Source organism: Hyperoodon ampullatus, assembly GCF_949752795.1.
Source record: "Hyperoodon ampullatus genome assembly, chromosome: 14".
NCBI lineage: Eukaryota > Metazoa > Chordata > Mammalia > Artiodactyla > Ziphiidae > Hyperoodon > Hyperoodon ampullatus.
The window spans coordinates 64,592,628-64,736,217 of record NC_136927.1 but is presented as its reverse complement, the minus strand read 5'-3'; the positions used below and the strand labels follow the sequence as shown (position 1 = coordinate 64,736,217).

The following is a 143,590-nucleotide window of genomic DNA, read 5'->3' as shown; positions in this document are numbered from 1 at the left end:
GTGGGCCTAGACAGAGCCATCGCTCCCACTGGTGCTAGGTGGGGCCTCTCTAGTCTCAGGACAGCAGGAGAGACAACCTTGCCAGGACAGTGGTGCTAAGGGGCCCATTTCCTAGCACGAGGAGGAGAGAGCTCAGCAAGAACTGGAAGTCCCAGGAAAGGGGTGGGTGGATAGAAGGGGCTCTGGGTCTCCAGGAAAGAAGGGATGTCACAGACCCCAGAACAGTAGGGGACCAGGTAGCCCAGGGCCTGATCTGACGGGGGCCAGGAGAGGGCTGGGCAGCCCAACTGCCACCCAGACCTGTGGGCTCTGATTTCCACCCCATCTGCTGCTGGCCCTCACCCTGCAGCTCTGGCTTCTTCCCCGAGAGGATCTGGTAGTACACGTGGTAGCTTCGCTCACCGGGCAGCTGGAAGATCACCCTTGACTTCTCCAGGAGATCTGGGGAAAAGGGAGGTGCTGGCCTAGTTTCTCGAGTGGGTCACCCCACTATGGCTGAGGGGCAGGGAGGAGGTGTCAGCAAGGGGCAGGGGTGTGTGTAGAGGTGCCGTGTCTGCACACATGCCAGCATGTGCTGAAGGGTGTCTCTCCATCAGCACACGTGTCACGGTGTGGGAATGCGTATGTTTGTACATCTGTGTGTCTCTCTGTGTGGGTATATTAACGTAGCTGTCTGTGTATGGGTCTTGGTTTGTCTATTCTTTCATCTGTGCTTTCATTCCACCATCCACAGACCACACTCCTTTCCTCCAGAGCACTGCTGGTGTGTCAGTGTGCCCACTGAGCAGAGCCTCTGTGTGTTTGCGCATGGGTCGGTCGGGGCATGAATTATGACATTCCCGCCTATCACCACCTGCCCATGCTTATCCATCAGGATCTGGCCATGCACCCCAAGATGGGGAGCAGTCAGCGTGGGGGCCCCTCTATGCATGCAGCCTGGGCACCTGGTGTCTATACAGCAGGTCTGGGTCAGGCGGGATGGGCAATGACCCCAGAGAGGCATTGGGGGAGGCTTCCAGGAAGGATGGGGACTCGAGGTGTAGAGATGAGGCCAGGGCAGGAGGGGCACAGGCCTGCCCTATCGAGGGCCAGAGAGACTGGGATGGTGGATGAGGGGAAGGGCCCAGTCACAAGGAGCCTGACTGGCCAAAGAAAGATCTGGGTCTCCATCTTAAGGTGACGGGATCTGGAAAAGGTTTTTAAGCAGGAATGCGATGTGGTCAGATTAGTCTCTAAGAAAAGATCACTCTGGCTGAAAGGAGATCCAGCAGAAGAATGGAGAATGAAAGACCACATGGGGGCTGGGGGAATGTTCCAGGTGAGAGGTGAGGTGGCCTGAGCCGGGCTGTGGCCAGGGGATGAAGAGAAGCGCCTGGGACAGGTGGGAGCCCCAAGGACTTGATGACAGACACTCAGTCTGAGTGGAAAGACTCAGGCCTGGACCTGTTTCCCCATCCTCACCCTCTCCCACCCTCTCCTAGACTCACAGCTGTCAATATCCGCGGATGCCAGCTTCCCAGAGGGACCAAAATGAATGCGGATGAACTTGCCCTGTGGGCACAAAAGCAGCCTCAGTTGGGTGCCCAGCCAGCACTGCCCTTTTCGTCCAAGGCTCCCACCACCTTGTGTCTCCCCGCGACAGACCGGGCTCCACCCACACCCGGCTCTCCCACTGCGGCACTCACGAAGCGGGACGAGTTGTCGTTCCGCAGGGTCTTGGCATTGCCAAAAGCCTCCATGGCAGGGTTAGCCTCAATGATTTGATCCTCGAGGGTGCCCTGGTGGTGGCGGGCCAAGGGCTCTGTCAAGCCCGTGGTCCCGGGGTCTCGGCCCAGCCCAGACAACCTCTGGCTGGGAAGGGGAGGGGAGGGGGGGTCCCCAAGACCTCATAATTGTTGCCTGCCCCACTCACACCAGCCCCATACCTACCCTGGTCTTCGTGGCCAGAAACTGCCGGGAGGAGAAGAAAGACAACGTTAGAGGCTGTGAGGTGTCACCAGGCGGGAGTGGGCAGCGGGTGGCTAGCGGGACAGTGAACGTTAGTCACCCAAATGTGTACCCCCCCAACCCCTCATGCCCGACCCTCCAGGGACTGTTAGAAGGAGAAATGCTAGAAAGTGGAGCAAACACGGCCCTAGTCAGGGGCTTGAGGAAGGGGCTGCGTCTGGGGGTCTCCTATTCACAGCCCCCCCAAGCCCTGTCTCTGGCCTCCTCCCTATCCCTTCATTTCCCATGCCCCAGGAAGTGACCCTGCCCCAAGCCCTAGAGGTTCCTGACTACAGTCTACTCCCCTTTAGAGCCCAGCTCAAATGCCCCTTCCTCTAGGAAGGCTTCCCTGATGCTCTGAGGCTGGAAGAGACCTCTTCCTGCCCAAACCTTCTGACCCCTCCCCTCCCTCTGTGACTGCTCTTCTTCACACTACTCCTTTGTATTGTGGTGAGGTGCATACCGACTATTAGTCAAGATAGCCCTGTCGGGTGCATATTATTAGCCCTAATTTGCAAATGAGGAAACTACGACTGAGAGCAAGAAAGTGATCCGCTCCAGATGGCACAGTAAGTCAGGGGCAGAGCAGACACTGAGCCCAGGCATCCTGCTTTCCACGATGCCCGAAGCCACCTGTATGTCTCATCTAGAGGGACTTACTGAATGGAGGGGATCCTCCCCCCTTGCTCTCCTAGCCTCACCCTTGTCTTCCCTCCTTTTCCCTTTCTTTCTCTTCCCTACCCTGGATCCCAGCAGCCTGGGAAAAAAGGGAGAAAAAGGAAGGAATAGATTCTGGAGTGACAGGTGCCATGCCACCGGTCCCATGCCAGGGGACTGTGGTTATTCACTCACCTCCAGGGAGCCCAAGACTTAAAAATCCCCCTGAGGTATTGCTGGGGAGACAGAGGCAGGAGAGAACTGGCAGGAGTCCCTCCCCCGAGCTCCACCCCACACATTCAAGTCCAGGGCTTTTGAACAGGGCTCTCTTTGGAGATGTGGTCAATTTGGGGGCCGAGGGGAGGGAGGTTGATAAGGCTCTTAAGCTCCAGCACCCGTGGCCCCTGCGGGGCAGCCTTTCTCTCTACCTCCCCTGCCTGACAGCTCCCCCCAACCCCAACTCCACAATGCAGGGCTCCTTTCTGCCCAGGTGCCCCCTACCCCCGCCCCTCCCGGCTGCATCCCTGCCAGCTCCCTGCCCTCCATTCCTGTTCCTGGACCAAGACCCGACTTTCTGTAGCATCCTCAGAGACACTCTGGGAGTTGGGAAAATGGGGTGGGGGGGAGGGAGGAAAAAAACAAAACAATAAAAACAACCACCACCACACCAAAAAAACAAAACTGAAATAAAAAGAAAAAACAAGAAAATCAACTGGGAAGATAGGAAGAGGCAAAAAGAAAAAGAGAAAGAAAAAAACTTTAAATGGAAAAAAGAAAAGAAAAAGAAGAAAGAAAAATGTCCCAGAATAAATGCAAGGCTCAACAGGACCAGGAGTAGGGGCTGTGCAGGAGGAGGCCTTGGGTTTCTGGAAAGAAAAGGCAGCCCATTCTGGGGTAGGGGAGCACACACAGAGCTCTGAACAGCTGCCCTGGGACCAGGAATGAAAGCTGTACCTCAAAAACAAAAGCAAAACAAAAAACTGGTTCCCCCATTGTTTCAGAAAATTTCAAAAACCATAAAGAAATCATGGGGTGCAAAACTGCCCCTTAACCTTGGCTGTTGGGAATGCCAAGTGCCCTTGGCTCTGGCTGAACCTGCTTGTTTGATTGACAGCAGGTAACTGTGTCTTTGGTGCATGAAAACCAAGAAAACAATTACTTCTTGGTAAAAGCAGCCTACCTGGTAAACTCTTTCAAAATATGAAGGTCATGATGAAAGGGAAAAAATACATAACATGCTTAGGAATAGCAATGTGGTCCCACCTGCTGTGTTCCAGATGGGAACAGTGAGGCAAGCCTGGAACTACGTCATACAATGTGACAGAGAATGGCCACAGCCTCGCTGGTCGAGCCTCGCTCAGGCCAGAGTCTGCCACCAGGGTGGGAGGCTCAGGCAGGGCTGGAGGCTCTGGGGAATCAACTTTTTAAAAAGAAAAAAAGAAGAACAAAAAAAGGAGAAGAAAGAAAAGAAAAACAGAAGCAGCAGGGAGCAGCGCCCGCGTGGGCAAGTCTTACGGCCTTCTTGCCCAGCCCGTCTCCCAGGGCAGCGACGATGGCAAAGTACTGAATGACCCGCTTGGTGTTAACCGTCTTACCGGCCCCCGACTCTCCCCTTGGACGACACAAACATGAGTCACCAATGTCCATCTGGCTACTCTAATTCATCCCATCCCCCAACACCCTACTCCTCAAGCAGGGCCCCTCTGCCCTCCCCACACCCAGCTCTCAACTCAGGACCCACACCCCAACTCAAAACTCCTGAGATAAATTAGCCCTCAGAATTGTTTACAAAACAAGCCAACACAGACCATCCCAGTGAGATGAGAAAACACAGTATGATGCCACTGTTTACTGAACACTAACTTACTGCCAGACACTGGGCCAAGTGCTTTACCTATATTGGCTCATTTAAGCCTCAGAAACCTGTAGGCAGGCACCATTATCATCCGCTTTTGATAGATAAGGAAATGCGGCTCAGAGAAGTTATGTAGCTGTTTCTGCTGTGTGCCAGGTACAGACATTAACTCACTGACTCCTATAGCTCTGTGTGGTAGGTAAGTAGGATTGTTCTGTCTTTTCTGATGAGACTCAGAGGCCCAAGCACACCAGCAAGAAGTGGACCCGTGAGAACTTGAATACAGGTCTTTCTGGTTTCAAAGGCCTTGATCTTCACCAGCAGGCTGCACACACACACACACACATAAACACACACACACGAACGATGTCCATATTGGCTTGGCTGGATATAAACTTGGTATGTAAGAATTCTACCACTTACCAGTGAAAGCAAACAAAGGATTAGAAATAAGATTCAGAACTAAGGAGATGGTAAGGAGGAGGAAAGGGGTCTCCCCGCTCCCCTTGAGCGAGAACCAGAACTCCCAAAAGATCAAGGTGGGAGAAGATTCCAGGCCCTAGGGACAGAGGGTATCAGGGCTGGTGATCAGTCTGGTACCCCCTTCCTGCTCACCACCCATAACACATCTGTCCAGAATAGGGGGCAGAGAAAATGCTCTAATTTAGTTTCACCTGGGACAGACTCCAGGCGGTAAAACCCTTGCCCTTAGCACTTTGTATTCAACCTTGGGAAATGATTTTAGTTCCACTCTCTTCCTGCCAGATGGCCTGCATTTCCCACCCCATCCCCAGAGCCCCCACACTCACGTGATCAGCATGGACTGGTTCTCTCGGTCTGGAAGAAAGGGGAGGAGATAGAGAAGTTAGCCAAAGTGAGGGACCAGCCACAGGTGGAACACCTTGGGTATCCTTGGGGCTGGGGCAGCCCCTCCACCACCCAGGGCCAGAAACGGGAAGGACCAGGTGGGACCTTCAGACTGCAGGCCAGCTCCCACTCAGAGAGCCAGAAGGATTATGCTAGAGTGTCCAGCAGCATCAAAAGGAGGGCAGTGCAAGTGGAGGGAAGGGGGTCCTGGAGCCGGGGAAGGGGCCCCGGGTGGGGGAGAGGAGTCAAGGCGGCCCTTACTGCGCAGCATATCATTGTAGGCGTTATCTGCCACCGCATATATGTGGGGCGGGGCCTCCGAGCGGCGCTTTCCCTTGTAAGCGGCTACCACGGAGGCTGTATAGATCGGGAGCCATTTGTAGGGGTTGATGGTGACACAGAAGAGGCCCGAGTATGTCTGAGGAGAGAGTGTATAGATAGGTTGTTGGAGGCCAAGGTTCCATCCCCAGGCTCTAGCCCTCGCAAAACTGTGACCCTTGCAAAATCCCCCAAGGAGCTGCTTAAGGTGCGATGCCACACCCTCTGTGGCCGCCCTAGCCCCGCCCTAGCTCTTACTCCTGCCCACAGCCCGTGGCCCCTTCACAGCCCCGTTGCCCAGCCTCTGTGCTGCTGCAGCCCCGCCCCTACACTGCCGTAGCCAAACCTCCAGCCCTACCTCGAGCCCCGCCCCAGCCAGTGGCCCCGCCTCCACAGGCCCATGACATCACCCTACCCTGCCTCTAGCCCTGCTCCCCAACTGCACACAGCCCCGCCCCCCACTGCACACATCCCCGCCCCTTCCCCCCGTTTTGTCCCCACCAAGCTGTGCCTCTTGCCCTAGCCCCGCCCCTGCTACTATGGCCCCGCCCCCACCACACACACAGCCCCGTCCCACCCGTGGCCCCTCCCCGGCCCATGGCTCACATAGATCATCCAGTGAGCATAACGCTGGCGCAGGTTGTGCAGTACGGATGCCTCGTTGAGGTGCGTCATCATGGCCATGTCCTCCAGCAAGTCGAAGCGGGGCGGGTTCATGGGCTGCAGTTCAGCTTCACGAACCGTCAGCACCTGCCAGGAAGGCCGTATGGTGGGGTGACAGGTGGGCAGGAACAAACTGACCTCAGCCTCTCACTCCTGTACGCTCCCAAACCCCCTTTCACCCAGAGCACACTGGACAGGAGCTACACCCGGGAAGGTGGAGGAGCTAATTCCGGGAAAAGGGGGAGCCAAACCTTCTGGTCTTTGGTCTCCACGTTGACTCTGCCCCCAGTAGCCTCGGATTTGACCTCAGCCTCCACGTAAGCATCCTGTTCATCAGGTACCCAGACCCGCTTCTTCCCTGGGTTTTGGGGAGAGCATGGGGGTTTTGAGAATGGCTGACGCACATCCAGGGGTTGGGGACCCAGCTGGGGTTCCCAAATCGTGTCTGCAGAGCTGTGCCCCTCCTAGGAGCCCCTCTGTCAGGATGCAGGAGTACCCAGAAAAGATCCTTCCAAACAGAGACTCCTGGAAGGGCAGAGCTGGGAGGGTCCCTAGAGATCTCCTCAAAGGATTCCCTGACTGAGGTTACAGTCCCTCACAGCCCTGGATTACACACTTGGGTTCAGATTCCTGCTTCTGTTGTATTTGCCCTGTGACCTCAGGAGAATCCCTCATTCTCTATGGGCCTGTCCCTCAAAGGTAAAACATTATGGGCATGTCCTCAGTTCCCATAAGGAGCAGCCCTCAATATCAGGCACTTAATTCTCAGTGGGTTCTGCCTCCCCCATTTCACTGAAGACTCAAACCTGGGTCTTGTAAGTCTGTCTTATGCTCCTTCCTGCCTGGCCAGCTGGCCCCAGAGCTCCAGGGAGCCCATATTTCGTGGTAGTTAAAGGCACAGACTCAGGTATCCTGCCACTTACTAGTCAAGTGCCTTAGCCAGGACCAGCTCCATAACTTGCAGGCCCCAGTGTTAAAATGCAGATCCTCTTGTTAAGAAATTATTTACAGTTTCGAGATGGTGATAGCAGAGTGTTAAATCGAGCATGAGGCCCCTCTGAGGGTGGTGCCCTCTGTGGCTGCAGAGGTTGCACACCCACGAAGCTGGCCCTGGCCCTGGTCTCCATCTCCCCAGGTTGTTGATATGATGCATGGAAAGTCATCTGCTCTGGGCCTGGCACACAATAAGCACTTGATACACATTGCCTATTGTTATTATTGTCCTATGAGCAAACCGGGTCATAAATAGTAGCCTTTATTCCTGTCCCTGATAAACAGAGGCTTTGGCTCTATGGAAAGCACTAAAAATAACTCCAGCACAGGTTTTATGGACATGTGGAGTCAGCCTGCACACATACCAATCACTCTCATCTCAGAAGCTTCAGGCTCCAGCCACAGACGGCAGCCCCAGGAGGCGGGTGATACGGTCCCATTTTACAGAGGAGCAAACCGAGGCTTGCTCACAGACATACAGTGATATACACAGGCTCCCTGGGATTTAATCATCAGGGCTAAAGCTGTCAGGCCAGAGTGCTCCTTCAGACCCGAGCTGAGTCCCCCCACCCCACTCCTGGTCTGAGTCCATAAGGGCTTCTCTGTAGCTGTGCCCCACTCTGCCCTCACTTACCATCCCACAGGACAGGGTACACCTTCATCTGCTCCTGGTAGCCCTGGCGGAGGTAGCGGGCAGACTCCCCAAGTTCACTCACATCCATCATGGTAGTGGCACTGAGAGGTGGAGGATGAGATCTTAGAGGTTCAAGGCAGTCCAAGGCAGCAGGCACTGGAAGATGGCAGTGACAGGGGAACTGAGGGACCAGGGGCCCCAAACTGGGGCATGATCGAACAACCCACAAGACCTAACAGTAGGTGATTCCGTGGGGCTCCCCACTTCAGCCTCCCTGGTGAGCCCCCAACACACACACACACACACACACACACACACACACACACACACTTTCTCTCTCTCTCTCAAACACCAGAGCATCCTCTCCCACAGAAATGGAGAGACTTGTGCCAGCCCACAGACACCCTCACCCATCAGCCTGTCTGCCCTCCCTTGGGCTCCAACTCCAGCCCTGATCACCCACCTCAGCACCACGGTGAGGGCTGGGAGCTGGGCTACCCCTTTTATTGCCGCTGTCAAGGTCAGCGGAGGAGAGCTATGTCAGCAATCTCCACGTGTCACAGCCCCCCCGGCCTGGCCACAGGACACAAAAGGCAAATTCCCTTTTATCTCCACCAGCACGGCCCCTGGGCTATTTTTACCTCCCATTGTCGGGGATCACAAAGGCAGATAGAGACACTCACTCCACGAAGAGGTTGAGATTCAGACCGACAGGGGCAGGGACAAGGCAGTGAGAGATTTGGGAAGACTGAGGTGCTGGGAGAGAGAAACTGAGTCACAGGGAGTCTGATACACCCAGAAAAAGGTCCACACCCCCAGAAGTGGAGAGCAAGGAGACTCAGGCAGGGCGACCACAAAATGCACTCTGGGACTATTTGGTCCAACCCTCTTTACACATCCAGAGAAACTGAGGCCCAGGGAAAGGAAAGCGCTAGCCAAACCTCACAGATAAACAGTGGCAGAGACCGAGTCAAAAAGAGAAGCAGAGACACTAAGGCATCCCTCTTCAAGCGCCTGGATGCTGTCTCTTCCCCACTCCCCCTCACCTCTATCCCCAGTTCTCTGAGGTCCCCTGGGGAAATTACACAAGAAGAAAACCAGACCTAGGACCATAGGCATAAAGGAATAATTTGGCTGAAGAGGAAGCAAATTGAGGAAATTTAGACCAATCAGGAGCCCCCTTCATAATGACATTTAAGATTCACAGGAAGCCAAGTTCCCACTCTTAGCCCCCTCCTGCACCCTACTCACATCAGGGGTTCGGGGTGCTGGCACTCAATCTGCCTTCAGAATGTGTCAGGGCACTTCCAGGCTCTCCTTTTCTGTCACCCCATTCAGGCCCTGGTGACGCCACAGAATCTTGGAGTCAGAAGATCAGAGGATCCTGGAACCTTTGACACTAAATACAAAGAGATCCAGAACCAGGATTCCAGCCAGACATTAGGCTGAGCTCACAAAGAGAAATCTTCTGCGCCAACAGGCTACCAATTCCAAATAGACAGACATATCTATATTCTATAGGAATAATTTCAAAGATACATTATCAACCATAAATAGTTCAAAACAGGCAAAACTAACGAATGATGATAAAGAGTGGTCCTTTGAGGGAAAGTATCAACGAGAGGAGGCACAAGAGAAGCTTCTGGAATGCAGGAAACACTTCATGTACTGAGCTGGGCTGTGGTTACACAGGTGTGTTCACTTCGTAAAACTAATCGTGCTATACGCTTAAGATGTATGCACTTCACGGTACGTATGTTACATGAAAACCTTGTTAAAAATGCATGACCGGGCTTCCCTGGTGGCGCAGTGGTTGAGAGTCCGCCTGCCGATGCAGGGGACACGGGTTCGTGCCCCGGTCCGGGAAGATCCCACATGCCGCGGAGCAGCTGGGCCCGTGAGCCATGGCTGCTGAGCCTGCGCATCCGGAGCCTGTGCTCCGCAACGGGAGAGGCCACAACAGTGAGAGGCCCGCGTACTGCAAAAAAAAAAAAAAAAGCATGACCAAATTTGGCAATATCTATCAAAATTACAAATGCCCAGAACCTTTTAGTAATTAATCCTACAGATATTTCCCCATGTTACAAAATGATACATGTCTCCTTTGGGTGGACACTTAGATTGTTCTCTTTTTGCCATTACAATCAGGGCTGCGGTGAATATTCTTGTACAGTCTGATGAATTTTCACAAAGTAAACACACTCTGTTCAAGAACCCAAAATTACCAGCATCCCCATCAATCCTCTTTCAGTTATCACTCCCTCACCTACTATCCTGACTTCTAATATCACAGATTGTTTTGAAATTTATATGGAGTCCTACATTATGTATTCCTTTCTTTTTTCTCTCCACATCATATTTGTGATAACATCATTCTGTTTTAATTCTCCTCATAGAACTTAGATTGTTTCTTCCCTGCCTCCGCCTCCCACCCACACCCACACCCAGTAAAGGGCAAGAGCTTGGTCTAGGCCCCCAGCACCTTGCAGAGTAGCTACACATAGTAGAAAGTCAATAAATATCTATGAAGTAAGAGAATGAAGCAAACTTGATTGATAGTTTAGATTACAGAGTTTTAATATCCATATGGGGTCAGAGGCTAAGGAGCTGGGCTTGAGCAATTTATAGAAAGCCCAGAGGGTAGGGAAAACTCTGCTCCTGTTCAAAGATGCTCAAGAAGCAGGGCTTTGTGCCTAAGCCCCAAGCAATAGAGCTGGCCTGGAGAATCAGAATCTCTAACAAGCCTAGCCTATACCAAATATAATGTGGGTCTGAATTCTAGAATTACTTGCTCAGTGTAGAAACCTGGGGCTGAAAAACCAACCCAAAGAGGTGGGTCTAGAACTGCCCTGTAAGTTCGCTTCTACTACACCGGACACACCTTCCTGCTGAGATGAGTTCACAGACAAACATGACAAAGCAGTGAGGAAACCCAAGATGCACTTGAGAGATGCAACAAATGCTACAATCTGCAAGGACTTAAGGTACCAACTTTAAACACCTGAAGAGCCATGCTGGAACAGAGGGAGCCTGTGTGATTTGTGTGGCCCCCCACAACAGTGCAGTTACAAGGAAGCAGAGTTTGAAGATACACACAAAAAAGGACTTTTTCACACTTGGAGCCAATCAGCAATGGAAGAGGCTGCCTTGGAAGAAAGTGAGCCTGCCAAAAGCAAGGAAGAATCAAGTAGAGGCTGCACAGGGCTTGAGGCTTTGGACTGGATGACCTCTGAGGTCTACTCCAACCTCAGGACTCCAGGAGTCCAGGATTTTAGACCCTCTGGAAGCTTTGTTTCTTAACAACCACCCTCTCAACCCAACAAACTCACCCACTGCGTAGCCAGTATAGACAGCCCAAAGTCTTTCTTCCTGCCTTCTTTTCCCAATGTTATAAGTACAGAGACAAGACATATATGCACCTCAGTTTTAGAATGCTGGGGTGTTAGAACCCAGGGTCATTAGAACTCTGAAGTGCTAGAATCCTGGTGCAAAAGACTTGAAGCACATATGACAAAAGGTACAATGGTTTGTTATTATTTGTACTTCCCTGTATCTTTTACATTTTTCCGTCCTTTGGGTTTTTTTGTTTGTTGTTGTTTTATTTTTTATTTTTATTTTTAAAGATTTTTTTGATGTGGACCATTTTTAGAGCCTTTTATTGAATTTGTTACAATATTGCTTCGTTTTATGTCTTGGTTTTTTATCTGCAAGGCGTGTGGGATCTTAGCTCCCTGACCAGGGATCGAACCCACACCCCCTGCATTGGAAGGCAAAGTCTTAACCACTGGACCGCCAGGGAAGTCCCCTGTTGTTTTTTTAAATTAAAGACTCCTAGCGCATTAGGAATCAGGAGCATCAGGGCTGGAGGGCTGGAAGGGAAATCAGCTTAGCTAAGGACACCAAGACCCTGATGGGGACAGAGGGAAGCCCAGGCCAGACTCCAGGATCCCACTCCGAAGGCAAGCTCTCTACCCCTGCACGTGAAAACTGGGAAAGGAGAAAGCAACTTCAGGCAGGACCAGCACGAGGGCAGTTGGGTCACCTGCAGCCTGGCCAGCAGTGTGTCCACCCTCCTGGGCTAGAGGGACTCTCCCTGGAAATCACTCAAAGAAACACCATCTTCAAGGGACTTAGGGTACTGATAGCCCCAGAAAAGGCTGTCGGGGAGGGCTGGACCTCAGGCTTTCTAGTCTGTGTCTCCAGGCACCCAGACCCAGGTGGCCCTGAATAGGTCTATGACTGCCCTCAAAAACTCATATGCTGTCCACCAGCCCCCACTTACACCAGGGAACCTTGGGCCTGGCTAGGAAGAGAGTTGGAGGGAAGAAGCAGGAGTCAGGGAAGAGAGTAAAGTGGCCAAAGATAGAGATTGGAAGTCTTAGTATATAGGGGGCTAGAGCCAAGCTGGGCACCAGGGTCTAGGTGTCCCCACTTCCTCTCCACCAAAGACCTCAGATCAGCAGTTGCCAAGAGTCCTGGAACCCACAGCTTAGTAGCAGCCAGACTGATGAGGCAAAGCCCGGAAGGGGCATAGTACCTGTGGCGTCTCCTCTTCCAGCCCAAAATGCCAGTAGAGGAGCTGAGTATTGGAGAAAGCAAGGGCAGGCAGGTAGGCAGAGAGGATGTAACTTGGGAGCCACCCCAGCCCCAAATATATCTGCCAGCAATGCACCCCAGTGCCTGGAAGTCCTTCTTTGGATAAAGACATTGAAGGACTCTGTGAAGGAGGGAGGGACACATGAATTCAATTCAAGATGCATCTGACAGCTTCTCTTATGTGTCCAGGATGGGAACACAACACTCACTGTCCAGGAAAAAAAAGTGATGCTCAAGGAGGAGGTCAGAACGGAGGAGTTTGAAGGATAAAAGACTGTGGCACGTGCTATGAAGGCACCACGCAAAGTAGTGCTGTGGAGGGTAACGGGGGTGTAACTCTCTTCAGGTTAGTCAGAGAGGGCCTCTCTGAGGAGGTGACATTTAAGGCAAGACCTGAAGGATAAGACGGAGCCGGTTAGGTGAAGAGCTGGGGGAAGGATATTCCAACCAGGAGGAACAGCAAATACAAAAGCCGAAGCATAGCTCGGTGTGCCTGAGGCCCTGTCACAGTGCTAGTGCCGCTGGGGTAGGAAGGTGGGGAAGGTTTTGCAAGGTGGGGTTAGACAGGTAGGCAGGGGCTGGGTCACCGGGACTCTTGGAGGACTTTATTCCAAGGGCAAAGGGGAGCTGTTAGGGCAGGAGAATAAGTGGTGAAGGTTATTAATGATCACTCTGGCTGCCATACAGAGAATGGACTGGAAGGAGTAGGAGATGCCACAGGCAGACCAGTGAGCAGGCTGTGGCCGTCCAGGGAGAGGCACTGAAGGTAGAGGACAGGAGATGGAGAGCATGAACCTGAACTCCAAGCCCAGAGCAGCCACACGGGCATAAAGGGAGGTGAGGCTGGACGGAGCAGTTGGGACTGGAGTGTGAAGGGCTTCAAAAGCCAGATTAGGATTTGGTTCTTTATCCTGCAGGAGTTGGGGAGCCATCAAAGGCATTTTTATTTATTTTTTTCATCAAAGAGCTCGGAGCAAGAGCATTTGACAGTGTGTTCAGATTTATGTGTTCACAAGAGCCCCATGACAGCTGGTGTGGAGGATGGACTGCAGGGGCGAGACCGGGGCAGGAAGACTTAGGAGGCGGCTGCCATAAGGGTCTAAATTCGAGGTGGTGAGGCCCAAAGAGGGGCCTCCACCCTGGCACCCCGGGGGGGCGGTGCCTCTGCTCGTCCAAGGCTTGTCCCCCTCCTGGGGCCGTGGGCAGCTGCAGAGGGCCCGAGTGGGCCCCGGCTCTGATGCTTCTAGCAGAAAATAGGATGAGGGCAGCCAAAAGGCATCAGGGCTGTTTATCCGGTGGAGAGACGCCTCAGCATGGATTTATGGCTGAAAGGTTGCTGGGGGGAGGGGATGGGGGGACCAGCTGTCCCCCATCCTCACAAAGGGCAAACAAAGGAGGGGACTATGGCCTCCACTGCAGCAAGAGGGAGAGAGGTTAGACACATGAGGAGTATGTCCTGACAGGCATCAGAGGATGAAAGGGCCCTTCAGGGATCATGCAAACCAACTCTCTCATTGGGCAGCTGGGGAAACGGAGGCACAGAGGAAGAAGCAGGTCCATGCCCCAGGTCACATACCGAATTAAAGCTATGACTAGACACAGCAGCACAACGTCTTCCTTTCAAAGATCTCAGGGGTCTCCCAGAGCGCTCCCCAAAGCATGTTCCTTCAACTGCCTCGGAAGAATCTGGGGTGTGGCTCTCCCAGAGAGAAGTGTGCTTGTGTAGCCCTCCCAGAGCCCCAACCAGTCTCTGGGTTTATGGCGTTTGGTGCGAGCCTCCTGTATCTCTCAAGGGTCTTGGTCTTTCTGTGTTACCCTGTCTCTCTCTGCCCTCTGAGGCTCTATTTCTTTGTCTTGGCCTCTGACTCAGTCTCTGTAGAGCTGAGCTAGGCTGGACCAATCTCCCACTCCCAGGGGGCCTTCACTGGTAAAGTACCCCCACGTAGACAACTCGGGCCCAGTGCCCAGGCTGGAACAGGTGACAGCAGCTGTGGATCTATCTATAGCTCCCTTGCCCTTCAATTGTTCCCAACATCAAACAATGGTTGGGCCCTGGATTAGAGGCACCCCCCAGCAGCCCTGCTGAAATGGATTCCGGGGGCAGGGGATGAGGCTTACGAGGGCCACACTGTCATCTCTCGTGTCTACTTCTGTCTGGATCTCCATGTTCCTACCTATAGCTCTGGGCTCTAAGGCCTTCCAGCTCAGAGGCTGAGTGAGTAAAGGACCGGTGGATAAGGGACAGGGTGTGTGTGAACAGCAGACGGTATACAGGCATGTGAGTGACACGTGGGTTTCCCTCCTCCTACCTTGGTTGACAGACACTCATGGGCACTGGGATGCCAGTTCCATGAGGGCAGAGACCTAGTCTTTTTTATTCTTTGCTGCAGACCAGCCTGAGCCTGGCCATGGCACGTGTTCAATATATAGTACATCTCTGACCTTGGCCCTTAGGAAGAGCAAGGGTGTGCTGCGTAGTGACATGACATAAGTGTGAGCAGCAGTACGGAGCAGTGATGAAGAATACCTTATCTAACGTCAGACTGCCTGGGACTGAATCCTGGCTCTGCCAAATACCAGCCATGAAATCGTGGAAAATCACTTAACCTCTTAACAATGGAGATTTGTACAAAGTACCCACCACATAGGATTCGGATGAGCAATATATGGGTTAAAACATCCCAAGTGCTTAGAACAGTGCCTGGCACATAGCGGAGACTCATGATGTAACGTGGGTTTCCCTCATATTATATTGTTATTTACATTATTGTTGTTACTTTAAAGATATCTCATTAGGGGCTTCCGTGGTGGCGCAGTGGTTGAGAATCTGCCTGCCAATGCAGGGGACACGGGTTCGAGCCCTGGTCTGGGAAGATCCCACATGCCGCGGAGCAACTAGGCCCGTGAGCCACAACTACTGAGCCTGCGCATCTGGAGCCTGTGCTCCGCAACAAGAGAGGCTGACATAGTGAGCGGCCCGCGCACTGCGATGAAGAGTGGCCCCTGCTTGCCACAACTAGAGAAAGCCCTTGCACAGAAACGAAGACGCGACACAGCAAAAATAAATTAATTAATTAATAAACTCCTACCCCCAACATCTAAAAAAAAAAAAAAGATATCTCATTAAACAAAAAAAGGGAGGAGCAGAGAGGAATAGGTGGCTGGAGGCTAGGAAAGGGATAGACTGATATTTTTTCCTTGTGTATCCTTCTATACCTTTGAATTTTGAATCATGTCTGTGTATTACCTATTTCTTAAGTGTTTGCTCAATGAATAAAGGTCGCTTCCAACATATCGACCCTTGAAAAAGCAAGCCCCTACTCTGTGCCAGAGGGGAGGGCCTGGAGGAGGGCGGGTCCTCAGGGTGTGGGCTCAGTGCCCTCAGTCCTGGGTCTGAGTCCCTGGGACACCCTCTGTCCTCCAACCCAAAGGTGGACAAGATGTATCCAGGCGAAATCATCCCAGAGCAAACTGTAAGCCAGAAGGAAGGCTTCCCAGTTTCTAGGCCAAGCAGCAGGGGTGGAAGGGGCAGTGGAAAAAGGCTCCTGCCCTCTTCCCTGGCCCCAGCCCCCAACTCTTCAGCCCAAGCTATTCTTAGAACCCAGATAATGCCAGCAGTTGCTGCTGCTCATATCAGCTTCCAGAGCCACCAGGTCCTGAGAGGCCCAGTGCTGCCCCCACCCCCAGAACGCTGGCCTCTCTGCAAGGTATGGGCGTCCCGCTCACTCTATCCACCGTATCCCGCAGGCCACTGCAGGTAGGTAAGAGGACTGGGTGGTGGGCCCCTCCAAGACGTCCCTTGCCAGGCAGCCAAGTGGAAATAGGAAGAGCTAAAGGACACCCTAGGGCATGGGCTGACCCCTGGAGGTCACCATCCAGATAGGCTGACCCGACCTCAGCCTCCAACTATGCTCAGAATATGAATGAAAGGGCTGGGGGCTCCGGACATGGGTTAGCCTGGGGAGCTGGGGGGGTGGGGAGAGTGGAAACAGCAGCAGAAGGAAAGCCTGGGAGGGTCAGTGTATAGGGGAGGGAGGACGCTAAAAAAAAAGGAGGAAGAGATGGCAGAAGAGGGTCTGATAGCTCTGGCTCCAGAGTCGGACTGCCCAGCTCTGCCCCTTATTTGCTATGTGACCTTGACCTTTTCCTGTTGGAGCTTCAATTTCCATCATAAAATGAGCATAACCTTATTCCATTGGGTTGTTAAGCAGAGCCAAGGAAATAATGTATGTAAAGAGCTTAGCCTGCGCCTGATATATACAAGCCCTATGTAAATGTCTGACGACATTATCCTTGACTCTGTTTGAGCAGGCAATGGTTCTTTTTTAGCTTTGCACCTGCAGGGACTAGGCTGGGCACATGTTAGGACTGCCTCTTTGCGTCCTTGCGCTGCCATTTACAAGCTAAGTGACCGTGAGCTAGTTACTTAACCTCTCTGAGCCTTGGGTCCTTCGTTGCAAAATGGATATACGAAGAGTACCTGCCTTACAATGTTGCTGAGAGATATAAATGAACCAGAGTGCTTAGCCCACAGTAAGAGATCAACAGTGTGAACACGCCAGCCCTGTGGTGATGTGTATGTTGGGGTAGTCTGGCGGGGAGGCCTTGGGTCTGCCACTCTGGGGATGGAATTTGAGGTAGTGCCCAGGGCAGCCAACATTCTGGAAGAGACATCCTTGTGGGCATACCACGTGGGAGGAAAGTCCCAGGGTCTTATAAGACCACAGCCACCCCACTGCCAAAATCCTGTGCCAAAGCCTTGGCCCTGCCTCGGGTCTCAGGATCAAGACAGGCTTGTCCCAGCCTATGTCAGCTTCCCGTTTTGTTGAGTTCAACAAACACTCTCTGATGCCACCCAGATTGGGACTGGTTGTAGGCTTGCTCCTAAGGAGGAGTCTGTCTGGTAGAGTGGAGACTGGGGGAAGAACTCTCAGGAGACCAATCAGAGGTAGAGTGGGATGGTGGGGTGAGGTTTTGTCTCTGCCCTCGTGATCATGGTCAGTCAGCTTGGTAGGTGAAGGGCAGAGAGAGGCTCAATGAGTTGGGATTGGAAACCAACCCAAACGGTCTACCCTGGGTATCGTGAGGTGTGCAGGGTGACCCTGCGCTCTCCCACATCTCAGGGTATACTGCAAACCTCTCTGCGAATCTGCACGTTGCTAACTTAAGGGTGAGAGGTCTCCTTGAGCACAGCCCTCAGTGTTTTTTTTTAATGGGTTGAAAATGTTGTTATTACAAATATCTCTATTTTCCTACCTAATTCTTTGGGCCTTAAATGTCATTTTCCAATTGAAATTTTTGAGATAATTGTAGAGTTACAATAATTTATAAGAAATAATCCAGGACTTCCCTGGTGGCATAGTGGTTAAGAATCCACCTGCCAATGCAGGGGACACGGGTTCGAGCCCTGGTCCGGCAAGATCCCACATGCTGCGGAGCCACAAAGGCCATGCACCACAACTACTGAGCCTGTGCTCTAGAGCCTGCGAGTCACAGCTACTGAGCCCACGCGCCACAACTACTGAAGCCCGTGCGCCTACAGCCCGTGCTCCGCAACAAGAGAAGCCACCGCAATGAGAAGCCCACGCACCACAACAGAAGAGTAGCCTCTGCTCGCCGCAGCTAGAGAAAGCCTGTGCACAGCAATGAAGACCCAATGCAGTGAAAAATAACTAAATAAAATAAATGTATAACAACAACAAAAGAAAGTGTAAACTGGAATCACCCTATATTAAAAAAAAAAAAAAAAAAAGAACCATCTTCCCCAGGGGCCTCTCACTCTGCTCCCTGCTGCCTTCTCCAAGCCAGGCCCAGTGGATATTGTGACTTGTGTTTCTCACCTACCCAAGCCTGGGCAAGCTTCTCCTTTCTTTGCTGTCCTGGGTTTAGCTGAGCCAGGCTAACAATACAGCACAGTGCTTAAGAGTTCTGGAGTCAGACTGCCTGGGTACAAACCTGCAGTTACTCCGTCCCTTTGATCCTCTGTTCCTCATCTATAAAGCGGGAATAATAACAGCACCTACTCCACAGGGAATTAAATAACACCTATAAAAAGAAAAAGGTACAATGCCTCGCATATGTGTTCAATACACAGTCCTTACTATTATTTTTCTTATTATCATCATCATCATCCCCAAACTCAGGGAAATACAGGGACTTCCCTGGCGGTCCAGTGGTTAAGATTCTGAGCTTCCACTGCAGGGGGCACACGTCCGATCCCTGGTCAGGGAACAAAGAGCCCGCATGCCGTGAGGTGCAGCCAAAAAATAATAAAAATTAAAAACAAACAAAACAAAACAAAAAACCAAGGGAAATACATACCACCAATACAGAGACCATGAGAAGGTCCTCAAGAAAGGGTGATTCCTAAGACCATGGGACCCCATTCTCATCATTACACGATTCCCTTCTGGCTTCTCTCTAGCTCCCTCCCTTCTTGGTGAAAGTGTGGGGAGATGGAAGGGCAAGACTATAGCCTCTGCCTGGGGTAAGGCTCCCATTGCTGGTTTCAAGGTGACAACTGCCTTTCCCCATATATATAGAGTTGTTGGTCTCACCCAGTGCTTCCTAGCTCCAGGGTCTCCCTACAAACAGCTGGCAGTCTAGGCCCAGAGCCCTGCCATCCTCTAGCCACAGGAAGAATAGAGGGTCATCTCCTCATCAAAGAGCTGAATCCATTCTACTTTCATGCCATCCACCCAACCATGCAAATATTTACTGAAAAATAAACTTTGCTATTAATCTGGGAAATCCTAATGAGATATCATTTCACACCCACTAGCCTGGCAAAATCAAAAAAGCTCAACAACACTGAGTCTTGGTGAGGATGCCAAATAAGGGCAATTCTAATACATTCCTGGCAGGAGTGCAAATATGTAAAACCACTTATGAGAGTAATTTTGTATTATCTAGTAAATCTGAATATGCCCATGACCTTCAACATATTGCATAAGGAGGCACGTATTAGACTGTTTACCCTTTGTAATAGCAAAATAGCAGAGACAACCCCAAAGGATCATTCATAGGAGAAAAGGTAAATGAAATGTGGTATTTTTATGCAATGAAACCTATAGAGCAGTGAAAACAAATGAACTAGTTACTCTTATCAACATGGATGAATCTCCCAACATAAGGCTGAATGAGAAAATCAAGCTGCACAAGAACACACGTTACCATTTAAAGTCCCCCAAACAGGAAAAACAGTATCATATTTTTTTTTAGAAACACACACCTAGTAAAAGGACTAAAAATGCATATGACCTACCTCACCCCATATACAAAAATTAATTAAAAATGAATCAAAGACCTAAATGTAACAGCAAAACACATAAATCTCACAGAAAAAGACAGGTGTGAGTCTTCATGATTTTGGATTAGGCAATGGTTTCATAGATATGACACTCTAAACATAAGCAACCTAAGGAAAAAAATAGATGAATTAGATTACATCAAAATTAAAAACATTTGTGCTTCAAAGGACACTATCAAGGGGTGGGATAGGGAGGGTGGGAGGGAGACGCAAGAGAGAGGGGACATGGGCATGTATGTATACGTATAGCTGATTCACTTTGCTATACAGCAGCAACTAACACAACAATGTAAAGCAATTATACTCTAATAGAGATATATATATATATTTTTTTTTACGTGGGCCTCTCACTGTTGTGGCCTCTCCCATTGCGGAGCACAGGCTCCGGACGCACAGGCCCAGCGGCCATGGCTCACGGGCCCAGCCACTCCGCGGCATGTGGGATCCTCCCAGACCGGGGCACGAACCCGCATCCCCTGCATCGGCAGGCGGACTCTCAACCACTGCGCCACCAGGGAAGCCCATAAAGATATTTTTAAAAACCCCGATTTCTTCAATACAAAGAGGCTGCATAAAATATATAGATATTCCCCCCCCCCCCAAAAAAAAGACAACATCAAGAAACTGAAAAGAAAACCCACAGAATGGGAGAAAATATTTGCAAATCATATATCTGATAAAGGTCTGGTATCCAGAATATATAAAGAATTCTTAAAACTCAATAATATTTTTGCCCTTAAAATGGGTAAAAGGTTTTAATAAACATTTCCCCAAAGGATATATACAAATGGCCAATAAGCACACGAAAACATGCTCAATATCATTAGTCATTAGGGAAATGCAAATTGAAACCATAATGAGATACCACTTCACACACATTAGGATGGTCATAATCAAAGAGATAAGTGTTGGTGAAGATGTAAAAATTGAAACTCTCATACATTGCTGGTGGGAATGGAAAACAGTGCAGCCACTTTAGAAAACAGTCTGGCAGTTTCTCAAAAAGTTAAACATAGAGTTACCATATGACCCAGCAAGTCCACTTATATAACCAAGAGAATTGAAAACATATATCCACACAGAAACTTGTCCATAGCAGCATTATTTATAGCAAAAAGCAGAAACAACCCAAATGTCCACCAAGTGATGGATAAACAAAACGAGCTGTATTCACACAATGGAATACCATACCATAAAAAGGAATGAAATATTGATTCATACTACAACATGGATGAACCTTGAAAACATTATGGTAAGTGAAAGAAGCCAGACACAAAAGACCACATACAGGATTCCATTTATAGTAAATGTCCAGAATAGGCAAATCCATAGAGACAGAAAGCAGATTAGTGATTGCCGGGGCTGGAGACAGGGAGGAATGGGGGAGTGACTGATAATGAGTATGGGATTCCTTTTGGGGGTGAAAATGTTCTAGAATTAGATAGTGGTGATGGTTGCGCAATCCTGTGAACACACTAAAAGCCACTAAATTGTACACTTAAGCAGGTTGAATTTTATGATATATGAATTAAAAATGGCATAGAATAATAAACACCAAATTCAGGAGACTCTTAACTTCGCTAGGGGTTGGGGAGGTGCGGTTGTAGAGGGGCACACCGGGGGCCTTCAGCTATATTAGCAGTTTTTATTTCGCAAGCGGGGTGGTGGGTATATGGGTGTCTGTTATACTAACCTTTATACTTTTCTCGATGTTTTTATAATAAATAAAATTTAAAAGCATTTACTGAGTGTCAAGTAGGACCAGGCACTGGGCTACCTGGGTGGTATAATGGTGAGTAAAATTGGATCTCACCCTGCCCAAAAGGAAGTCGATAAAGATAAGTAGTGGGACTTCCCTGGTGGTCCAGTGGTTAAGAATCTGTCTTGAGGGTTTCCCTGGTGGCACAGTGGTTAAGAATCTGCCTGCCAATGCAGGGGACACGGGTTTGAGCCCTGGTCCGGGAGGATCCCACATGCCGCGGAGCAACCAAGCCCGTGAGCCACAACTACTGAGCCTGTGCTCTAGAGCCCGTGAGCCACAACTACTGAGCCCATGTGTCACAACTACTGAAGCCCATGTGCCTAGAGCCCGTGCTCCACAACAAGAGAAGACACCACAATGAGAAGCCCGTGCACCGCAACGAAGACCCAACACAGCCAAAAATAAAAAAAATTAAAAAAAAAAGAATCTGTCTTGCAATGCAGGGGTTGCCAGTTCGATCCCTGGTTAGGGAACTAAGATCCCACATGCCACAGAGCAACTAAGCCCTCGCGCTGCAAATACTGAGCCGACGTGCCACAACTACAGAGCCCATGCCCTCTGGAGCCCGCAAGCCACAACTAGAGAGCCCGTGCACCACAACTAGAGAGCCCACACGCTCTGGAGCTCCCAAGCCACAACTAGAAAGAAGCCCATGCACCACAACGAAGAGCCCGAGGGCCGCAATGAAAGATCCTGTGTGCCGCAACTAAGACCCAATGCAGCCAATAAATAAATAAATAAATAATTTTTTTTTTTAAACCAACGGATAAGTAGTAAGCAGAAAAGAGGGGCTATAAGTAAGTCATCGCTCCTTTCTGGGTTCCTGTTTCCTCATGGATGAAATGAGAGCTGGACTAGAAGCTTGTTGATAGAAAGTCTCTGAGGATCCTGGGTGCTGAGGAATGTCTCCCCTTTATCAGCCCACAGCCTCAAGAATTCATCATGCACGATGAGCACACAGGCCCTAGAGTCAGTGCTGGTGCCATCAATCACCCGAAGTGGGCCTAAGGCAAAGCCCAACTGAGTCTGTTTCTTCTCAGTAAAATAGAGACAGTAACTTCTCCCTCCCAGGATTACTGGGACGTGTAAATGAGATAACACATGTAAAGTGTCCGGGATAGGCCTGGCACACAGTAAATCCTCAACACATGGACGAGTCCTCCCTTTGATTCCAAAGGCATTTCCTGAGCAGCATGGCTCGGCCAGGCCTGTGGTAGGTAGGGGCTGGAAGACACAGGAATTCCACTCTGAACGGCCAAGAAGTGGCCCCAGCCAGGTGTGGAGACAGCCTCATAATTCCAGGCAGAGTGATGTCATTGCTAAAAAGAGACAGCAGCCACGTGCACAAATGCAGACCTCCGTGCAATGCAGACCCTGGGACAACACAGATGTCCCAGTCAAGAGGCCCAGTCTAGGCTTGGCCAGAGGCCCTTACAGGGGGAAAGGCAACATACAAAGAGATTGGCCTCCACTCACACTGCAGTGCAGCCCTCCTTGCCTTTTTCTTAAACTAATTTAGACTCAAATGTTCCCACAAACCCAACAGAGTTTGCAATGGATTCAGAAGTCAGCTTTGGGAAGCCTGAGCTTGTGGCACATCCCAAGGTACGTGTGTAGGTGCACAATGGCTAAGAGTGTAAAGCTGCATGATCTTCGGCAAGTCAGGGCATTTCTTCAAGCCTCCAGTCCCCAGCTGTAAAATGGACATGATAACAGTACTCACCTCATAGGTTTGTGGTGAAAGTGAGATAACAACCGTAAAGCCAGCAGCCAAGCACCCGCCACTTAACGAGCAGATCAAATCAAGATTAGTTATTGTTAGAAAAAAACCGAAAAACAGATTCCATTTTGAAAGTGAGGGAAGTGGGATTCAGAGAGGTGAGAAGTCTTGCCCATAGTCACACTGATAGTTTGTGGAGTCAGAATTTGAACTCAGGTCAGAGACATCAAAGCCTCAAGACATCATACACTCGCTCTGCTCCAAAATCTTCAGCAGCTTCCTTGATGTCCACTAAAGGGAATCTATCCTTGCCATGGAGGGAGGAACCAGCAAAGGCTTGAGGCCAGAAAGACCTCGGGCAAGTTCCCTAATCCTGGGTTCCTTGATCTTGGATCCCTGAGTAGGCCTGAAGAGGTCTCTGAATTCCCCCACATGGTCTGCTAAAAGTTTGTGTCTAATGGAGATTCTCAAAGGAGCCTATGGCCTCAAAAGTAACAAACGACTGACTTGACCTCACTTCCCATGTTTTCTTATCACCCAATGGAGATACAGTACCCACCTGGAAAGGCTGTGAGGGGATCAAATGAGATAGTTTATGAGAAGCACCTGAAACATCCCAAGCTTTCACTTAATGTTGGTTTCCTTCCCTTCCTCCCTCCCCAGCTTATTTCCATCAGTCGGCAAATATTATTGAGTATCTACTATTCCAGGTGCTGGGGGTAAAGTGGTGACCAAGACAGATATTGCCCCTGTTTTCATGGAGCTCACATTCTAGTGGAGGGAAACACATAAAATTAATAATTTCACATACTAATAAGTGCTATGTAGAAAATACACAGGAAAATGTGATACAGGCTGATCAGGTGGGGATGTCATCTGAGAAGGAAACATCTGAATGACAAGAAGGAGCCACTTATGCCAAGATTTAGAGGAAAAGCATCTGGGCAGAGGGAGCAAGAAAGGCAAAGCCTTGCTGGAAACATCTTTGGCCAAGAGCCCCTCACTTCCAGTCCCACCACAAACTGGATCCCCTTGAACAAGTCACATAACTTCTGAGGCTCAACTGCCACATCTACAAAATGGGAATGAAAATACCTTACCTGCCACAATGTGAGAGGACACAACCAAAGGGGTGTTAAGGTCTGGGATCCTCCCCAAACCTCACAAATAGGCACATGATACACATCATTTGGCACCCATCTTGGAAGAGGAGAACCTGCACAGAGAACCCTGGGTCATGATTTTTTATTTTTAATTTCATGCTGCCCTAGAAATAGCTTCCTTTGTTCCCTGTTAGCCCAGTGGGATCTTCACTGTGGCATGTGGGCTTCTTAGTTGTGGCATGTGGGCTTCTTAGTTGAGGCATGCATGCAGGAAGATCTAGTTCCCCGACCAGGGATCCAGCCCGGTTCGCCTGCATTGGCAGCATGCAGTCTTACCCACTGGACCACCAGGGAAGTCCCACATACTTTATTTAAGGAGTTGGAAACATCCTGTACCCTGGATTGGGCCGCTGATTTATAATCAGTCGGAGTTCTCTCTCCTAAATATCTCTTTAATCTGTCCCCTTCTCTCCATCTGCTCGGCCCCGCCTCATCATCTCACACCTTAACTACCTCTGAGATCTCTCTCTGGCCTTGGTCTCCCCACTTACAAACCATTTGCCATGCTGTAACCAGCACCTAACACACCATGTCTCCCTCTTCCTTAATATCCTTAGACAACTCATTGGACAAATGTTAAACTTCTTAACCTAGCATCCAAGGCCCCCTCCCAAAGACTGAGCTCCTAAAAGCCTGCTCCAACCCCCAGACCCTCCTCAGTATCTACACCAAACCCCTTTCCTGCCTCTAACCTCCACCCCTACTTCCTTCACTGTTTACACATGCTTACCTGTCCTTCAAGACCCCAAAAGCCTTCCCTACTTCCCCAGAAAAACACTGTTTACCTGTCTACCTTTTTAATCAGATGTGAACGCCGGGGCTCTGTCTTATTCATGGTTAATTCCCCAGAGCCCAGACTGATAAATTCAGTTTAATTAAAATTCATATCAGGTGCTTCAGACTGAGAAGAATCCTATCACAATCCAGAAAGAAGGAACACTTAAAGAACTGGGGAGCTGCCAAGGGGTGAGATGGAGGTAGGGATAAAAAAAATCTGCATTAAAAAAAAATTGCACCAGATCCTGATGCAAGTGATATTGGACATTTTGTGAAACACTGGATCACCCTCAAACGTCCCTAACTTTAAAACTGCTGGAAAAATGAAATTACTTTCCTTTTGCCATTAAGTCTTTTCCTGCAGCTGTCCCAGGGTTGGAGAAATCGGGTGTTCCTTTCTGGGACCCAGCTGGGTTCCAACACTGGCTCAGCCTTTAACGTGTTATGGGACCCTGCGCTGGGCTCTGTCTCTGTCTCTGGGCCTCTATTACCACACCCACTACCACCAACTGTGTGTCCCCAAGGTAGTGACTGTCCCATTCTGAGTATCAGTTTCCCCATCTTGCGTCGGAAGTCAGCAGTTCTGACGCCCTACGAGCTTTAGCTTTGCAAATCCGTAGCTCCCGGCTGACCCAACACGACTCGTCCCTTCCTTCCCAAGGTGCTGTTCCAAGGCTGCCCTCACACGGACCGCCCCTTCCCAGCCACCGTCCAGCTCCGGGGCTCTTTAAGCCCTGCCCGGGAAGGGGGGTGGGGCGCGCAAGCGCGTTGGATCACATAGAAGCCCCGCCCCCTGAAGCTCCGGTAAAGGCGCGAGGGCGCCTGAGTACGGAGAGCGGCAGGACGACGAATGAGTAGGTTGGGGCACGGCAACGGCGGCCGGCAAGGGTCACGTTTCTTCGGGAGGAAGGCCATGAGGGAGGGGTCTGTCAGAGATTGGAGCCCCGGAGACCAGGAGATGTCGCAGCTCATACCCATGGCAGGGACCTAGAAGCTGGTGTCCAGTGAGGGGGTGGGGCTGGTGCGTCTTGATTGCAGACTTCCTAGATCTCCTGACTCCACATTGTGCTGGTGTCGGGCACTCGGTGCCGGTGAGACTAGAGCCGGAGTTTGTTTTTTTTAAACAACAAAAGTGGAAGCGATTAGAACCAAACTTTGCCTCTGGTGGGAGCGAGCGGGCTGTGAGGTGGGGCAGGCCTGGGCAGGAGACCGTGTTGTTGCCCCGGGGCCTCACGCAGGCATTGGCCTCGCCCTTGGCTTTTAAGTCCGACCGGGGTTTTCTTGTGGGAGTGTTAAGGCTTTTGGTGATCTGGCTCCAGTATGTCATTCATTCATCATTCTTTCATTTAACATTCATTGAATATAGTAGTAGGCGCTGGAGCTAGAGAAGTGATCAAGAAACACTATTCCCAATGATACAGGGAAAATAAATGGGTCGTAGAAAGAAGCCCTGGGCGGGGAACAGGGACGGCTTCTGAAACTAAGTCGTGAGCGGTGGGGATTGTCCCAAAGAGAGACGACAGCAAATGCCAAGGCCTGGAAGCGGGAGACTAGCTGGTGTGCCCTGAAGATACATCACTCCGAATCTGTTTCGTGCCTAGGGAAGAGATGGTGGTAGGCGGAACCACGCCTCCTAACGGTGAAGGTGGAGAGAAATCAAGGAATTCAGAGTACTGTATACTGAGATAGAATCCACAGGATTTGGGGAGAATGGGGTGTAGGAAAGACGTATGTACAAGGCTTGGGTGCCTGGGTCGGGTTCATCAAGAGTAGGAGCAGATTTATGGGGAGACAACAACACATTCTATTCTGGTTCTATGGAGACGCTCAGTAAGCAGTTGGATATTCTCCGTTGAAGGTCAGGAAAAGCACTGCAGTGAAGTTATAGATTCCAGTGTCATCAGCAAAACAGAAATAAAGCCACAAGAAGGATTGAGACTGTAGAATGAGAAAAACAAAGGGCCCAATTATCACTTCTCATAGTAATTATTTTTGTCTTATCTTTCTTTGCATCCTCAGTCAGGGTCCTGGCATTAGACGCCAATCAGTGTTTGTGCCAGCTAAACAAAAACCCAACAGCAGGCGGAGATGATAGAATCCCAGAGTTGTGAAGAGATGGGGGCCAATGGAGGGTTCCATTGCTCTAATGTCAGAGTCACAGGTTCTAGTCTTGGCTCTGCCACCAGGCTGCTGGTTGACTTCTGACAAGTCTTCTACCTGTAACTTAGGTACAGCCAAAAAAGAAGCTCCCATGTATAGAGCTTCAAACACTGCTAAGGAACTACACACAGGTTTTTTTTTCATTTAATCCACATGGTGACCTTATTTATAAAGGAAGTAATTATTATGGATTCAAACCCAGGTCTGACTGACCTCAGAGCTTTGTTCTCTACTATACGTATGCCCTTATCTGTGTCTCACCTGACAGGGTTGTTGTCAGGACCCTCTTGAAATCACATGCTCATTCTTTCAAAACATTGTGCTGAGGCCGACAGACTATCATTATTGGTCTAGCACCAGTTCTGTCATGGGGAGTGGGGGATGGAGCTGAATGTGATGGAGGTTACTTGTCATTCTCCAGCTCTCTTCCTGGGACCACTGAGCTGGGCAGCCATGTTCTAATGACTGGTGTTTCCAGATTTTTATCCAGATTTTCTTACACCCCTGGGGCCTGCTGCAAAATCAGTGAGTGTCAAAGTGTGAGCTGGTTCACCCTGTGTGTCTCTGACAGCCAGTTGGACTCCTCCTATTACATTGGGCACTTGGGTTTCAATGATTTCTATCCTGCTAATATGATTTCTCAAGAATATTTTCTGTCTTTTGGTTCTATGATGATAGATGTCCATACAAGTAATGTAATCATTTCCTGCTAGTGAGTTTGCCTCTGGTTAGTATGAGGAAGGAGTTCACCTTATTTGCATTTAATAGTATTCCACAAAGAGCTCCTTTCCCCCACTCCCACATAATTTATTTGAAACCTGCCGACATGGGTTGTTGGAGCTAGAAAGGAAATTAATAATATATTGCAGCAGTTCCCGTCCCAGGAAAATTTATTAAAAATACAGAGCTTCGGGCTTCCCTGGTGGTGCAGTGGTTGAGAGTCCGCCTGCCGATGCGGGGGACGCGGGTTCGTGCCCCGGTCTGGGAAGATCCCACATGCCGCGGAGCGGCTGGGCCCGTGAGCCGTGGCCGCTGGGCCTGCGCGTCCGGAGCCTGCGCTCCGCAATGGGAGAGGCCACAGCAGTGAGAGGCCCATGTACCGCAAAAAAAAAACAAAAAAAAAACAGAGCTTCAGCCCTTCCCTCCTCTCAGACCTCTTGAATCAGAATCTCTAGTAGGGCCCAGGAATCTGTATTATTTTCCAAGCTCTCCAGAATATTCAGCCGGTTTGGAAACCATGGTCTACCCCAGACCCCTTGTTTCGCAGGTAGAGAAACTGCAGCTCTGGGAGGAGAAAGAACTTGCCACGATCACATATGTTATTAGTGCCCCTTTCTCCAATGGAAAACATTGGGCTGGGAGTCCAGAGACCCGAGTTCAAATCCAGCTTTTACTAGTCATTACCTTGGGCAAGTCATTTCATCTCTCTGAGCCTCCGCTTCCTTACTGTGAGAATAAGGCTGTCATTGGATTAGGACTCAAAAGAAAGAGTGTCAATGGAAATGCTTTGTCAAGCTTTCCATTTTGTGCTCATGGAAATTGTAAAGAACTGCCAGCCAGTGTTCACTCCCCTGTACCACACTGCCAGTTGCTGAGCCCCAGGCCATCTGTCAGCCCTTCTCTCTCCTTCTGTTGCAGGTCGGGATGGCCACCGGCTGGGGGAGCCTCTTGCAGGATGAACAGCAGCTGGAGGAGCTAGCAAGGCAGGCTGTGGACCGGGCCCTGGCGGAGGGAGTGTTGCTGAGGACCTCACAAGAGCCCAGCTCCTCGGATGTAAGCCCCTGACCCCTCCTCACAGCACTGACCACACTGCTTGAATCCTACTAGGCCCCTGCCAGGCTGGAGGCAGCTCCTTTGGATTATCTTTTTTTTCAATAACTAAAATTGATCTCTAGAAGTATGTAAAGTTAAAAAGCACCATGCTAGAGTAGTCAAATTTAAGTCTGGGGCTTGAAGTGTGACTTAGGCAAGTTACATAGCCTCTCTCAGCTACAGTTTCTTCAAATATAAAAAGGAATAATAATGGGGCCTACCTCATGGAGTTGGTAAGAGAATTAGAAGGTAATTCATGTGAAGCACCTTGCCCAGTAAACTGTTATTTTTTAAGGCCCCCTAGTCACACTGCCTTCCCTGTAATTAGTTTGTGGTATATCCTTCCAGGTCTTTCTCTGTGCATTTACATACATATCTATGTATATAAAGAAATACAGTTGACCCTTAAACAGTGCTGTGGTTAGGGGTGCCAGCCTTCTGCACAGTTGAAAATCTGCATATAACTTATAGTCGGCCCTCCATATATGCGGTTCCTCTGTATCAGAGGTTCAGCATCCATGGATTCAACCAACCTCAGACTGCGTAGTACTGTAGCATCCACTATTGACAAAAATCTGCGTATAAGTGGACTTGTGCAGTTCAAACCCATGTTGTTTAAGGGTCAACTGTATATAGTTTTTAAAAGACAAATTGGATAATATATATTATGCTGTGATATACTTTTGTTTTCTTTTCATTTAACAGTCTGTCTTGAACTCTTTCCAACTCCCGCCGTAAAGGTCAGCTTCATTCTGATGCATAGGATTTCAAGTGTGAATGGATCACAGTTTAGCTTTCCTCTACTGATGGCTATTCTGGTGATTTCTAATGTTTTATGACTACAAATAGCCCTACAGGGAACGTCCACGTACATGCCTGTTTGGGCACCTGTATGAGTGTTTCTCTAGGGTTGATACATAAAAGTAGAACTGCTTAGTCTAAACCACATCTTTAAAAAATCTCATCCTTTAAAAAAGAAAAACTTTAAATTTTGTGACTAAGTAAGACATTTTCAGTCTTCAAAATTCAAAGGGTATAAGAGTTTACAGTTTAACCCTTCCTTCCACATTCCCTAGCCACTCAGTTCTCCCTCCCTGAAGGCATCCCGTGTTTTAGTATTCTTGTTTATTTTTTTAGTTAGTTTACTCATAACAAGAAAATACGTATATATTCCTTTTCCCCATTTTTTACACAAAGAAGCATATTAGACAAGCTCTTCTAGCCTTAACATATACCTTATGATTATCCACATTAGTAACTAAGCCACATACTTTTTTTAAACAAATTTATAAATTTATTTATTTATGGCTGCTTTGCTTTGGGTCTTCGTTGCTGCATGCAGGCTTTCTCTAGTTGCTGTGAGCGGGGGCTACTCTTCGTTGTGGCACATGGGCTTCTCATTGTGGTGGCTTCTCTTGTTGTGGAGCATGGGCTTTAGGCGCGTGGGCTTCAGTAGTTGTGATACATGGGCTCAGTAGTTGTGGCTCGTGGGCTCTAGAGCACAGGCTCGGTAGTTGTAGTGCACGGGCTTAGTTGCTCTGTGGCATGTGGGATGTGGGATCCTCCTGGACCAGGGCTCGAACCCGTGTCCCCTGCATTGGCAGGTGGATTCTTAACCACTGCGCCACCAGGGAAGTCCAAAGCCACATACTTTTTTTAGCAAGCCACGTACTCTTTTGTCTCTGTGTGCCCAGAACCTAGTTAAGGGCCTGATAGAGAGTCCAAATTTAATAACTGTTTACTGAGGGCCAAGTGAATGAGAATGGCTGTCACCTAAGGTAGGCTGATATTATAAAAAGTCTGCCTCTGGCTTTGGGAATATAATTGCATGGTTTGTGAACTTCAGATTTTGTGAACTTCTTGTGTGAACCCATGATGAAGCACCTTCCACTCCGAGATTTTATTTCTTCTGTTAATCAATAGGTATTGTGTGCAGGTCAAACAGCTGGTCCTTCTGGAAGTCAGTGGAGCCTAGAAAAGGCACAGTCCTCAGTGAGATTTCCAGTCCAGAGAAAAAAGACAGGAAATGTGTGTATGTGTATGTATGTGTGGGGGATTTCATCCCAAATCTTTACCAGGTGCCTGTTCTATGCCCAGCCATTCTAGGCACTGAAGACACAGGTGAGTCAGCCAGAGGTTCTGACCTCTGGAGCTCATGGTCTAGTTGGAGAATGTACCACAAGTCAAAATTAAATAATGTCAGTTCTGGAGACTTCCATGGTGGTCCACTGGTTAACACTTCACTTTCCAGTGTAGGGGGTATGGGTTCGATCCCTGGTCGGGGAGCTAAGATACCACATGCCTCATGGCCAAAAAACCAAAACATAAAACAGAAGCAATATTGTAACAAATTCAATGAAGACTTTAAAAATGGTCCACATCAAAAAAAAAAAAAAAAAAAAAAAAGTCCACATCAGGGGCTTCCCTGGTGGCACAGTGGTTGAGAGTCCGCCTGCCGATTCAGGGGACACGGGTTCATGCCCCGGTCCAGGAGGATCCCACATGCCAGGCAGCAGCTGGGCCCATGAGCCATCACCGCTGAGCCTGTGTGTCCGGAGCCTGTGCTCCGCGGCGGGAGGGGCCACAGCAGTGAGAGGCCCGCGTACCAAAAAAAAAAAAAAAAAAAAAATGGTCCACATCAAAAAAAGTCTTTAAAAAATAGGGCTTCCCTGGTGGCGCATTAGGGCTTCCCTGGTGGCGCATTGGTTGAGAGTCCGCCTGACAATGCAGGGGACATGGGTTCGTGCCCCGGTCCGGGAAGATCCCACATGCCGTGGAGCGGCTAGGCCCATGAGTCATGGCTGCTGAGCCTGCTCATCTGGAGCCTGTGCTCCGCAACGGAGAGGCCACAACAGTGAGAGGCCCACGTACCGCCAAAAAAAAAAAATAATAATAATAATAATGTCAGTTCTATGAAGAAATATAGGCCACCTGCTACACAATATTAGCTATCATTTATTGAGTATTTACTACCTGCCAGGCACTATTCTAAACATTTTGGAATCTCTAACTCATTTAATCCTCACCACAGCAGAGATGAGGAAGCCAAGGCCCAGAGAATTTAAGTAACTTCCCAGAGGTCGTTTAAATGGTGGTATAATTGGCAGAGCCAGAATTCAAATCCGAGGAGTTTGCCTCCTGAGTCCATGCTCTGAAATTACATTTTTTACTGCCTCTCCCAGGATACTGTATAGGACACCTGGAAGAAGGATCAATTCATTAGTAGTATTTGAACTATATCTTAAAAGACAAATCACAGAAAGGAACAGCATAGCAGAAGCCCCAAAGAAGGAAAAGGCAAAACATGTTCAAGAGAATGCAGCTGAATGCAGGGGACATAAGTGGATATAGTGGGGAAAGAGTCAGGCCAAAGTCAGACAGCCAAGAGGCTTAGGGTACTGGGCAGAAGAGTGTGAACTTTATCCTGTAGATCAGGCCTACAGACCAACCACGTGCAGATTAAATAGTTGACTCCTGCAGTGTTTAGAGAGTTCATTTATTTTTTAAAATACATGACCAGTGTACAAAATTCAAAAGGGTATTCAGTGTAGAATAAGTCCTTCCTCCAGTAATGGTTTTCCCTCCCCAGAGGCAAGCATTGTTAACAGTTTTCTCACCAGATTGTCTTTAAAAAGTCAGAGCCAACATTTTTTTTTTTTGAAGTACAGTTGACTTACAATATTGTGTTAGTTTCAGGTGTACAGCATAGTGATTCAGTATTTTTGCAGATTATACTCCATTATAGGTTATTACAAGGGAATGGGTATAATTACCTGTGCTATACAGTATATTCTTGTTGCTTATCTATTTTATATATAGTAGTTTGTTTCTGTTAATCCCATACCCCTAATTTGTCCCTCCCCGCTTTGGTAACCACATATAGAAACCCCTTTGTTTTCTATGTCTGTGAATCTGTTTTGCATATACATTCATTTGTATTATTTTTTAGGTTCTATAAATAAGTGATATTATACAGAATGCTGATATCATACTGACTTATTTCACTAAGCCTAATCCCCTCCACTTTGTTGCAAATGGCAGAGTTTCATCCTTTTTTATTGCTGAGTAGTATTCCATTGAATATATATACCATGTTTTCTTTATCCATTCATCTGTTGATAGATACTTAGGTTACTTCCATATCTTGGCTATTATAAATAGTGTTGCTGTGAACATTAGGGTGTATGTTTCTGAATTAGTGTTTTCATTTTCTTTGGATATATAGCCAGGAATGGAATTGCTGGATCATATGGTAGCTCTGTTTTCAGTTTTTTGAGTAACCTCCATACTGTTTTCTATACTGGCTGAAACAATTACATTCCCACCAACAGTGTATGAGGGTTCCCTTTTCTCCACATCTTCTCCAACATTTGTTATTTATAGTCTTTTTGATGATAGCCATTCTGACAGGTGTGAAGTGATATCTCATTGTAGTTTTGATTTGCACTTCTCTAATTAGCGATCTTGAGCATCTTTTCATGTGCCTGTTAGCCATCTGTATGTCTTCTTTGAAGAAATGTCTATTCAGGTTTTCAGCCCGTTTTTTGATTGGGTTGTTTGTTTTTTTGATATTGAGTTATATGACCTGTTTGTATATTTTGGATATTAACCCCATGTCAGTCGCATCATTTGCAAATATCTTCTACCATTCCATAGGTTGTCTTTTCGTTTTGTATTACGTCAAAGAGTGTTCCACCTGTGTTCTCTTCTAGGAATTTTATGGTTTCAGGTCTTACATTTAGGTTTTTAAACCATTTTGAGTTTATTTTTGAATATGGTATGAGGGAATGTTCTAATCTCATTGTTTTACATTTGGCTGTCCAGTTTCCCAGCACCACTTATTGAAGAGACCGTCTTTTCTTCATTGCATATTCCTGCTTCCTTTGTGGTAGATTAATTGACCATAGGTGCATGGGTTTATTTCTGGGCTCTGTATTCTGTTCCATTGATCTATGTGTCTGTTTTTGTGCCAATACCACACTGTTCTGATTACTCTAGCTTTGTAGTATAGTCTGAAGTCTGAGAGGGTTATACCTCCAGCTTTGTTCTTTTTTCTCAGGATTGCTTTGCATTTCAGGGTCTTTTATGGTTCCGTATAAATTTTAGGATTATTTGTTCTAGTCCTGTGAAAAATGTCATGGGTGTTTTGATAGGGATTGCATTAAATCTGTAGGTTGCTTTGGGTAGTATGGCCATTTTAACAATATTAATTCTTCCAATCTAAGATGATGGGCTATCTTTCCATTTCTTTGAATCATCTTCAGTTCCCTTCATCAATGTTTTTATAGTTTTTAGAGTATAAGTCTTTTACCTTTTTGGTTAAATTTATTGCTAGGGATTTTATTTTTTTGAGATTTTAAACAGGATTGTTTTTTACTTTCTCTTTCTGATATTTCATTATTAGTATGTAGAAATACAACAGATTTCTGTATATTAATCTTGTATCCTGCTATCTTGCTGAATTCATTTATTAGTTCTAATAGTTTTGGGGTGGAGACTTTAGTGTTCTCCATATAGCGTATCATGTCATCTGCAAATAGTGATAGTTTTACCTCTTCACTTCCAATTTGGTTACCTTTTATTTATTTTTCTTGTCTGATTGCTGTGGGTAGGACTTCCAATACTAGGTTAAATAGAAACAGTGTGAGTGGGCATACTTGTTCCTGAATTTAGCAAGAAGGGTTTCAGCTTTTCATTGTTGAGTATTACGTTGGCTGTGGGTCTGTCATAAATGGCCTTTATTACGTTGAGGTATGTTCCCTGTATACCCACTTTGATGAGTTTTTATCATGAATGGATATTAAATTTTGTGAAATGTGTTTTCTGTGTCTATTGAGATGGTCATGTGATTTTTATCCTTCCTTTTGTTAATGTAGTGTATCACATTGATTGATTTGTGAATGTAGAACCATCCCTGTGACCCTGGAATAAATCCAGCTTGATCACAGTGTATGATCCTTTTTATGTATTGTTGGATCCAGTTTGATAATATTTTGTTGAGAATTTTTGCATCTATATTCATCAAAGATATTGGCCTGTAATTTTCTTTATTTGTAGTGTCTTTGTCTGGTTTTGGTATCAGTGTAATGGTGGGCTCGTAGAATGAATTTGGGAGTTCTCCCGTCTCTTCAATTTTTTGGAATAGTTTGAGAAGGATAGGTATTTGTTCTTCTTTATATGTTTGGTGGAATTTCCCTACGAAGCCATCCAGTCCTGGACTTCTGTTTGCTGGGAGTATTTTTATTACAAATTCAATTTCACTTCTAGTGATTGCTCTGTTCAAGTTGTTTCTTCTTGATTCAGTCTTGGCAGGCTGTATATTTCAAGAAATTTGTCTGTTTCTCCTAGGTTGTCCAATTTGTTGGCATATGACTGTTCATAGTATTCTCTTATGATTTTTTATATCTCTGTGGTATCAGTTGTTATTTCTCCTCTTTCATTTCTTATTTTGTTTATTCAACATTTTTTAAAATCATGAAATAAAAAAGAAAACTCTAGATACCCAGCTTATCTTGAAAAATCAGGTCAGTTGGCAATCCTGGCTCACTTTCCTTCATGGCAGCAATTGGCTAGAGTGGAGTTATGACTGCCCCCTTTAGATAAGGTGGGAGTTCTTACTTCTGTCACTCTCTGTTGTATTGTTTTCCTGGCTGTGAAGATGAGTGTTTATTGCCATGCATGTGCTATAGTTTTTCTTATAATAGAAGAATATGACTCTATGTCTGTGTGTCTATCGAAAGTGAAAAGACTGTGTTTCAGCCTTTAGCCTATGGACAGCAGAGAACAGTGCTATACTATTGATCCCAAATCCAAGTGGTCATAATGAGTCATGTGGACAGAGGCAGAAGGAAGTCTTAACAGAGAAACTCTTCAGGAGTTTTTCATGCCACATGGGATTTGATGGAGGAGTCAGAGTTCTGAGCTTTAAAACCAAGGAAATACCCCTGCAGTTGTCACACATGCACTCAGCGTATTAAGTCACCCCTTACATATGTGCAATATTTCCCACTCTAACTCCTAAAGGCTTCAAGCTGAAAAAAACCTTACTCTCACAAACACCCGTCCTTAATTTTGTCTTAAATTGATGCTGAGGATGGCAATTTGGGAATTATTTAGAAAATTTTAATTGGATTTACATTAATTACCTGACATTTCTACTTTAAGAAATTTACAATTTATGAACCTTCTCAGACACAAAATACCTAGAATGTATATTCTAGGATGTTCACTGAAACATCGAGGTGTAATGGAGGAAACAAAGGAAACCACCTTGATGTTCATAATAGAAGGCTAGATTCAATAAATTATGGTATATACAAAGAATGGAATACTATACAGCCATTAAAAAGAATGAGAGAGACCTTCAAGATGGCGGAGGAGTAAGATGTGGAGATCACCTCCCTCCCCACAAATACATCAGAAATACACCTACATGTGGAACAACTCCCACAGAACACCTACTGAACACTGGCAGAAGACCTCAGACTTCCCAAAAGATACATTTTTTTCCTTTTTCTCTTTCTCTGAGTGTGTATGTGTATGCTTCTTTGTGTGATTTTGTCTGTATAGCTTTGCTTTTAGGGTTTGTCCTAGGGTTCTGTCTATCTGTTTTTCTTTTTCATTTTTTTTTTCTTAGTATAGTTTTTAGCGCTTGTTATCATTGGTGGATTTGTTTTTTGGTTTAGTTGCTCTCTCCTTTCTTCCTTTTTTTGAAAATTTTTTTATTTTAATAACTTTATATTATGTTATTTTATTTTCTCTTTCTTTCTTTTTTCTCCCTTTTCTTCTGAGCCATGTGGCTGACAGGGTCTTGGTACTCCGGCCAGGTGTCAGGCCTGTGCCTCTGAGGTGGGAAAGCCGAGTTCAGGACATTTGTCCACCAGCGACCTCCCGGCTCCACATAATATCAAACAGCGAAAGCTCTCCCAGAGTTCTCCATCTCAATGCTAAGACCCAGCTCCACTCAATGACCAACAAGCTACAGTGCTGGACACCCTATGCCAAACAACTAGCAAGACAGGAACACAACCCCACCCATTAGCAGAGAGGCTGCCTAAAATCATAGTAAGGTCACAGACACCCCAAAACACACCACCGGACATGGTCCTGCCCATCAGAAAGACAAGATCCAACCTTATCCACCAGAACACAGGCACCAGTCCCCTACACCAGGAAGCCTACACAACCCATTGAACCAACCTTAGCCACTAGGGGCAGACACCAAAAACAACAGGAACTACGAACCTGCAGCCTGCAAAAAGCAGACCCCAAACACAGTAAGTTAAGCAAAATGAGAAGACAGAGAAACACACAGCAGATGAAGGAGCAATGTAAAAACCCACCAGACCAAACAAATGAAGAGGAAATAGGCAGTCTACCTGAAAAAGAATTCAGAGTAATGATAGTAAAGATGATCCAAAATCTTGGAAATAGAATGGAGAAAATACAAGAAACATTTAACAAGGACCTAGAAGAACTAAAGAGCAAACAAACAATGATGAACAACACAATAAATGAAATTAAGGATTCTCTAGAAGGAGTCAATACCAGAATAACTGAGGCAGAAGAATGGATAAGTGACCTGGAAGATAAACTAGTGGAAAGGGACTTCCCTGGTGGTGCAGTGGTTGGGAATCCACCTGCCAATGCGGGGGATGCGGGTTCGAGCCCTGGTCCGGGAGGATCCCACATGCTGCGGAGCAGCTGGGCCCATGCACCACTACTACTGAGCCTGTGCACCACAACAGAGAGTAGCCCCCGCTCACCGCAACTGGAGAGAGCCTGCGCGAAGCAATGAAGACCCAACACAGCCAAAAATAAATAAATAAATAAATAAATTTTAAAAGAAATAGTGGAAATAACTACCACAGAGCAGAATAAAGAAAAATGAATGAAAAGAATTGAGGACAGTCTCAGAGACCTCTGGGACAACTTTAAACACACTAACATTCGAATTATAGGGGTCCCAGAAGAAGAAGAGAAAAAGTAAGGGACTGAGAAAATATTTGAACAGATTAGAGTTGAAAACTTCCCTAATATGGGAAAAGAAATAGTCAGTCAAGTCTGGGAAGCCAAGAGAGTCCCATACAGGATAAATCCAAGGAGAAACATGCCAAGAAACATATTAATGAAACTATCAAAAATTAAATACAAAGAAAAAATATTAAGAGCAGCAAGGGAAAAACAACAAATAACATACAAGGGAATCTCCATAAGGTTAACAGCTGATCTTTCAGCAGAAACTCTGCAAGCCAGAAGGGAGTGGCAGGACATATTTAAAGTGATGAAAGGGGAAAACCTACAACTAAGATTACCCAGCAAGGATCTCATTCAGATTCAGTGAAGAAATTAAAACTTTACAGACAAACAAAAGCTAGGAGAATTCAGCACCACCAAACCAGCTTTACAACAAATGCTAAAGGAACTTCTCTAGGCAGGAAACACAAGAGAAGGAAAAGACCTACAATAACAAACACAAAACAATTAAGAAAATGGTAATAGGAACATACATAACAATAATTACCTTAAATATAAATGGATTAAATGCTCCAACCAAAAGACACAGACTGGCTGAATGGATACAAAAACAAGACCCATATATATGCTGTCTACAAGAGGCCCACTTCAGACCTAGGGACACATACAGACTGAAAGTGAGGGGATGGAAAAAGATATTCCATGCAAATGGAAATCAAAAGAAAGCTGCAGTAGCAATTCTCATATCAGACAAAATAGACTTTAAAATAAAGATGAGGGGCTTCCCTGGTGGCGCAGTGGTTGGGAGTCCACCTGCCGATGCAGGGGGCGCGGGTTCGTGCCCCGGTCCGGGAGGATCCCACATGCTGTGGAGCGGCTGGGCCCGTGAGCCATGGCCGCTGAGCCTGTGCGTCCGGAGCCTGTGCTCCCCAACTGGAGAGGCCACAGCAGCGAGAGGCCCGCGTACCACAAAAAAATAAATAAATAAATAAATAAAATAAAATAAAATAAAGATGATTACAAGAGACAAAGAAGGACACTACATAATGATCAAGGGGTCAATCCAGGAAGAAGACATAGCAATTATAAATATGTATGCACCCAACATAGGAGCACCTCAATACCTAAGGCAAATGCTAACAGCCATAAGAGGGGAAATCAACAGTACCACAATCATAGTAGGGGACTTTAATACCCCCCTTTCACCAATGGACAGATCATCCAAAATGAAAATAAATAGGGAAACACAAGCTTTAAGTGATACATTAAACAAGATGGACTTAATTGATATTTATAGGACATTCCATCCAAAAACAACAGAATACACTTTCTTCTCAAGTGCTCATGGGAAATCCTCCAGGATAGATCATATCTTGGGTCACAAATCAAGCCTTGGTAAATTTAAGAAAATTGAAATCATATCAAGTATCTTTTCCGACCACAATGCTATGAGACTAGATATCAATTACAGGAAAAAATCTGTAAAAAAATACAAACACATGGAAGCTAAACAACACACTACTAAATAACCAAGAGATCACTGAAGAAATCCAAGAAGAAATCAAAAAATACCTAGAAACGAATGACAATGAAAACATGATGACCCAAAACCTATGGAATGCAGCAAAAGCAGTTCTAAGAGGGAAGTTTATAGCAATACAATCCTACCTCAAGGAATAAGAAACATCTCAAATAAACAACCTAACCTTACACCTAAAGCAATTAGAGAAAGAAGAACAAAAAAACCCCGAAGTTAGCAGAAGGAAAGAAATCATAAAGATCAGATCAGAAATAAATGAAATAGAAACAAAGAAAACAATAGCAAAGGTCAATAAAACTAAAAGCTGGTTCTTTGAGAAGATAAACAAAATTGATAAGCCATTAGCCAGACTCATCAAGAAAAAAAGGGAGAAGGCTCAAATCAATAGAATTAGAAATGAAAAAGGAGAAGTAACAACTGACACTGCAGAAATACAAAGGATCATGAGAGATTACTACAAGCAACTATATGCCAATAAAATGGACAACCACAAAGAAATGGACAAATTCTTAGAGAAGCACAACCTTCTGAGACTGAACCAGGAAGAAATAGAAAATATAAACAGACCAATCACAAGCACTGAAGTTGAGACAGTGATTAAAAATCTTCAAAAAAACAAAAGCCCAGGACCAGATGGCTTCACAGGCTAATTCTATCAAACATTTAGAGAAGATCTAACACCTATCCTTCTCAAACTCTTCCAAAATATAGCAGAGGGAGGAACACCCCCAAACTCATTCTACGATGTCACCATCACCCTGATACCAAAGCCAGACAAAGATACTACAAAAAAGAAAATTACAGACCAATATCTCTGATGAATATAGATGCAAAAATCCTCAACAAAATACTAGCAAACAGAATCCAACAACACATTAAAAGAATCATAAACCATGATCAAGTGAGATTTATCCCAGGGATGCAAGGATTCTTCAATATACACAAATCAATCAATGTGATACACCATATTAACAAATTGAAGGAGAAAAACCATATGATCATCTCAATAGATGCAGAGAAAGCTTTCGACAAAATTCAACACCCATTTATGATAAAAACCCTGCAGAAAGTAGGCATAGAGGGAACTTTCCTCAACATAATAAAGGCCATATATGACAAACCCACAGCCAACATAGTCCTCAATGGTGAAAAACTGAAACCATTTCCACTAAGATCAGGAACAAGACAAGGCTGCCCACTCTCACCACTCTTATTCAACTTAGTTTTGGAAGTTTTAGCCACAGCAATCAGAGAAGAAAAGGAAATAAAAGGAATCCAAATTGGAAAAGAAGAAGTAAAGCTGTCACTGTTTGCAGATGACATGATACTATACATAGAGAATCCTAAAGATGCTACCAGAAAACTACTAGAGCTAATCAATGAATTTGGTAAAGTAGCAGGATACAAAATTAATGCACAGAAATCTCTGGCATTCCTGTACACTAATGATGAAAAATCTGAAAGTGAAATCAAGAAAACACTCCCATTTACCATTGCAACAAAAAGAATAAAATATCTAGGAATAAACCTACCTAAGGAGACAAAAGACCTGTATGCAGAAAATTATAAGACACTGATGAAAGAAATTAAAGATGATACAAATAGATGGAGAGATATACCATGTTCCTGGATTGGAAGAATCAATATTGTGAAAATGACTCTACTACCCAAAGCAATCTACAGATTCAATGCAATCCCTATCAAACTACCACCGGCATTTTTCACAGAACTAGAACAAAAAATTTCAAAATTTGTTTGGGAAAACAAAAGACCCCGAATAGCCAAAGCAATCTTGAGAACAAAAAACGGAACTGGAGGAATCAGGCTCCCTGACTTCAGACTATACTACAAAGCTACAGTAATCAAGACAGTGTGGTACTGGCCCAAAAGCAGAAAGATAGATCAATGGAACAGGATAGAAAGCCCAGAGATAAACCCACGCACATATGGTCAACTTATCTTTGACAAAGGAGGCAGGAATGTACAGTGGAGAAAGGACAGCCTCTTCAATAAGTGGTGGTGGGAAAACTGGACAGGGACATGTAAAAGTATGAGATTAGATCATTCCCTAACACCATACACAAAAATAAGCTCAAAATGGATTAAAGACCTAAATGTAAGGCCAGAAACTATCAAACTCTTAGAGGAAAACATAGGCAGAATACTCTATGACATAAATCACAGCAAGATCCTTTTGGACCCACCTCCTAGAGAAATGGAAATAAAAACAAAGATAAACAAATGGGACCTAATGACACTTCAAAGCTTTTGCACAGCAAAGGAAACCATAAACAAGACCAAAAGACAACCCTCAGAATGGGAGAAAATATTTGCAAATGAAGCAACTGACAAAGGATTAATCTCCAAGATTTACAAGCAGCTCATACAGCTCAATATCAAAAAAACAAACAACCCAATCCAAAAATGGGCTGAAGACGTACATAGACATTTCTCCAAAGAAGATATACAGATTGCCATCAAACACATGAAAAGATGCTCAACATCACTAATCATTAGAGAAATGCAAATCAAAACTACAATGAGGTATCACCTTGCACCTGTCAGAATGGCCATCATCAAAAAATCTACAAACAATAAATGCTGGAGAGGGTGTGGAGAAAAGGGAACCCGCTTGCACTGTTGGTGGGAATGTAAATTGATACAGCCACTGTGGAGAACAGTATGGAGGTTCCTTAAAAAACTAAAAATAGAGCTACCATATGACCCATCAATCCCACTACTGGGCATATACCCTGAGAAAACCATAATTCAAAAAGCAACCTAAGTGTCCATCAACAGATGAATGGATAAAGAAGATGTGGCACATATATACAATGGAATATTACTCAGCCATAAAAAGAAATGAAATTGAGTTATTTGTAGTGAGGTGGATGGACCTAGAGTCTGTCACACAGAGTGAAGTAAGTCAAAAAGAGAGAAACAAATACCGTATGCTAACACATATATATGGAATCTAAGAAAAAAAAAGGTTCTGAAGAACCTAGGGACAGGACAGGAATAAAGACACAGACATAGAGAATGGACTTGAGGACACAGGGAGTGGGAAGGGTAAGCTGGGACGAAGTGAGAGAGAGGCATGGACATATATACACTACCAAATGTAAAACAGGTAGCTAGTGGGAAGCAGCCACATAGCACAGGGAGATCAGCTCGGTGCTTTGTGACCACCTAGAGGGGTGGGATAGGGAGGGTGGGAGGGAGAGGCAAGAAGGAGGAGATATGGGGATATATGTATATATATAGCTGATTCACTTTTTTATAAAGCAGAAACTAGCACACCGTTGTAAAGCAATTATACTCCAATAAAGATGTTTAAAAAAATAAAAAGAATGAGAGTGCTCTATTTGAATGTATTCGGAAATGTCTCTGAAATATAAGGACAGAACAATGTATGTATTATATGCTTGTGTGTGTGTAAAAAAGAGAGAAAATATGTATGTATACATATACATTAGTCTAGAAGGATATGTGAGACACTAGTATACCATTTGCCTCTGGGGAGAACTGGGTCGTTGGGGCTAGGGTGGTAGTGAGATGTACTTTTCACTATGTATCCTTGTGTCTTTTTTGAATTTATATCATGTGTTTGTATTATCCATTCAAAATAATAATTAAAAAAATTAATATATGAATGCCAAGTTCTAACACCCTTAACTCATACTATTATAATGACAAGCATATAACTCAGAGGTTAGACTCAGGAATGCTTCATGATATAAGCACAAAGTCATGATATAAGTCACAAAGTCATCTTACCTTCTCTTACCCAAGTTCTAGTTCATTTGTTGTTGGAAATCTCAGAATGCATTATCCCCTTCTAAAAATAGTATTCTAGATGGTATTTGGGTTTCCTGGCTCTGCCAAAGTCCAGAGAACTCAGAATGCAGCTGAACTCCAGGCCTGGCAACCTGGGTCACCATCTCCAATACTGGGGGCAAACTACTCCAGGCTCCTTCTCTGGAGACCAGAGTCCACTTCTGCTGCAGCCCTACCTGCAGGACTCTCCCTTCCCCCCAGCCAGAAGGCAAGGGGACTGGGCTTGGATATGAACTGGCTAAGAGTTATGTGTGTGTGTGTGCGTGTGTGTGTGTGTATGGTGGTTGTTGTTTAGTAACATTCATGGTTCAAATCCCAGTGTCACCTATTAGCTTTATATAATTTTGGACATGTTACTTAACCTCTCTGAGACTTAGTTCCCTTATCTATTTATTAGGTATAGATAATAATAGTATCTTTCTCATAGCGTTAAATGATGAATCCATGTGAAGTATTTAAAACAGTGCTGAGCACATAGTCAGCGCTCAATAATTTTTTGGTTTATTTGTCTTCTAGACTTTGTAATATTTGATCTCTTTACATTAAAAAAAAAAAAGATCAGAAGCAAAATGGCCAAAAACAAAGTCTGCAAGTTCTCTTTATACCCATTCCTCGTCCTGTTCTCCTCCCTCCCTTCCCAGAGGTAACCACTATTCTGTAGTTTGTGTGTTCTCAGTCAATGCAGGGCACACTTTCCATGGGGTTGTGTTTGCAGGAAGACAGCCCATTCACAGGTGTTCTACCGCGCCCACTCTCTCTCCTCGATCAGGTGGTGAGCTATGCCCCATTCACACTCTTCCCCTCACTGGTCCCGAGTGCCCTGCTGGAGCAGGCCTATGCTGTACAAATGGACTTCAACCTGCTGGTGGATGCTGTCAGCCAGAACGCTGCCTTTCTGGAGCAAACTCTCTCCAGGTACAGGGCAGTGGGGCTTCGGGGGCTGTGAGGTGCTAGAACCAAGGGCTTGGAAGACTGGGGAGTCATGAGCTATTACTCAGGGCAGGTGACTTGGTGGGGTGGGGGACAGGTACTCCCCAGGAGAAACAAAAATTTGTAGAATAGAAGTTAGGAGACCTGGCTTCTAACCCTGGCTCTACCACTTATTTATATGGCCTCAAGCAAGTTTTTCTCTTTCTCTGGGCCTCAATTTCTTCATCTGTAAAATGGGAGGTTGGCCTAAATCTAAGGTCCCTTCCAACACTGACATTCTGTGATTCTCTGACCCATGACCCCCCTGCTTTGAAGACTGAAATCTCCATTTGTAATTAGGGAGAGTCAACCTAGTTTTAGAGAAAACAGAGGGCAGGAGGGGTTATGGGTTTAAAATCAGATTTCCTACTTCTCTTAAGCAGTGACCCTTTCTTGTCACTTCAGGCCTCTTATCTCTGGGTGGGACGGGGTGCAGACTGGGCCACACCCAGTTCACAAGGATACAGAACCCCTGAAATGACTCACTCTATCCCCCTCTCTCTGTCTCTTCTCCCTTGATCTTTTTTCCACTTGAGGCCCTGGGGCAAGGGAAATTTCTTTATTTTAGAATTAAATTAGAATTAAATATGTGTGTGTGTGTGTGTGTGTGTAGAGAGAGAATATGTGTGTGTGTGTGTGTGTGTATATATATATATATATGATTGCATGTCTCATTAATTTTTCAAAAGAAAACTATTTTGTTAAACACAAAATTTTTTTTTTAATATTTATTTATTTGGCTGCACTGGGTCTTAGTTGCGGCATGCGGGATCCAGTTCCCCAACCAGGGATCGAACCCGGGTCCCCTGTGTTGGGAGCTCAGGGTCTCAATCGCTGGCTCACCAGCGAAGTCCCCACAAAATCTTTTAAAAATGTGCACATTGGTGTGAGGGTGAAAACGAGAAGGGTTCATAATGGTAAGAAGTTTGGAAACCATTGACTTGCAGCTAGAAACCCACTGAGTCCTGAATGTACAAACCTTTCCACCACCTTTTCCTCAGATCTTTCTCGGGATGGGCCCGGCTTTTGTACCTGTGATTCTAGCTTGTGGGAAATATGAGCAGCCTGATTTATGACCTTTATCCTAAAGCTGCAGTTATGTGTGAGACCTTCCCTGCAGCCCATCTCTGCAACCCCTGTCTTCCCTATTACCCTCTCCTCTGAAATACACACAAACCCTAGCCTGTAAGGGAGAAAAGGCCCAGGGTCCCATGAGCTAGAATAACAGCCTAGGAGAGTCCCAGCTTAGGGACTCTCCTCTTCACCAAGGGCTGCGAAACCCCATGAGAGCTGGCTGGGGAGAGAGGAACTTCAGGGCAGGCCTGAGCTACATGGGCTCAGTGGGGTCCCTGTAACAAGGTGAGCCTGAGAGTTAGGCTTGAGCAGGCATGCAGAGACCACCCTGAATCTTGAGAGGCAACAAATTAGTTACCCGTGGGTGTTTCTTCCTTAAGGCTCCAGAAAACCATACTGGCTGGGTCCTACCTCATGTCACATGTCACAGTAGCACACTGGGCCATGATGATGAGCTAGCAGAGACATGGTCCCCATCCTCATGTGGTTTATAGTCAAATAGGAGAGATAATACTAGTCATCACACAAATAAAATGGAAAATTACAACTGCAATCAGTGCTGTAAAGGAGAGGTCCACAGTGCTATGAGAGTGCACACCAGGGGGATCTGACCCAGATAGGGAAGGCTTCCTTGAGGAAATCACATCATATAAGGACTGGTTGAAGAAAAAAATTAGGATATTTAGCTTGAGTCAGAAAAACCTTTTGGGGCACAGGGCATAACTGCTGTCTTCTAATCTCTGAGTGCTGCCATGGAAGAGGTGGAAAAGACTTGTCCTAGGAGGTCCCAGAACATAGGGGAAGCTACGGAGAGTTAATGTTAGGTCAACTAGAAAGCTTACCAACTACAGAATGGTCATATCGTATGCCAGTTTTGAATTCTTCTTGGGACCACACACTATGTTCAATTCTGTACATGTAATATCTCCTTTACTCTTCACTACAGCTCTCTGTTATAAATATAATTATATCCCTGTTCATTTTACAGATGAGCAAACTGAAGCATAGAGGTGACATGATTGTCTGAGGTTGCCCAATAGTGAGTGATAGAGCTGGGATTTGAACCCAAGTCATCTGGCTCTAAAGCTGTGTTCTAAACCACTGTTCTCTACAGGGTTGGTGTGGGTGTTCAATTTTGAGCCAGTAGACCCAGAGAGGATTCAGGAGACAATGGGAATCCTTGACCTTTAATGTTCCATGTAGCCTAGAAAATACTCTCTTTCCTCTTTCAGCACCATCAAAAGGGACAACTTCACTGCTCATCTCTTTGACATCCACAAGCAAGTCCTGAAAGAGGGCATTGCCCAGGTAACCATTCCCCACTTCACCCCCGTCTGGGACCTGCCCCTCCCATCTCGTTCTCTTTTTTGTTTTAACCAGAAGAATTTGGCCTAGTCCCTGAGCTCATGGGAATCTGCCTTTCATTGGTCCCCACTGGGTTTATACATTAGTGGCCAATCCTGGAATGTCCCAAAGAATGATTCCACTGGGTTTGGGAGTGTTAGCTGGCACCTCTGCGTAGAGTTCATGGTACCTATCTCTGTGGCTAGGCCCTCAGAGTCAGCCCCTGGGCAAATGTCCTCAGCCTTCAGTTTTCCCCACAGACGGTGTTCCTGGGCCTGAATCGCTCAGACTACATGTTCCAGCGCAACGCAGATGGCTCTGCAGCCCTGAAACAGATTGAAATCAACACCATCTCTGCCAGCTTTGGGGGCCTAGCCTCCCGGACCCCTGCTGTGCATCGGTGGGTCCTTTGGGCAATCCTGGGCACACTAATGAGGTGTCAGCCTGATGAGCCTACAGTCATAGGTGGGGGCAGGGATCTCGAATGCTGACTGTGCCTTCCTGGGCCTTGGGTCATGTGTTTCCACCTCGTAGCACAGTTTCCACTTGTAAGTAGGTCTTGGTGTGTCAGAAAAAGAAGGAACCTCAGGGTTCATCTGGTCCTGCCCCTTCATTGTACAAGTTAGTATTCCAGGCAGAAGGAACAGTATCTGTGAGGGTCCTGAGGTAAGAAAGAGGCCTGAAAGGAGGTCAGAATCCAAGGCAGAGAGGGAACAGGGGCTTCCCTTCTGAGCGCTGGACCCTAGCAACATCCACTTCTAGTCAGTAGTGATGCTCCAGGTTGCTGTGATTCCAGATGGTCTGTAGCTGGATTCCAGACAGTACCTGGGGCTCAGGGAAAGGGGTTTCAGTTCATTGGGAGGCTTGTGTGGAGTGGAAACACAGGGTCTCAGGGCTCCTCTGGGCATGTACACCAGGGGCCAGGCTTAGGGCAGCCCAACACATTCCAGCCTGAGGTGGATCCTACAAGAGCATGATGGTAGGATGCTTTTTAGTGCTCAGCTGACTCTCAAAGTGATGTTCCTATAATTGTCTATGAGTCACAGGCAGAAGGGTCTTCCAGGTCCATCCAGTTACTAAGTAGGCATCTCTCTTTCAACAGACATGTTCTCAATGTCCTGGGTAAGACCAAAGAAGCTGCCAAGATCCTCTCCAATAATCCCAGCAAGGGATTGGCCATGGGGATTGCCAAAGCCTGGGAACTCTACGGCTCAGCCAAGTAAGGGGAAGAAAAAGTGTCAGCAGAATCCTGCTTTAGATTCAGCATTCATGGATGCAGCAACTCCTTTGCCTGACATCATTAGGAAATCATGAGGGAATTTTTCTTGAAATAGAAGCTTATACTTTGAAGTACCAAAATTATTTTAATGGAGTTTTGGGCTTCCTTCTTAAATAAGAGATGCTGATAATAATTTAATCTTTTCTCATTGGCTACAGGTGATCGTTTGACAGTCAGGGATTGCATCTTGATGTAATGCAGGAGTGCTACCTAGAGTGAGAGAGGCATGTGAGGTTGTTTGCCTGCACTAATGGCCCCAGTTATTAGGCTTTATGCTCTTATTCTTTTTTTCATAGTTTTTCTGTCTGTTTTCCTACTAATAGCTCTTACTTCTTACTGCTGTCATTTTGCTTGAATTTAGAATCTCCGCTGCCATCCTTATACCTCCTTTCTGATTTGTTGTAGTTTGGGAAAGCAAATGATCTGTTATATTTGTGTCTAATGAGTGTGAGGGCCTCTTTGATGAGTAAATGTGTAAACTTTGATTTAGGGATTTTATGGTATCTGTTTTAACTGTTCAGGGGCATTTTTTTGCTTCCTTCCTATTTCTCAACCGTGTTCCAGATGTGTAAAGATGCTAGATGTTCCGGATATGACTTCTGGATAAGTGAGCGGCCACTGTACTAACAGTTATTGCTATGTTAATATAGCATTAATAGTTTACCCTTAATGAGTACCTACTAGTGCCACACTTTGTGCTAAGCTCTTCACATACAGGATCTCACTGAATCCTCATTTCAAACACTCTGAGGTAGATATTATTCATCTCCCCCATTTTAAAGATGAGGAAACTGAGGTTCAGAGAAGTGAAGTGCATTGTTCAAGGTCAAGTGGTGAGTTGGTGGTAGAGCCCAGAGTCCATCTCCCTCAAGAACCTGCATTCTTCATCACTTTATTACCTCCAAGAGAGCCTCTCTGGGCTTATTAAGCCTCACTAAGACTCAAGAAACCTCAGACTCTGAGCATTTGGAAGTCATCAGACAAATATTTTGTCAAGTAGAACTCTTGGCTAGGTTGTATTTTAAGAGTGAAGCCAGGAGATGGGTCAGCTAGGGAACTGCTGATAGACGAATGTTGCAGAGGGTTTCTCTAGCCAGGCTGTGAATAACATGGAGAGAAAAGACTTGTGTGCTCAGAATTAGGCACTGGTAGGTAGGAGCTGTGGGGTCCCTGAGCCAGGAGTGGATTCCTTCATTTTGAGAGTCAAGTAGGCACTTCTGACCCAAATGACCTTGGCTAAAGTCTATTCTTTTCCCTGAACATCAGTTTCCGAACTTGTAAAACAGGGGTAATAATAATACCTAAAAGGATGGTAGTAAGAATTAAATGAAATCATAGATTTGAAAAATGCTTTAAAAAATTCAGTGAGGGTCATTATGTGGTACCTTCAATAATAACAATAATGATAGTAATAATTACTACCATTTAAAGAGTTTTGTTTTACAGAAGAGCAAACAGAGCGCTCAGAGAGGTTGAATAACTTGCCCAAAGTCACACAGCTAGTAAGTTTAGAATTCACGTTTACCTGCCCCTAAAGCCTGTGTTCTCTCTACTACACTGTTCTTCTGAAAGGAATTGCCCCATAGTATAGACTGAAAAACTGAGGTGCGAGCATTTGTAGAGCAGATGAATTTTCATCAGTTATCTCATATGTTTTGGTTTTTGTTTTTTTGTGTGTGTGGTACGCGGGCCTCTCACCGCCACGGCCCCTCCCGTCGCGGAGCACAGGCTCTGGACGCACAGGCCCAGTGGCCACGGCTCACGGGCCCAGCCGCTCCATGGCATGTGGGATCCTCCTGGACTGGGGCACGAACACATGTCCCCTGCATCAGCAGGCGGACTCTCAACCACTGCGCCACCAGGGAAGCCCATCTCATATGTTTTTTGTTTGTTTGTTTGTTTTGTTTTTTTTATTAATTTTTTTAAAATTATTTATTTATGGCTATGTTGGGGCTTCGTTTCTGTGCAAGGGCTTCCTCTAGTTGCGGCGAGCGGGGGCCACTCTTCATCGCGGTGCGCAGACCTCTCACTATCGCGGCCTCTCTTGTTGCGGAGCACAGGCTCCAGACGCGCAGGCTCAGTAATTGTGGCTCACGGGCCCAGCTGCTCCGCGGCATGTGGGATCTTCCCAGACCAGGGCTCGAACCCATGTCCCCTGCATTGGCAGGCAGATTCTCAACCACTGCGCCACCAGGGAAGCCCCATCTCATATGTTTTTAAAGAATTTTTTTAAATTAAGCCAGGAAAATGAATCATGATTTCAATTTAGACATTTATTCAAACTCTTTCAAAATATAGTGTCTGTGGTTAGAATGAGTAGCAATAAGAAAAGGGGATTCTTGATATAAAATGTTGGGAACTATGATCTATTTAACACCCTTATCTTATACATGGGGAAATCAGGGCCCAAGGAAAGAAGCTGACTTACCCAAGGGTATACCATAGATCACTGGCAAAGCCAGCACTGGGACTCTGGAGTCCTTATTCCCAGTCAGCATGCTACTGCTACTTCACCTCCCTTAGGTGATAACTTTCCTAGACCTGCTATCAAGAGACGCTCGGAATTAAAGGCAGGAGGAGGTAGAATATGTTTTCAGAGTCTGAGTCCGATTATTTGGCAGGAGGCTTCATTAACCAGAGCATGCAGTTCCACTTTAACCTACAGCCTCTCCTCCACCTTTTCCTGGAGGTGGGCTAGCATGGGTCAAGTGCCATCTCCCACTCATGAGTAGAGCAGATCAGGCTACAAAGTAAAGAGCAAGGTCATTGGCCCTCGGGACTCTCTCAGGGCAAGATGGCTTGTGAAAGCACCATTTCTAGGTCGTCTCTCAGATACCCAACTCAAAACCAAGACTGCTTAGTGTCATGTCTGACCTCAAGAGTTTTCAGGCAGGCCAGGAGAAGGGGCATACTAGGACCTGTGTTTTAGCTAAGTGGAAAGGAGTCAGGCAGAGTGTAGTCCAAGAGGCTCAGCTGAGGGAGGGAGAAGCAGAGATAGACAAGAGGCCAAGTATGGGAGGTCAGGAATCCACACTTAAAATCCTAAGCCAAGTCTGCTCACCCAAGAGCTCAGCAAGAAGCCGTGGGCACAGAGCAATACAGCTACAGCAAAAATGGAGTTTGGTACTGCTGAGCAGTGACAGTAAGAGAGTCTGGTGGGAGACACCTGGACCTGTTCTTGACAACTGAAAACAGCTTGGTTGGTAGCCAAACAGACAATTCTTTGGCATTAGCATTTCCCTGAGTCCTGGAGCTCTTGCTCCTTTAAGAAACATGTGGATAAGCAGAAAGGAAGAGGCCAGGTAAGCCCCAGTGATCCCATTAATACTGTGGGACCAAATGTGTCCCTGTGTACCTCACAGAAATGTTGGGAGGCCCCAGGAGATAATGCCTTATTCATAGTTTTCTCTATAGTGTTTCTGTAGGATTCCGTTGAGGATTCCATTGAGCTATTCTTTTTTTTCTTTTTGAAAGAATCACATACTCTTTTATTATATGCTTCACAATCTAGCAATAGGGTCATTATCCCCTAACCCCCAGCATTGTTCTTTTACAAAATATTCTTCAGTACTCTCACCTCTTTATTCTTCCAGAAGAACTTGGAATCATTATGTTAAATTCTAAGAAAAAGTCCTGTTGGGTTTTTGAGATGGTTTTAAGTCTAAATTTTAATTTGCACAGAAGTTTGACATCATTGGCTTAATTTTCATCTACCTACTGGAGAAGGGGAAGAGACATGTCCATTTTTTCAAGTTTTCTATATTCAGGAAATAATGTGTTGTAGCCTCAGGTGTCTATGCCTGAGGCAGTCCTGAGTAGAGAGAATATCTACTCTTTCAGGGAAGCCGTGTTCTCATTCTCACTTCTGAGGGGGTGGGATGGAGGGAAGACAAGATTTGTAGCCACCTTGGGCCACCTGTGCTCTTTCCCCAGCGCTCGGGTGCTACTGATTGCCCAAGAGAAGGAAAGGAATATATTTGACCAGCGTGCCATAGAGAATGAGCTACTGGCCAGGTAAGTAAAGGAGGGGAGACCTCCAGATGTAGCCCCAGGACTGGGGAGAGCCACTCAGAACAGAGCATCCACTCTGAGCCTTGCCCATCTTTCCCAGGAATATCCATGTAATCCGTCGAAAGTTCGAAGATGTCTCTGAAAAGGGGTCTCTAGACCAGGACCGAAGACTGTTTATGTAAGTGTCCAGGGAGCATTCCCCAAGGATCCAATAGAGGGCTGATTTAGGAAACTCATCCTGCTGCCCACTTCCCCTAAATAATCCTTTCTTCTGGGAGATGTGATGGCTTGCTTCCTTCTCTCTGAACTTTAGGGTGAACTCTGAAAATATCCCACCATCCCAGGAAATTTTGGAGAAGCCAAGTTCTGCTTCTAATGGGTTGTATCAGAGCTATTGACATTCTGGATAACCTTGGTTTTCATATGCCTCTGGGCTCCCAAAAGTTTTCTTGCCCTTCTTGGCTAGTCAAGCCAGACCTGGGCAGTTGGGTTGGGCAGTCAAGGAGGAAGAGGAGTAGCCAGCTCATTCTTTGATTGGTCTGGGAGTTGCTCTCTGAGGTCTCATGCAAGACCTCAAAGGGCCTGGATTTGTGTTCCAAGCCAGGCCCTGTGCTTCCCTTCAGGGGCCACCACCAAGTGACTTCAGTATCACATATTTGGGTAGCATTGCTTACAGCACACATATTTAGACCTGGAAATGTGTGATTCTTAAAATTAAGAACCTCCTGGCGTTTCACAATACCACTTACTATTTTCAAAGTGTGGTTCTATCTTAACAAAACAAAGTCATTAATTTACTTTCCAGATAAATCAAACAATATCAAATAAATCAAAGAAAAGGGGAAGAAGTTCAAAAAGACAGTATGTGGCTTAACTAGATTCATATTTTGCATCTCCCCACCCTCACCCCCTACCATTTAAAAAAATCAGCTACTTTAAGCAGTGTAAATACAAGTGTGTTTTGCTAGCAATATGATTATATATAGCAATATGATTCTGCTGCTCAGTAATTTTGAGCCCACTTTTAAAAAATTTACCTAATTTGATTCTGGTTGCCTTCGGCCTTACTAGAATGACTCTAGATCTGGAATATTAGAAAGCATTCCCCACTGCATACCTCCATTTTTTAGTGGAAGCATTGATGGTGTGTGGGTGTCTACTTTCATACTTCCAATGAATCCCTGTTCAAGCTACCCCTGTGGACTGACTTTCAAAGAAGCCAAATGCATTTTGATGCACCCTGAAATAGATTGAACCACTGAATACATCAGTTTTATTTTATTTTTTATCTCATAAATTTATTTATTTTATTTTATTTATTTTTGGCTGTGTTGGGTCTTCGTTGCTGCACGCGGGCTTTCACTAGTTGGGGCGAGCGGGGGCTACTCTTTGTTGCGGTGCGCGGGCTTCTCATTGCGGTGGCTTCTCTTGCTGTGGAGCACGGGCTCTAGGCGCACGGGCTTCAGTAGTTGTGGTTCGCGGGCTCTAGAGCGCAGGCTCAGTAGTTGTGGCGCACGGGCTTAGTTGCTCCGGCATGTGGGATCTTCCCGGACCAGCGCTCGAACCCGTGTCCCCTGCATTGGCAGGCAGATTCTCAACCACTGCGCCACTAGGGAAGTACCTGAACACATCAGTTTTAATTTAACACAACAGCTTTCTCCATCTTGTGTTCTAGGGACGGCCAGGAAGTTGCTGTGGTTTACTTCCGGGATGGCTACATGCCAAGTCACTACAGTCTGCAGGTTGGTACTTTCTGTTAGACCATTCTTTGCCTCTGGGACCTACCATCATTCTTCAGAGGTTCAACTCAGGTGTCACAACAACCTAGGTTATTTCCTGAGCTCTGGCTTCAGTTCTTCCTCAGGGAACTTGCTGCTGGAACTTCCTGTCCTCCCACAAGCTTTTTGCTGCCTCTCACTCTCTACACACAATCTTCTAGAATCTGAATCCTCAGGAAACCACAATGCACCAGCCATTCACACTGTTTGTAGGGATATGCTGGTAAATGTGTAACAATAATCTTTCTGTGGAGACAAGCCCCTATTTGTAGCATTTTCGGATTTCTAGGTTGTAACTACTCCCATCCTGGCCAGTTTCAAAGCTACCCATCTTAACATCTCTGAACAGAGCTGGGAAGAGATGGATCCAGTCAGCTCTCACTAGCCAGTGCAAACCAGTGCCACTACACCATTTCCTTCTTGCCAACTCTTACTTCTCTTTTATCTGCATCAGAAAGTTTTTATCTGCTGTCCATTCATGTTAACGACAGTAATGATAATATCACCTTAGCTTGCTATCCTACCAGGTAGTTTCAAAATTACATTCCACATCCAATATTTCATTTAATCCTTATAACCACTCTGTGAGGTGTGTAATTATCCCCATTATATAGATGGAGAAACTAAGGTTTGAGAGATGCAGGTGCTTATCTAAGGTCCCACAGAGAGCTCCCACACTTTCTGACTCTCAGTCCAGTGGCTTTCCTAGTATATAATTCTCCTCCCCCTGCCCCTAATCCACAGCATGGAGAAGCTAAGAAGCCCTACTTTCAGTTGGGAGAAGGTAAAGGAGAAAATAAGTTAGAAAATACCATAAGCAGTAGTCTGGGGGTCATGAGCATTTGGCTCTGCCTCTGTGTGACCACGGGCAGGTTCCTGACCCTTTCTGGGCTCACTTTCTGTAAGGTGAGGGAACTACACTAGAATATTGAGGGAGCTCCTTTCAGATTGATAATTCTTTGAATGTAAGATCCTCCCTAAGGCCCAGCTGTATAGGGATCTGCCTCTTGTCTCCTTTTCAACCTCATTGCATGCCATCCCTCCACCTCACTCCCACCTTGCAGCCACACAGGTTTGTCAATCCACTGTCTATTGGGAAAATGTCCTGGTTCCAGGACAAGGGGTTTGGGGAAGGGGCCAAAGAAAACTTTGATGAGTTAACAAGGAGGGAAATTAGTGCATAAGGAGGAGAACATTTTTAGGGAACTGAGAAACTCAGACCAGTTTTAGACATGGAGGTGAATCTGCTAGGCTTAGTGAATTGCTAGGTGACCATGAGCAAGGCCCTGCTCATCTCTGAGTTTTGCTTTCCCTACTTTCCACAATGGGGTACTTTTCTGGGTTTTTCTCTGATATTCAGGGTACCTTTAACTCTACCCAAAACACTAGCCTAGTTGTTAGGTGGCTGGGGTTATTGGTGAAGACCAGGCAGAGATGCTGCAGGTGGACTGACTACATCAAAGAAAGGACAGCATGTGTGGGGGGTGAGAGTGGGATGGGGGTAGTGGTGGTGTTCCTCAGGCCATAGCCCTGATCCTGCTGTGGGCAGTTTGATGTGGTCTGGAGTCAAGGACAGACTGTCCCTCTAGTGCCTGAGAATGGGGACTAGAGCTGGGAGGCATGATCCTCTGCTGTTTCCCTGCCTCTCACACCCTAAACTCCTGGCCCACCAGACTATTCATCCTGCGATTACTCACCTGCAGACCTTTGCTCATATTATCCTGTTAACCTTAATACCTCTTCCCTGTTGAGTCTCACCTGTCAGACTCTTACCTGTCCACTCAATTTCACCTCATTAAACAACAATAACAAATATTTATTGAGCACCTACAAAGCTTCAGGCACTGTGTTAGACACTAGGGATACAACAGGAAATGAGACAGACAAGGGTCCTCATGGAGCTCACAGTTTGGTCAGGGAGATGGTCATCAGAAAGTAAACAAAAGTAGAAAAATGGTTTTTTCTAGCTGGGGGCAACTCTTTGAAACAACAGGGTGAAAACGCAGAGAATTATGGGGAAACCCACATTAAATGGGGTGGTTTGAGAAGATGACTGAGCCAAGATTTAAAGATGAGAGGGATCCAGCCATCCATCAGAAAAGCCAAAATGACAAGAATTCCAGGCAGAGGGAAATGCAGCAAATGCAAAGGCCCTGAGGTGGAAATGACATTTGTGTTTGAGGACTGACAAACCTGTGTGGCTGCAAGGTGGGAGGGAGGTGGAAGGATGGCATGGAATGAGGTTGAAAAGGAGACAAGGGGCAGATCCTTACAGGATCTTATAGGCCGTGGTAAGGAGTTTGTATTTTATTTGTAGTACAGTAGGAAGCTGAGCTCATAAACAAGTGTCCCACCCCTTTCAAACCTCTTCATCAATTGTTCTACACCTTTTCACCTTTTGTCATTTTCCCTTTTTTTTTTTTTTTTTTTTTTTTGTGGTAGGCGGGCCTCTCACTGTTGTGTCCTCTCCCGTTGCGGAGCACAGGCTCCGGATGTGCAGGCTCAGCGGCCATGGCTCACGGGCCCAGCCGCTCCGCGGCATGTGGGATCTTCCCAGACCAGGGCATGAACCCATGTCCCCTGCATCAGCAGGCGGACTCTCAACCACTGCACCACCAGGGAAGCCCTCATTTTCCCTTTTAATTATAGTCATGTGTCATTGTGCTAGACCATAAGCTCCATAAGGGCAAGAATCCTGCATAACAGGAGGGGCCATACCTGCCTCACAAGGATGTTGCAATGACCCTGGGAGATAATGAATGTGAGGATACCTGGCACCTGATGGATGTTCATTAAAGGCCAGCCAACGTAAAATAAAGTAGAATTCCTTTTGGTTTCTTCTCTCTGCAGAACTGGGGAGCACGGCTGCTGCTGGAGAGGTCATGTGCTGTCAAGTGCCCAGACATTGCCACGCAGCTGGCTGGGACTAAGAAGGTGCAACAGGAGCTGAGCAGATCAGGCATGCTGGAGGTGTTGCTCCCCGGCCAGCCTGAGGCCGTGGCCCGCCTCCGTGCCACCTTTGCTGGCCTCTACTCACTGGACATGGTGCGTGGATAGCCCACTTCTCCCACCACAGGCCCCCTAGGTATCAGGGACCCAGAGCCCAATGTGTTGTGGAGGCTGGAACTGGCACTGGGCTGGACTTGGGTCAGTGATACTCTGAGAAAACCCCTAGAGCCCTGGGAAGGAGGGCTGGAATCCATTGTAAGCTCCCACAGCAAAGGTGGAGATGGGGACGGTAACCAGGGGAAGGGGCTGAGGTAGACAGCAAGAATTGAGGAATATCTGTACCCGTTTTCCAGACCTCCTGCTGCTCCTGAACTGTTGCCCAAGAAAGCTTGCTGTCACTGTACTCACTGCTACAGGGGGCTTGCTGGGGTCATATCCAGATAGTAGCATCCAGCCTAAAGGGGCTTATGGCTCTTCCTCCTCCTGCTCTTCCTCTGATGCTGCTCTACACAACCAGCAGGACCTTGGCTCCTGCCTCTTTGGCCCAAGACTGCTAGTGACTGCTTTCTTGCCTCCTGCCAGGGTGAAGAAGGGGACCAGGCTATCACTGAGGCCATTGCTGCCCCTAGCTGCTTCGTGCTAAAGCCCCAGAGAGAGGGTGGAGGTAGGTGGTTCCCCCTTTGCAGGGCTGCTCAGTGAAAGGGGGCCAGCAGGCTGTCACCAGTGCTGATCTGCACTTGCTATGGGCACGGTCCCGGGCTCTGAGGGATACAAGAGGAACTGACACATGTCCCCACCTTGGACAGTGTCCCAGGAGACCCTGTGGTCAAGTGCAGTGGAGCACAAGGGAATGTGTGAGGCGAACGTGATAACCACTACACTACAGAAATGCCCGTGCACAAGGGAATGTGATTAACCAGCACTGGAGGGTTTGGGCAAGTGTAGTCTGAGGTGCCTGAGGGTGAATTGTGGGGAAGCAGGATGGGGGCATATCAGGAGGTTGGATATCTTCCTGCTTAGTTTGAACTCCTTGAGGGCAGGGATCACATCTGCCTCATGTCTGTCTCCTGACCCAGAGGAGATGGTTTTTGATTTTGGCCTTAAGGGTTAGGTAGGAGTTTCCCAGGTGGAAAAGGGGGAAGAGTATTCCATACAGAAGAAGCAACCTCAGGCATAGGCACTGGCCCATGAAAATGTGGTATGTTTGGAGATTAATGAGTAACTGGTCAGGCTGGAGTGCAGTGTGGGAGGTGAGAGAAGGCAGGGATTTGGGTTGGAAAAGATGGTTTGGGACCTGATTATAAAGAACGTTGAATATATTGTAGGAAATTGGATTTTATCCTAAGGGTAGCGGGAAGCCATTAGAAAGTTTTAAGGAGGGAAGGGACACATGATTGATCTAGGATCCATGTTTCAGCCATGGTAGAGCATGTCCTGGAATGTAGGGAGACACTGGTGGCAGAGAGACCATAGAGGAGACGGGTATAGTTGTCCAGAGAGCAATGTAGAAGGCTGGGCTAGGGCTTATGACAGTGTGGAGTACACACTGAAGAGACATGTCCGATTCATGACAGCTAATGGAGAGAGAGGAGTTAAATGACTCAAGAATGCCTTTCACTTGATTGAGGGTAGGAAGGTCCAGGAGAAGCAGAGTCAGGCAGAAGTAATGAGTTCTGTTTGGACATGTTGAGTTTATTTGGGGAGCCCATGGGATATCTGTGATGTCTAGAGCAGGGAGCTTTAGTTAGAGATTTGGGAGTAAACAAGTTATAGGATATAGATGAAGCCTTGGAAGAGGTCTCCCTGAAAAAAAAAATGTATATACATGGAGGAGAGAACAAGGGTGAAGGACTGATTCCTTGGAAACCCCAATATTTAAGAGGGGCAGGAGCCAGTCAGGAAGGCTGAGAAGGAACAGCCATAAACAGGTAAGAAGAGAACCAGGGCAGGATGGTGTGGTGGAAGGTGTGTTTGCTTGTGTAAGCACTCTCCTGTTAAGGTGACATTTCTTCCTTGGAAGCCAGGCCTGCCCTGGGTTCACTGAGCTGGTGTCAGGAACTGAGGTTCCTGACTTGCCCACATGGCCCTAGAAGTGGGAGCACAGGGTGGAGAAGGTGGGGAGAGGGTCCAGGGTGACTGCTTAGTGAAATTGCAGGTAACAACCTATACGGGGAGGAGATGGTACAGGCCCTGGAGCGGCTGAAGGACAGTGAGGAGAGAGCCTCCTACATCCTCATGGAGAAGATAGAACCTGAACCTTTTGGGAATTGTCTACTACGACCTGGCAGCCCTGCCCGAGTGGTCCAATGCATTTCAGAGCTGGGCATCTTCGGGGTCTATGTCAGGTGAGCCAAGCAGTGTGTTTCCTTATCTAGTAAATGAGACCAAGGATCCAAGATCTGCCTACCTCACAAGGCTATCAAATGAAGCCCAGCTGAGAAGTGCTTTGAAACTATAAAGGAAATTCCAAGTAGTATCAAGATGGGTGAGAAAATAACCCTGGACTGGGAAACCCCAGGGAAGAAAAGAATTTGGGTCCAGTCCCAGGCCACTGGGGATTCTGGGAAAAGGTGGGATGGGCCAGCTAGAGGATACTCAGTGGCTTTGAAAAGCTGAGTGGCCCCTGGGTTTGGATTTGAGCACTAAAGAATCAGGAAGAGGAAGACTGGGGAATTTGTAAGGAACAGTTCCTGGTCCCTCATACCACTTCCTGCAAAATACTCACACCATGGTCAGCGCAAGGAAGGAATTCCAGATCCTACCATGCTCCCCACCAGAGCCTGCCCTCTCTATTATCTTCCCCTCCAACCACTCCCCTTACAGCATCTCTGCCGGCAAGTTCCTCCCCAGCCCCCCACCCCACCCCCACCACAGCCATCTTGAGAGAGAGGTAGGAAGGACATTTACAGCTACAGAACATGAAATGTGAGCCTGGCATCATGCTAAGTGCTGTTCCTGCTTTATTCAATCCTCGTGACCAAAGTGAGAGGTATTATCCCTATTTTAAACTGAGGAAATTGATATTTAGAAAGGCTGAGTAACTTGCTCAAAGACACAGAGCTAATAATATCCAAGCTAGGATGCAAACCCAAATCTGATTCAAAAATCCTAGCACTTTCTCAGGTGTAGTCAGTCACCCATGTACAGCTCAACTGGGACGAGTGAAGGTCTTGGGTTTGAGAGCTGAGTCCAGGTGATGGAGTTGTGTGTCTCCTGCTCCCATTTCTATAGGCAGGGAAAGACACTTGTGATGAACAAGCACGTGGGACATCTGCTTCGAACCAAAGCCATCGAGCATGCCGATGGTGGTGTGGCAGCAGGAGTGGCAGTCCTAGACAACCCATACCCTGCGTGAGGACACAGCGAGGCCTGCCCAGACTTTACTCGAAAGACCTTCTATCCTTTGTACTTATCATTCCTCTCCTAGCCCTCCTGAGGGGCTGCCCTCCCCTTACCTTGGGAAGGTTGATCTCGTCTAGAGATTTCCAGGGTCTTCATGGAAGGGTCAGTGCTGGGTACCTTCCCCACAGCTTTTCCATCTGAGAACCAGAAAAGCTGTGTTTCCCTTAGGTGTGATCTAGAGGCCCCTAAATCCTCAGGGTGTGGGTACAGCTGAAAAGAAGCTGATCTGAGGTAAGGGACCATAACACTGCCACCCTCCTGTTAGCCCATTGTCAGCCTTTCCAGCAAGTTCCAGTGTCTGACTTGGGATAAGACTGAGGGGTAGGAGGAAAAGGGTAGAGGGGCACAGCCTTTTCCCACCTCTGCCTTAAATAAAACTACTTTGTTGATCCTGTGATTCCTTGGTTTGTACATTTAGGGGAGGGAGAAGCTATAATCCGAGTCGGCCCACTTCAGGTAGATTGGAGCAGGGGAAGTAACTTGGCTGTAATCAGAGTCTCCCTAGCTCCTGACCCTATGGATAGGACCCTGAAATTTCAATCCTTAGTCACTCACTAATGCTCCCACAGGATCATAGGGAAGAGACAAGGTCTCTAGCAGGAGCCCAGGAGGGAAGGCAACCATGATGGGACATCACAGTTGTAATCTTGCTTCATTTGCTTTCCTGATTAGCTCAGGAGCTTGTCAAAGGGCCTGGAAGCCCTGCCTAGCTCTGCCTAAACCAAAAGTTCTAGAAGGTGAATATTGGGGTATTCCTGAGGAAAACCACTCCCCTTCCCATCCCCCACACAAGTCAGAACAGCTAGCAAGTACACAGCCTGTAAGATAACCAAGAAAGCAAGTCACCACCTTCTTGAGGTCACAGACTTTATTCCTACAACCACAGGGCTTGAGTACAACAGGCAAGAAAAGAGAGCTTTGTCTGAGAATGTCTCTCATGGGCAAGACTCTGTTCAGGGGAAGGTGGGAAAAGAGGACAAGAAAATCAAGCTCCTCTGGTCCTAGGAACATAACACATTTACTCCTGCTAAGACACAAATGATCTGAAAACCCTCTGGAAACTGAGCCTGCCTGCACAGCCTCTGGAACAAATGGCAGACAAGCCATCTAGCACAAAAGGGAATGCAGATCCATAACAGAAGCAGCAAAGTGTTTAAAAAAATAATCATCAATTGTTCCAGGACTCACAAACAAGCATTTCTAAGGGCAAGTGCATGCCCAGAATAAGTACTGATGCTTCCTGAGAGAGCTGACATAGCATTACAGAGTTGCTTCCCTGCCTCAGTCTATGCCCTCACTTGCCCACTGAACACTTAACTTGGGTTTGGGATATGACCTTCAGGTCCCTGTTCTGGGCGCTAATGGCTCTTTGCAGTCTGTGGGCACAGCAGCCTGAGGCTGACCTGGGCCCTGTCCCATCTGCCTGGCAGTCACAGGAAGTTGCCTGCACCCAGAGGCAAAGCTCGTCCTCAGTTCCAGACAGTGCGTCGGGGAGGTGGTGTGGGTCAGCACAGGCCCTGAGTACTCCTGGATGGGGGCAGGGAGGGTGGGCAAAACTTTGGAAAGCCAAGCAGTGGGAATCCTGGGTAATGGGCAGGGTCCTGTTCACTGGATGGTCGGGCAACGGTGGCTGAAGAGCTGGGTGATGACGGATGGGTCAGCCACGGTGGACATGTCCCCCAGGTCGTGGTCATTCTGAGCGATCTTCCGAAGCACCCGCCTCATGATTTTCCCTGGGGGACCACAGGCTTCTGGTTACCTGGTGACAACACTGACCCACTCCAGCCCTGCCAAAAGCTTCCATCCACACACACTCCACCACCATTGGGCCTTGGCCAATCCAGTCCCAATCCCTCAAGGCCTCTGAACATACCTGAGCGGGTTTTAGGCAAGCTGGGTGCATTCTGGATGTAATCCGGTGTGGCAATGGGGCCAATCTTTTCTCTAACTGTAACCAACAAATCATTATGCATTTTTTCAGTACTCTTAGCCAGGCTGCCCAAAACCAAGGCAGAGATGGCTTTGTTTGCAACCTATTTCCTCTTCAAGGTTTTGCCCACAATCATTCTCAGGCTCACTTCTTTCTCACTTTTAACACATTGTCTCTTTACACTCTCATTTTATATTAATTCACCTTAATGGAACTCAAGCTCTAGAATCAGCCTGCTAGAGTTGAAATTCCACTTTACTAGCAGTATGGCCTTGGACAAGAGATTTAACTTCTCTGAGCCTCAATTTCTTCATCTTTAAAGTGAGAGCAACAATAGGATCTATTTCATGGAGGTGATTATAGAGATTAAATAGATTAATGCATTTAAAGCACTTAGTCCAGTGGTGGCACAGAGAAAGAATTCTATAAATGTCAATCATTATGAACCTAGTAGAGACTGGGTGGGAAGAGGGTAGTTAGCACCTAAGGCCCCCTGGGGTCTGTTTGTGGTTTGAGAAGCAGCTCACTATAGCCCTTCCCCAGCAACCTGGGCCATCAGGAGAGACCTGGCAATCCCTGCCCAGGGAAGCTCCTTACTCTGCTTCTTGAGCTCCTCAGTGAGGGTAGAGCTGAAGGTGTGGCCATCGCACAGGGTGACAAAACAGTAGAGGCATTCGCCCTTCACAGGATGAGGGTGGCCAACCACAGCTGCCTCTGCGACAGCCTCATGTTCCACAAGTGCTGACTCTACCTCTGCCGTGCTCAGCAGGTGTCCTTGTCAAGGGAAAGGAAGTGCCATGAGAGAGATCCCAGCCCCTGTTCCATCTGTCCCAATAAGGCAGTCCTGGTCTGGTCAAAGGGGGAAGGCCTTTCATTCATTTCTCACAGGACATACTTCAGTTGTCCCACCATCCTGGTTCCACTCCTCCAGGTACATTTCAATGTTTATCACTCTTCTTCCAACACCCGGGTCCAGAACTGAATGCTGTACTCCAGGCATGGTCTGGCCAAAGGATATCCTGGCTCTCTCAGAAGGCTTTGGCTGGGAGTTGCTGGGAAAGCAGGGTAAATAAGAAGGGAAAATGGTCCCTGGCCCTCACCAGATATATTCAGCATGTCATCAATCCTGCCAGTGATCCAGTAATAGCCATCCTGATCCCGCCGGCAGCCTGGGAAGAGAAGAAATGTGCAACATAATAAGTACCCCACAGTAGGATACAAGATCCACGTTACCAAACTGCTACACCCACAGCAATAGCCTCCTAACAAGTCTTCCTGCTTCTGCTCTTGCCTGCTGTGGTAGCAGGCTCCAAGATGGCCACACTGATCTCTACCTCCTGGTATTCATACCCCTGTGTAGTCCTCTTTCTCAGTGTACTAGGGTTTGTCTTGTGATCAGTTGAGTTTGGTAGAAATGATAGGATGTCATTTCTGAGATTAGATTATAGAAGACTGTGGCTTCTGTGTTGGTTGCATTCTCTCAGATTACTTGCTCTGGGGGAAGCCAGCTGTCATGAGTAGCCCTATGGAAAGGTCCATGTGGCAAAGAACTGAAGGTTCCTGCCAAAAGCCACTTGAGTGAGCTTGGACGTGTGTCTTCCAGGCTCAGTCAAACCTTCAGATAACTACAGCCCCGACCACAGGTTGACTGCAACCCACGAGAAACTCTGAATGACAACCACCAGCTAAGCCACTCACAGATTCCTGGTCCTCAGAAACTGTATGAGATAATATAATATTTGTTGTTTTAAGCTGCCAGGTTTGGGGGTAATTTGTTCCATGGCAATAGATAACTAACATACTGACTTGAAGTCTATTCTCCATAAAGCAAGCAAAGTTATTTTCTAAATAATAAATTCTTATCACTTCTCTGCTTAAAACCCCTGATGGTCTCCCACTGTACCCTGGATAAAATCCAAACTCCTCACCATGGCTCACGAGGCCCTATCTTATCTCCCTCTCCAAGTTGATATAAAATTCTTCCCCTTGCTCAATACATTCCAGCTACACAAGCTTCAGTCTGTTCCTCAGACATTCTAAGCTTGTGTCTCGCTGGTACAGAACATTCATTCTTACTCCAGATTTTCCCATGCCTGCCTCCTTCTCACCCTTCAGGTCCCTGGTCAAATGTCAGTTCAGAGAAACCTCTCACCATCCCATCTATGGTGGCCATCCCTGCAGTATTTATTTGCTGAATTTATTGCCTGTCTCCCCTTACTAGAATGTAAGCCCCATGAGAGCTGTACTGTGCTTAGATAAGTACATGGACATAGTAGGTGGTCAATAAATATTTATGGAAGAATGGATTGGTGGGTGGACACATGGGCAAACATAGGCTCCAGACATGAGGATACACATGACATAGTAATACATACTGCCATATGCCCCATCTCTTTCAGCCTAGCAGCAAGGGAAATAAGAACTTTTCCCCTCATACATCAAATCTCAGATGGCACCATGCTGAGTGCCTTCCTGCAACACTTGTTCTTATAATCTTCTCTGTAGTTCTGACTGAATATTAGACACTGATACATAAGGCACATCCCTAACCAACTCTTCTTGGAAATGAAAGGGGACAGTACATATCTCAGTGGGAGGTTTGGGAAGGGGATAGCCAAGGCTCACCATCTCCTGTCACATAGTACCCGGGAAACTTCTTAAAGTAGGTGGTCTCAAAGCGTTCATGGTTCCCATAGACCGTGCGCATGATCCCTGGCCAGGGCTGCTTGAACACCTGGAGAGTGAGGAAGACACAGTGGTAACATCTGCTACACTGTCTTACAGGAAGACAATTACTGCTTTGTCAAACCTTAGGAGAAATAGCCTGAATGCCATTCCTGAGAAGTAGGACAAAGTACAGGCTTTGGAGATAGACAATCCAGGCTTGGAATCCCAGCTCTGCCACTTACTAGCTGTGTGACCCCAGGTAAGTAATGTTATCTCTCTGAACTTCAGGATCCTTACCTGTAAATTAGAGAAAATAATCTCTACCTCCCAAACTTATTGTGAGGATTAAATTAATAGTATGTGGAAGCTGCCTGGCACAATGTTCTGTTAGTAATAAGCATTTAGTAAATTTGAGTCTCCTTTTAGGTAATCCCTCAGGGATGCCAGTCCAGTTTGATGCAAATGAAAGCAGTTATATTAAAATGTGGGACCCACACATAAGTAAGTAATCATTGCCCCAATCAATAATATCCTGTGGCAGCAGATTGACGGGATGGACGAAATTCTAGGCTAAGAGTCAAAAGACCTGGATTCAATTCTTGCCCTTGTTACTAACTTGCTCTTAATAAAAAGGAAGTGGGGTGGAGGGTGGGGGCTGATGATCTCCCCACAACTGTTGATAAAACGATCACAACAACAGCTAACATTTATCAAGCACTAACTGTTAGGTTCTGTGCTAAGTAAAACCTTCACATGGATTATCTAATCAATCCAGCAACCACAGGAGACACAGGTACTATTATAACCCTGTTTTACAAGTGAGAAATTTAGGTTCAGAGGGGTTGGGTAACTTAACTAAGGTCACAGAAGAAGCAGAGCCAGGATTTGAACCCAGGTTGACCCTGGAGCCTATATGATTTTCCACGATGTCTTCCAGACCCGAAAAGGCACCATCAGGTATCTTTGAGCAGAGCCCTTAAGAACTTTGTGAGCCAAAAGGCAGAGAGGCAGGCAAAGTACCCAGAAGGATTCCCCCCTAGGGTATCTCTGCAGATGATAAACCCTCAACCATGGAGCTTTAGCCAAAAGCAGCTACTGGGAAAGATTAGGTTCTAAGCTCTAAAGGAGAGTCCAGTACCCCTTTGTGGACCCTCCCCCGCGCCTCCTCCTCACTGACCCACAAGGGCCAGGATCTCACCAGATAACCTTCAGCTTCACCTTCCAACTCTTCCCCAGACTCATTCAGGACTGCAGGAGCTACACCAAAGAATGGGAAGGTCTAGAAGCAAACAGGAGACAGGACCCACAGAGAGGAATGAGGCAACTCTGAGTCCACTCTCTACCTCTCCTAAGGAGCCCCAGAGCCCCAAATTCCTCACACATATCAGTCCAGTCCCCCACCCTCTACCTAGGCCAAATGCCCCAAGACTCGACTCCTGCCCAGCCCAGGACCAGCCAAGGGAGCCTCACTCACAGCAGAACCAGGCTTCATGGGTGTGGCACCAGGGAGGGGGGTCAGCATATGGCCACCCTGTAGAGTCAAAGATCAGGGGTTTGAGTCAGTCTTCCCACACTGTCCCTGAGCCCCAGCCTCCTGAACCCCTTACTCACTGTCTCTGTCTGCCAGAAGGTGTCCACAATGGGGCAGCGCTGGGCACCTACCACCCGGTGGTACCACAGCCAGGCCTCAGGGTTGATGGGTTCGCCCACTGTGCCTAGCACCTGTAAGGATGCCCGGCTATGCCTTGGGCAGGGGAATGGGGAGAGAGGAAGGCTCTGAGCACCACTGGGAGCCAGGAAGACACGCACAGGCTCTTCTCCTGCCCCCTCCCCTATTCCAAGCCAGGGTGTTAGAACAATGGAATGGAAAAGACTGTGCACGAAAGGCCAGCACCAGCTCTGAGGGACACCTATGGGGCAGCAGTTGGGAAGGGGTCTCACCTCGTAACAGGCTCATCTCCAAACTTCATGAGCAGGCGGATAGCTGTAGGTGCTGTGTAGAACTTGGTCACCTTGTGCTTGTCCACAATACTCCATAGGCGGCTCATGTCCGGGTATGTGGGAATCCCCTCAAACTGACCCCAGTAATGGCTGGTCATTTTTGGTCCTTCTCAATAGTCCCTCCATTCCCCTACCATCCCCTCAGGCTCAGCATTTTGCCCTTTCTGACAAATCCATGGCTTCACTCCCTTACCAGACAAGCCAAGAGACCTTCCCAGTCAGGATATACAACCCCCTAAGAACTCCTCTTTCTCCAGGAAACAGGTCATTGTATAAGTCCCTCTGCCTCTAGACCAAGTGGCTTTGGGAGGTTGTCACCCAGGATCATCTTGTCCATCCCCTAAATAAACCAAGTAGCCCTGAGTCCCAGCACCCTGCTTACCAAAACACTGGTGGCACCGTTGGCCAGTGGCCCATAGGTGACATAGGAGTGGCCAGTGATCCAGCCAATGTCTGCTGTGCACCAGAACACATCCTCCGCATGGAAGTCAAACACATACTTGAAGGTTGTGGCCACATAGAGCATGTAGCCCCCAACTGTGTGTACCACACCCTGGGGAGAAAACAGGGCCTCAGGTTGGAGCCTTGGGCTCACCTCCACTGACTACCAAATAGGCTGGACAGAACTAGAGGAAAAGCCTCCTCAGGGATTCTGGTCCTGACAGCATCCCTCTCACAGCATCCATCTCACATGTTCCCATCTCACATCCCACATGTATTTATAGTCAGTCCATCATTCACACCCACACCGTAAGATGGTATTTCTGAACCACCCACATTACTCTCACATACATGAACAGTTCTAGTACACTCACATCTAATAGTGTCTCTATTGTGTGTTTGTGCACACACACTCAATTATATGTTGACACAGTGAGAGTAGAAAAAAAAAAGATAATCTTCTTTGCTTACTCCATCAATACACCATCCCTAGGAAAGAGAGGCCCAAATTGTGTCTCTAAAGGTCCATTGAGGAATATCCAAAGCATGTGGAGAGAATAATTTATGGATGGGTGAGTGGAAGGTAGAGTGACATATCTTTCAAGTCAACGGACGAGTCAGAGTTTTAAGTGTTTCCAGCTCCCACACTGTGCCCTGGGAGGTACTAGATGTTAATAGTGTGGCAAGTGGAAGGGACTGAACTCTAAGAGCTGTAGTTGAGAAGGCCAAGGCCTACTCTGGGCCTTGACTTTACAGGCAGCTCTTCTTCAACCAAACCATGTGGATATGGGCAGGGAACATAGATGTCAGCCATACGGATTGATCCTTTCCTCCTTTTCTGGGCACCATGAAAGCTTCCACCTGAATGTCTCACCCAGGGCCTCACCATCAGTGATTGAGGATTTATGTCAATTTGATTTAGAAAAGGTAACATGCCATTTCTTTTTTTTTTTTTTAAGATTTATTATTTATTTATTTAATTTACTTTCTGTCTGCGTCGGGTCTTAGTTGCGACATGTGGAATCTTCATTGAGGCATGCAGGATCTTTCATTGTGGCACGCGGGCTTCTCTCTAGCTGTGGTGCATGGGTTCCAGAGCACGTGGGCTCTGTAGGTTGTGGCACGAGAGCTCTGGTTGCAGTACAAGGGCTCTAGTTGAGGCATGCGAGCTCAGTAGTTGTGGCACGTGGTCTTAGTTGCCCCGTGGCATGTGGGATCTTAGTTCGAACCCACGTACCCTGAATTGTAAGGCGAATTCTTTACCACTGGACCACCAGGGAAGTCCCTAACATGACATTTCTGAAACTCAGGGTTGTACAGTAAAATTCATGTCATTACATGCTTCCTCAGAAACTCACTTCTCACCCCTACACAGTGTATGTGTACACACACACACACACACACACACACTTGCCTTGGGTTTGCCTGTGGAGCCACTGGTATATAGGATGAAGAGTGGGTCTTCAGCATCACACCACTCAGGTTCACACTCATCCCCTGCCTCTTGCATGAGTTCATGCCACCACATGTCAACCCCCTCATTCCAGGAGATCTGCAGGGGGAAGAAGACAGGAATGGGCAGGGAGGAACTGTGAATAGCTCAAGCTGGGGGCAAAGGACACCCCTACTTAGCACCTGGAGGGGCCAGGGTGGGACTGGCAGACGGGGGTCCTGGGAGGGAGGAAGGGCCCTGCAAGGGTGGAATTGGGCAGAGAGAATAGAAGCGGAACAGGAGGCTTCTTTGGTACTTCCAGCACCCTGCTCCAGAGCTACTCTCACCCGGCCTCAGGCTAAGGAGGGCCCCTCAGTTGGTCCTTTCTCATTCTTCAATTCCTAGCTTAAATGTCACCTTCTTGGAAGGGCTTTCCCTGAACAGTATCTGATAGGTTCCCATCCCCACCCTCACCCCTGCTATTATTCTTTTTTTTTTTTTTTTTTGGCCACGCAGTGCAGCTTGTGGGATCTTAGTTCCCTGACCAGGGATCGAACCCCAGCCTTTAGCAGTGAAAGTGGGGAGTCTTAACCACTGGACCACCAGGGAATTCCCACCCCTGCTATTATTCTTGATCACAGCACCTTATTTCTTTCCCACACAGCACATATTTCCAGTTATTTTATTTAGCTGTTATTTTATTTTGCTTGATTACTGTCTCCCCAAGTAGATAGTAACCTCTATGAGTGCAGTGGCATGTCTGTCTTTCCCGCCCCTCCCACCAAATCCCCAACACCTAGTAAAATGCCTAGAACTCAAAAGGCACTCAGTAAATTTTTTTGGATGAGTGAATATGCACACACAAGCCTACATACACACGTATGTACTTATGGGACTAGTGGCTCATCAGCAGGAATGTGGACACCACACAATTCAGAAATGCAGAATTAGTCAGAGCCACAGGTAAGGCGGGTACCTGGCCCCATTAGTTAGTAGCAAAAGAAGTCAACAGATCTTAGTCCAAGCATCTTTTTCTGCATGTCTAGACATCATCCACATCTGGAGGTTCCTACCCCAACTCTGCCCCTGCCTTTACACCACTGGTACCAATGGGTTTCTCATAAAGACACTTGCTTGAGGTTCCATTCAGCAGGAAACCTTGTCTTAAGTTGGTGGAAAAGGACCAAGGTGAATTTCTCCCACTAGAGGGATGTCCCCGTATACTGGTGTGTGTTTGTTTGATAACTACTTCTGGATCTGTCATCCTGACATTTTTCTAAACTCTCTTTGAAACTCCTTTACTTTCCCAGTTATATCGCCTGTTTGAAAAATCCGGTCTTCTGAGTCTACTCTTTCCTGAGTGAAGTGTGTTCCCTGAATTTGTCCAAAAGTTGCACTGGATTTTGATTCCCAGTTCTGCCACTTCCTAGTTGTATATGACCTTGGGTAAGCCACTCTACCTCAAGTCACTCATTTTTAAAATGAGGATAGTCATTCTTGCCCTAATAGTCACAGGATTTGGGGAACATCAGAAGAGAACTGTATTACCTAGTAAACATGAAGCCTTGAATTGTCCTGGGGTGTAGGGAAGACTGATGAATGTCATGAAGGTGAGAAGTTATTTCAGTTCCGCTGAACTCCTCTGGGAGGTGAAATAAGAATGTGATGATGGGAACTACTGGGGGTTTGCTTCAGCTGTCACGAAACTCTTTCATATTCATTAGCTTCTTGTTCTATGGCCCTGGCTGGCAGGTAGACCTGATAGTGTAAGAGAAACACCCTACTCCCATTATATGGCTCTACGGTAATTTACTGTGTCCACATTAAAAAACCTCAAAGTTTTAGACAACACATACCTTGATAAATTATAAAATTACAACTCCCCTCTCTCTGTACTATCTGCCCCTTACTCTGGAGAATTTGAAGCTTCTGGCACATAAGCATCATAACAATCACAAGTCCAGGCCAAGAGAGGCACCATTAAGAAGAAAAAGAAAGAAGAGAGAGAAGCTGCCCACAGCTAGAAAACACAAAAATACACCCTATTTTTTTTTTTACTGGACTAGCCATATGGGTCTACACATACATTGTCACATGGATAATTTTTTTCCCACCAGATGATCTGCTTGAGATGAGGACATTAATGTATTTAAGCAGAAGTGCATCAAGAATGCTTGGGCAGGGCTTCTCTGGTGGCGCAGTGGTTGAGAGTCCGCCTGCCGATGCAGGGGACACAGGTTCGTGTCCCGGTCCGGGAAGATCCCACATGCTGCGGAGCTGCTAGGCCCATGAGCCATGGCCGCTGAGCCTGTGCGTCCGGAGTCTGTGCTCCGCAACGGGAGAGGCCACAACAGTGAGAGGCCCGCGTATCACAAAAAAAAAAAAAAAAAAAAAAAAAGAATGCTTGGGCAAATGGCGCTGGTCTACAGTGCTGGTGTGAGTTGTCATAGAAAAGGCACTAGGTACAAGTAAGGGCAAAGCATAGTTATACTGTGGCAGTGAGGGGACTCTTGTAATCTTGTAAAACTGTTTCTTTTGTGGGTGTGGGTAAGAAGGGGTGGGGTGGGTACTCCAGGTGTGGCACTAATAACCAGCACCAGGAAGCAGGGTGAGCTCAATTAGTGGCACATATGTTGGTTGTGAATTAGGTGTATACTTATGAGGGCCCAGTGCTTTGAACCAGGAAAAGGTTTGAATTTTCTGAAATAAGAATCGAGGAGTTGGCCTTTGTTATTGGACCAGAATAGCCTTAGGGAGGGCAGCCGCCAGGTGTGAGAGAAAAATATGAGGAAGCTCATAGGTAACATGGTTGAGGAAGGTACCTGCCAACTGTACCAGGTCCTCCCTTGAAGATTGCTTAAGGATGAAGGGGTTTGGAGCTCTGCCAAGATTTCTGCAGCTTTGACTGCAGTCCTCAGACCTGGACTTTGTAAGCCAATTTTTATGGTCTTTGGTTTTTTGGTAACTGGCTATTTTCACCTTCAAGAAACAAAAATCCAGGAGCCTGTGACCTAATGGTCTCTGGTATTAAGAATTATAAGAGTCTATTTCTTTTCTAGATTCTCTTTTAGAAATGCCAGCCTGTCTGCTATATAGAAATGATGAAAGCTAACATTTATGGAGTAGTTACTATGTGCCAAACACCTTACATACATTGACAAAACCCTATCAGGTAGCTACAATTTTATCCTTATTTTAGAGACAGGGACACTGAAGCAAGGGAGCCTAAGTAACTTGCCCAAGTTCCCACAATAGCAGGTGACAGAGCCAAGATTTGAACCCAAGTAGTCTGGCTCCAGAGCCTATACTCTAACCACTAAGTTTGTTTCCTTTTTCAAGAGAAAAGTCTTAGGTCCCTGCCTGAATTTTAAGATGAAAGCATTGTCTCCTGGGAATCAGATCTGTCTCCACCATGCTAATGAGAATAGAGAAAAGGGGGATTATATTTACCATTAGCCTAAGAGGTAGATCATAGCAGATTTAGAGTAAGACACCCTAGGAGGATGGTAAAACTCAGAGGAATAGTGGCTCTTATGTTTTGTTTTAGTAAGGGAAGCGGGTTCCTTTAAAGCATATACTCTCATCTCTCCATTACTGATAAGGGAATTGAAGCCCAGAGAGAAGAGGTGACTCATTCAAGGTCATACAGCTAAAAATTGGTCTCTGGACTCCAAGCCCAGTCTCTCCCCTATACTAATTGGCTTTGAGTTCCCACTTAGAGATCTCCCTTCTTAGAACCACCTACAATGTAACTTTTGTTCAATTTAGCATTTAATTATATCAGAGTTTATAAATCCCAAAGTAGTTTATAAATATATTTAGGAAGCTTCTTCTCTGCTGCCCTATGTAAAACTTAGGTTTTCATTTGTAATACACATCTAACTGCCCAACTTGATGGTGAATTCCCAAGGTCAAGGTCTGTACCTCCTCTACCTGTTCCTCCTCCTGTCTCTCCTGGTTCTGCCTCAACTAAGTGCACAGTAAAAACTTTCTGACAAGTTTACTTGGTCCTCTCTCCCACAGTGGTCCTAAGCAGGAGGAATGAAATGGAATGTCTGTTGCTACCTCTCTGAGATCCATGCTCTATGCCAATTCAGAGAGGTAGCAACAAGCATTTGGTTTCATGACCCTTCAGAGTGACTTAGATGGCAAAGGACCTAGAAGCAGAGAGAAGGGGGTTAGGTCTGGCAGCCACCTCAATGGGGCAAACAGGCAAAGAGCAGATGGACACACAAACAAGCATGTAGGGAAGCAGTGCCCAAGGCAGTGCAGAGGTGGATACCTGGGGCCAGATGCGCTTGGGTTTCTCTTTCAGCTTATCCTGTTAAGAGCCCATGGAAAGGGTGGTGAGCAGAGTCTGAGGATAGGGGAGTGGGAGGGAAGGGTCACTGTGCCCCAAACCTCTGGCTGCCTCTTTTCCCTCAGGCCCCTCTCTCACTGGTCCTCCCAGCCTCCATTTTCCTGATCCTCTTCACAGCCCCTATACACTCAGAACCCCTAATGCAGACAGGGGTCTCCAATCTTCCTAGACTAGACTGAAGTCTCTCTAGCCCTAAGACCGCTCGGAGCCCCTAAAGTCACAGAGTCTCAGGAACCCTCTGTCCTTCTGGACCCTGGAGCTTTCATCCTTCATGCCCCTTAGACCTGGAGGCCACCATTGGGCTTTTCCATCAGAAGCGTGTATCCAAAGCTAATGAGGGCCATGTCTTGAGGGGCAGATCCTGGTCCTTTCATGGTGGGACCACACAGGTAGCCCACCCCAAACCACAGCCCAGTAATCAAGATGACTACAGATAGTCACCCAAGTCAGCCCATTTCTAACCCAAGCCCAAGCCCTGAATGTCCCTTGTGCCCATTAGAATACCCCAACAAGCACAGGAGTCTTCCTCACAATCTCTCATGCTAAGTTCCCAAGGTACAAGGGGCTCCCTACCTACATCCAAGGTCAAAGTCCCCCAGCTCCCAGCCAGCCCTGCCAGAGGAGCCATTCCTAGGATTGCTCCCAGATCCTCAGCATTACGATGAGGAAACGAAGAACATCGGGAACTTCCTGGGCAGGAAGAGGGAGCCACTTTGAGCCCAGAGGAGGGCATAGAAGTACCAGACTCACCTGTACATCCGGGCATAGCCTCTTAATCGGGGGGGACTGGCTGGGAGAGTCACCTGTGCCCAGTTCTGCTCGCCCCAGGTGCTTGACCACAATGCAGCATCTCACTGGGAAACCCCTGGAGGAAAGAAAAGCCTGAAGTGGTGGGCTGGTTGGCTCAAAAGAGAATTTGGCAAGACCCACCCATGTCCATCTAGGGTGGGAGGGACAAAGGGGACCTGGCACTGGGGAAATGCCTAGTCAACTCAGAGCAGTAGCCAGCAGACCAAACACACTTACTTCTCCCGACACTTCTCCAGGGCCTCGTCAGCCAGCTCCTTCAGGTTCACAAGCTTTTCCCCCCTGTAGAAGGCATCTTTGGGGAGCAACAGACATTCCAAGCCTTAGGAAGGCACCACACTCCTAGCCCTTTATCCCTAGTGAGCACAATGTCCACAGTCCTCCTGTGGGCAGGCCTCTTGTCTCTGGCTCTTCCAGCTGATTTGAGCTGACAGAGGGTAGGCTGAGGTGGAACCAGGAGACGAAGGGTAGGCTGTCCCTACCCTTTATGCCGAGCAGTCCCAAATACCAACTAGCTGACTGAAGACCAAGACTTTGGGTGTGGGGGTTTTGGAGAAGGGGTGAGAGAAGTAGTCACCTGTAGTGATGAGAAGGCTGCAGCTGGAATCCAGGATCCGTTCACAAAGAGACTCTGAAGAGAAGCCTGCAAACTAGGGAAGGAAAGAAAGACTGAAGGAGAGGGCGACCCAGGGATCGAGTGAACAAGGAAAGGAGTCACTTATAAAACCTTCAGGGTCTCTAAGCCAAGGTCATAGAAGAAACTGGATAACTGATAAGGAACCTATGACATTCTAAACTCCTTAGTCTGGTTCTTAAGACCCTCCATCATCCAGGCCCAACTTACTTCTCATGAGCCCTATCCCCCACCAGGCCCCTTTTTCCAGCCCAAATTCCTACCACAATGGAGTGCAGAGCCCCAAGGCGGGCACAAGCCAGCATGGCCACCACGAGCTCCGGTATCATGGGCATGTAGATGGCCACTCGGTCGCCCTTGCAAATGCCTGCAGGTAAAGGACACAGACCATGGACCATGGTGGACCCCACCTGCTGCTACGTGCTCCCTTTCATCCAGTTACCCACTGCCACACCCCCGCCCCCGCAGCTGACCTTTTTGGTTCCTCTGTTACCAGATGCCTTCTATTCCTTGTCTACTTTCCCCAAGTCCTCAGATACCCCAAGGCTGGGCTTTCCAGTCCTTTCCCCATATCCCCACACTCACCCTGTTTTCGGAGAACATTGCTGAAATGACACACTTGGACCAGAAGTTCACGGTATGTGATCTGGGTGGTCTCCTCTGGCTCATTGCCCTCCCTGAGATACATCAGAAAGAGCCAGTCATTAGGGAGTATGACCTCTTCCCCAAACAAAAAACTAGGAACAGTCATAAAATCCATTCAGTAACACCAAGGCCTGGGAATGTCCCGTGAGGGTAAGCCATCTGCCACCACACCTTGAGCTGACTGGTCAGATACATTGGCTTTACAAGGTATACTTTATTCACAAGCTGTGTGTCACAGGAAAATGCACTGCCATCTCTGAACCTCATTTAATTTGATAAAATGGGATGATGGTTTTCTCTCTTCCATCCTAGGCATGTATTAAGGAGAACTTATATCATGGATGTGATTCTTCCTGAAAGTGATGTCAACTGCACTGGTGTTACTCAAGTGGGGTCTCCAGATCACTTGCACCCAAGTCACCTAGGGAACTTGTTAAAATGTAGATTCCTGAGTCCAAATTTAGAATCACAATCACAACGTCCAAGAATCTGCTTCTTTACTACAAGGTATAAATAATCAGTAATAATAAGGACCTACTGTATAGCACAGGGAACTCTACTCAGTACTCTGTAATGGCCTACATGGGAAAAGAATCTAAAAAAGAGTGGGTATATGTATATGTATAACAGATTCACTTTGCTGTACACCTGAAACTAACACAACATTGTAAGTCAACTATACTCCAATAAGAATTAAAAAAAAAAAAAGGATCAGTAGGTAATTCTGATGCACATTTAAAGTTAAGACTCACTACCCTCTATCAGCTGATTTCTACCTCCTCAGCCTTGCCTCCTACTCCTATCTAGGCTTCAGCCTGGTTTCTTTCAGTCATTCTTTCATTTATTCATTTGCTTATTCAACTCCTATGTGCTATATATATTTATAGAAATAAGGCACTGATGAACAAGATAAGCAAGATCCCTGACAACATGGAGCTTATATTCCAATGATAGTGCAGGAAATATACAAGTAAAAAATATAACCAAGATAATTTCAGATTATGATAAGCATTATGAAGGATATAAAGAATGACATAATAACGACTGAGAATTTTCAAAAAGACATCTTAAGGAACTTTCAGACTGTATGCAAAGATTTAACTATAAGAATATTCCCCTCAGTATTATTTTTCAATTTTATGATTTTCAAATAAGTAATACATACAAATGGTACTGCATAAAAAGATATGTAATGAGAAGTGTCCCTCCCACCCCTACCCTCCAATCACCCTGCCTCCTGGCAACCACTGTAACTACTATGTTGTGTAACTTTCCAGAAATAGTATGCAGACAGGGCCACTCCTAGTAAGATGAAGGGTATAGGGCAACTGAACTAGTGAGGAATAACCAAGAATTCACTTTGGAAGAAGGCTACACTGTTAGCATCTTTCAAAAGGTCCTTGGGATATCGTTGAAGATGGAAATTTTAAAAATGAATTTAAAAAACTGAATTTTAATGCTGTTCATAAGAGAAATAAGTACTTCACAGTCCCCAACCAAGCACAGAATGGGGAAGTGGGAAAGAGCTGCTTCAACAATAGGACAGGCCTATTAGACAAGCATATATACATGCATTTATGTTTATGTATTCTCTTTTTTTTCTATACAAATGATGGCATACGATACACACTACTCTGTATCTTGTTTTTTATTAAATATAATACACATCCAATAAACTGCACAAATCTTAAGTATAGAGCTTGATCATCTCGCATTATTTTGAAATTTAACAATATATCTTGACATTATTTTCCATTAAGACTTACAGTGCTATTTCATTTTCTTTGGCATCTGCATAATGTTCCACTGTTTGTGTATGCCATAATTTATATTTAATAAATATTTCAGTGAATATCTTTTTTAATATGTCATTTACTCACTTGAAAATATACCTGTAGGATGAATTAGTAGAAGTGAAATCGTTGAGTCAAAGGATATGTACATTTTAAATATTCATAAATATTAGAGGATAGCTACTTTAAGTAAGATGGTCAGGGAAGGCCTCTCTCTGGAGAGATGATATTTGAGCTAAGACCCAAGTAATGAGAAGTAAGCAACTATGTAAGGTCTTGGGAAGAGTATCCTGGGCAAAGAGAACATCAAAATTTGGAAAGGCACTGAGGTGGTAAAGAGCTTGGCCTATTCAAAGAACAGAAAGGAAGCCAGTATGGCTGGAGCATAGTGAGCAAGAAGGGGGGTAAGAATCAGAGGTAGGCAGCAGCCAGATCACATAGGGCCTTGTAGGCATGGTAAGAAGTCTTAATTTTATTCTAAGTAGGTTCCGCCTGGCTTCCCTTATACACAAAGTCCCACGTCCACCCTCTTAATCATGCCATTGCCCCTGCTCAGAATGCCTTCCCACCTCCTTCAGGCTCCAGCACCACGTAGCCCCCCATAAAGGTCATTTTGTTCCCTCTTCCTTACTACCCAGAGTACTTACGAAGGAGGTAACTGAAACTCAGAGAGATGTAGTAACTTGGTCCAGGTCACACAATAATAGGTGGCAGAGCCAAGAATAGATCCTCAGGTCTTCTGATTTCAAGTCAGGACTCTTTCTCATCATGCTGTGAAGGACAGCGACTAGCAGGGAAGCCAGGCCTTTGGAGATTTCACAGAAGATTATCAGCTTCTTTCCAGTTCCTGGCTAGATGAGTTAGTTACTATCCTCTCCTTGGCTTAGCCCTCCTAGGGCTGAGAGGAGACAAGCACAGAGAGCTATCTAAAGTGGGAAGGAATGGGGAGAGAGGAAGCTGGCAAATGGCCCTGAAGGCCAGATGCGAAAAAGCCATTTCCAAAACTGGCTCACTGACGAGTGGCACACCAGAACATCTCTAGTTACAGCTAAATGCCAACATATACAACACACCCATGCATACCAGCTGACCTGTATGCATTCACATACATAAAATCATATATACTTATATAAAAACACTGTAGGGCTTCCCTGGTGGCGCAGTGATTGAGAGTCCGCCTGCCGATGCAGAGGACACAGGTTCGTGCCCCAGTCCAGGAAGATCCCACATGCCACAGAGCGGCTAGGCCCATGAGCCATGGCCGCTGAGCCTGCGCGTCTGGAGCCTGTGCTCCGCAACGGGAGAGGTCACAACAGTGAGAGGCCTGCGTACCAAAAAAAAAAAAAAAAAAAAAAAAAAAACACTGTAGAAATACAAGCTGCTCATTTGCACACATAGGCACAAATAGCATAAGCATATGGACCTAGGCAAGTGTATGTATGTACCACACATTTACGTACCCATGTATGTGTACAGCTTGCCCCACCAGAAACTCTCTATCACATTATTCTGTTTCATTTTCTTCATGGAACTTTCTATGATTTGAAATTATCTCATGTATTTTATTCACTTGTATATTATCTGCATCTTTCACTGGAATATAAACTCCATGAAAACAAAGACCTTGTCTGTTTTGTTCATTGCTACATCCCTAGCACTTAGAATAGAGCCTGGTACATAGAAGGTGCCCAGGAATATATAAGCACAAATCTATACAAGAACAGCTTACTTGAGCCCACTTCCAGTTACACACACAGAGTGTACATCCCTCTCCCTGGCTCTGGGCTTAAGTTATACATTATTGATATAGGCACCTTACTCCTTCCAGTGTCTTCTTTCTCTGACATACACACCCAGCTGGGGCCCCTGGCTGGTTGGGAGAGGGGAGGGGACAAAGTACTAGTCTCAGCCCTCTAGGATGTTAAGAGATTTTTGTTTTGCGACCACCTAGAGGCGTGGGATAGGAAGGGGGGGAGGGAGACGCAAGAGGGAGGGGATATGGGGATATATGTATACATATAGCTGATTCACTTTGTTATACAGCAGAAACTAACACAACATTGTAAAGCAATTATATTCCAATAAAGATGTTAAAAAAATAAAAGAAAAATAAAAGAACATCCAATTTAGTCTCCTAACTCCAAAGAAATCCAAAAAGTCCATTTGCTGTGCTCAAGGTCACATTGTACAATAGACTGTGGCAGATCAGGGACCAGGACTCAGGGTCCAGGCCTCTTTTTTCTAAACTGGGAGCTGCAAACTCAAAAATCAATAGGGTTCAGGGGCTTCCCTGGTGGCATAGTGGTTAAGAATCCGCCTGCCAATGCAGGGAACATGGGTTCGAGCCTTGGTCCAGGAAGATCCCACATGCCACGGAGCAACTAAGCCCGTGCACCACAACTACTGAGTCTGTGCTCTAGAGCCCGCGAGCCACAACTACTGAGCCCATGTGCCACAACTACTGAAGCCCGCACACCTAGAGCCCGTTCTCCGCAACAAGAGAAGCCACTGCGATGAGAAGACCGTGCACCGCATCGAAGAGTAGCCCCTGCTCGCCGCAGCTAGAGAAAGCCTGCGTGCAGCAACGAAGACCCAATGCAGCCAAAAATAAATAGATTAATTAATTTAATTAATTTTAAAAAAAGAAAGTGAAAAGACAACCCACAGAATGGGAAAAATATTTGGAAAAAAAAAAAAGAACGAAATCTCGCCATTTGTGATAACATGGATGGACCTAGAGGGTATTATGCTAAATGAAGTAAGTCAAACAGAGAAGGACAAATACCATATGATTTCACTTATATGTAGACTCTAAAAACAAAATAAACAAACATAATGAAACAGAAACATATTCATAGATACAGAGAACAAACTAAAGGTTGATGGGGGGTTGGGCAGGGGGGAAGGATGGGTGAAACAGGCAAAGGAGCTTAAGAGGTACAAACTTCCAGTTATAAAATAAAAAAGTCTTGGGGATGTAATGTACAGCATAGGGAATATAGTCAATAATACTATAACTTTGTATGGTGACAGATGGTAGCTAGACTTATTGCGATCATTTTTGTAATGTATAAAACTATCGAATCACTATGTTATACACCTGAAACCAATATAATATTGTAAGTAAATTATACTTCAATTAGAAAAAGCCTAGGTGAAATATCAATATGTGTCAAGTGTAGAAAGTGATATGTTTGGAATGTTTCATAATTTTAAAATTTGAATCATAATAAAACCTTTTAATATATCCAAAAAAGAAAATAGCAGCGTATGTGCAATGACACTTAGTTTTGGGGGGACAATAGGGAGAGGCAGGGACTGGAAAACTGGAGAATACATGCTCTGGCAAGAAGAGGCATCTAGTATTTAAACTTAGTGTCTATTAACTTTGCCCTCTGGGAATAAGGTCTCAATGTTGCCAATTTTTTCAGTTTTTCAAAGAGGCCTGAAACCTGTTTCTAAATTTTTAAGTGTTGACAATTAATTTAAAAAAATTTTTTTTATTGGAGTATAGTTGTTTTACAATGTTGTGTTAGTTTCTTCGGTACAGCAAAGTGAATCAGTTATATGTATACATATATCCCCTTTTTTTTCGATTTCCTTCCCATTTAGGTCACCACAGAGCGCTGAGTAGACTTTCCTGTGCTATACAGTAGGTCCTCATTAGTTATCTATTTTATGACAATTAATTTTTAAAAGTTTTAAACACTGTGGTCAAACAAAACTATTAATGAGAGATTTAGCTGATGGGCTACAGATTGGGAACACTTGCTGTAGACCCAACTACTTCCCTCTCACCTGGAGGCCATATGGTATGGAACAACTCAAAGTATATAATCTTCTCATATTTTTCTTCCAGGAAAACTTCTGCAACTACCTTACCCTTATACTCTCCAAATTTTACTGTAATCCATTACTGATTCAAAATATATGTAGAATTAGACTACTTCCCTTCACATCTACTTCTACTATCATAGTCCAAAATCACCATTAGGTAAGTCAGGTCATGTCATTCCTCTGCTCAAAATGCAAGTCCTCACACTGGCCTACTAGTTCCTACAGGATCTATTCCCTCATTACCTCTTTGTCCTCAAGTACTCCCATTCTCTCTTCCTCTCCCTCTCTCTCTGTTCCAGCCACACAGCCTCCACACTGTTTGGCAAGAACACCAAGCACACTTTGCCTCAGAGCTTTTGCCCTCTACTTGAGCATTCTTCCCCCAGATAGCCACATGACTTATTCCCTATCTTTGAGTTATTGCTCAAATGTTGGCTTCTCAGTGAGGTCATTCTTGACCACTCCATATAAAAGGGCACTTCTTGTCCACCCCGCAGCCCCAGGTGCTCCAAGGTAACATCTTCCACGAAGTCTTCCCTAGTTTCTCTTTTCCTCCACCTACCTCAAAGCTGAAAGTTCTTTCTTCCTTCCGAGTCCCTTTATCTCACTTTCCTTGTGATCTATTGGTTTACCTTGTATTGCATTTATTGGGGCCTTATTTTTCCCCTTATACCCTGGGTTCTTGAAGGGCAGGGATCATGTCTTCTTCGTTTCTGTCTCCTCTGAGCACAGTAGGCACAGTAAGCACTTAAGGTTCATGGTCAAATCATTGAAAAACTTATAATTGATTAATGACAGGGAAGACAAGAGCTCTCCTCTTAATATGAGAAGGATAGTCATTGGATTGGAGATTTTAGTTCCCTAGACTAGCAGAAAAGTAAGGCACAAGATAGGAGGAAAGAGCTGCGGAAAAAAATAGGTGGGGAAAACTGGGTTCTTCACAGAAGCATCAGAAGGCAGGATCTAACCTAGTGGGTTAGGTCTTCCAGAGGAGAAACATCCCGATGAGAGGAGTCAAACCTGTTTTAAGAGGAAGACTGGACTGATCTGTTTAGCCTGGAGGTGAGAAGATACTGAGAGGCATGACAGTAAGTCTCAAATATCTGTATCTCTGTTGCCTCCACCCTAGCAGAAGCCACCTTCATCTCTTGCCTGGATGACCACAATGGCCCCAAACTGGTCTTCCACTTCACTCTTGCCCCCTTCCAATCCATACATAAACCAAAATGACCTATTATAAACACAAACCAGACTACAGCACCTCCTGCTTAAAACCCTTTAGTGGCTTCCATTGCATGTAGAAGAAAATCCACACTTTTACTATGCCTTGTATCTTCTCCAACTCATCTTATGTCATTGTCCCATTCTGCTTAATAGACTCCAAACACATTAGCCTTCTGACCGACAGAACATGCCATGTTCTTTTCCTTTCTTTCTTGAACTCTTCGAATGGTTTGCTCTACCTCATGTTTCAGATCTCAGTTTAACTGTCACTTCCTAGTGAGGCTTTCCATGACCACCCCAAGTAGCATTAGTCCTTCCTGTTATTCTTCATCACAAAACTGTTTATTTTTTTCATAGCATTTTTCTCAAGCTGTAATTATTTTATTATTTACTTATTTACTTTTTTTTTTTTTGCTAATTGTCTGTCTCCCCTACTAGACTGTAAGCTTCCTGAAGGCAGAGTCCATGTTAGTCTTGTTCACTGCTGAATCCCACGTACCTTGCAAGGAACTCTGTATATAGTAGATGCTCAATAAATACTTGCTGAATGAATGAATGAACCTGAAGGATAATTATGGGAAAGAAGCAGACTAGCATTTTGTAATTATAAATGGAAGAGCTAGGTCAATTGGGAGAGTTCAATATAAGGAAAGCCTTTCTAAATGTCAGAGCTGTCCAGAAGCACAGGAGTGTGCAGGTTGGACCAGGGAAACCCTAACATCTACTTAATCATTCTTGTGGGAGTGGGGTCCTTGGAATTTTCATTTTATAAGCAACCATGTGATTCATGTTCAGTGAAGTTTGAGATGACCTTTAAGGCCCTTCCAACTTTGAGGTTCTTTGATTCTGTAAAATTAAGAAATAATGTGTTCTATGATCCATAAAGCACTGCACAAATGTGAAGCACTTAGATATAAGTATACCCTCAAGTCACTTTCCCTTTCACCAAGGGAGCAGGGAGTGGGAGCAACATAACTTGACCAATTAGCAGCTTAATGTTCCCTCTGGGTACTCCTGGCTGAACAGGGAAAAAGGCTGGAGGAGGAGGTGGGAGGAGGCAAATACCAAAGACTGAATCATAAATCACTTAGAATGCCAGAGGAGGATAGGGCTTTTGATGTTCACCACCCTTATTTACAGATGAGAAACCTAATGCACAGATGGGAAGTGATAGCCTCGAGGTTACTTAGCACATTAGTAGCAGCATTATTGGTATGGTATGGTAGCCACAAGCCACATATAGCTATTGAACACTTGAAATGTGATGGAGGAACTGAATTTTAATTTAATTTAATTTAATCTATTTTAAATATTAACAGTCACCCGTGGCTAGCTCTAGAGTCTGTATGTCTCTAGTTCAGGGCATTCTCTTGCTAAATGACGTGGCCTCCAAAAGGGCAATGTTGTTTCCAAAACCAGAATTAGCATAAAGAAGAAAATCAAAGTGTAGGAGTCCTGAGAACTGTGGGGTTAAAGTCCACCAAATGTGGATTTTAGTATAGCTATGATCACCCAAGAGAATTGAAAACATACATCCCTACAAAAACTTGTACACAAAGTTCGTAGCAGCATTATTCATGATATCAAAAAGTGAAAACAATCCAAATATACATCAACAGAAGAATGGATAAATAAAATATGGTATGTCCATACAATGGAGTATTATTCTGCATAAAAAGTAATGAAGTACTGATACATGCTACAACATGGATGAACCTTGACAAGGTTATGCTAACTGAAAGAAGCTAGACACAAAAGACCACATACTGTATGATTCTATTCATGTAAAATGTGCAGAAGAGCCAAAGCCATAGAGACAAAAAGTAGATTAGTGGTTACCTAGGGCTGAGGCAAGGCAAGTTGGAAGAAAATGAAGAGTGATTGCTAATGAGTATGGGGTTTCTTTTTGGGGTGGTGAAAATGTTCTAAAATTGATTGTGATGATGGTTGCACAACTCTTTGAATATGCCAAAAGTCACTGAATTGTACTTTAAATGGGTAAATTATATGCTATGAATTATATCTGAAAAAATTTTAAACTTATTGTGGTTTTGATTAGAATTGCAAAAAGCACACAGATTAATTTGGGGAAAAAGGCAGACATCTATATAAATCTTCCTTTCCTGAAAGATTGTACCTTAGCACTATTCATTCATTCATTCATACTGTTCATTCATTCATACTGTCTCTTTCTATTTGCCTAAAGACTTGGTACTTATTTGTTTTATTTTTAGCATTATAGTCATATATTTCCCTCACTGGATTGTGAGTTCCTTAAAGGCAGGCAGGACATCCTTTTATCTGTTTCCTCCTCAGTGCCTAGCACAAAGTTTGACACACAGGGGGCACTTAATACATAATTGTGAAACGAATGGATAAAAATATGAACAAATAAACTCTTCTCACATGATCAGCCAGATCTAGGCTGATCAGAGTGAGAAAACATGGAAGGAAAGGGGGATAATAGAGGATACAAATGAAGAAGACAGATGCTAAACAGGCAGCGGGAAACAGACACAGAGGAAAAATATTTAAAACTTATGGAATGGAATTTGGAAACATATCAAGAAGAGTTTCTTGAGCCCCTACAGTGGGCTCAGTTCTGGACTCTATGCCAAAGAAGAGACTGGAAGAAGCCCTTGGATATGCAGTTCAGGTGGTGGGACACGTGCTTTGCAGTTTGAGCTATAATTACACCCTGTTCTCCTGCCAGCTATTTTCAGGCTTTGCTCCAGAGACCTTGTGCCTGTTCCCCCTGGCCAAAGTGGCTTTGGTGACAGTTGGATTCCACACGTCTTCTCTGTTGAGAAGGCAGACCTGGGCCAGTATAGAAGTTAACCCTTTTCCCATTGCCTACATGCCTGCTTACAGGAGGGAAATCATACACATTCATTCCTACCATCCAGTTGTTCCTGGATGAAACAACTATGCTAGCCTTCCTCAAAACAAGTGAATGAGGGCAGCCCTCCTAGCTCCTTTATTACCATAGCATTTGGAATGCTGCCTTAAACAGGAATATGCCTGGGTTAGAAAAAGAAAGTGGGAAGAACAGCCAGGAACAACAAACTACATGTACATCAAGTCTCTCAAGTATAGCAGACACATGCAAAACTATTCACTTCAATGGTTCTTTGTTATTTAGGTAGATATCATAGTTTAAATCAGTAGTTTTCAAGCTAGAGTACTCTATTCCTGTATGTACCTGAGCAGGAAAAGTTTTAAGAGAATAAGTGTCCAGAGACTCAACTTTCATATGTAATCTTTCCTAACATTGATCTAAGTTGGCTCTCCTTTCCCACTTTCTTTCTCCCACTTTATAAAAAAATGCCATCTCTCTCTCTTATCCCAAACCTTATTATGCCTATACAATGCTGAGGTTAAAAAAAACCCTCCAGGGGCTTCCCTGGTGGCGCAGTGGTTGAGAGTCCGCCTGCCGATGCAGGGGACACGGGTTCGTGCCCCGGTCCGGGAAGATCCCACATGCCGCAGAGAGGCTAGGCCCGTGAGCCATGGCCACTGAGCCTGCGCGTCTGGAGCCTGTGCTCCGCAACGGGAGAGGCCACAACAGTGAGAGGCCCGCATACCGCAAAAAAAAAAAAAAACCCTCCAGAGTGCCAAACAAAGGGACAATTTGAAAATGCATAACTTCAGAGGGACAGCCCCAAGAAAGCAAATCAGAGAGCTTCCATAAGAAATCAATATTGAAAGGAGTAACATCTTAATTGACAAACTCATGGCAAGTCTACTTGCCTTATTTCTCCTAGAATTATAATTCAGAATTTAAATTAGTTATCACAGGTCATATATCAGCATAACTGTTTTAACTGAAAAAGAAGTTAGGTGTTTTCTAACTAAGTAAATCTGATTTGGCTATGTTGACAGTGAGAACTGGCTGTTCAAATTAGGTAATGTGATAAACATTTTCTATAAATTATATGAGCTAAATTTGCAGTTTCAAGATTTTGAAAAAGATATATAAAATATATACATGTATACAATAAAAAACACATTGGAAATTAAATTCTTTGCAATTATTTAATATTACAATAAAATGTTTAAATGTGAACTTTTTTGTTTTGTTTTTTTTTTTATGGTATGCGGGCCTCCCACTGTCGCGGCCTCTCCCGTTGTGGAGCACAGGCTCCGGACGCGCAGGCTCAGCGGCCATGGCTCACGGGCCCAGCCGCTCCGCGGCATGTGGGATCCTCCCAGACCGGGGCACGAACCCGCGTCCCCTGCATCGGCAGGCGGACTCTCAACCATTGCGCCACCAGGGAAGCCCTAAATGTGAACTTTAAAATGTGTGAAGAGCTACATAATTTTTCAAAATTCTTTTAGGCATTAGATTGCTAATCTAACTAATTATTTTTCAAAGACACCCTGCCACTGCTCACCACATCAGAAACATCTGAGGAGGTTTTAAAAATATAAATCAGAAGTCTTACCCTCTGAAAATTCTGATTCAATAGGCCGGGTGGGGTCCAGGGATCTGGATTATTAACAAGATCCTCAGGTAATTATTTGGAGTCACCAGACCTAGATTATTGTTTACCCCTAATTCAATGTATGAATTTGCACAAAATTTCCCCTCTTTTCTGAGCCTCTGTTTTCTTCTCTGTATAAGATGGGAGGAAGGAGTCAAGAAGAGGGGGATAATTACTAATGTATATTAGACTCCTTGATTATCATTTCTTCCTTTCAGAGGCAGGAGAATGGGTCTTAAAAGTCAGTTTCAGAGAAATGAGATTTTACTTGGGAAAAAAAAAAGAACAAACTTAGCTGAGGTAGATAACAAATAAATAAAAATGAAACCTGTATGCCTGCCTCGCCGGTTTTTGTGTAGATCAAATAATAATCCAGCTAATTCATTACACGAGTACAGTTCCCTCACCTGATCTTCACAGCTACGTTTGCAGTAGGTAGAACATGTATTATTATCCCTGTTTTAGAGATACAAGAAATCCAGAGGACATGGATTGCCAAGGCCACACAAGGAGAATTCAGGAGAAATCTGTAACTAGGTTCCAGGTTTCTGACTTCCAGGCTAGTGTCTGTTCCACTATACCAATTTGGATTATACCTAAATGAACATGGAGAAGCCTCTCTCTTAAGAATCCAGGAGTACTGTAAAGAAGCAGAGAAGACTCCCATCCACTTTCAGCTTTAGCCTATGGTCAAGATCATACCCACCAAGACCTCTTCAGTATTCTGAAGATTTTGAAAGATCCAAAACCTCAGGCAAGGAAGCCCACGTATGTCTATATTCACAGTCCTTGGCAATCAATGCTCAAGTGTCACAGGAGCACTTGTACACCCATTTGCTCCTAGAGACATGTCCCCACTCCCTCTGGAAATAAGGAAAAATACATTATCCCCAACACTTCCTTCCTAAATAAAATTCTGGCTCACAAGTAAAAGTCTTGCCCCCATCAGGTTGTGAGCTCCGTGAGGACAAGGACCAGATTTCTCATGCTTATTGCTACATTCTTTGTACTTTGTACAGTGCCTGACACATTTCTATAAATATCTACAAAATTAATTTTTTTAAAACCTGCTGTTAGAAGCTAGTGGATTGTCCATGGAGCATGACTATCCATAAGTTGAACCCTTACCTGACCATAAGTTGTATTTACCTGGCATATATGAAAATTTACTCAAAATGGATCAAGGACCTAAATAATAAAAGGTCCTAAAATGTAAGACCTAAAACAATAAAAGTCAAAGGAAAAAAGAATCTAACAACAACAACAACAACAACTCTGCTGCTAGAAGCTCATGGATTGTCTGTGGAGCACAGCTGTCCATACAAAAAAAATTAGGTTTCTGTCACTTTGGATGTCATATAAGACAAAACAGAAACAGACTCACACATGCAGAGAACAAACTAGTGTTACCTTCGGGGGAAAGGGGTGGTGAGAGGAGCAAAATATGTGAAGGGGATTAAAAGGTACAAACTACTAGATGTAAAATAAATAAGCTACAAGGATGTAATGTTCAGCACAGGGAATACAGTCAATATTTTAATAACTTTATTTGGAGTATAATCCATAAAAATATCAAACTACAATATTGTAGTTTGAACACTTGAAACTAATATAATAAGTCAACTACACTTCAATAATAATAATAAGAAGAAAAAAGATAAGACAGTAATCCTCAAGAGTAACTGAAACTAAAGTTCAACAAGAGGCCTGTCTGACTGCTCATTTGGATAGATTTCCATGTATTAAAACATGGTCAAAAAAGAAACAAACACTGGTTTCAAAAATGAGCCTTTCATCAAAAATCAATCAGAGGACTTCCCTGGTGGCGCAGTGGTTAAGAATCCACCTGCCAATGCAGGGGACATGGGTTCAAGCCCTGGTCCAGGAAGATCCCACATGCCGCAGAGCAACTAAGCCCGTGTGCCACAACTGCTGAGCCTGTGCTCTAGAGCCCATGAGCCACAACTACTGAGCCCGTGTGCCACAACTACTGAAGCCCATGTGCCTAGAGCCCGTGCTCCGCAACGAGAAGCAACCACAATGAGAAGCCCCCGCACCACAATGAAGAGTAGCCTCTGCTCGCCGCAACTAGAGAAAGCCTGCGTGCAGCAACAAAGACCCAAAACATCCAAAAATAAAAATTAATTAATTAAAAAAATATAGGGGGCTTCCCTGGTGGCGCAGTGGTTGAGAGTCCGCCTGCCGGTGCCGGGGACACGGGTTCGTGCCCCAGTCCGGGAAGATCCCACATGCCGCAGAGCGGCTGGGCCCGTGAGCCATGGCCGCTGAGCCTGTGCGTCCAGAGCCTGTGCTTCGCAACGGGAGAGGCCACAGCAGTGAGAGGCCCGCGTACCACAAAAAAAAAAAAAAAAAAAAAAAAAAAAAAAAAAAAAAAATATAAAGTATACAATTCAATTTAAAAAATCAATCAGAAGTGCCTGTGTTGATATGCTACAGAAACGTTTCCTGCAAGGACAACTCTATGTTATGTATTCCAGGGCAAATAAGTAAATAATGATTCTCTAGTAAAACCATAAGGCTTTTAATAAATAGATCAGACCTTAGAACCCTAGATGAGAGCTGTTCTCAAAGCCTTACATCCCAACTAAAGCTCTCTCATTCCTGGGCAAGAATGCTATAATGACAGGGAAACAAATAGACAGGGAAACAAATAGACAGGGAAAGAGCTCTGGATTAGGAGTCAGGAAAACTAGATTTTTAGGTCAAGCTTCACTACCTTTCACAGTGTGAGAACTTTTGCAAATTACTTCGCTTCTCTGGGTCTCAGTTGCCTCAACTATAAATGCGTGGAATATTTCATTAAATGTGCTTTCTAAGCCTGGATTTTATTATTCATTCTGGCTGAGAGCAAGAAAGAGAGTCGGAAAGGGAGAATCGGGAAAAGGTTCACAAAGAAGATGGCATTTCAAATGGTTCTTAAAGAATAAGCAAGGTTTAGATTGGCCCAGAAAAGGAACAGACCAATTCAGGGAGAAAGGAACAAGGGTGGCTTAGATGCAGAAGTGGAAAAACACAGGCCAGTCTACAGGCCAGTGACAATCCTAAATACTAGTATTTTCATCTATCAGTTGTGTTTTTTCATAAAGCTAAATCTATTTGATATAAAGGACTATACTTTTTGCTATGCATATTCTTATGCAGTTAAATTATTTTTAATTGAGTGATAGTGACATAAGTTGATATTTGCGGTTTGAAAAATATCCTTACCTCATAAAATTTTAAATTGGCAACTCTTTGGGGGTCTCTGATGAAAAATTCATAAAATTTAAAAAAATCTCAGACTTCCCCAGTGGCGCAGTGGTTAAGTATCCACCTGCCAATGCAGGGGACACAGGTTTGAGCCCTGGCCCAGGAAGATCCCACATGCCGCAGAGCAACTAAGCCCGTGTGCCACAACTGCTGAGCCTGTGCTCTAGAGCCCACGAGCCACAACTACTGAGCCCGCATGCCACAGCTACTGAAGCCCGTGTGCCTAGAGCCCGTGCTCTGCAACAAAGAGAAGCCACTGCAATGAGAAGCCCGCGCACTGCAACGAAGAAAAGCCCCCATTCCGCAACGAAGAGAAGCCCCCGCTTGCTGCAACTAGAGAAAGCCCATGCGCAGCAACAAAGACCCAACACAGTCAAAAATTAATTAATTAAATAATTAAATTTTTAAAAAATTATTTCAAAAAATTATTTTAAAAAAAGATTGAAAAGATAGAATGTCAAGGCCATGAAAATCAAGAAAAGACTAAGGGACTATTCTAGATTGAAGAAGACTGAAAAGACATGACAACTACATGTCATATATAATTGTGAACTGGATCCTTCTGCCATTAAGGACATTATTAGGGCTACTGGCAAAACTTCAGTGGAGTCTGAGAATTAGATAGTAGTGGTGTATTAGTGTTGATTTCCTGATTTTGATAGTTGTATTATGGTTATATAGGAGAAAGTCCTTGCTGGAAATACACACTATTCAGGGTCTGCATCTTACTCTCAGATGGTTCAAGAAAAAAGTTATTTGTATTGTACTTGCAACTTGCCTTTTTTTTCTTTAAGTGTTGATCCTGTTTTATTATCTGACTAGAAAATTAGACAATCCACCAGTTGGAGGGGATAGAGGAGCTTAAACTTGCTCATTATTGCCAGCTCCAGCCCCACCCTGGCCCTTCTTGGCATTTCTTCCTCTTTGTGAGGCCTCCCGGTAAGGTGAGAAGAGGGAAAAGACAGAAGTCCTTCTGGGAGTCCTGGCAGACAATGAAGGACTCATGTTCACTATCTGCTTACAAACCCTGATATGGTGCTGGCAGATCAGCACTCAGGCATGGTGAATACACTTGGCCAAGGCAAGCTTGAAGACCTCTCTAAAAAATCCTTGATTTTCAGACCCAGGTAATCCAGCTTTACCTTGCCCTCGTACAGCACCTGGATGCAGGTGAGTCACTGCAGCAGGGTGTTGCTTTCAAATAGAGGCGTTCAACAGCGGCTCTTGGCCAGAGTAAAGTTGACCCTCCAGACCTCATGTTTGTTCAGAGCCCATATTTGCTGATTAGCTTCAGCTCTTGGTTGAAGTGGGATTTAAAAGGTCTCAGGGGGGCCACACATGTTTTGCTACAGACGCAGCACCAGGCCACTGGCATGTCAGCTCCACTCTCCTGTCTCTACCTAAGCACAGGCCCCAGAAACTGAGGAAGAGCTATACTTGTAACTTTTCTATAAATATAAGAATGTTTCAAAACTTTAAAGATTCATAAAATAGACTAGAGAGGGCTCATATATATAGGGCCGCAAATGCTTAGTTTAAATTTTATTCTGTAGGTAAGGAAAAGTCAGAGAGGTTCCTAGACTAAAGGCTCTTCCTCCACCTCAAAACTTTTTACCTACTAAACTCCCAAGCCACAGAGGACTGGAAATGGATGATTTTTGCCAGAGTGCCACCCAACGATCAGTGCCTACTGCTTGCCAAATTAGGAAAGTAAGGGAATGAGAGGCTAGTCCTTACTCTCATAAACTTAAAATCTTTAATTGGAGAGATCTAAACCACCCACCACACATCAGGCCAATATTGGGAAACAGCAATCAAGGTGAACAAGAAAATGCAGGAGTAGGAAATCACCAAAGGAATGCAAAAGAAATAACTTAAGTGTGGTCAATCATGAAACACCTCCTAGAAATGGTGGATTTTGAGCCAAGTTTGAGAAAAGAAGTTAAGTTCATCAGAGGAAAGAAGGACATTTTGTAAAGTATAGAAAAGTCGTATGTGGCTGCCAGTCTTGAATCCTTCTGCCTAACAGTGCCCTTAGACATGTGTAATATGTATGAGTATTAGCACCACCTCATAGTAATAAATCTTTTCAGTGTGTTTTCTTGTCTTTCAACTCAGCTAATCCTTGTAGCAATTTTTTGAGATTGGCAAGACAAGATTTTCTATCCCCATTTGAAAGGTCAGAAAACTGAGGCTCAGAAGGGTGTCATCACTTGCCGAAGGTCATAAAGCAATGTTTGAGACCTCTGCCTGCAGATCCTCAGGTAGGTTTCTAGGTTTTTGTTTTTGTTTTTTTTAATATATACATGATCAAGAGAGTGATCTTTTCAAAATGTAACTGATATGTCATATCTCTACTTGAAATTCTTCATTGGCTACCTAGCACTTGTCACAATTGCAATTTTACGTCTCTGTGTATGAAACACAAATTTCTGATCCTCCCCCAAAGCTTCTCCTCCCAGTTTCTTCTCCAACTCAACTAATAGAAATTCCATCTTTCCAGTGCTCAGACAAAAAAACCTTTGTTTCTTTTTTTTTTGCAGTACGCGGGCCTCTCACTGTTGTGGCCTCTCCCGTTGCAGAGCACAGGCTCCGGACGCACAGGCTCAGCGTCCCAGCCGCTCCGCGGCATGTGGGATCCTCCTGGACCGGGGCACGAACCTGTGTCCCCTGCATCGGCAGGCAGACCCCCAACCACTGGGCCACCAGGGAAGCCCAAAAACCTTTGTTTCTTGACTCCATTCTCTTATACCCCACATCAAGTTCATCAGCAAATCCTATTGGCTCTGCCTTCAAAATATTCCAAAATCTGGGGAATTCCCTGGTGGTCCAGTGGTTAGGACTCCACGCTCTCACTTACAAGGGCCTGGGTTCAATCCCTGGTGTCTCAGGGAACTAAGATACCATGAATCACACAGTGCGGCCAAAAAAATAGAAATAAAAAATCTGACCACTTTTCACAGCTTCTACTGTTGTCTCCATTATCATATCTTATCTGAACTGTTGTCAGTGACCTCTTACTGGTCCCCTTGCTATTGCCCTATGCCTCCCACCCACTATTCTCAAGGTAGTATGCAGACTATATATAGTAGATATTCAGTTAAAAAAAGTTGTTTAATGAATGGATGAATGAACACATCTCAGCTAAGGAAAGGATGTTATTTCTTTGAGGTTTGCCCTTTAATGTGTTTAGCCTTATAAACTGTCATTATAAATTGTAGTCAACATTTCTAAAGCCAGCCCTAAACCATCTAAGTAAACTACTGGCTAGATAAGTGACAGATTGTCAAAGAAGCTAAGTCTGTGAAGTAGAAGCATAGTGTCTATAACAAAGAATGTAAGTGTTCTTCTGTCCAGAACAAGTTACAACTGCTATGTGATCTGGCGAAGTCACTTACACTCTCTGAGCCTTAAGCTCCTCATCTGCCAAGTGTTCTTGTGAACCATACCTAGGTTCAAAAAAACAAGGGAAGAATTATACACATACAACACAGAGGAGACATAGTTTATTATTAGAATAAATAGAAAAGTCTTAGGCATTATGGGAGATTGTAAATTGAGTGGTAGAATGTGGCTGTCAATGGGGCTAATGTAAGGTCAGAGCAAAGAATGGTGATAATTCCCTGTCCAGGGCATACCATAGGTAGAGTACTTAGTAAATGATATTGGCCAACTAGAGTATGTATACAGGAGACCAACATGCATGATGAAGGAGTTGTTCAAGAAACTATATCATACAAGGAACCTGGGAATGTGGACTCAGGACTACCTCATCCATAAAACAAGAGCACTGACTAGGTCAGGGGTTTTCAAACTGAGTTCTGCAAATCCCTGGAGGTTCCACACACATATCTCACAGGGACCACAGTGACAAGGTAAAGAAGCCAACAGAATGTAGCTCTGGTCCTCCAATCTATGCTTCAACCAGATCAGCTCTGCTTTTTTCCTGTTTTAGGAATGAGGCTTTGGCATAATGATAAAAATAGCTAACATACTGTTTGCCAAGCACTAAGCCCTTTACATAGATTATTCCAATTATTCCTCACACCAATCTAGGAACCGTTATTTTTTTGGCCATGTTGGGTCTTTGTTGCTGTGTGGAGGCTTTCTCTAGCTGCGGCGAGAGGGGGCTACTCTTCGTTGGGGTGCACGGGCTTCTCATGCGGTGGCTTCTCGTTGCGGAGCATGGGCTCTAGGCACACAAGCTTCAGTAGTTGCAGCACACGGGCTTCAGTAGTTGCGGTGGTGGGCTCAGTATTTGTGGTGCACAGGCTTCAGTAGTTGTGGCTCGCAGGCTCTAGAGCGCAGGCTCAGTAGTTGTGGTGCACAGGCTTAGCTGCTCCGCAGCATGTGGGATCTTCCCCGACCAGGGATCAAACTCGTGTCCCCTGCGTTGGCAGGCAGATTCTTAACCATTGCACCACCAGGGAAGTCCCTAGGAACTATTATTGTTCCCATTTTACACATGGGAAAACTTAGGTTTAAAAAGGTGAGGCAATTTGCTCAATTTGAGGGAGTAGTTACTGAAACCCAAGCATAGAACAGATCCTGTCAATCACTATACATATAATATTATATTTGAATAAAAGGATTCTAATGCTTTTAGAAAATTGAAAATTACTGAACTAGATGATCTTCAAGGCATCTTCTAGATTTAGATATCTATAATTCTACATTCAGCCTGGCAAAGGGATACTGCCCTCAAATACCTGAAGGGATGCCTTGTGGAGAAAAGAATGGGATTATTCTATGTGGCCCCAGAGCAGAGAACTAAGACCAAGGGAAGAGGATAGAATGGGGATAAAGTTATACAGAGGTAATATATCTAAGAACTTTGTAACAGAGCTGCCTAACAATGGGATAGGTATTGTGTGAACTCTGTGGTCTTGGTAGTGTTCCAGAATCAGAATGATCACTTATGAGAATTGTTGGGGATGGAGATACTGGGGCTACAACTCCTGCTTTGTACAGGAAGTGGACCTCAAAGGTCTGGGAGTGAGAGTCTCAAATTCTCACAGAGGTTCAAGGTATCAGACACTAGGGATCATTACCAGTGGCGAAACTCTCCCATACCAAATCCAGGAAAAGGGAGAAGGCCCATCTTCAGCTCCAAGCCTTATGTATTTACTGTTGTAAATGTGACGCCTCCCTAAGGCAAGAACCCATGCTCCCGCCTAACTACCTGCTCTCTTCAAAGAACAAGAGGCCAGTACTGGGTTCCTCCCCTTCCCAACCTCTCCTAGCTGCCTTGCCACTGCAGTTCCCTACATTTGTGATAGAAATTCTGAAGGTCAGTGACAGAAGTAACTTTAGCAAGTATCCTGTTCACCCCAGACAGTTTACCAGTGAGATAAAGAAGGCTCAGAAAAAGGTCATTATCTAAAGCCATTCTCCTCATTAAATATTTACTTAATATACCTGTATAAGAAGTCAGCCCAGACACAAACTCAGGTAGCTGACATGGCTCAGGACACTGAGTCAGGCCTCAAGACAGTCTCCATTTATTACACACTTATTATTACATATGTTAGTACATATATTAATGTATAACATATACTATTATTATTATAATACATTTATTATTCATATCCCACCTACTTCCAAAAAGTGACTAGTGACTTGGACAGCACAGCCTACTTGTTTCATTTCCATCACTTTAGGGAATGGCTCTTTAAGGCATCAAGAGTCTGAAACTCAGGGGAAGTGAGAGAAGAAAATTAGAGATCCACCTTAAACATGAAATCCTCCAGTCCTCCTCCACAATCTGCCTGCCTGATTCAAGTGGAGAAAGACTGTTCCCAGCAATAGTTATTTCCCCACATATCTCCCATGAGTTTAAAGCGTTTATGCTAAAGTGTTCATATTACCAGACAAGGGGATCAGATTCTCCTCCTCAGCTTCTTCATCCCTTCTAAAATCCTCCTCTTCTTTCATCATCTCAACAGAAGCCCAGCCTGCCTACTGAGTCACCATAGAGTCACTACAGGTTGCAATAGAACTTCTAAAAACAACTTCCTCTTCAGAAACAGTCGCAGAATCCTGAAACGTCAGTGTTGAAAGGGACCTTGCAGAGTATCAGTAGTTCATCTCCCACCACTCCCACAAAGGGAAGGCCCAGAGAGGGGAAGATAATGGTCTGAGGCCATCTTCTTTCTCAAATGAGTATTTTTCCTTAGCAAGTACAGTTGACCCTAGAACAACATAGGGGTTAATCTGCATATAACTTACAGTTGCCTCTCCATATCCTTGATTCCTCCATATCTGCTGATTTAACCAACCACAGACCACGCAGTACTGTAGTATTTACTGTTGAAAATTATCTGTGTATAAGTGGACCCATGCAGTTCAAACCCACATTGTTCAAGGGTCAAATGGTATATTTGAATAAATAAATACACTATTGTGAAACCAGTGGAGATATAGATGGAGGACAAAAAAGTCCCTCCCTTCCCATAGTGATCATCTAGTTCACTGAACTAGTGATCAACTAGTGATCATCTAGTTCACTGAAATGAACTCCAGAACATGGACCTAGATAATTAACACAGTCCTTGGACATGAATGCTAAGACAACACACTCTAGGGCTCTGGTTTTCCACATCACCTTGACAATCTTCTCCTTGTCAGACCATGGGCTTATCTCACCTTCCCAACCATCCCCACCTCCTCAAATACACACACTCACACATACCCCACCAGGATCTGGACAGTTCTAAATATCATATTTTGGAACTCATACTCAGGAACATACAGGGATCCTGAGAGCAGAGCTTCTGTTCTAAAGTCACCTGCTTCTCAGAAGTTTCTAAGGAAGGACTGAATAATAGTCAGAGCCTGTGGAGAGATATTTCAGTGATTTCAGCTGAGGTTGAAGGGGGAGATGGTATAGAGATAATGATAGCCATAGGCAACCCAAAGCAAAAAGTAGAAGGAATGGACTATACCAAATATTTTGAGCTTTGGAGACTGGGTTCCTCTCCTGGAATAACCTAGAGACTGAACAGCTCATATAAATCACCAGAATAATAGCCATCAACCACTCTTTCCACCCTCCCCATAATCTCCCACTGTTTACTTAATCCCCCAGTCTCCCACTGTTTGCCAGTATCCCTTTAACTCCTTGAGCTACCTCTAATATCCCTCACTGACTATCTCTCCCTGAATGACTTTTCTAATAACTTTGTTACTGATTTCCTTCTCACACGTATACACATAAATCCCCACTAACACTTCTACCTGCCATGTTAGGGGGAAGAAAGTGCAAGAGAGGTTAAAACCAAAGTCTTGAGGGCAAATTAGCCTCTGGATCAGATGACTGTGTGCCTCTGAAAGAGGTAAAGTATTATATAGACTAAGGGGACCCTTGACTCTTCTCTCTCACTTTCTCTGTCGGTGCCCCCACCATCTACACGCCCAGTTACCTATGTTGGTTTCTTTCCTCTAAATTACTCTAACATTTCATTGTTCAATTCCATTCCCACCAGCAATATCCCAGTTCAGGCATCTCTACCTTGAATAACAAAACTCTCAGTTCTCTGACTTTCCACTCTCACTTCCATATGAATCCAGATTAATCTTCTTAAACCCAGCTGTGACTGCATCATTCCCCTGCATAAAATCTTTTCATAGGTCTCCAAAAATAGTCAAGATGTCCCATTCCTGGACCTCATCCACTGCTGAAGATAACCTTGACTCCTCTCTCTCTCACTCCTCAAATCCAATCCAAGTCAGCAAATTCCATGGGCTCTTCACTCAAAATAAATCCAGATTTTGACCACTTTTAACCACCTTCAAGCTACTACTAAAGTTTAGATCACCATCATTGTTCAGCTGGACTTCTATAATAGCCTCATAATTGATCTCCGTGCTTCTATTCTTGCCCTTCTACAGTCTATTCTCAACACAAAGACAGATTCTAAACATAAGTCAAATCATTTTCACGTCTATGCTCAAGATTGTCCAGTGGTTCCCCATTTCACTGTTAATAAAACCCAAAATTCTTTCAAGGTTCTATACAATCTAGTGTCCTGCTAATACTGCTTCAGCTACACTAACTTCCTAGCTAGTATTCAAACACCCCAGGTAGCAGAACACTCCCATCTCAGGGCCTTTGCACTTGCTCTTCCATGTACCTGGAATATTTCCCTTTCCCAACCCAGCTATGGGCATAACACTCTCCATTTCCTTCATATCTCTGCTCAAATGTCACCTTTATCAGAGAGTGCTTCCCTTATCAATCCCCATTCTTCACTGTCATTCCTTTTTCCTTAAACTGCTTTGTATTTTTCTATAGCACTTATCACTACCTGTCACATATTTGTTGGTTGGTTTGTTTACTGTCTGTCTCCTTAAGCTGGAATATAACCTCCATGAGGGCAGAGAGTTTGCCTGTTTGTTCATAATACTTCCTGGTACATAGTAAGTTCTTAATAAGTATTGAATGAATAAATTGTTCCCTACATAAACCCTTTACTCTAGACAGACTTGGTCATCTCACTGTCCCAATATAATAATAATGGCGGCTAATATTTGAGTGCTTTCAATGTGCCAGGAATTGGACACATGGGTTGTTATCCTTTTCAATCCTGTTCAGTTGACAACTCCATGAGATAAAAACTATTTTTATCCACATTTCACAGTTGAGAAAACTGAGGCTCAAAGAGGCTAAGTAACTTGTGCAAAATCATAAAGCTAGTTAGTGGCAGAAACAGGACTCAAATTAGGTTAGTTTGACACCAAAACACATTCTCCTAATTTTATGTTATACTGCCTCCCTGCAATGCTTTCTCCCTTCTGTGAACTATTTGTAAAAGTGGCTCTTTGCAATTTGACCCATAATTGCTTTCAGGCTGTTTCATGTAGGCCTGTCTGGTCTTCCCCAATAGAATGTAAATCTATTTTACATTCATTAAAGGGTCTGGGCCATTTAAACCTGATGACACCATTTATTTTACATTTTTAAGCAAATTAACTTAAAGTTAATTTAACTAATATGACTAATTTCTCTTTTCACTGGTCACAGCCAAGTACTGCACAGCTAGAATAATGAAGTACTGTTGACCCTTGAACAACACGGGTTTGAAATGCATGAATACATTTATATGCAGATTTTTTTCAATTGTAAATACAACAGTACTACATGATCCACTCTTGGTTGAATCCGTGAATGTGGAACCTCGGATACAGAGGCTATGGAGGGCCAGCTATAAATTACATGCAGATCGGATTGTGCAAGGGTTGGTACCTCTAACCCTCGAGTTGTTCAAGGGTCCACTGTAGTATCATATGGTAAAAAGAGAAGTTGACTAGGAGTGAGGATATCTGGAGATTAGTCTCAGCTCTGTCTCCAAGCAGGTTTATCACCCTTAAGCAAATCACTTAGCTTCTCTGACCCTTAATCTACCCATCTGTAAAGAGAGCTGGCCTAGATGGACTCTAAGACAGTCACTTCAAATTCTAAAAATACTGTTCTTCCATGAGTATTTACAATGTGTCAAGCCAAAAGTAAAAGGCCAAGTTCTTCCTTAATATTGTTCTTTTTTGGCTTATTGGAGTACTTTCCTAAGGGCACTATTTCCTTTGTGGATTATTTCAGTATGTATATAAGATATGCCCTAAAACAAGAAGTGACCTACAAATGTGGTTTTCTAATAGCTATGTAAATGCCTAGGTTGAAAAGAAAGTCATACTATGGCTCCATAAGAAGTATATCAACTGGAGCAAATCACTGAAAAGATGTCACTTTAAAAGCATTAATAGAAATTAGAGCAGGAAGAAGGTGGGCTCCAAGACAAAGGAAAAAGGAGAAAAAGAGCACTTCAGAGAATAAATTATATGATAGAGAGTTTGAAAAAAATTGAGTATACAACAAAGGCAAATAGGGCAAGAAAAATGGCAGGCAATTTTTAACTTCTGTGAAAAAAAAAATCTTTACATAAAAGGAAATGCAACTGTGATAGATTATTCTAACATAAACATTGATTTTTAAATCAACTAAAAAACAGAGGTATAATTATACTGAGGAGATAAGAGAAGGAAGCTGGAGGAATATACAAGAACTGAATTCTCATCTATCATAAAAGGAAGTCAATACTTTCTAAAAAAAAGATGAAGAAATAGCAGTATAAGCATATTATTTTTAAAATATGGAGGTAAAAAAGGGAAGTAACCAAGTATCTCGCATGTTTTCACTTTACTTTCTTTTAACAAATGTGATTTATCTGTAGCTTGAGAATTGAATAATAATGGCCAGTGTGGTACTTGTCTCCACTCTTCTTACCCTTGTACCATAACACCTAACATAGGGCTGTATAACCAATATCTTTAAAAATTCTTATTCGTTGAGTGACCAATGTAAAAATGGAGTGAAAATGTCTTGTTATATATAGAGTTACAGAATTTTGCACTGGAAGTAAATGTAGAGATTATATAATTGAGTGCTTCCCAAATTGGTGTTCCATGGAATACTGCTTCTTTTGATGTTAATAGCATGCTGCAAAATGTGTTTGAGGCTCAAATAAACTTTAGAAATCCCATGTTAAAATTAATCAGGTATCTTTACTGTAGGACTTCTTGGAGTCTTTACTATACTAATATACATAGGGAATCCCACAAACGTAATTTATTATGTATTACTTCTCAGTCTCATTTGTTTCATGAATCAAGAAGCCCCTGCTAATATGTCTACTAGTTAGTGAGTGGTTCCTAGAGCATTCTTGGGAGAACACTGATCTAATCTACTCCTTTCATTTTACAAATGTGGAGACAGGCTCTGTTCAGGTATGGATGGTAGGGGAACTAAAAGAAGGGCCTCAGCACTCTGCAGCAATATCCAGTGACTGGACAACTCTGGCCTGTGTTTTCCCCTTGCACCTGAATTATTTCAAACCAGGTAACAAATTTAGACAAAAGCATCTCCTCTGCAAATCTTTAAAGGTTTTTTGATCCCTAAGGAACCTAGGAGGTGGGCCCAAGTGTCAGCTGGAGCTGAAGCATAAAGTCCCAGGGTAGGAGATAAACAAAGTCTCAACAGGCATAATAGGCCATGACTTTCAGTGGCAAAGTGACCCCAAATTGAACAATGGTAATGTGATAACAGACCACTCACATCTGTATGTTGTTTTCCAATGAACAAATAAATGCTTTTACAATATCATATTTGATTCTCATAACAATCTAGTGATAAAGACAAGGGTAGAATTATTACCCCCATTTTATGAATGAGGAAACTGACTTTCAGAGAGTTAAATGCCTTGCCTAGGGTTACACAGCAAGTGAATGGCACAGTTGGAATAAGAATCTGAGTTTCCTATCTCTCAGGTTAGGGTTTTTCTCAATATATCACACAAACTGGGCAAATTTTTACTGACTACCAATTTAATTCTTCCATGAAATACCAACGTGCTCCTATTGGCTTACTTAAAGAGAAATAGATCAATTCCCAAAGTGCTCATGGTTGGTGGCAGAAGCAACACTCCAATAACTGGAACTTCAAGATCTTATTTCAGGTTCAGTTTTGTAACACCTCCTCTAAGCTATGTTGCTAGGAGGAGGGGGGTTCTCAGTTTCAGTTGGGGAGGCAGTGTGGCCTAGTGTTAAAAGCAAGGAATCAGACAGACTTGGGTTTGAATCCTGGCTCTACCAGTTACTCATGCTATGACCTTACTCACTATGAAGCACAGACGTGTGCTTCATTTCTTCAGCTATAAAATGGAGCAAAGAATACCTACTTTGCAAAGCTAAGTTGGGAGGCTAGTATAAGAAACTAAAAGGATAGTATAGTGTCATGGTTAAGAGTATAAACTCTGGAATTGTGCTACCGGGGTTTGAATCTTAGCCCTGCTTCTTACTAGTTGTATGACTTCAGATAAGTCATTTATCTACATCTCAGAATTTCAGTTTTCACATATGTAAAATGAGGAAAATAAATAATGTATTCTTAGTTGCTGTGAGCATCAAATATGATAATATTTGCTAAGCACTTGAGCACAGTGTCTGTCATACAGCTCAATCAAAGGTAATGATAACAGTGGTAGTGGTAGTGAAAAATCCAATATCCATTTTTCTCCCAAAGCAAGAATGAGAAAGAAAGCTACTTAGTACTGTTTGCTTCCATTTACCCTCTCACCTTGTTCCTCTCCAAGTTGAGAACACTAGACTAGAAGTCAGGACACTTGGCTTTGAATGTCAATTCTGTCACATTCTAGTTATGTGATTTTAGGGAAGTCATTTAACTTACTTGAGGTATTTTTCCTCACCTGAGACATTAAGTTAAAGATACTTTGCTTATTCTTCTGGGTTGTTGTAAGCAACAAATGAATTCATGGATTTTTAAGGTACTTTGTGAACTACAAAACACTATATAAATGTGAGGATGACTTTTTATCTGCCACAGGCTATAAAATAGATGTTTTTACCAGTAAAAAGCAACTTTATCGCCAAGTTTTTTCTCGTAGACAATTCGATCCAGTACATTGTAGCAGATGTTGGTAGTTGCTCCTTTCATCCACTCAATAAAGATTTTCCCTTTAGTCACATCAAAGTTGTACTGGAGGAATGGACCAGGACATGGCGTCTTCCAGTAAAATTCCTTGGCAATGTCTCCCCAAAACTCTGCAACAGAAAAGGAAGCCCAGACATCACTTAGCTTCTCAGACATATTTATCCTCAGATGGCTTACCAGTCTATGCACAGGACCAAGTCACAAATCTGCCCTGTACTCTAGGACCTACCACCTGGGTCCCTCCTCTACCTACCTATCAAATCTTAACACCCACCATACTCCTAAACCACCTTTTATTCCCATGGGCTGAATCTTGACTCAAATTTCTTCCCTCCCTTCTCAAAACTGCCACTCCATTTTTCACTGTCTATTTAAATTGTAGCCACAATGCCTAGTACATTGTAGTCAATCAGTAACTTCTTAAATGAACTAATTAGTGAAAGGAACAAATCCTTTACCCACAGAGCCTTCCATGACATAGGAGGCTTACTTTGTTCATTCACTCTCAGCAATTATTTAATGAGCATCTCTTTCTCCTCCTACTACTTGCCCAAGTGCTACTTGCTAAGTGCCAGATGTTGCTTTAAAGCTCCTTAAATGCATTATCTTATTTAGTTCTTACTACAACCCTAGGAGGCAGGCCTTATTTTCATTCTTATTTTATTGATTTGAAAATCCAGGCTCAGAGAGGTTAAATAATTTGCCCAAGGTTATACATTTACTAAGTCACCATTTGAACTGCCCTGAGGAAGACATTGTTGCTAAAATCTGACAGATGAATAGGAGTTTTTCTCCACTCCCCCACCAAGAAAGACATTACTATGGGACAGAAAAGAACCAAGGGTATGTGTTAAGAGGAACTCCCTTAGGCCGAAGCACTGAGAATTACAGAAAGAATAGCAGGAACTGACACATAAACTGGGCAGATAACGCAATCCTTCTAAGCATAAGGAATTTGCTGTTTACCCTAAGAGCAATGGAAAGCCATCATAGGAGTTTAATCAGGAAAAGGACATGATCAGATTTATAATCTTGAAATATTTGCCTGGCTACTTTGGAGAAAAGGTACTCAACAGGTTAAACATACAACTGCAGAACACCTAGGATAATCTCAGTACTGGATCAGGAGCTAGAGGAGACAGAGACACTTAGAACCATAACAATGGAAGGAACTTTAGAGGTTATCACCCCCTCATTTTACTGATAAGAAATCAAATTTATAGAGGTAAAGTGACTTGTTCAAGGTTAGATGATCTAGTTTATATAATCTGATTAAAGAGACAAGACTAACATAAAATATTTTTGAATATACAAGACAGAATATAATTGAAAGCTAAATCGCATGGAGTACAACTTGCAATGAATTAAAGAAATCCAAATTAAATCAACCCCAAGGTGCCATTAGATGCCAATAAAACTAGCAAAGACTAAAAGAAAGATTAAACTCAATGCCTGAGTGGCCCTAGAAAACAGATACTCTTATATGATAACAGCATTATAAGAAATTAGCACAATTTACTGAACAGCAGGGCAATGCCTGACAAGAATCATAACATTTTTAATAACCTTTCATCTGCTAACTTAACTTTGGGGAACCCACTCTAAGAAAGTAATACCAAAGGAAAAAAAGAGATTACTCAATAGATGTTTATACTAACACTATTTATAATAGTGAAACTAGAAACAACACTAAAGCCCAATAACGAAAAAACTGATAAAAAACTAGCAATACTGGTAGTGATAACAATAGAATACTAAATGGCCATTAAAGAGGGAACAAATGGATCTAACTCTAAAGTCCATGCTGTTACAACTACACTGAGTATGTGTGTATACTCAAAAATATTTTAAAGTGAAAATTAGTAGGCATAAACTATGTAAAACTATATTTGAACCACATTTACGTCCATCAACAAGGAGTGAAGAAAACTAAGTTTTATGATCACTTAGTTTTTTTTGTTTTGCTTTGCTTTGTTTTGTTTTTTGGCCACGCCACGCTGCATATGGGATCTTAGTTCCCCAACCAGGGATCAAACCCATGCGCCCTGCAGTGGAAGCTCGGAGTCTTAAACACTGGACCGCCAGTGAAGTCCATGATCACTTAGTTTTTGTTTTTGTTTTTTTCTGGTGGAGCTGTTGAACTATGGGTGTTTCTTTGGCACACATTCTAAGTACTGAAGAAGTTTAGAAGAGGAAAAGATGAAAATGGTCTGGGATGATCAGGGAATGCTCTGTGGAATTGTTAGGGTTTGACTAAGTAGAGAGGAACAGAAGGGAATGGGCAAAGGCAAGGAGATGGGAAAGGGACTTTTGTGTATCCAGTATATCAACAAGAATGACCTGTTGTAGAATGAGGGGTATACAGTGGGGAGTAGCGGAAGATAAGAATAGAAAGGTGGGGTGGGCTAGTTATCCAGAGACTCTGAAAGAAAGGCAGAATTTTAATTTGAAGCTGTAGGAAATAGGGAACTATTGCAAGTTTTTGAAGTGACATATGAAAGCAGTGTTTCCATAATATCAGGCTAAGAGTGTTTAGATACATCTAAATCTAAATCTACCAGAAATATTGGAAATGAGTGAGACTAGTGGAGAGAGAACCAATTAGGAGGCTGCTCCCTTGAATTAAAAGGGTCTATAGGAATGGAAGAAAAGGTAACCTGAGAGAGATTTTGAAAGAGTATTTGACAGAATTTGGTGAAAGGCAGACTGTGGATCAGGGAAGAGGAACAGCATAGCTATTGGGAGAACAGGTTCTGCAATCAAAACTACCTTGGTTCAAATCACAGCTCCACCACTAAGTACCTGTGTGACCTTGTGCAATTAAGTTAACCTCTCTAAGCTTCAGTATCCTTCTCCATAAAATGGGGATAATAGTCTCTACATCAAATCAAACAGAATTTGTGTCTAGTAAGCAGTAAGCAATCTATAAATAAATAAGATATACAGATAGATAAGATTTGGGATGGTGCCATTGACAGGGATTAGAAAATTAGGGAGGAAAGCAGGTTTGGAAGGGAAAATTGGTGAATCTGAGACACAGTCATATTAAATATGGTATAACAACAGGGTGTGTGAATAAAATGCTCTACAGACCTATGAAATTTGAGACTAGAGCAAAAGTGAGATCCTGGATACAGAGCTAAATATGTAGAAAAGGAGTTCTTTTGACAGTAATAGCTCAACCCTGGGGAGAAGATATTTGCAAATCATATATCCAATAAAGGGTTAGTATTCAAAATATATAAAGAACTCATACAACTCAACAACAAAAAAACAAACAACCCAATTAAAAAATGAGCATAGGTGCTGAATAGACATTTTTCCAAAGAAGACATACAGATGGGCAACAGGCACATGAAAAAATGTTCAATATTACTAATTATTAGGGAAATGCAAATCAAAACCACAATGAGATATCACCTCCACCCGTTTGAATGGCTATTATCAAAAAGGCAAGAAATAACACGTGTTGGAAAGGATATGGAGAGACGAAACCCTAAGACATTGTTGGTGGGAATGTATATTGGTGCAGCCACTTTGGAGTATGGCGATTCCTCAAAAAATTAAGAATAGAACTATTGGGCTTCCCTGGTGGCGCAGTGGTTGAGAGTCTGCCTGCCGATGCAGGGGACGCGGGTTCGTGCCCCGGTCCAGGAAGATCCCACATGCCGCGGAGCGGCTGGGCCCGTGAGCCATGGCCGCTGAGCCTGCGCGTCCGGAGCCTGTGCTCCGCAACGGGAGACGCCACAACAGTGAGAGGCCCGCATACCACAAAAAAAAAGAAAAAAAAAAAAAGAATAGAACTATTATACAATCCATTATTCCACTTCTGAGTATTTTTCTGAAGAAAACAGAAACACTATTTTGAAAAGATATATGTACTCCTATGTTCATTGTAGTAGTATTTACAATAAATAGCCAAGATATGAAAGCAACCTAAGTGTCTATTGATAGATGAATGATAAAGAAGATGTGATATATATTTATTATATGGATATATGAATATTACTCAACCATAAAAAGAATGAAATCTCACCATTTCAGACAGTTAGACAAAGACGAATACCATATGCTTTCCCTCATATGTGGTATATAAAAAACAAACAAAACAAAATAAATGAACAAACCAAACTAAACAAAAACAAACACATAGATACAGAGAACAGATTAGTGGTTACCAGAGGGGAAGGCTGGGGAGGGGAAAATGAGTAAAGAGGGTAACTATATGGTGATGTATGGAAACTAAATTTTTGGTGGTGATCACACTGTAGTGTATACAGAAGTAGAAATATAACACTGTACACAGGGAACTTAAATAATGTTACCTCAATTAAAAAAAAAAAAAGCTCACCCCTGGGAAACAGATGAACTCATGACAGGAGAAAATAGAGAGGGGAGAGAAGTGAAAAGAGGTCTGAGGTAGGAGGGGAGGGATAAATTAGGAGTTTGGGATTAACGTATACACACTACTATATGTAAAATAGATAACCAATAAGGACCTACTGTGTAGCACAGGGAACTATACTCAATATTTTGTAATAACCTATAAGGGAAAAGAGTCTGAAAAAGGATATACATAAATAACTGAATGACTTTGCTGTATACTTAAAACTAACACAACATTGTAAATCAACTATACTTCAATTTAAAAAAAAAAAGAAAGAAAGAAAAGAAAAGAAACAAGCTGGGGACATCTAACCTGAAAGTGAGCTTAGATTAGGGGGTGAGACTATAGATTAGATCACCTCTCTGAGAGCCAACCAGGCAGTCTCCATTGGAAAAATGAAGATATGATATTATTATAGGACCAGTATATTAATTGGTCTTTATATTTTATTCCTAGAGAATCCCAACAAAAACATGGTGTTATCCCAAGAAGTCAGAATCCTGGAATGATTGGTGGATACAGGTGTGTGATATAAGGGTGTTTTATGAAAGTTCCATGTGATTGTGTTTTTATTTAAAGATATTGGCTCATTTCCCTATTAAAGGAAGCCTACTGTGAATTCTTTTATAAAGAGTAGAAACTTTTGGCAAGGAAAGAATTACCAACCAGTTGACTCTTTTAAGTGTAATATTTGTCTAAGGTGTGGTATACATTAATGAGCAGTAAGACACTCTCTATGTAGGCAAATTTAGTCAATAAATATCTATATGAACACCTTAAAAAAAATAAAAGAGGTCTGAGGACTCAAACTTGGACACTGCATGCAGCAATCAACCACTCTACACTTGATTCAGTCTCATCCTGCATTACTCAATAATTGCTTCATCCACTTTGTTCTTATTGTTATCAGACTAACCGCTATTTAGTGGATGCTACTGTGCATCAGGCACTCTATAATTCACATGCCACTTATTACTCATTTTTGCCCTCAAACGAAACTGTGAGGCAGGTATTATAACCTCCGTCTTATAGATAAAGAAAAGGAATTTCAGACCGGTTTTTAAATCTGCCTAAGACCACACAGTAAATGAGTGGTAGAGCCAGGATCTAAATCTAGATTTTTCTGAGTTTGATTCGGTGGCTCATGCTTGTCCCACTGCCAATATCATGCTGCCTCCCACCTCAGCTACAGTTGTGACCCCTAACCCAGCTTGAGGGCACAGGTGGGGAATTTTCCCCACACGTTCTTAAAGACATGGAACTACCTATCAGAATTTCTGAGTTATTACAATCCCATCCCTAATTTTTTTGAAAAGACAACATTTTAGTGACTTGTTCAGTCTTATATGGTAGTTTCCATTGGGATTTCTGAAATACTAAAAATAGATCTGGGACTCCATTACTAATTTGGGGACGCCGGGATGGGACCCTACTGCCCCTCAGCAGTGGAGACTTAACTCACAGGTTAAAGGTGTCAGGAGGCACTGGGTGGGCTGGTCTGAAAAGCGGCAAAGAAAATTCTCTTTGTGGCCCGCCTCTCCTCAAGGCGCTCTGCGCCCTTAAGAACCCGCCTTTTCACCTGAGGAACTGTTCTCTTCTTAGGACACTTTCACTCTCCTCACAAAACATGCAACTCCTCACGAAACCCCCAAGCCGCCAAGGAACCCCCCCAATTCCTAGGGAACCCTCATTTCCTACAGAACCCTCCTTCTCAGAGAACCCCCCTCTCCTCCCGGAACCCCTTTTCCGTCTCCTTAAAGAACCGCAATTCTTCCCTTACAAAACCTCTATCTTCTCACGGACCCCTCAGTTTCCCAAGGGAACCCCCAACTCCTCACTCTCCTGTGAGCCCCCCACTTCTCTCCTCCCTGACGTCTCTCAGGCCCGCCCGGGCCCGGCCTCACCTCTCGGCTCCTCCAAGGAGCGCCTGTGCAGCTCGCAGTATCGCTGCAGCGAGGGGACGTGCGCGGAACGGCTGACCTCGGGCGGCGGAGACCAACTCCGCGCCCGGCTCCGGGCTCCAGCCTCCTCCCGGACCCCGCTCCCACCGCCGCTCCGGCCCCGCTCCTCGGGAAGCCCCATCACCTCAAGTTCCGAACACCGTATCAGCCTTGGTGGTCTCAGCGGGCTGCCAGGAGGGGGAAAACAGGCCGATCGAGGGGCGGGGCCTTCAGAGAAGGGGCGGGGCCTGACAGCAGAGGCGTGGCTTAGGCATGTGGCGGGGGGCGGCCCGGAGGGCCGGAGCCATGCCTGGTGGAGGTGGGACCAGGGCTAGCAAAGAAACCGATAGGCAAAAGTCGAGCATTGCTTGGGTGATGGGGCGGAGCTGACTTGCGGAAGCGGTGGAACCGCAGCGTGAAAGCAGAAGGGGAGGGGCCAGGCGTGACGGGAGAGAGGGTGGGCCCATGGAGTGACGGGGCGCGGCGAGGCTGGCTGTGACAGGGTCTACGAATTTCCATCCAAACCTAAAATGCAAAGACTCATTAAGTGAAGACTAGGAGGCGCCTTCAGTCTTTGCTAATAAACCCATTTCACTGCATACATGGTAAACTCAGGGAAAGGGAGGGCTTTGTACAAGGTCCCAGAAAATACAACGACCGTAACTTGGGCCAAACCTAGGTCTCCTGACTCCAGGTGTTTTTACCGCCTCATCAGGCTGACGCTAAGGCTTGTGAAATGACAAAGTCTATGCAAGTAGAAGGAATCACTCACACCCTTCTTTCCTTCCCAGTCTCTTACTTCACCAAGAGACCCTTCCCCTGCCACACCCGGGCTCAGATACCTCTGGCTTCCCTCTATCCCTTCCACTCCAGAAAGGAGAGACCAGCCAGGACCCTCCATCTCCCACCTGCACTTACCACCAAGGGCTCACTCTTGCCCATCGGTTCACAGAATGGCCGTCAAGGCAGGAAGGATCCTTAAGTATCTAACTCCAAGAGTGATTCTGAGGCCCGGAAGCAGGCAGCCCCCACTTCCTGAAGCCTACACAGGACCCCACCTGGCCCAGCCTCCCTTCCCACCTGCAGTCTTGTTCTTTGTCCAGCTAGTCGCAAGGCCAGCACACCCTAAACTGGAAAAAAAACAAAACAAACAAACCTCCGCATGGTCAGACCTTGATCCAGAGCCTACGCAATCCTGAGGAAAGGGTCTCAGGGCTCCCGGAAGGGATACAGACCTCATGGAATAGACATGGACCCCACTGAGAAGACGATACTTCATCGAGGAGGCATTAACTGCACAAAAGGGACACACACTTCACTGAAGGTACGTGGACTCCATTAAGGGAACACAGATCTTACTGGGGCATCTCAGATCTCACTGAAGGGCTGTGGACCCTGCTAATAGGACATGAATGGCATTGAAGGTCACTGACCTTACTGAGGGGACATGGGCTTTCTCCAAAGAGATACAAAACATATAGACTTTACTAAAGAAACATGAACCCCACTGAGAGGACTCAACCCCACTGAAGGGCCTCTTACTACACTGAGGGAATGCACACCACTGAGGGGGCACAGACCTTATTTAGTGGGGACAGACCCTACTCAAGGGATCAGACTTCACTGAAGCATAATAAGCCCTATGGACCTCACTGAGGAGATAGGAACCTCTCTGTGAAGAGAAAGGCACATGCAATGGCACACAGTCCTAGTATAAATGATCATCTTTCCATCCCACACACAAAGTTCTGGGCAGCCCTCTCCCTTCTCCCTCTCTTCCCAGCCCTTCTTTCAGGCCCCAGAGCTGTTCCTGACACACTGCTGCCCTCTCCTGTCTACAGGTGGCACTGCAGATGCTGGGCCCATAATGGATTTACAAGCCGTTCAGGTCATCTCTGAGCCTGGAGCCTGGGGTTGGGGAAGGAGGGGATGTGTGGCCAGGGGCTTGACCAGTCCCCTCCCTCTGCCTGTGGACTGTGAAATGGAAGTCTGGACAAGAGGCCTAATAATATAGGGAACCAACACCCCATCCCTGGAAATGGGGTAGTAGTGCAAACTATGGTGTAGTTGGAATTCCTCAGTGGGAAGAGGATGGATCGGGTTGGACAAGATGAGAATCCACGAGATCAAGAAAAAAATATTAATAATGATTATGGCATTTACTGTATTAAGTAGGTGTCAAGCCATATACTAAAAACTTTCCGTGTGTTATTTAGTCCTCACCACCCAGAGATGGATACTGTCATTCTCTCCATTTTACAAATGAAGAGATTTGTACATACTCAAAGAGATTAAGTGTTTTGCCCAAGATCACACAGTTTGTAAGCTGTAGCAGAGGGAATAGAACCCAGATACCTAGACTTTAGACCCATTCCCTACCCTTTTATCCTCCCCCAACCCAGCCCACTCCTACCATATCACCACCACCATGATTTCTTTCTCAAAGTTTCTTTTCCAGAACCACATAAAATAAAAGCTCTTTAAATAATGGTAAATATGCAAGTTCCAGGGACCCCATTCCAGCCAATTAAAGCATGATCGCTAGAGTGGAATCTAGGGAGCCGCTTTTAAGATCCTAAGACAAGCTCAAGTTTAGGCTCACTGCCCTATGCTGATAGGTCAGGGGTTCTAGAAGGGGTTGTGATTGAAAGAGGAGTCGACGAAGTGTGGGGGGTCCAGGGAAGGATCTGACGTCCGAGGAGAGATGTCCAAGGAGGGTCCTCGAAATGAAGCAGGTTGCACATGAAGTAGGGGCTGGGGCTGGGGGTCGGGGGTGAAGTCGGAGTCTGAAGTCGAAAGAGGGGTCTGGGGTCGGAGGAAGAGTCTGAGATAGGAGGATAAGGATCTTGGAGTCCAAGAAGGGGTCTGAGGTTCGAGGAGTTTGGCATTAGAGACAGTATCTGGGGTCGACAGGAGGTTTGCAGTCAGTGAAAGGGACTGCGAGCCGAGGAAGGAGCCTGGAGTCTGACGAGGATCCTAGCTCAAACTGGAAGGAGGAAGGGGTTTGGTCCCTGGGCTACGTAAGGTGCCCTGAGCCACTAAGGTCGCGCTTACCGCGTGCTCTTCCCTCCTGATCCCCGACTGCGCGACCCGGACCCGTCCTCCAGGCTCTGCATCCACACCCACACCCCAACCTGCGCTCTGAATGCAGGCTGACAACGCTAAGCAGGCGGGGCCGAGTCAAAACCCGACACCCTCCAGGGTCCGGGTTTGAGGCGCCCCCTCCCGGCGGTCCAGGAGCTCAGGCCCCGCCCTCCTCCCTCCTCCCTCCTCCCCACCGTCCCCCCCACCCACCCCAGCCCCAGCCCGGCCCCCGCCGCCCCACTTCCGGCAGGCGCTGCGCTGCTGGGGGCGCGGGCGAGGATGGCGGCAGAGAACGAGGCCAGTCAGGAGAGCGCCCTGGGCGCCTACTCGCCGGTGGACTACATGAGCATCACCAGCTTCCCGAGGCTGCCGGAGGACGAGCCGACGCCCGCGGCCCCTCTGAGGAGCCGCAAGGACGAGGACGCCTTCCTGGGAGACCCAGATACCGGTGAGGCCCGCTGGCCCCGTCCCTGCCCCCTGGGACGTCCCCGGTCCTCCTTCATGTACGCGAAGCATCACCTCCAGCTCCATCTCCCTAATTCATTCCCTTCCTCCTGGACCTCTCCCTTCTCCTCCCTTGTGTCTGTTAATTATCTGGTGGGGCTGGGGATGCATTTCTGCCTTGGAGGCTTAGGATGCGACAAGGGAGAACGATGCTAGGGACTGCAGTAGGAGGGGTGGGGGTTACCCCCTTGGGAAGAACCAACTAATAAGGAAGGAATGTTGGCGGGGAGTTCCTAAGGAACAGCTGTGATCACCTAGAAGAGGATTTTCTCTAGTCACAGAGAACAGGATAGGAGAAACCCAGTCAGAGACTGCAGCAGGATGGATAGAGGCTAGATCTTGAGAAGAACTTCCCCACAGCCAGGGATTGTGGGAAGGAGAGACCATGAGAAGAAGCTGAGCATCTCTTCGTGTCCAGGGAGGGGTAAAGAGAATATGATTCCCATCCATCTGCGAGTGATGGGTACTGGGAGACAGGGGAATGGACTGCATGACCTCTCAAAGTCCTTGGGGACCAGAGCACCTTCACTGCCCTGTGGATACCTCACCCCTCCCAGAGCAGTGGATCAGGCCAGGATGTTAGTAAGGTACCCTGCCCCCTAGGAAGCAGGCTCCAGAATTTTACTGTATTCTCTTCAACCCTCTGCGGGAACTGCAAGGGGTGAGAGTAGGGAGGGAGGAGACAGGGCTTGGGGGACACCTGGGGCTGAGAGCTGTCTGAACATTTCTTCCCTAATGCTCTTTCTCCTGTCCATGTGGCTCAGCTTCTCTCCTCCCCTCCATTCTTCACCCTCCATCCTCCATCCCCCATTCCCTCAACGTCACTTCCTGGCATTAGAGCCTCCTTCTACTTCACTCTCTCTTCCTCTCAGTGCCTGCACTTGAGCCCTATCCCTCACCAGCCTGGCAGATCCTGCTTCTCTTGCCCAGCCCTCTCTGGCCTGGCCCTTCTGTGGCTACTCCTAGCCTGATGGCCCCAAATTCTTTCCCCCTCCACAATTCTCCGGTCACCTGGCCCTGACCAGCAGCCCCTGCCAACCTGACTATCTTGTACCCTTCCTGGAGGGGGTTTGAGGGGAGGGTGGGGAGGCTTATGGTCATCACATGTCAAAGCCGCAGATTAAAACTTCTTTTCTGAAGGGAGTAGCCCTGGAATCAGGAGGTAGCAGGGAGAGAAGTGGGAGGATGTGTCCTGATGGATACCAGCCTGAAACCAGGTCCTTTGTTCAGGAGCCAAGAATACCACTTATGGTCCCAGCACTGCCCTGACTCACTGTGTGACAATGGGCACACCTACCCTGACCTAGGTCTTAGTTTCCTCTTCCAGCTCAACTGGGAATGCCTATCGCTCCCAATCTAGAGATTGGAAACCCCTGATATGTTTTATCCTCCTTTCCTATGAATGTCTTAGCATTTATCAAAACCTGTGATTATTTATTTGTGCAACCTTTGATTACCCCATGTCTATAAGCCCTGTGAGGATGGGATCATGACTGTCTTGTTCACCATCCTTTCTGCACCATCGAGCACAGTGCTAAGCTCTCAATAAAAACTGTTGAAGAAATAATTGAATGAAAGAGAAGATCTCAGGATGAAAGAATGGCAAGGGAGGGAGTTCTCAAACCTCAGGGAGTTCCTTGAGGAGTTAATACAGGCTCTGCCCTCAACTGTATAAAAATCCAGCAGAGACCCTGGTCACCTGAGTTTCTAGGGAGCTGCACCTTATGCCAAGTTGTGCACTAAGGTTCCAAGGACCTTGCCATCCTGCCCGTGTAGTCATTTCAATACCATGTCTCCCAGCACTACTTCCAAGCCCCAAGGCTCCTCTGGCCCAGCTGGACCAGCCTGCTGGCTAACATGACCCCCTATGTTCTCAACCTGCTGGTGCCACCTGATGGTACTGCCCCATCCGCTTATGCAGGACTTTGGTTGTGCCCAGCCAGCCTCTAGCCTGCCATTCCACAGAACCAAGTGCCAGGCACCCCACAGCAGGCCCTGTGGAAAACAGAGCTAGATGGTGACCACTCCAAGATTGGCGAAAACTTTCTTTGCTCTTTTCTGAGCTCCAGGCCCGTGTGTTCTTCTCTCTCCCAGACATCTGCCTCTGGATGTCCTGCAAGTCCCTCACCTTCAACATGTTCCATGCTGTACTCATCCTCTCTTCCCCATACACCTGTTCTTCCCCCAATGTCATTCTCAATTAATGACACTGCCATCCATCCAGTCCCCAAGGTAGAAGCCTAGGAGCCACCCATGATTCTCTCCCTTCTGCTCACGTCTAAATAGTGGTCAGATGCTCTCTGTCTTCCTCCTAAGTATCTTCCAAATTCCATCTCACCATCCCTGTCATCACCACTGTAGACTAAGCCACCATCCTCTCTTATCTCTATTACCCATAGGCTTCTAGCTATTCTTCCTGCTTCCTGACTTTCCCCCACCCCCTCCCAACCCAATCCATCCAGCACCCTGCTTTTCTGATCATGTCACTCCCTGTTTCAGAAATCTTTAGTGATTCTCCCCTTAGGGGAGTAAGCAAGCCAGGGACCGAGTCAACTCTGTTCAGGGTTCATTTGTCATAAACCCAGCTAAAACTGAGCTACATCTAAAAAGAGAATTTTATTGGGTAGCATAACTGAAAAGTTCAGGATATAGGGCTTCAGGCATAGCTGCATTGAGGTACCTGAAAAAGATTTGGATTTTCTCCATCTTTTGCTTTGCCTTCATTTTTATGGGCTTCATCTTCAGGAAACCTCCCATCTTGTGGGAAGCAAGATGCCCCCAGCAGCAACAGGCTTACATCTTACCACGTTAGCAATCTAGACAAGAAAGTCTTTCTCTTTCCCAATATTTTAGCAAAAAACAAAACAAAACAGAGTTTGAATATCATTGGTGCTGGTGCTGGTCACGTGAACCTGAACCAATCACTGTACAGAGGTGCCTGTTCTGATTGGCTAGGCCTAGGTCATATACTCACTCTGATCAGGAATGAGGGAATGAGGAAGGAGAGAGGGGATTTGGTGTTCTCTAAAAGAAAATTGAGTGGGGAGTGGTGACTAAGCAGGTAAAAATGAGATGCCTACTAAGCCAACTGCCTTCAGACAACTCCTGCTGTTGTCCCACAAATTCAGAATAGCCAAAATTAAACTCACCCTTTTTCTCCCAAACGACTTGTTTCTTCTGGTCCCAAACTAGCCTTTTCCCAATGTCCTGCTGTTGTCCTTACACATCAGCAAAATCAATGGTATTGCTTCCCCACCGCTTACACAGTTGGTACTCAGTAAATATTTTTATTGAATAAATAGCTAACAATATTCATTTATATTTATATTATATATTCATAATAAATTATTGGTAGAATAAGAAGTCTTGAATATATCTAACTCTGATGGGGCCAAGTCTTGAATATATCTAACTCTCCTGGCTCCTCATATCTGATTGGAGAAAACAGATTTAAGGGTAAGTGCCTGGAAATATCAACTTGAATTAGTTTATCAACTGTAAATCAGTTTTCTTTACAGACTCTGGTGCTGGTGCTGAGGGTTAGAAGCAAGCATGATCAACTGAGGGGGGGCTTCCAGAAGACAAGTCTCTTTTTTTTAAATAGAAATTTAAAAACAAATTATATGTTCATGGTGAAAAAAAAGAACAGTGAGAAAAAGTAAAAGTCCTCTTCTACATTCTTATCTCCTGCAGTTTTTCCTGTTTATTTAAAAATATATGTATTGATTTTAAAAAACAAAAGAAATATATGTAAGTGGTAAAAATTTTAAACAAAAAATTCTCCCACTCCATCTCATTCCCATCTTCACTATCTTCCCCCAAAAGTAACCACCATGAAGAATTTCTAAAAATTATCTATATATGTATGTGGTTTCTTATTTATACAAAAGAGGGGAGTATGGATTATGGAGGTCCTTGAACACCAGGTTAAGGAGCTTGGATTTTTATCATTTTGGCATTGGTGAACCATGATAGTATTTTAAACAGGAAAATATAACAGTCAATTCTTAATATTATCCCACAGACTTTTAAAGGGGTTATACTCCTAGGCTATAGTAGCAAGTGTTCAAAAATATTTTGAATGAATGAACTTTTAAAAACACATTTTGAGTACAGTCACATATTAAGGTCAAGGTATCAGGCTATTTCTTTACCATTCACAAGCACCCAGGACCCTTAGACCATTTAGAGACCTAGGTTCAAGGCTAATATATCCCAGAGGAAGGAAGCTATGGGATGGAAGAGGGTCTCGGCCCTGGCCAGGGTGGAAAAGAAATGGAAATAACTTTGAGTGAGCACCTATAGAGTGCCTGGTATACATCACCTTTTTGAATCCTTGTACCCATCCAGCCAGTTAGGGATCAGCTCCATTATTAGGATGAGGAAAGTGAGGCTCATGACTTGAAATGACTTGTCCATAGTCACCCAGCAAGTAAGTAGCTTTCAAATGTCCCCTGCCTCTACTTTTATTATCCTTAGATCCATTCTCCAGATAGCAGCCAGAGGGATCTTTTAAAAACACAAACAGAAGGCTTCACATTCTTGCTTAAAACTCTCCAGTGGCCTCCTGTGGCTCTCAGGGTAAAATCCAACCTTCTCACTAAGCCCTCAAGGCCCAGCGCATCTGCCCTAGCCTCCACCTACTACTCTTCCTTTCCCCTTGCTCACCACACCAGAGCCACCCCAACCTTGGTTATTTGTTTTCTAATGCACCAAACTTATTCCTACATTAAGGCCTTTGCACCTGCTGTTCCTTCTTTGTGGAACACTCTACACACTCACTCCTTGCTCTACATATGGCTGGCTCCTCATCCCTTAGTTCTCAGCTTAAAAGTCACCTCTGCGAGAGTCCTTGCCTGACTTCCCCAGCTAAGTGCCTCCAACATGTACCATTATTCTCTATCATTTCATCCTTTTTTGTTGTTGTTATAATTCTATTCTTTTTTTTAATTGAAGTATAGTTGATTTACAATGTTGTGTTAATTACTGCTGTACAGCAAAGGGACTCAGTTATACATATATACATTCTTTTTTTTTTTTTTTTTGCGGTACGCCAGCCTCTCACTGTTGTGGCCTCTCCCGTTGCGGAGCACAGGCTCCGGACGCGCAGGCTCAGCAGCCATGGCTCACGGGCCCAGCTGCTCCGCGGCGTGTGGGATTTTCCCGGACCGGGGCATGAACCCGTGTTCCCTGCATCGGCAGGCGGACTCTCAACCACTGCGCCACCAGGGAAGCCCCATATATACATCTTTTTCACATTCTTTTCCATTATGGCTTTTAAAAAATATTTATGTATGTATGTATTTATTTATTTATTTTTGGCTGTGTTGGGTCTTCGTTGCTGCACACAGGCTTTCTCTAGTTGCAGCGAGCGGGGCTACTCTTTGTTGTGGTGTGCGTGCTTCTCATTGCGGTGGCTTCTCTTGTTGTGGAGCATGGGCTCTAGGTGCGTGGGCTTCAGTAGTTGTGAACCACAGGCTCAGTAGTTGTGGCTCGCGGGCTCTAGAGCGCAGGCTCAGTAGTTGTGGCGCACGGGCTTAGTTGCTCCGTGGCATCCCGGCACGGGATCTTCCCGGACGAGGCTCGAACCCGTGTCCCCTGCATTGGCAGGCAGATTCTTAACCACAGCACCACCAGGGTAGTCCCTCCATTATGGCTTATCACAGGATATTGAATATAGTTCCCTGTGCTATACAGTAGGACCTTGTCATCCTTCTCTTTCTTCATAGCACCTGCCACAGCTTGTAATGATATACTCCTTTACTTGTTTATTATCTTATTCCTCCACTGGTTTTCAAAACCCATGAGGGCAGGAACTGTTTGTTCCTTTCCCCTAGCATCTAGCATGGGACCAGACAAATAGCAGACCCTCCATATTTGTTGAATGAATGAATGGATGGATGGAACCCGAAAACAAGGTTGGAAGACAGGGCCCCTCCGCTCAGTTTATGGAGCTGCCTCCTTGCACAGAAGGCTGGGCCCCAGCTGGGGCAAGATCTGGTTTCCAGGGAGGGCCCAACCCCTGCCTCTCCAGGAAGTGTTCTCAGCCCTGGGTCCTGGGTCCCAGGCATTGTGGCCTAGGGATGGGAATCCAGCCGCCCTGATGCCCAGTTGGGGGTCCCTGTCTCGTCCAAGCGGGGACCACCCCCCACCCCCACCACGGCCCTCCCTGGGGTACATGGGGAGACGCTGAAAGGGGAGCAGTGCTGTCTAGTGGAGTTTGACTGGGGGGGTGGGGGGCAGAGAGAGGTGGGGACACGGAATAGCCCCGCCTAGAGGGCGGGCAGGGCCGGGTAAGAGGCGCCCAGACCGACCCCCGCCGCCCGCAGACCCGGACTCCTTCCTGAAGTCAGCACGGCTGCAGCGGCTGCCGTCGTCGTCGTCGGAGATGGGCAGCCAGGACGGGTCGCCGTTGCGGGAGACGCGCAAAGACCCGTTCTCCGCGGCAGCGTCTGAGTGCTCCTGCCGCCAGGACGGGCTCACGGTCATCGTCACGGCCTGCCTCACCTTTGCCACCGGTGTCACTGTGGCGCTCATCATGCAGATCTACTTCGGGGACCCCCAGGTGAGGAGGAAGGGGAGGGGGAGAGGAGAGAACCTTGGGAGGAGGGGTGAAGAAGCGCTTAAGGAGACCTTGGGAACTGAGGAATGGCTGAGTGGTGAAAGGGGGCCAGCAAATGGAAAGCGGAGAGGGCGGTGACATGGGAGAGGAAGGTCTCAAGGGGGGGCCTCCTGGGCGTGAGGCGGACAGAGCTCAAAGAAGGGAACTGATCAGGTAGGAGGCACTTGAGGTAAGGAAAGAAGACTCGTAGGGGAGAGTCAAGGGGATAAAAGGGCAGGGCTCCCATCCCCACCCTCTGTTGGAGGTTCTGGGGTTAGTGGAGGTGCCTTAGGGAGGCAGGGGGCCCCTTCTGCGCCCAACTAGTCCCCTCCCCCTTCCAGATCTTTCACCAGGGCGCTGTGGTGACTGATGCCGCCCACTGCACATCGCTGGGCATAGAGGTGCTCAGTAAACAGGGATCTTCTGTGGATGCAGCTGTGGCAGCAGCCCTGTGTTTGGGGATCGTGGCTCCTCACACTTCTGGCCTGGGCGGGTAAGAAGCTCCCAGCTGCGGAGGTTGGGGTGCCCCAGGCCTCCTTCTGTCTCTTGGTCTGTGGGCCTCATGTGCGCTTCTCCAAGTTTGAGCAGAGGGGCAACTGGGCCCCACCTCCTTGCATTTTCTCTTTCTACACCCAATCTTACCCCTTCTGTTTACATGGAGTCCAAGGAGGTGTTTTCAGAAGATTTTTCTTTAACTAGGAAAAGGATTTCATAAACTCTAAAGCGAGGTACACAGTTGGGGGTATACTGTCATTAATTAAGGCTGTGATACTTCAACTTTTAGGGTTTACAAATCCTTAAAACAAATCCCTGTGAGTCTGATGAAAGCAATGGATCCTCTATCCTCCAAAAATACACTCCAGGGTAAGACCTCTTAAAACAGAGACTATAAACCGGCCACCCATGGGCTACACCCGGCACACAGCCTGGTTTAGTTTACACACTTAAATTTTTAAAAATTTGGTTGTTGATGTTAAAAAGTTGAGAATTTTCATAAAAATCCAGATTTCTAACATTTCTTGAACAATCAGGAGACCTAATAACATTGGGCCTACATTCTCACCTGGCTGCAGTTATCTGGAGCTGAATAGAAGCTGTTTCCCATGATGGGGCTTGTACTGTCCACTTGGCCATAGTTCCTACCACTCCCTTTTGTTTAGCTGTCCTGCTTTCCCTATTATGTTAGCTGGCAGGCCAGTTATCTCAGATGTAACCCCTGTCTCAGATAGAAGCAAACCACAGAAAAGGGACAAGCTGACTAAGTCCATATCTTGGCTCCTGAAAGACCAGCCTTCCAGGCCCTATGAAAGAAATTCCACTTTTGGTTGTGTACAGTCTGTCCTTACATAATTCAGTCCTGGGAGAGGGAGAGGGACGTACCACAGAGGCAGGTGCAGGAGGCTGGCAGGGGTCCAACTGTGGTGGGAGGTGGGGGTGGAGGGGGAGCAGAACATCCCGCTCTCCCAGTCTCTGGATTTTCCCTCGTCAGGGATTAAAGGCTCCAATAACAGGCTGGAAGAGGTCCATGGACTCTGGGTCCCCCACCCCCTTGATTTCACTCCCCACCCTGATAGGGTAGCTGAGTCTCTGAATCTCTGCTGGGGAGGGAGCTCAGACACCTGACTCCTGATGACAGACTGAACCTTTAGCCATCAGCGTGGGGGGCTTGAGGAACGGCAGGTTAATTGTTCAGAGGAGTGGCATCTTATCATCACCCTCCCCCTTCCGTGTCTCTCCTAGTGGGGGTGTGATGCTGGTACATGACATCCGACGGAATAAGAGCCACCTAATTGATTTCCGGGAGTCTGCACCAGGGGCTCTCAGAGAAGAGGCCCTGCAGAGATCCTGGGAGACCAAGGTGGGGAGCCTGGTGAGAAGAGGGGGTGTCTCCCTTCACTGCCCTTCTGCTAACCCAAGCATTACCTTGCTGAATATTTACTATGGAGGTGAGGGAAAGAGTTAAGCAGGATGCTCTTAGGCTCTGAGGGAGATAGGCAGCCCCCAAAATAAAGTAATGAACCAGGACTTCCCTGGCGGTCCAGTGGTTAAGACTCCACGCTTCCACTGCAGGGGATGCGGGTTCGATCCCTGGTAGAGGAAAGATCCCGCATGCTGCAAGGTGCAGCCAAAAATAATAATAATAATGAACCAGAAAATCTGAATGTTTGATAACAGGCAGTGCAGCACCACCTTACTTCTCTGGTGACCTTGCCTATCTGGCACATAAGAAGGAAGAAAAAGAGCCACTGAGCAGTCTGAGATGTTACAAAGTAGCTGCACTATCACTCACACATCTCATTCTGAGGCTGTTATTCGTAACTTTCCTAGCCCATGACGTACTGGAAGATTACAGAGGAACTGCTGGAGGCAAACCCGCTATCTACTGAGAGCAAAGGAGGAAATAGAATTACTTGGAAAAATAGATATTTAGTGCAGTGGCAAAAGCCAAACACACCCCTGAATTATCACAGTTCAGAGTAATGGTGTTGTGTTAATGAAAACGTTAAATGAAGGTCACTTGTCCACTGTTTTAAAAGGCAAGAGTAGGTATAATCCAATCTAGACAGGTTTCCATCTAAATTGTTATGTCTTGGCTCTTAAAAGGGTTTGCTTAATTTATAAATCCCTCAGCTATGACAGATAAAGGAGGCCTTTCTGCATTTGCTGATAGGAAGTCAGGGAGGTGGGAGGGATGCCTGCTGGGGACAGCTTGTCCCTCCTCTGGGATACTTGGCCTGTGTCTCTCCCCTGTGCCAGCCCCCCATCCCTGGCTTGGGGCTCTGCGGAATTCAGCCCAGCGCCCCCCCTTCCAGTGACCTGGTCTCCTCTCTCCCTCACCTGCCCGCCTTGCCCAGCCTGGGCTCTTGGTGGGGGTTCCCGGAATGGTGAAGGGGCTACACGAAGCTCACCAGCTCTATGGCAGGTAAAGGTTCTCCCCCTGGGGACCAGGGGCCCCTGCCTGCACTCCTCCTTGGGTGGCCTTCTCCTACCTTCCTGGATTCTTCCCTTCCCAACTCCCCCCTCCTAATATCCCCTTCCCTTGCCAGGACTCTCCTTCCCTGGAACCCCCCTCCCCCCCCAGGACCCTTCTTCCTCCCCCCAGGACCTCCTCCACCCCCTGCTCTCCGGCTCCCCCAGGCTGCCATGGTCCCAAGTCCTCGCCTTCGCAGCAGCTGTGGCCCAAGATGGCTTCAACATGACCCATGATCTAGGTCAGTGGGGCCTGGGGTTGGAGGGAAAGGCATGAGTTTGATGGAGAGGGGAGAGGGAACCTCTGCGATTTAGGTCCTAAGCCAGGAAGTGCCTCTCTTCCAGTTTGCTCCTCAGACCCCCTCCCCACACCACCCTACCTTCACTGGGAGGGATCCTCCAATGGAGGGGGGATCTGGGAATGGCCCATATACACCACCACTACCCCCACCTCCTCTGTAACAGGCTCCTGGGGGGCCGGAGGGCTTAGGGCCGGCCTCTCAGCCCTCATCCACCCCACCTGTTGCGTGTACAGTCCCAACACCCCCATCCCAGCCTCGTGTCCCTGCCCGCAGCCCAAGCCCTGGCTGAACAGCCACCACCCAATGCATCTGAGCGCTTCCGTGAGACGTTCCTGCCCTTGGGTCACCCGCCACTACCTGGCTCACTGCTGCGACGGCCTGACCTGGCGGCGGTGCTGGATGTGCTTGGCACCTATGGCCCCGCTGCCTTCTATGCTGGTGGCAACCTCACGCTGGAGATGGTGGCAGAGGTGAGCGTGTGGGGCACCCCCGGCCCTGTGGCGGAGGACCCTACTGCAGAGAAGTCCTCTTCCCCCTTACTTCCCTGTCTTTCTTTCTGCATATATTTACTGCGGATTCCATTTACTTGAAATTGTAGAATAGACAAAACTAACCTCAGAATCAGATCAGTAGTTTGGGGGATTGGAGGGGTTGACTGGGATGAGGCACAAAGAACCTCCTAGGGTGATGAGAATATTTTGTCTTGATTGAGAGCGGTACCTTTGAGCTCCCCAGGGCTGGTGCCAACCTGTATAGTGGCTTGTCCTGGCCCTCCCAGGCCTGGTGGAGACCCATGATCAGCCTCAGCTTCCCTGAGCCCACAATCCCACCCTGCTCCCTGGATTTTCTAGGGACCGAGGGAGACACCATCTTCACTGGTGACTGTCAGGACTGGGGAGGATTGACACAAGGGCTTACCACCCAACCCCAAAGAGTCTTAGTCTGAGGCAATAATGGGTTCTGAGAACTAGTGTTGGTAGTTCGAAACCACTAACGGAAAATTTTGTTCTAGATAAGGATACACAGACCAACTCAGTGATTGTCTCATCTGTGCAATGCGGGTGGTTGTATCTATCTCTGCCATACAGTTGTGGGAATTAAACAGGTCCATCATTCTTTCTACTTTCATGGAGAGCCTGCTTTGTGCCAGCTTCTGTGCTGGGCATTGGAGTTATGGATGTGGTGATAGGTGCCTGTCTCAAATGGACATCCCTGGAAAGTCCAGCAGCATACTGGTTTTAGATCTACTGGGTCCAGGGACTCCATCTACATTGTAAGGACTTGTTCTGTCTCTCTTCCTTTCGGTCTCACAACTCTACTTTCCGCTGTTTGAAATCACTCTGTCAGATCCTTTCCACACCTGCTCTCCACCAGCCATCCTTCCGGCAGGCCGTCCCAGAGAAAGAGCCTTTCTCATTCAAATAGTTCCAGCAAAGCCTCAAGGTTATGTCTCATCAGCCCATCATAGGTCTCATGACTATTCCCAGACCAGTCATGGTAGCACAGAAAAGGAATGATCTGATTAGCCAGACCTGGGTTGCATATCCTCTCCTGGTGGTGGAGAAGGGGATGAAGGAAACTCTAACAAAGACCATCAGAGCTTTAAGAGAGAAAAACCCAAAGCTGAGTTTATTAACTTACCAGACAAAGCCAAGAAATTCAGTGTGTAGGTCACTGAGGGTAGATTAGAAGTCACGGGCTTCAGGTACTTAAAAGTACTAAAAAAGGAGAGGATTCCTAGTGGTTATGCTAATTTAGGATTAAAAATTAGCATGCTGGATAGAATGAGCCCATCAGTTTGTACAAGATTAGATCATTGGTCAGTAGAGTGCTCAGTTACGTCCAGTAAGGGTTGTCCTGCGAGGGTCATCCAGAGTTCATGGTTTTGGAGTGGCTTTAGTTGGTTATAGTGAAATGCAGAATTCAGTTTTGATATCTCCTAGGCAAGTGCTGCTGTAAGTGGAAAATCTTCCTTCTACATAGGCAGAGGGCAGTATGTGCAAAGACATGTAGTCATGAGTTCAGGACCTGCAAGTCACTCTGGGTCGCTGAATAGAGCTCATTGGGGAATAGCAGGACGTGAAGTGGGAGAGGTAGGCAGGGGCCAGATCACAAAGGGCCTTGAATGCCAAGCTAAGGAGGTCATTCATAGATTGTATCCAGTACAATGTCTGGCACATAATGGGTGCTTATTGTTAGTGCTTTTCCCCTTCCTTTTTCTGGGGTACCCACAGCTGATGGGGTCCCTAAAGGCCATGATGGGAACTGCAGAAGGCACAATATTTATAACCATTTGATCTGTGTATGATCCAAACATATACCTTAGGCTAAACTGCATGCTCACAGTGTGGTGTGTGACTCACAGTGGTGGGGGTCATTCTCTCCCCTCCAGGCTCAGCATGCAGGGGGTGTCATAACTGAGGAGGACTTCAGCAACTACAGTGCCCTCTTGGAGAAGCCTGTGTGTGGCGTGTACAGAGGTGACCTCTCCCCCAGCTCCCAGGGTCCCCACTCAGGAGAAGCCTCCCAGTCCACGGCCACATCCTTTTGGCCTAATGGCTCCTCCCCATTTCACAAGAGAGAAACCGAAGCAATGAGCTGGCTAAACAGCCAACCGTTGAAGCAAGCCAGAATCAGCCTACTTCTAAAGTAGTTGTGGAGTCAGTTACCCCAAATATTTAGGATATGGGGAGGGAGGTCTGGTCAAAGGCTAAGGCCTGGAATTTGGGGTTCTGGCCGTAGGTTTTCTTTTTTTTTTAATAGATTTATTTTATTTATGTATTTGTTTATTGGCTGCGTTTGGTCTTCCATTGCTGTGCGCGGGCTTTCTCTAGTTGCAGTGAGCGGGGGCTACTCTTCGTTGCAGTGCAAGGGCCTCTCATTGCGGTGGCTTCTCTTGTTGTGGAGCACAGGCTCCAGGCGTGCGGGCTTCAGCAGTTGTGGCTCGCGGGCTCCAGAGCGCAGGCTCAGTAGCTGTGGCGCACGGGCCTAGTTGCTCCGCGGCATGTGGGATCCTCCCGGACCAGGGCTCGAACCCGTGTCCCCTGCATTGGCAGGCGGACTCTCAACCACTGCACCACCAGGGAAGCCCCATAGGTTTTCTTGATTCAGGGTCTGTGTTGCCTCAGCCCGCTCCCCAGCCCCACTCTCACTGCCCTATGCTTCCTAAGAAGAGTCCATAAGACCAAAATCCATCTTAGCTTCAGGTTAGAACAAACCCTTCAAGACAGTCAGAGACCTGCCCCCTCATTTTGCCAAAAGGAAACTGAGGCCCAGGGGAGGAATGGAACTTAGCCTGCCAAACTCAAAACCAGTGAGGAACCCAGAAATCCAAGCTTATGACATGGGTAAACTCCATGTTTGCAAACCCAAAGTGGTAGGTTCCTGAGTCCCTCAGAAGGTTCTCAGGCTTTCTCCCCTCGAGGAGACCCAGATAACCTCAAGCTCCAGGAGAGGCTGCCTCTGCATTCAGGATTCCAGGCCTCAATCTCTTAAGCCTGATTCTTCTACCAGAAGTGGTATTATAATGAGCAGAGGAAGAGCATAGCTTTGGAGCCAGGAAGACCTGGGTTTGAGTACCAGCTGTGCCATTCACCTTGAACAAGCCACTTCCCACTCAGAGCCTTGTTTCCCTCCTTAAAATGGAGATAATAATAGTGCCCACTGCTCAGGGTGCCCACGAGGAGGTGATGAGATGATGTTGGAAGTTATCCTGATCAGAATGGGCACTGAATGTGTAGTATTTGATTTCCATTTGCCCTCCGCAGCCTGGGTTCTCTTGGCAATGCCAGTACCTTGAGTACTCTGGGCTCCCCTTACCTCTTGTAACTTTGGACCAGCTTGCCTCTTTGTTACCTCAGTTTCCTTGCCTGTAAAATGGGAATGATAACAGAACCCATTGTGAGGATTAAATGAGTTAATTAGTTAACGTAACTGTCATGTGTCAAGTATTATTATTGTTCCTTTGATGTCCAGACATCCAATAACAGGGGCCTCAAATAGAAAGAGAAGTTTGCTGTTTCCAGGAAGTTTCAGGGGTGGGACCAGCAGGAGCCCTGAATAATATCCTGGCCTAAGGGAGGAGCTGAAAGGAGACACATAGTGGACCAGGACACTGGACATCTGGACACCTGTCCCTGCTCTGCCAATGGACTGCAGTGTGACTCTGGGCAAATCACAGTTTTCTTGAGCCTTAGTTTCCTCATATGGACGAGGAAACTAAAGACAAGTGTTCTGGGTTGGAGTCCTGGCCCTGCCCTTGACTTGCCGTGTGAACTTGGGTGGGTCCCTTTGCCTCCCAGTGTAGTTTTCCTACCTGATGAGGGGGTTCAGTGCAGTGGTTTCAGTCTGTGTGATGGAGGGATGTGGAGATGCCTTGACCTCTCCCCCTGCCGTCGGTAATTTCCTGTCCTTTCAGGCCACCTGGTTCTCAGTCCCCGACCCCCACACACAGGCCCTGCCCTCATCAGTGCTCTCAACATCCTCGAGGGCTTCAACCTCACCAGCCTGGTATCCCGGGAACAGGCTCTTCACTGGGTGGCAGAGGTAAGGCTGACCCCTCCACTCCACCCTGGGTCTGGGGACACTAAGAGTGGGGGGATGGGGTAGTGCCAGAAGGCCTGACTAAATCACCTGCAAGTTTTCTCACACAGCACCTGGTGTGGGTGCTGGGAGGGGCTTGGCAACCTCTTCCACACCCCTGCTCTGTTTTCAGACCCTGAAGATTGCATTAGCTCTGGCCAGCAGACTGGGAGATCCCGCCTACGATTCTACCATCACTGAGAGCATGGATGACATGCTCAGGTGGGTCCCGAGGGGCAGGACCCTGGGTACTGCAGAGGCGGCGGTGGCAGGTGTGGGGAAAGAATCAGGTGAAAAGCAGCTGGTGGAGCAATAAGGCCTGAAGGCCCAAGTCAATTTCAGCTCAACCCCAAATCACAGTGTGACACTAGTTGCCTCACCTTGCGCCTTAGTTTCCACATCTGTACAACAAGGTGGTCTACTATATATAGCTCTCAAATTTTTTTGGCCCTAGCAGGGCACCTATATGGACCCATCTGTTCCCCCTTTTGAGTAGAAAAAGAAAGCCTAATAACAATGAAAAGAGCCCCCAAGCAAATACTAGAGGTGATGGGGATTTTGATTCAAATGTACTTACATTAGCAGCATAACACAGTAGTAAGATTGTGGGCTCTAGTCGGACTGTCTCAGTTCAAATCCCAGCCTCACCATTCACTAGCTGTGCAGCCTTGGGCAAGTCATTTAAACTCTCTAAGTCTCAGTTTCTACAAGGGCCTGCCATTAACAGTGCCAGCCTCATGAGGTTGTGGTGTGGATTAAACAAGATCATACATGCAAAGCACTTAGCAAGTTGTCTGGCACATAATAAATATTCAACGAATATCATTGTTATTCTCAATTGGCAATAGAGGTAAGATTGATTACTATTTAGCTGCTACTATAACTGACTTAAAGGCTAGCTAAAGGAAAAATCAGAAGCCAAAAATATAGTTCATATAAATTTATACTGATACTCAAACAACCCTCTATGAATTAAGTTGCAAATGATGAGACTAAATGAACAGCTAATAATTAAAAAGCAGAAACAGCAGCAACCAAAAACAAAAACCAGCTCAAGGCCACAAAGATAAAGCCTAAAAACCAAGCCTTCCCCCCGCCTGCCCCCAAACCACTTGAAACAAAACCCTCTGTGTGGCCACTAGCCCTCGTGGTTGAAAACTGAATGGACGTTCTCAGTAATCCTTGGTAACTTGTCATTCTCTAGTCAGTTTGAATAACTAACTAACCATTATCAGGTAAGAAACCCTCAGTTGAACTTTAAAAATAGAAAATTGCATGTTTTCAAGATCAATGCAAATTTAGCTCTAAAACACAAACACCGATGTTCAATTAATTTAATTTATCCAATAAATAGTTATTGCTGTGCCAAGTCCTCCTGTGCCTTGAAGAAAAAATTCTAATAGCAAGTAAAGGTCCCTGTATACAAAACCCTCCTCTAGCTAAACTCTTAATAAAACTTCAGTTCTGGACTACAAACGCTAGGTTAAATGAATTCAGTTTGTTCATTCAAAACAAATATTTTCTGAGCATCCCCTATGTTCCAGGTACTTTCATAGAAAGGATTAAATGAATATAGTCAAGTAACTAAAAGACTTGATTTAAGCATGAAATAAATTCAACACTGCCTCTAGAAGAAAACCTGAATAACACCTAAGTAAATTCATTCAGTTCAATAACTATTACCTGTTTATTCCCTATATGCTAGGAATAAATGAGCCTCTGCTCTCATAGACCTAACAGTTCAGTGGGGGAGGCAGATATTAATCAAATAATTGCACAAACAGCACAAAGTGTGGTAGGTGGGGTGTAATGAGAGCCTGTTGTGTGTTCATCTCCTACCTCTTGTCTTTTCAGCAAAGTGGAGGCTGCCTACTTCCGGGGCCAGATCAATGACTCCCAAGCAGCCCCTGTCCCGCTCCTGCCCATCTATGAGCTAAATGGGGCTCCCACGGCTGCCCAGGTGCTGATCATGGGCCCTGACGACTTCATTGTAGCCATGGTCAGGTATGCCAGCTCAGACTCAGAACCTGGCACAAGAGATCATCTGGACCAGGAAGGAGGTCGGGGGGTAGGGGTGGGAGTGAGGGCAGGCGCAGGGCTCACCTGGCCCTAACCTCGGCCCCCAGCTCCCTGAACCGGCCCTTTGGCAGCGGCCTCATCACCCCCTCGGGGATCCTGCTCAACAGCCAGATGCTGGACTTCTCTTGGCCTAACAGGACTGCTAACCACCCTGCGCCCAGCCTGGTAGGGCCTTGCTTTCCTCCTCCCCTGGGGACCCTGAGGCTAGGTAGAAGGTGCAGTAGTATGACTGCTCCTCCCTCCCCACTTCTTCTGGGAAATTATATTATAAAGAAAAACAGCCTAAACCAGGTGTCCACTTCATCTCCAGCCCAAGTCCAGGGCTTGGAGCCTGTTGGGTGCAAAGAAACCTCGTCCCATTCTGCTACCGTCTCACTGTGTGACACAGGGAAAGTCTTGCCCCCTCTCTGGTCCTCAGTTTCTTCACCTACTTTACAGTGAGGATATTGGCCCCCTTTTGATGCTTTGGGTACTTTTCAGCATTAGTAGTTTATGACTGTGTGATGCTGAGCACTAAAGGGGCACTGAAGAGGGACCCAAGAAGAAAGGAGATGTGAATTATTGTCTATTGTGAGAGCAGCATTCTTAACTCCCTGCAGGTTGGGACCCCAGCAGGACAAAGACAGATAGAGATGACCAGGGTGGGGATTATTCTGTTCTTTCTCATAGTCATCTTTCTTGGCTTGATCCCTCTCCTGCCACCCATGGTAGCCCCATAGCAGCCCCTTAGCTCAGTGAGTCCATTATCTACCTCAGTTATCCAGGGACCCTGCCCATTTCACAAACAGCAGACTGTGGCCTGGGGATGGGCCAGTCCCCATGAAGACTGCGCCTGTGGAAGATTCAGGAGAGAGAGATGTTGGAAGAGTGGTGGAGTAGCCCTTTCCTGTCTTGCCCTGCCTCTTATTCCCCTGTGGTCTCGGTCCTCTGACAACAGGAGAACTCGGTGCAGCCAGGGAAGCGGCCACTGTCTTTCCTGCTGCCCACTGTGGTCCGGCCAGCAGAAGGACTATGTGGGACCTACCTTGCCCTGGGGGCCAATGGAGCTGCCCGGGGCCTCAGCGGCCTGACCCAGGTGAGTTTTCCCCCGTGAGGGGCCTTTTGTGGCCAGGAGGCAAGCTGTGACCTGGGCTGCAGGTGCCCCTCATGTCTCTGACTTGTCCTTATCTCACGCAGCAAACATGGGCTGAGGCTGCTTTGTGCCAGGCCCCTCCTGAGCACTGGGGACATGAACTACATTGTTTTTAGCAAAAAGGGAGCCCTGAATCGCCATGTCTTCTCAGGTTGCAGGGAAATCGCAGGACCAGTAGAATTGAGAGGTGATAGAACATCTGGGCTGCCTGGGTTCTGTCAATCTCTAGTCCCATCATGCCTCTAGTCAACATCTGAACAACAAGCAGCCTTCTTTAGAGTCTGCTTTTGAAAGGAAGGGCCTGCTACCTTCTAAAACACAACAGTTCCATGAATGTCTTGAGCATCTGATATATGTGTCAGGCCCGTACTTTGGCAGGTGGTGAGTTAACAAACCTGAGCTTTGGAATCAGACACCTCTGGGCTCAGCCTAAGTGCTGCCAGTTTCCAACTGTGTGGTGTTGGGGAATTCACTTAACCTCTCTGAACCTCAGTCTCCTCATCTGTAAAATGAAGATAATAACAAATAGCTAACATTTATGGAGATTTTACTAAGTGCCAGGCACAGTGTTACATGTGGTAACCCTTTTAAGCTTCCCAACTTTGGGAGGAATCCTTATTTCTATTTCATAGATGAGGAAACTGAGACCCAGAGAAGTTAAGAAGTTAGGTTCAGTTTAGTAAGAATGGGCAGACAGTTTGGTTACAGAGCCTACCTATACTTCCAGCCACTAAGCTGAAAGTACCCACATTATGCCCTAGACCAGCCCCAGCTCTTAGCCCTCTCCTGGCCAAGAAGAAGGGAGGAGAGCCTTGGGTTGTATTAAAGGAGACTGGGTGCTAGTGATGCCTCCTCCCTAGCTCTCTCCAAACTCTGGAATGAATTGCTTTTCTTCTCTGGCCCTTGGTTTCCCCTCTGTAAAATGGAGACAGTCATTACAGGCCTGCCTGTTTTCTGGGGCTGTTGAGAAACTCAGATGACATCCCTGGTGTAAGTGTTCTAAAGACTAAGGAGTCTGGACCAGGGACGAAGGCTGTGGATTCCTGAACCCACACCTCTGGGACAGCCCTGACTTCTGCCCCTTGGCTGCCTACAGGTCCTGCTGAACGTCCTGACCTTGAACCGGAACCTGAGTGACAGCCTGGCCCGTGGCCGCCTGCACCCCGACCTGCAGACCAACCTCCTGCAGGTGGACAGTGAGTGAAGAGCAAAGGTCCCCATGGGGTGGGCACAGGGCAGGGTGGAGGAAAGGGCTCCTCCCAAGGGTGCCCCTGCCTCTACCAGCACCAACTCCGTGCCAGTGAAAGTTTGGTTTCTTTTAACCAACTCCTACTGGAACAGTGGAAGATCTGCGGATTGGAACCTGTCCTGCCATTTCCTGGCTGTGGCCTTGGGAAATTCACATCTCCACTCTGAGCCTCGGTTTTCTCATTTGTAAAGTAAGATATAGTTGTTCATTTTGCAAACCATTCATTCAACAGTTTGTATTGAATACCTACTGTGTGCCAGGTATTATCCTAGGTGCTAGGGATACTGCATTTACAGGCAGACAGGAAAAGGAATCAAGAAATATGAAAAAGCAAAACAAATGCTCTGCAGAGCATTAAAGCAGGATGATGTATATGACTAACTCGATGACTGGGGAAGCGTTCTCTTTGGTGACATTTAAGCTGAGATCTGAAGAGTGAGAAAGAGCCCACCAAGCAGAGAACTGTGGCAGGCTTTGTAGGCCAAGGGAAATGCAAATGCAGAGAACTCACTGCAGGAATGGGCTTGGTGGTTTAGGAGTAGAAAGGAAACCAGGGTGAGTGAGGGTAAGCTAAGATCAGAAAGCAGGCCGGGGCCAGATCATAGACCTTACAGATTATGGTGAGGAGATAGACTTTCCTCTAAAAAGGACGGGTGCTTAATTTTGGACACAGCTTAATTTCATAACTGGGAAAGTATGTGCACCTTTGAGGAGTTTTTATTAGAATGTATTATGCTAGTCCAAAGGGGATACAAAATTGCGTGAGACATGGTCCTTGCTTATTCAGTCTCCCCATTTTACAGATAAAGAAACTGATGCTCACAGAGGTTATAAACTAGTCAAAGACAAACCAATAAATGGCAGAATTGATATCAGATACGTACCTGTTATCATACCAAAGACTCAGTTCTTTACCGCATGGCTCTTGATACCTCCTGGACTGAAGCATGGTAGAAGCCACAGACCTAATTCCTCAGTAGTCACACCCTGTGGTTGCTTAGTGACACTTGGATCCCAGCTGATGGGTGATGAGGCCAAGTCTTTGAAAATGAATATTGCTCAACTAACATCTTCAGGTCTCTGTGGAATATAAGGCTCTGTGCTCAGTTACTGTGGGGGTGAGGGTGCTCATCCCAGCCCTCCCTTGAGGGGCACACAGTCTAAGACAGGCTATGACGAGCAGAGGCTTGGTGAAGGGAAAGTTCACCCACCTGAGGGCTCCGGGAGGCTTAATGGAAGAGGTGACAACTGGCTGGACCTTGATGTATGAGCAGGAATTTGGCATGTGGAGGTAAAGAACACTCTGGATGGGGTTGGGTTGTTGGGGGGAACAGCTTGGGCAAAGCCAGAAAAAATGGCTCAGAGAACAGCCAGGGAGCCAGCTGGACTAGAGACATTGTTTCCCAACTTCAGAATTTATCCAGTACCTTCATGACTTTTGACAGATTTGCACACTATCTAAAGCATTATTTACATAATGTGTGTCTACAAATGGATTTCCTTTTAAACCTGAATGTATTTTAAAAGTAAACCTTATATCATAATCACAAATGGAAAAATGGCATCATTTGCCACAAATAGATGATAAACAGCTACAAAAAAATCAAATGTTTCTAGGTTTTAGTTAGACATTTTTGCCCATAGAATGTTCTGAGGTCTGCTCTCTCTTTTAAAGGAGATTAGAAATGTTGGAGACCAGACTGGAACATAGTCCTTTCTGTTATCAAAAGGACTGAAAGTGAACCACAAAGGGAATATATTTCCAACTTGGTGATGTAATGCTATTTAATGTGTGTCTTTATCTCAAGAACTACCCCAAATCATCCCATTTGGGGAAGTAAGAAGATCAGATTTTTGTTGAGGAGCAGTGGGAGGTGAGGTTACAGGGCTTACCGTGGAGGTTCATGTTAAGAAGTATGGACTTTATCTAGTTGAGCAGGGGAGGGATATGACTCGATTTGTTTTATGTAGGGGAGGTGGATTGAAGGGAGGAGAACTTAAGTCAGAGAAACACAAGAAGAATCTGGGATAATGGTCCAGGCAAGAGATGATGAAGACCTGAACTTATGCGAGAGAGTGGGAATTTGTTCATTTATCTAGAAAATACTTGTTTAACATTTACTGTGTCCTCACCCTGTTCTAGGCACTGGGACTCAATAGTGAACAAGACAGCATTCTTGCCTTCAAAAAACTTACATTCTAGTGGAGAGAGACACAGTAAATAAATAAACAAGATGCAGGTAGCAGTAAGTACTTTGAAAGAAAATAAAGCAAGGTAAAGATGACAGGGGCCGCTATTTGAGATAGTGGCCAAGGAAGTTCTTGAAGACTGGAATGAAGTAAGGGAGCCAGTTTTGTGATTATCTAGTAGGAGAGCATTCTAGGCAGAGAGAACAGCAAGTGCAAAGGCCCTGAGGTAGGAGCATGTTTGACCTACTTGAGGGACAGCAAGGAGGCTAGAGCAGAGTTAAGGGAGAGAGTAGAAGGAAATGAGGAGAGGAGTTTAGAGAGTTACAAGTTTCCAGATGATGTTGGGCATTAGAGGCCTTGGTAAGGACTTTGGATTTTATTCTAAGAGTCATCAAAGTTGTTGGAAGGTTTTGAGCAGGGCAAGTGACATGGGCTGACTAATGGCTGCTGTGTGAATAGGCTGTAAGGAAGCAGGACTGGAAGCAGAAAGACGCATTAGTGGGCTATGTGGTAATCCTGGCAAGTAATGATGGCAGCTTGGCCTAGGCAGGTGGAATGAAGACCCCTAAAGCCAAGTCCTTTTTCCAATATTAAGAATGACTATACATTATCAATCACTTACTATATGCAAGGCTCTGAGCTTTGTGCATTGTGTGCATTGTCTTCTTTAATCGCTGCAACAACTTTATGTGGTAGGTTCTCAGATAATACCCATTTTATTATACATGATGAGACTGAGGCTCAGAGAAGTAAAGCAATTTGCCCAAGGTCATACAGCTCCTTAGTAGGGCATCCAGGACCAGGACTCAGGTCTGACCGTCAGACTCCTGAGCCAGTGCTCTAAACTCTCTGAATGTGTGTATGTTGGGGAATGGTTTTCAGGTGAGTTCACAGAGGAAGAGATTGAGTTCCTGGAAGCCAGGGGTCACCACGTGGAGAAGGTAGATGTCTTGTCCTGGGTCCATGGCAGCCGGAGAACCAATAACTTCATCATCGGTGTGAAGGACCCTCGGAGCCCAGATGCAGCCGGAGCTACCATCCTGTAGAGCAGCAGGGTGGGGCGGGGGTCTCTTCTCCCTGCCTTTGCATGTTCCTAGAGTCCCTCCTTCTCCCAGGTTTGGTCTCAGAGGGACCCCAGGGATGCCCCAGATCAGGGGCCAGAGGGGATGCTTAGCAAACCCTATCTCAGAGTAACTGGAAAATTCTCCATCTGGAGGCCTGTGGTGGTGGCAGTGGTGGTGAGTGTCAGTGTCCACGACCAGGCAGGCAGGACCTTGAGGAGTCAGACTATCTGTCTGTCTGTCTCCTTTTCCTTAGCCATGCAGGCCCTGAGCTTAGGGCTGTGCTTGCAAACCCTTCTCAAGGGTCCTAACTACCCCAGCATCTCCAGCTGGGCCTTACCTGGCCTTGTTTTCCAGCTCCCTTCTCCTGTCCCCAGCCTCATTTCTGAAATGACTAGGATTTTTTAAAACGGACCATCCTAGGGAGGAGGTGCTCCTCTCCTCCTCCCATCAGGTTGATTTGGGGGCCTTTCATCTGGGGTGGGCCCAAGGTGTGGGGTAGGGGTGGGGGTGGGGACCAGCTCAGGGGCTTCCATTTGAAAAGGGGAATTAAAGAAAGAATATTGCTTAACCACGGCTCTGACTTGCTTTCTGTTTGGCTGTGTTGGGAGTGGGACTGAGAGAGGAGACCTTGGCTCACCTTGTCCCAGTAGCCCTGACTCCAGGCAAGCTGGAGTCAACTTTGTTGGGGTCGTAACAATATCTGCTGTCCATCAAAGACTTGCACTCATAAAAATAATTAATAATTATAATTATAGATAGAATCTATTGAACACTTAATGTGTACCAGGCTCTATGCTAAATGCTTTATGTAGATAATATTAATTACATTATAAATCTTCATTACAGACTTCATGAAGTTGGTACTAATATTATTCCCATTTTACAGATGGGACACTGGCAAAAAAGGTTAAGGGGCTTGTCTAATGTTCCTCATATATTAAATGGAAGAATTGGGATTCGATCTCAGGATGTTGAACTCCTAATCTATGCTCTTAACCATTTGCACGTCTACTAGGTAAAATATTTGTTATAAAGTATACTTTATACAGTATATATCAGACAATAAGTACCTTTTACAAATTATATCATTCATGCATGAATGTACCTATCCATTATATTACAGGTACTTTGTTAGGCACTGGAGATTCAGGATTGAAAAAGACAATTTTTTTAATGGATTCGCAGTCTATAGGGAGTCAAACATTAAATAAATAAGGGCACAGATAGTTAGGGTAATTGCCATCATGATAAGCTCTGTGAGGAATGCTATGAGAATGTATAACAGGAAAGGTAATCTAGTTCAGTTGTGGGGTGGGATCAGCAAAGGCTTCCCCAAGGTAATGAAGAGATGAGTAAGACTGACAGAAAAGGATTAGATGTGGGGTGTGGGAGTGTCATTTTAGGCAAAGGGAACAGTGTGTGCAAAGGTCCGATGGTGAAGAGGAGAAAGAATGCCAGTGTATTCTTCCTAGAGCAGGGGTCAGTCAATAGACTTTTTCTGCAAAGGGCCAGATATGAATATTTCAGTCTTTCAAGCCATATGGTCCTTGTAGTAACTACTCAACTTTGCTGTTGTAGTGCAAAAGCAGGCATAGACATGTAAACAGATGGCTGTGGCTGTATTCCCATAAAACTTTATTTTACAAAAACAGGGTCCAGTTTGGCTTAAGGGCACTAGTTTGCCAACCCCTATTCTAGAGCATACTAAGAGAATGATGGTATGTGATGAAACTGATGAGGTAGGTACAACATTCTTATGAGGCTAATATTAGTTTCTCCATTTTATGGATGTGGAAATTGTGGTTCAGAGACATGAAGTAACTTGTCCAAGGTCACCCAGCTGATAGTTGGTAGATCATGATATAAAAGCAGTCTGTTTGACTCCAAAGATCATGTCCCTTTCTTCTTTGAAAAAAAAACTATTACTTATCTGACTACAGACATAACCATCATTCAAATATCAGACATTTCATAAGTATATAATAGAGATGATCCATGCCTTCAAAATCTCAACTTTTCAAAAAATCTCACAGGCAATAATTTAGTATGTATTCCTCCAACTACTTTTTTCTGTAGATATAACATATATTATCGTTCTATTTAAAAGTAAAAATGGGATTATATTGGTCACAGTGTCTACAACATCCTTTTTTTTTTTTTTTTTTACTTACCAGTATAACATGGACATTTTTCCATGTCAATATCAAGATACATGGACTTACCTAATTATTTATAACGATGCATCATAGTTCATTAAACAGTTTAACCAGTTTCCTGTTGATGGATATTTGGGTGGTTTCCAATGTAACTTTGAATATACTTGCCTGATATCTTTAGGTGATTGAGTAACTCCTGTGGTCATACCAACTCTCCTATGCTGTCTTTCAAGTGATGTTCCACACAGCAGGCTTTTGGGGGTTACATGGGTATCTTGGGGTCATTTTACTTCTTAAATATATAAATAATGACAGGACAGCTTTGAATAAAAGATTTGTTCAGTGGAACAATTCTTATATATCAAAGAAAAATTCTGATATCTTGGAAAATCTGTTTTCTCACTCAGTATATGAAATATATTTTATTCCACGAATATTTTCTTAAGTGTCTACTCTGTGCCATGCACTGCCTGATGCACTGGGAACACTGATGAACAAGACAGACAAGGTCCTTGTTCACCTGGCCATTATATTCTTAATTACTTTTACTTTATTCAGGTTGTACTATCTTGATCCACCATAGAAAACATAAATTTACCTCATATTGAGAAGCTAACTTTAGCTGACTATGAAATAAGGAGACAATAAGCTTAGAATTTTTTTTTTTTTTTTTTTTTTTGCGGTACGCGGGCCTCTCACTGTTGTGGCTTCTCCCGTTGCGGAGCACAGGCTCCAGATGCACAGGCTCAGCAGCCATGGCTCACGGGCCCAGCCGCCCAGCAGCATGTGGGATCTTCCCAGACCGGGGCACGAACCCATTTCCCCTGCATCGGCAGGTGGACTTTCAACCACTGTGCCACCAGCGAAGCCCTAAGCTTAGAAATTTAAAGAGTTTTTATGATATTCTTCTCTCACACCTCAAATAACTCCAGGATATACCTGTTTGCTTCTTAAGTTGGATGTTTTTAGTATTTCCTTCATGTTTTAGTTAAGATATGAAGCTTCCTAATTTCAAAACTTACTACACTACAAAGTTATAGGAATCAAAACACTGTGGTACTGGCAGGAGGATGAACATATCAATAGAATAGAATTGAGAGTTCAGAAATAAACCTATCTATGATCAATTGATTTTTCACAAGGGTGCCAAGATCATTCAATGGAGAAAGAATAGTCCCTTCAGCAAACTATGCTAATACAACTAAATATTCACATACAAAAGAATGAAGTTTAACCCTTAACTCATACCACATACAAAAAGTAACTCATAATGGATCGAAGGCCTAAATGTATATAAAACTATAAACTATAAAGCTCTTAGAAAGAAACATTGAAGTAAATCCTCATGATTTTGGATTTGGCAATGGTTTCTTATATATGACACCAAAAGCACAAACAACAAAAGAAAAAAATAGATAAACTAAACTGCATCAAAATTTAAAATTTTTGTGTATCAAAGGACACTGTCAAGAGAGTGAAAAGACAACCCAAAAAATAAGAAAAATGTTTGCAACCAAATACTTGATAAAGATCTAGTACCCCAACTAAATAAAGAACACTTACAGTTCAACAACCCAATTAAAAGATGGGCAAAGGACTTGAAAAGACATTTCTCCAAAGAAGATATACAAATGTCCATCAACAAATGAATTGATAAACAAAATGTGGTATATTCATACAATGAAATATTATTCAGCCATTAAAAGGAATGAAATACTGATATGTGCTACAACATGGATGAACCTTCAAAACATTATGCTAAGTTAAAGAAGCCAGACACAAAAGGTCATGTATTGTATGGAGTATCCAGCATAGGCAAATATATAGAGACAGAAGGCAAATTAATGATTGCTTATGGATGGGAAAATGGGGAATTGGGAGGAGGGCAATACCTAGATATCTAAGGCTTTCTTTTTGATGCTGAAAATGTTCTAAAAAATTGACTGTGGTGATGGACCTATCTGGTTGTGACTATACTAAAAAAACCATTGAACTGTACACTTTAAATTAGTGAATTGTATAGTATGTGAATTGTATCTCAATAAAGCTGTTTAAAAAAGACAAAGAATATGTCACTATCAACTACAGCTGAACACATGCAAACTCTGAAACCCAGCAATCCTAGCCCTAGGTATATACCTAGCAGAAAATTATACACCTTTACCCAAAGACATGGGCAAGAATGTTCATAACAGTATTATTAAAAATAGAACTAGGGACTTCCCTGGTGGTCCAATGGTTAAGAATCCACCTTCCAATGCAGGGGACGCGGGTTCAATCCCTGGTCGGGGAACTAAGGTCCCGCATGCCATGGGGCAACTAAACCCACACGCGGCAACTAGAGAGAAGCCCGTGCACCGCAACTACTGAGCCCCGTGTGCTCTGGTTCCTGTGCACCACAACTGGAGAAGCCCACGTGCCACAACTAGAGAGAAGCCCGAAACAAAGAGCCCGGGCAATGAAGACCCAGCACAGCCAAAATTTTAAAAAAAGACCTAAAGTGGAAACTGAAATGCTCATCATCAGTAGAATGGATAAATTGTGACTAATTCAGATAATGAACCATATGAAGCAATGAAAAGGAACAAACTACAACTACATGCAACAATATAGATGAATCTCAAAAACACAAAATTGAGCAAAAGAAGCCAGGCTCAAAAGAGCACATTTTGTATGCTTCCATTTATATAAAGTTTAACACCCAATGAGCCTAATCTATGAAGTTAGACATCAGAATATTATTTACCCTCAGGGGTGTGGGTAATAACTGGAAAGGGAGAACAAAGGGGCTTTTGTGGGGCTGGTAATGTTCTATTTCTTGATTTGGATGTTTGGACATGTGTGTTCATTTTGTGAAAATTCTTCAGGATTTACACTTATGAATTGTGTATTTTCATGTCGTTATGTTATACTCTAATAAAAAGTTTAAAATTTTCAGAATAGTTTTGAAATCAGGTTTTTTTGTTTGTTTGTTTTTTATTTTTGGCTGTGTTGGGTCTTCGTTGCTGTGCACGGGCTTTCTCTGGTTGCGGGGAACGGGGGGGCTACTCTTCGTTGCATTGTGCGGGTTTTTCATTGCAGTGGCTTCTCTTATTGCGGAGCATGGGCTCTAGGCACGTGGGCTTCAGTAGTTGTGGCGTGCAGGCTCTAGAGCACAGCCTCAGTAGTTGTGATGCATGGACTTAGTTGCTCCGCGGCATGTGGGATTTTCCTGGGCCAGGACTTGAACCCATGTCCCCTGAATTGGCAGGCGGATTCTTAACCACCGCACCACCAGGGAAGCCCTGAGATCAGGTTTTTAAGTCCTAAGGATACTTCTCCTTTTTTTGTGGTCATTTCTTGATACTATTCCATTTTTTTCAATTCTGTAGTTATCACTCTATTTCTATTTTTCAATCTTTTCTTCCTAAGAGCAATCTTTTTCCTATTGTCTGAAAATTGTTGCGCTGATTTTGTAATAACAAGGCACTTTACTGCCATCTACTGGTAAATTACCATAATAAAGTTACACATTACAATGTCTACCAGTGAGTGGCACCCATTTACAAGTGATGTCCTCCTGCAAGACACCATTCGCCTAACCAAATGTGATAGCCTTGTCATTTGGCACTGTTGTGCTGAATCCCACAGAGAGTAGAATGTTATGCTCTCTAAGTGATTTTATTCTTTCTTCATTTTTTTTCCTGTTTGATGTTGTTCTTAAAAACATGGTTTTAAGTATTCACTATCAATCTTATCACTGCAAAGCTTAAGCCCATTGGACAAACATACGAAAATAGAAGTTCAATAAATGCCAATCAAATTGTTCACATCAAAGAATAATTGATTTGCTTTTTCTTTATCTGAATCTGAATCCAGAATAGTCCTTGATGTCTTAGGACTGCTTCTCTTGCTCAAAACATTTTGTGAAATAGCCTGGTAACCTCTTCAGAGGCCTCTATTAGTCTGCTGCTTGTTGAGGCTATCAAAAGTGCTAGGCACTCTTCTAAACATTTTATATCTACTAATTCATTTAATCCACTGCTAATTCATTTAACCTTCTAATCCTCATCTGTAAGGTACCCTTATTATCCACACCTTGCGGATGAGGCAACTGCAGCACAAAAAACTTAAGTTATATTACAGGTGATGATATTACAAAAATACTTTCTTTGGGGAGCTTATAGTCTGTTGGGAACACAAAACAAAAACCATGTAAGGATTTAAAAACAAACAAAATAAAGGAAAAAATACTTTGGACACTATAGGATGAGTCATTTTTCTTCCTTTTGGTCCAAGTTCCCTCATCTGTATGACGAGAACTTTGGATTTGCTCAAGGTCTCAGAACTTGAGGATTTTGACTTCAGAGCCCAATCTTGTAATCACTGTGCTCTACCTAGTGCCATTTCATGGCCTGTTTCTGTTCCTTTGCTGCCTTCATGTGGGCAACAAATATCTATGTTACCTATGCTCCTGCTATTTTCACCTATGGGATGTTTAGGTGCCCAAATGGGCCCCTGGCTGCTAGCTCCCTACAACCTTGCTAATACCAGGAAAACCTCCTTTGGTTTAAGGACATGAATAATAAAGCAAAAAAAAAATGAGGATATTGGCTCAGGCCCTGGCATATTTTTTAAAATTGTGATAAAAAATATATAACATAGGGGCTTCCCTGGTGGCACAGTGGTTGAGAGTCCGCCTGCCGATGCAGGGGACACGGGTGCGTGCCCAGGTCCGGGAAGATCCCACATGCCGCAGAGCGGCTGGGCCCGTGAGCCATGGCTGCTGGGCCTGCGTGTCCAAAGCCTGTGCTCCGCAACAGGAGAGGCCACAACAGTGAGAGGCCCGCGTACCACACACACACACAAAATATATATATATATATATAAAATAAATTTTGCCATTTTAACTATTTTTTCAGTGTATAGCTCTGTGGCACTAAGTACACTACATTGCTGTGCAATCATCACCACCATCCATCTCCAGACGTTTTTTATCTTTCCCTACTGAAACTCTGTACCCATTAAAGAGTAACTCTCCATTACCCCCTCTCTCCAGCTGTTGGCAATCAGTATTCTACTCTGTCCCTATGAATTTGACTACTCTAGGAACCTCATGTAAGAGGACTCATATAGTATTGTAGTTGTCCTTTTGTGACTGGCTTATTTCAAACTAGGCATAATGTCTTCAGGGTTCACCCATGTTACAGCACATGCCAAAATTTCCTTCATTTTTAAAGCTGAATAATATTCCATTGTATGTGTATGCCACATTTTATTTATCTACTCATCTGATCGACACGTGGGCTGCTTCCACCTTTTGGCTATAGTGAATAATGCTGCTATGAACATGGGTGTACAAATATATGTTTAAGTCCCTGCTTCTACTTTTTGGGGGTAAATATCCAGAAGCAGGATTTCTGAATCAGATGGTAATTCTATATTTAACTTTTTGAGGAAACTTCAAACTGTTTTCCACAGCTGCTGCTGTGGTAGTAACACAGGAACGTAGGTAAAAAATTATTAGGTATACACTTAAGAGGTTTGCATTTTCATGTATGTAAATCATACCTCACTTTTTTTTTTTTTGCGGTACGCGGGCCTCTCACTGCTGTGGCCTCCCCCACTGCAGAGCACAGGCTCCGGATGCACAGGCCCAGCGGCCATGGCCCACGGGCCCAGCCGCTCCGCGGCATGTGGGATCCTCCCGGACCGGGGCACGAACCCGCGTCCCCTGCATCGGCAGGCGGACTCTCAACCACTGTGCCACCAGGGAAGCCCCCATACCTCACTTTTTAAAAGTTAAAAGAAAAAGCTTAAAATTTTTTTTCCAGGCTCTTGTAAATCCTTTTGATGTTAATTTCATGGGCTCAAGGGCCTGAGGTGCCCCCTTTTGGCCACCTGTGGTTCTCTTTATTTTTCTCTGCCCTTTTGGGCCCAGCACAGTAACAAATATTTACTGAGCATCTCCTCTGTGCCAGACCCTGTGCTATGTGCTGAGGAAACGGGGGTGAGCAAATTCGATAACGTCTCCCTCCTAATGGAGTCCACATCCTCATGGTGAAGACAGGCAATAACCTAGTGAGTCCTATTGAGGACAAGTAAGAACCTGCTTGGGGAGTCCTCAGGGAAGATGTCCTTGGGGTAGTGGTATTTGAGCTGGGATCTGAAGGCTGATAAATTATCTAAGGTGGTGGTGGGGGAAGCATTTCAGGAGGAAGGATCAGCATGTGCAAGGGCCCTGAGAAGGAAGTACAATGTGTGAAGGTCAATGTAGTTACAGTCCAGAGAGCGGGGGAAGAGGGCCCTGAGATAAGTCTGGAGATGTGGGAAGGGCAACAGTGAGACATCTATCTGGCCTTTAACTTAAGAGCAATGTGAGTCATCAAACAGTTTTAAGTAGGGGAGAGACATGATCAAATTTCTGACTTAGAAACATTACTCTGATAGCAGGGTGGAGAACAGATTGGAGGGGAGCCAGGGAGAATGCGGAAAGGCCTTAGATGGCTACTGCACCAGTCGAAGCACATAGTGTGTACTCAATAAGTATTTGTGGAATGAGAGGACTCCTAACTCTTTTTCTTAGATGAGACCAATATGCCTGAGCTGTGCAATCAGTTAACAATCCACCTGCTCATCTAACATGATGCTTGTAATATACCCTTAACTCCCATTTTACAGATGAGAAAGCTGAGGTTGAGGCAAAGAAAATCGCACAACCATCAAGAGTGAAAGCCAGATCTGAATCCAGGCCTTTTCGTATGACAGGCATCAAGCCCAGTGCTGGGGAGGCCTCTTGATATTTGGGGAAAGGGGAGGGGGGCCACACTCCCCTGTACCCACGAGCTTGCTAGGGTGACAATGACGGGAAAAAGTAGAGGGGGACTTATAAGCAAATAATAAAGGCCAAAGGT

The 143,590-nt window shown here is 45.5% G+C and overlaps 4 protein-coding genes across 10 annotated transcripts in view; 2 read left to right on the top strand and 2 right to left on the bottom strand.

Moving 5' to 3' along the window:
- Positions 1-8,082, bottom strand: part of MYH7B (myosin heavy chain 7B) — a gene marked incomplete at its 5' end in the record, with an annotated part of 23,677 nt that extends 15,595 nt beyond the window's left edge. The window contains 9 exons of one of the 3 annotated variants that reach the window (XM_079718930.1): positions 343-441; positions 1,488-1,551; positions 1,686-1,799; positions 4,159-4,255; positions 5,308-5,335; positions 5,627-5,783; positions 6,290-6,433; positions 6,598-6,704; positions 7,974-8,082. In XM_079718930.1, coding sequence (XP_079575056.1) covers positions 343-441; positions 1,488-1,551; positions 1,686-1,799; positions 4,159-4,255; positions 5,308-5,335; positions 5,627-5,783; positions 6,290-6,433; positions 6,598-6,704; positions 7,974-8,064 — 901 coding nt within the window. The remainder of the gene's footprint in view (positions 1-342; positions 442-1,487; positions 1,552-1,685; positions 1,800-4,158; positions 4,256-5,307; positions 5,336-5,626; positions 5,784-6,289; positions 6,434-6,597; positions 6,705-7,973) is intronic. The other 2 variants (XM_079718929.1, XM_079718928.1) reach the window with 2 other exon arrangements.
- A 21,016-nt stretch (positions 8,083-29,098) lies between these two features.
- GSS (glutathione synthetase) lies at positions 29,099-60,828 on the top strand (the record flags this gene model as incomplete). Of its 2 annotated transcripts, XM_079718405.1 has the most annotated exons (13): positions 29,105-29,233; positions 30,013-30,090; positions 44,395-44,540; positions 46,901-46,976; positions 47,273-47,412; positions 48,115-48,231; positions 52,225-52,305; positions 52,403-52,480; positions 53,978-54,044; positions 56,931-57,125; positions 57,612-57,693; positions 59,185-59,374; positions 60,261-60,828. In XM_079718405.1, the coding sequence occupies 13 exons, from the start codon at positions 29,105-29,107 to the stop codon at positions 60,382-60,384; spliced, it is 1,503 nt and encodes a 500-aa protein (XP_079574531.1). In that variant the 3' UTR covers positions 60,385-60,828. The 2 variants fall into 2 exon arrangements, with proteins under 2 accessions (XP_079574532.1, XP_079574531.1); XM_079718406.1 differs by lacking the exon at positions 30,013-30,090 and having other exon boundaries at positions 29,099-29,233.
- Positions 60,829-61,970: 1,142 nt separating this feature from the next.
- ACSS2 (acyl-CoA synthetase short chain family member 2) lies at positions 61,971-108,942 on the bottom strand. Of its 2 annotated transcripts, XM_079720088.1 has the most exons (19): positions 108,750-108,942; positions 102,373-102,568; positions 75,289-75,380; positions 74,967-75,070; positions 74,647-74,719; positions 74,289-74,364; positions 74,013-74,127; positions 73,185-73,223; positions 68,885-69,022; positions 67,412-67,582; positions 66,970-67,103; positions 66,640-66,772; positions 66,503-66,559; positions 66,227-66,307; positions 64,987-65,095; positions 63,462-63,530; positions 62,959-63,135; positions 62,305-62,379; positions 61,971-62,164 (listed from the first exon to the last, which is right to left on the bottom strand). In XM_079720088.1, exons 1-19 carry the CDS (start codon positions 108,925-108,927, stop codon positions 62,037-62,039), a joined length of 2,145 nt encoding a protein of 714 aa, XP_079576214.1. In that variant the 5' UTR covers positions 108,928-108,942; the 3' UTR covers positions 61,971-62,036. The 2 variants fall into 2 exon arrangements, with proteins under 2 accessions (XP_079576214.1, XP_079576215.1); XM_079720089.1 differs by lacking the exon at positions 73,185-73,223.
- Positions 108,943-112,148: 3,206 nt separating this feature from the next.
- GGT7 (gamma-glutamyltransferase 7) lies at positions 112,149-134,523 on the top strand (the record flags this gene model as incomplete). Of its 3 annotated transcripts, none has more annotated exons than XM_079719742.1 (15): positions 112,149-112,317; positions 118,703-118,938; positions 119,316-119,467; positions 120,715-120,832; positions 121,830-121,897; positions 122,113-122,186; positions 122,520-122,716; positions 124,639-124,726; positions 126,664-126,791; positions 126,961-127,049; positions 128,682-128,831; positions 128,954-129,071; positions 129,844-129,981; positions 131,135-131,234; positions 134,360-134,523. In XM_079719742.1, 15 exons carry the CDS (start codon positions 112,149-112,151, stop codon positions 134,521-134,523), a joined length of 1,989 nt encoding a protein of 662 aa, XP_079575868.1. The 3 variants fall into 3 exon arrangements, with proteins under 3 accessions (XP_079575868.1, XP_079575867.1, XP_079575866.1); XM_079719741.1 differs by having other exon boundaries at positions 120,715-120,844; XM_079719740.1 differs by having other exon boundaries at positions 120,670-120,832.
- Positions 134,524-143,590: the final 9,067 nt, after the last annotated feature.

Excerpts from the sequence above, each read along its gene's own strand:
- ACSS2 (XM_079720088.1), bottom strand. The coding sequence starts at position 108,927 with ATGGGGCTTCCCGAGGAGCGGGGCCGGAGCGGCGGTGGGAGCGGGGTC. Across the intron at positions 75,381-102,372 it reads GATAAAGTTGCTTTTTACTG|GGAGGGCAATGAGCCAGAGG; the intron begins GTAAAAACATCT and ends GATGTATCTCAG. Across the intron at positions 67,104-67,411 it reads ACGGTGCCACCAGTGTTTTG|TTTGAGGGGATTCCCACATA; the intron begins GTAAGCAGGGTG and ends TACTGGGGTCAG.